At 43.0% G+C, this 127,200-nt stretch overlaps 9 protein-coding genes across 12 annotated transcripts; 3 read left to right on the forward strand and 6 right to left on the reverse strand.

The window, feature by feature from the left end:
• Positions 1–4,367: 4,367 nt before the first annotated feature.
• Positions 4,368–5,863, reverse strand: LOC137595640 (odorant receptor 131-2-like). The gene is made up of 2 exons (XM_068315853.1): positions 5,717–5,863; positions 4,368–5,147 (listed from the first exon to the last, which is right to left on the reverse strand). The coding sequence occupies exons 1-2, from the start codon at positions 5,861–5,863 to the stop codon at positions 4,368–4,370; spliced, it is 927 nt and encodes a 308-aa protein (XP_068171954.1).
• An 8,281-nt stretch (positions 5,864–14,144) lies between these two features.
• Positions 14,145–15,632, reverse strand: LOC137595641 (odorant receptor 131-2-like). Its single transcript, XM_068315854.1, has 2 exons — positions 15,486–15,632; positions 14,145–14,924 (listed from the first exon to the last, which is right to left on the reverse strand). Exons 1-2 carry the CDS (start codon positions 15,630–15,632, stop codon positions 14,145–14,147), a joined length of 927 nt encoding a protein of 308 aa, XP_068171955.1.
• A 7,968-nt stretch (positions 15,633–23,600) lies between these two features.
• Positions 23,601–25,095, reverse strand: LOC137595642 (odorant receptor 131-2-like). Its single transcript, XM_068315855.1, has 2 exons — positions 24,949–25,095; positions 23,601–24,380 (listed from the first exon to the last, which is right to left on the reverse strand). The coding sequence occupies exons 1-2, from the start codon at positions 25,093–25,095 to the stop codon at positions 23,601–23,603; spliced, it is 927 nt and encodes a 308-aa protein (XP_068171956.1).
• A 15,947-nt stretch (positions 25,096–41,042) lies between these two features.
• On the forward strand, positions 41,043–51,131 carry znf831 (zinc finger protein 831). Of its 2 annotated transcripts, XM_068315872.1 has the most exons (5): positions 41,043–41,506; positions 43,880–48,042; positions 48,976–49,211; positions 49,664–49,789; positions 49,886–51,131. In XM_068315872.1, the coding sequence occupies exons 2-5, from the start codon at positions 43,926–43,928 to the stop codon at positions 50,453–50,455; spliced, it is 5,049 nt and encodes a 1,682-aa protein (XP_068171973.1). In that variant the 5' UTR covers positions 41,043–41,506; positions 43,880–43,925; the 3' UTR covers positions 50,456–51,131. The 2 variants fall into 2 exon arrangements, with proteins under 2 accessions (XP_068171973.1, XP_068171972.1); XM_068315871.1 differs by having other exon boundaries at positions 41,046–41,506; positions 49,664–51,127.
• Positions 51,132–62,326: 11,195 nt separating this feature from the next.
• Positions 62,327–69,977, forward strand: LOC137596034 (endothelin-3). 2 transcript variants are annotated; one of them, XM_068316453.1, is made up of 4 exons: positions 62,327–62,438; positions 62,956–63,160; positions 66,730–66,858; positions 67,552–69,977. In XM_068316453.1, exons 1-4 carry the CDS (start codon positions 62,369–62,371, stop codon positions 67,619–67,621), a joined length of 474 nt encoding a protein of 157 aa, XP_068172554.1. In that variant the 5' UTR covers positions 62,327–62,368; the 3' UTR covers positions 67,622–69,977. The 2 variants fall into 2 exon arrangements, with proteins under 2 accessions (XP_068172554.1, XP_068172555.1); XM_068316454.1 differs by having other exon boundaries at positions 67,555–69,977.
• A 10,019-nt stretch (positions 69,978–79,996) lies between these two features.
• pdrg1 (p53 and DNA-damage regulated 1) lies at positions 79,997–87,582 on the reverse strand. Of its 2 annotated transcripts, XR_011035492.1 has the most exons (6): positions 87,456–87,582; positions 87,127–87,202; positions 86,929–87,003; positions 86,716–86,796; positions 85,262–86,233; positions 79,997–81,867 (listed from the first exon to the last, which is right to left on the reverse strand). XR_011035492.1 is itself a non-coding variant. In XM_068316390.1 (5 exons), exons 1-5 carry the CDS (start codon positions 87,537–87,539, stop codon positions 86,151–86,153), a joined length of 399 nt encoding a protein of 132 aa, XP_068172491.1. In that variant the 5' UTR covers positions 87,540–87,582; the 3' UTR covers positions 79,997–86,150. The 2 variants fall into 2 exon arrangements, 1 of the variants encoding a protein (XP_068172491.1); XM_068316390.1 differs by having other exon boundaries at positions 79,997–86,233.
• A 697-nt stretch (positions 87,583–88,279) lies between these two features.
• LOC137595886 (uncharacterized) lies at positions 88,280–91,353 on the reverse strand. The gene is made up of 4 exons (XM_068316248.1): positions 91,235–91,353; positions 90,939–91,023; positions 90,147–90,208; positions 88,280–90,062 (listed from the first exon to the last, which is right to left on the reverse strand). The coding sequence occupies exons 1-4, from the start codon at positions 91,351–91,353 to the stop codon at positions 88,802–88,804; spliced, it is 1,527 nt and encodes a 508-aa protein (XP_068172349.1). The 3' UTR covers positions 88,280–88,801.
• A 367-nt stretch (positions 91,354–91,720) lies between these two features.
• On the reverse strand, positions 91,721–109,030 carry aldh1l1 (aldehyde dehydrogenase 1 family, member L1). The gene is made up of 23 exons (XM_068315111.1): positions 108,968–109,030; positions 107,734–107,868; positions 107,069–107,303; positions 106,833–106,998; positions 106,124–106,225; positions 105,615–105,704; positions 104,547–104,684; positions 96,830–96,955; positions 96,646–96,737; positions 96,099–96,246; positions 95,907–96,026; positions 95,692–95,819; positions 94,882–95,032; positions 94,732–94,802; positions 94,491–94,596; positions 93,826–93,913; positions 93,651–93,744; positions 93,462–93,561; positions 93,272–93,370; positions 92,966–93,131; positions 92,783–92,888; positions 92,468–92,667; positions 91,721–92,306 (listed from the first exon to the last, which is right to left on the reverse strand). The coding sequence occupies exons 2-23, from the start codon at positions 107,858–107,860 to the stop codon at positions 92,251–92,253; spliced, it is 2,709 nt and encodes a 902-aa protein (XP_068171212.1). The 5' UTR covers positions 107,861–107,868; positions 108,968–109,030; the 3' UTR covers positions 91,721–92,250.
• LOC137594922 (zinc finger protein ZFP2-like) lies at positions 97,941–103,907 on the forward strand. The gene is made up of 3 exons (XM_068314605.1): positions 97,941–98,216; positions 100,187–101,020; positions 102,010–103,907. Exons 1-3 carry the CDS (start codon positions 98,018–98,020, stop codon positions 102,792–102,794), a joined length of 1,818 nt encoding a protein of 605 aa, XP_068170706.1. The 5' UTR covers positions 97,941–98,017; the 3' UTR covers positions 102,795–103,907.
• Positions 109,031–127,200: the final 18,170 nt, after the last annotated feature.

Raw genomic sequence — 127,200 nt, forward strand, 5'->3', positions numbered from 1 at the left:
TGCCTTTGTCCTCTTGATCTTCCTTACCACCAGAGTCATCCTACACACCACCATCCTATGCTGTTTGGCTGCACTCTCACCTACCACTACTTTACAGTCACTGATCTCCTTCAGGTTACACCGTCTACACAAGATGTAGTCTACCTGTGTGCTCCTACCTCCACTCTTATAGGTCACCCTATGTTCCTGCTTCCTCTAGAATAAAGTATTCACTACAGCCATTTCCATCCTTTTTGCAAAGTCAACCACCATCTGTGATTCTGCGTTCCTCTCCTGGATACCAAACCTGCCCATCACCTCCTCATCACCTCTCTTTCCTGCACCAACATGTCCATTGAAGTCTGCACCAATGACTCCTAAACTTCTAGCTTTGCTACCTTTCCACCTGGTCTCCTGGATACCATCATCATGTCAACCAACTCTCTACTGTTTCCTGTCATAGTTCCAACAGTCATTGTCCCTACTCTCAGTCCTATACTCTTGGCGTTCCTCTTCTCTTTCTTCCTACGAACGCACTTTCCTCCTCTCCTTGTTCGACCAACTTTCCTCCTCGCCCTCTTTGACCAAGCGTTGCCCCTAGTATGAGATGCATTTGAAAAGGAATATAAGTGAGTTAAAGGATACCCAGAATAAAAACTCCCTCATATCCAGACACAATAAGAGATCATGGAACTCATGAAGGAAATCAGTGTTATGTAGCCTAAATATTAAATTACTCAGTAATGGACTGTTTAATAAAAATCTTCTAAGAGAAACCATCCATCCACCCATTGTCTAGTCACGGGTTGCTGGAGCCTGTTTCAGCTGACTGGGGGCGTGAGGCATGAGTACACTCCTGGCCTGACACTAGTGCACCGTGGAGAAGGAGAAAGCCTTAAAATAATGACCACCTCATCTCCACTTCCAACAGCTGATCAAACCAGGAAGACTTTCAGACAGAAGAACCACGATGTAGACTCAACCCATTGATTATAAACGCAGATAAGCACAGCAGTTGGACAATAGGGAACGAAAATGTATTCATGTTGCATCAGAAAATGTCACAAATGATTGCACAGGACAAAAACACTCTCATGTGACTGAATATATACTTCTGACATTTGATTCATGCTAAAATAAACAATGACCATTTCAATTGAACATAAAAATAAAGCTTATCGAAATAAAGACAAAACATTTCCTCACAAGTAATGAAGAACTCACCTCAGACGGACGATCAGAGCACAGGTCTGAAAGGTAAAGGACACATTTCATTGGTGAGCAGACACCTGAAACTGAAGAGGAGATTAATGTGAAATAAGACACTAATCCACCTTTTAGATTGAAGTAGTTTCAACTCCAACAATGTAGAGACGGAGAACTGCATTCCTACGTTTCAACAAAGGAACAGAAAACATTCTCCAGCTTAGAGACGTCCAGCCATCGTTGGGACACAGGTGAGGAACACGTATGACAAACAGAAGCTCGTGTAGCGTGAAGTCTGTGCAGGTATGACAGGAGGCGGTACTCACCTGACTACAGTGTTCCACATCAGGGTAGGGGACGTCTCTTTATACCCCTGTGCTGAGCACATGACCAATCAGAGGACAGTCTGTGTCCCCAGGAGTTCATCATCAGTCATTCAGTGACATCACTCCATGTGATGTCATCAAGATGAGCCAGCTGGGTCTGGGACCCGGATCACTCAGTACCAACAACCAGTGGGTCACATTTTACTGGAATTTTTATATTTACTAATACAAACTAATACTGAGACCTGATTTTATATTTCCATCCGTCCATCCATTTTCTGTCAACCACTTTACCCGCTGTAGCGGGTCACAGGGAGATGGAGCCTATCCCAGCTGTCTTTGGGCACAACGCCAGTGCGCCATGGATCCACACAGAGACACAGACAACCACACAAACACACTCTCACAACCATGGTCAATTTGGGATTGGCCAATTAACCTGAAGTTTATGTCTTTGGAGGTGGGAGGAAGCTGGAGAACCTGGATAGAACCCATGCTGACACTGGGAGAACATGCAAACTCTGCACAGAGCAGGACGCGAACCTGGAACTGCCTTGCTGTGCAGCGACAGCGCTACCCACTGCACCACTGTGCCGCCTGTTTTTACATTTCCAACATCAGATATGATCGACAGAACAGCTGATTAAAAGGTCCTACTACGAAAATCACACTTTTTCAGGTCTCTACATAGTGGTCCTCCCTAACCCTACCAATCCTAGAATCTGGTAAACAAACGGTTCCTAGACTTTTAGGAATTCATGGCCCGGACTGAATCAAAATAATTGGATTTTGCTATATGCATACTGCATATGCGGTAAATGATTGGACTCATTGGCCGTGGAAGCTGATTAGCCTCAGACTTTTTAGTCCAGCTGGTTTTCACTTTCTGTGCCTGAAGGTTTCCCTTTGCTTTCTGGCTTGCAGTTGGTATTGCCTATCCGCTTGTATAAAGTCTCTTGAGTAATCATTTGAAACAACCCATCCTAAAAGCTACTATTTTATGTCTGTGTTGCTTGGAAGGTGGTGAAAAGAAGTCATCGTAGATCCTTTTTATCATGACACCAACACAACTTGTTAACCTCTATTATGCCCCAAAACCGTGATAGTGTAATGTTAAACAACAAAATTTTATGGATTGGAGTTTGGCATAGGGTTAAGGAGTTGAGGGGTTAGGGTTAGTTAACATAATCTTGATAAATCTGACATGGATCTGACTGCCTGATTTATTTAAATCCACACCCACCATGCCAACATGCCAGGCTTCTGAACCGTTTAAAGTTTGACAAAAGCTCTAAATGGTTTCAGCCCAAAGACCCAAAGACCTCTGATCATTGGTTCACCAAATAGAACTAGAGTCTCTAAAACCAGCTATGCTCAGGAATTTTCAGAGGACCTTGGCGAATAGTGACTAGATGATTCCGTTAGTTGTTGGCCTCCAAACTCAGGTCAGAACAACAAGTCCTGGTTTTGGTCTATGATCCACACTACCCAGACATAGGTCAGCATCTTGAGGCCCCTTGGCTCAAATTTGGGATACATTTTAACCTTCAATAATGTGAAATATCAACAATATTTTACATTTATTTCTTCACACTAAAGGTTTGGTGATGTCATCGTCGAGTCTTATTCAAAAAGATGGAGCAGTGCCACAAGCGCTCACTAATCCCAGTATTGCTATAATTCAATCACAACACCAGCATAAAGAGATGTCTGCTGGTGTCGGGAATGTTTTTTGTCATAAAAAACATCGTACTTTCCAGTGGAAACTTTCGGGACCTCCTGACATTTCCAGTATTCCTCAGTGAGTTCACAACTCAGACTCAACATCCGTCTCATTGGAGCCCATCAGTAAAGGTCAGGCCCTCTGGGGCCGTTTGTTATGTAGCATCTAGCATGAACACAGCATCGTCTGTCTGCAGAGAATTGTACCTTTGAACAAACTGTAATTAGATGAGTCGTCTGGAGGCGTGATATTTCATCTGGCTCATTACGCAAAGGAAAAAACAAATGATCATCAGGTGATCACCATTGACAACAAGGTGTCATCTATGTGGAGATGAGCTGGAGCTCTGCGTCGGGTTCACTTTGTTATCAAAGTTTTTACTAAAAGTTGTTACATCATTAGAAGCAGGAAGAGGTTTCCTCCATGACTTCAGCTGCTGTCATTCCATGATGTATCAATCACCATACTTTCAAGACATGAATTTGAAACCAATCAGTCGGTCAATCCTGTCCATCTGTCCGCCAGCTTTGAAGGCTCACCATGGACTCCAGGATACTACAGAACATTCGTCAGACATTCTCTTGTAAACTTTTCTTATATAACGTCTTGTGTGTGGATCATGGCGATGCTGGCCCCATTGGGCTCTAGTGATACTGTTCCATCTTGTTGAATAAGACATGATTATGTCTTCACCAAACACAAACTGTGTCAAAATAAATGTAAAGTACTGTCAGATAAAAGTAGAATCAAAATGAACTTATTGTAGCAGCCTGAGAATTAGGAGCAATAATCCATCCTAGAACAAATGCATGGATTTTAGTGTTAGAATAATGATTGTTCGGTTTTATTTCAGTTAAACATATTTTATAAACAAATCATGTCCAACCAGGATCACGAGCATTAATGGTGACAGTAATATTATTTTAAATGGACTCCTCACAACAAAGAAAGATACAAGTTTGTGTAAAATACCATACAGAGATAAAACATGTGAAGAGAACAAAAAAAACAAAGAGAAAACCAAGTTCATCACATCATTAAAATGAATTAAGAAGTCCTGCACAGAATGTTGAGATCCGTGGAAACACGCAATAAATCAAAGTTCTCACTTAACTCTATTGGATGGGAATTATTTAGCAATTGTTTTTCATAAGGCTGCATTTACACAACATGTTTCTCTTCAAGTACTTCCTTAACGTCTCATCTCGTACGCCATAGATGATTGGACTGATGGATCGTGGCACGACATGCACGATAATATAGAAAGCAAACATGGAATCAAAGTAATTGAGCAGGAAGTGTTGCTGTACGACATCCTGTAATTGTGGCCCAACATATTTGGCCATATACAACAAGACCTGGAAACCATGGAGGATGATGGTGTTTCTGGCCTTCTTACTGTCTTTGCTAGCGGCTCTTGCAGTGAACAGAATTCTGAAGTACGTGTAGAAGATAGTGAACCAAACAATGACTAGAAACACAGAGTGAGTGATGTACCTCTTCTTGACAAGGATGGGGTTTGGGAAGGCAGTTTGTCTGTTACAAACAAACTGGGAATGGAAGAAGTCCAGAGGCTGCGTTGCCAAGGTGACAAACAAGTCAGGAAGAACCACAGACATGCTTGTCACCCATATCAGACCAATCAGCATCAATGTTTTCTTGATGGTGCAGATCCTGCTGTGGCGTAGAGGAAAGCAGACGGCGATGTAGCACTCTATCGCCATGCACGCCACATTCAGAGGAGTGTTCTCTGTGGCAAAGAGAGTGATCAGGATGATGATACAGCAGATGGAGAAACTGATTTTGTGGCTTTTGTAACTCATGAGGAAGAGGATGACGGTCAGAATCACATGGATCATGTCATTAAGAATCAGGTGGATGAAGAGTATATATCGTGGGTTCAAGTAGAAGATCTATGGATTGAAAGACCAGAAAAGAGTCTTCATATTCACATTAGTTCCCATACATTCGTTACTATGCTAAAAATGTCCACTTCCTAGCTTGCTGCCTAATAGCATTATGTGGGTTTCAATCAGAAAAAAAAAAGGTCCACAGACTGACCATGTCAAGTGAAGGCCTGCCTGATTTTGGAACAGCTTCGAAATATAAAGCTAATTTAGATAAGATTCAGTGCGCCCTCGTTATATGCGTTTAATGCGTTCTACGAACCATACGCGAATAACGAATTCCGCACCATAGCAACAAAGTATCAAGTACCTAAAATGACCACCTTCCAAAAATCCGCGATGAGGTGAAGTCGTGAGTTTTGATGCGAGAATATGCGAGGGCGCACTGTACATCATAAACTTGCTCAAGCATCATGAGTTAATTTCAGCTACATTCACCTACATGTTTCAACATTCTAAGCTGTTATTACCTGATATCATCTATCACCACGTTGTTTCAACACACTGAGCTGATGTTAGCGCGTCATCCAGATGTTCATTATTTGTGGCAACACAACACTAAAGAAGAATCAGACCTGGTGTTTGCTGAAGACATGAATGAAGCTAGAATTGATGCAGGTGATTGAGACTCCAAGAAGTAGAACCAGAAGATTCTTGGACAAAACTTTGGAAAAAGGTTCTGGAGACCGAGCAGGAAATTTGGGAATGGCGGTGGTGTTCATGTCTGCAGCATACAGCACAAGAAAATACAGATATTGATAATAGATCTGAGTATCACTGTGATCATTAAACAAATTGTTTATTAAAGTCAATAACTACAATAATGACATCTGATTAAATAAAAAAATGAATTAAAACAGTTTGTTAAATGTTTAATTGTGTTTACGTGAGGATGTTGGTAGATTACTTAGCAGTTAAAATAATGAAAATTGACCAATCATACATACAGACATGAATGTGTTAATATCAATTTTGCTTTTCTTTATAAATGGTATCATTTAATTTGGTTCAGTAGAATCTTTAGGTCTATTTTCTTATTTAAAACAATTATATCAGTATTTCCGTCGTTCATGTTCAGGGGCAGTGATTGTCCTTCTGCTACTCCTTCTTTTCCTTTCAGCTTTTCCCTTCAGGGGTCTCCACAGCCAATCAGTGTCCTCCATCTAACCCTGTCTTCTGCATCCTCTTCTCTCACACCAACTACCTTCATGTCCTCTTTCACTACATCCATAAACCTCCTCTTTGGTCTTCCTCTAGGCCTCCTGCCTGGCAGTTCACAACTCAGCATCCTTCTACCAATATATTCACTATCTCTCCTCTGGACATGTCCAAACCATCTCAGTCTGGCCTCTCTGACTTTATCTCCAGAACCTCTAACATGTGCTGTCCCTCTGATGTACTCATTCCTGATCCTATCCATCCTGGTCACTCCCAGAGAGAACCTCAGCATCTTCATCTCTGCTACCTCCAGCTCTGTCTCCTGTCTTTTCCTCAGTGACACTGTCTCTAGACCAAACAACATCGCTGGTCTCACCACAGTTTTGTACACCTTTCCTTTCATTTTAGCTGAAACTCTTCTATCACACATCACACCTGACACTTTCCTCTACCTGTTCCATCCTGCCTGGACACGTTTCTTCACCTCTTTTCCACACTCTCCATTGCTCTGGACTGTTGACCCTAAGTACTTCAAATCCTCCACCTTCTTGATCTCTTCTCCCTGTAACCTCACTCTTCCACTTGGGTCCCTCTCATTCACACACATGTACTCTGTCTTACTGCGGCTAACCTTCATTCCTCTCCTTTCCAGGACAAACCTCCACCTCTCTAGCTTCTCCTCCACCTGTTCCCTGCTCTCACTGCAGATCACAATGTCATCTGCAAACATCATAGTCCATGGAGATTCCTGTCTAACCTCGTCTGTCAGCCTGTCCATCACCATAGCAACAAGAAGGGGCTCAGAGCTGATCCCTGATGCAGTCCCACCTCCACCTTGAACTCCTCTGTCACACCTACACACACCTCACCGCTGTCTTACAGTCCTCATACATGTCCTGCACTGCTCTAACATACTTCTCTGCCACTCCAGACTTCCTCATACAATACCACAGTTCCTCTCTGGACACCCTGTCATCAGCTTTCTCCAGATCTACAAAAACACAATGCAGCTCCCTCTGACCTTCTCTGTACTTCTCTATCAACATCCTCAAAGCAAATACTGCATCTGTAGTACTCTGTTTTGGCATGAAACCATACTGCTGCTCACAAATGTTCACTTCTGCCCTTAGTCTAGCTTCCACTACTCTCTCCCATAACTTCATTGTATGGCTCATCAGCTTTATTCCTCTGTAGTTGCCACAACTCTGCACATCTCCCTTGTTCTTAAAAATGGGCACCAGCACACGTCTCCTCCATTCCTCAGGCATCTTCTCACTATCTAAGATCCTGTTGAACAACCCAGTCAGAAACTCTACCGCCACCTCTCCTAGACACTTCCAAACCTCTACAGGTATATCATCAGGACCGACTGCCTTTCCACTCTTCATCCTCTTCAATGCCCTCCTCACTTCATCCTGACTAATCTTTGCTACTTCCAGGTCCACAACAGTCACCTCTTCTAGTCTTTGTTCTCTCTCATTTTCCACGTTCATCAACTCTTCAAAGTACTCTTTCCATCTTCCCATCACACTACTGGCACCTGTCAATAGACTTCCATCCCTATCCTTAATCACCCTAACCTGCTGCACGTCCTTCCCATCTCTGTCTCTCTGTCTTGCCAACCGGTATAGATCAGTCTCTCCCTCCTTACTGTCCAACCTAGCATACAAGTCATCAAAAGCTTCTTGTTTGGCCTTTGTCACCTCTACCTTCACCTTACGCTGTATCTCCCTGTACTCCTGTCTACTCTCCTCAGTCCTCTGTGTCCCACTTCTTCTTAGCTAACCTCTTTCTCTGTATACACTCCTCTACCTCCTCATTCCACCACCGAGTCTCCTTATCTACTTTCCTTCCAGATGACACACCAAGTACTCTCCTACCTGTCTCCCTCATCACATTACCTGTAGTTTTCCAGTCATCTGGAAGCACCTCCTGACCACCCAGAGCCTGTCTTAACTCCTTCCTAAGAGTCCTGCAACACTCTTCCTTTTTCAGCTTCCACCATTTCGTCTTCTGCTCTGCCTTTGTCCTCTTGATCTTCCTTACCACCAGAGTCATCCTACACACCACCATCCTATGCTGTTTGGCTGCACTCTCACCTACCACTACTTTACAGTCACTGATCTCCTTCCGGTTACACCGTCTACAAAAGGTGTAGTCTACCTGTGTGCTCCTACCTCCACTCTTATAGGTCACCCTATGTTCCTGCTTCCTCTAGAAGAAAGTATTCACTACAGCTATTTCCATCCTTTTTGCAAAGTCAACTACCATCTGTCCTTCTGCGTTCCTCTCCTGGATACCAAACCTGCCCATCACCTCCTCATCACCTCTGTTTCCTGCACCAACATGTCCATTGAAGTCTGCACCAATGACAACTCTCTCACTTCTAGGTATGGTCTGCATCACTTCATCAGAGTCCAGCCAGAATTTCTCCTTCTCCTCCAGCTCACATCCTACCTGTGGAGCATACCCACTAACAACATTGAACATCACACCTTCTATTTCTAGCTTTAGACTCATCACTCTATCTGGCACTCTTTTTACCTCCAGGACATTCCTAACAAACTCCTCCTTCAAGATAACTCCTGCTGCATTTCTCTTCCTATCTACACCATGATAGAACAACTTGAACCCTGCTCCTAAACTTCTAACCTTGCTACCTTTCCACCTGGTCTCCTGGATACCATCATCATGTCAAACAACTCTCTACTGTTTCCTGTCATAGTTCAAGCATGCATTGTCCCTACTCTCAGTCCTATACTGTTGGCGTTCCTCTTCTCTCTCTTCCTACAAACACACTATCCTCTTCTCCTTTTTCGATCAACAGTAGTCAAATTTCCACACACCCTGTAGGTCAACAGCACCGATGGCGGTCTTTGTTAACCCGGGCCTGGACCAATCCGGTATGGAAGTCATATATTTGATTCACATATTGATTTGGCAAAAGTTTTACATCGGATGCCCTTCCTGACACAACCCTCTGTATTTATCCGGGCTTGGGACCGACACTGGCTTGTGCCCTCTTTTGGCTACATTTAGAACAGCGGGGTTATATCAAAGCTTTTCCGTCATTCATGTTCAGGGGCTGTGATTCTCCTTCTGCTACTGACAGAATAAACTAAAGCTCCTCAGAATGGATCTGAACCACAGCTGTTCTCAGGTATCAGGTGAGTCCTACCAAAGACACCACATGACTCGTTTCCGCTTCCATCTGGGCTTCAGTCCATCAGCATCTCCTCATCTGCGTGAAAGACCTGAGTGCATCTTGTTGAAGATCACTGCCTTGTGTTTAGACACAGATGACGTTTGTTTCAATTGAGAAAACCACCATAGAAAGCGTAAGGGCCAGGGTGTGGCCCATGGTGTGACATGCAATTTAAAATGAATATAAGACAGGTAAAGGACACCCAGAATAACAACTCTCTCATATCCAGAAACTATTAAAGACAGAAGGTCAGGAAACTCCTGACGGAAACCAGTGTTAGGTAGCCTAAATATTAAATTACTCAGGAGTGGATTTTATCTGTTTAACAAAATCCTTTTAAGGAAGAGAAACCCTTGAAAATGATGACCACCTCACCTCCACATCCAGCAGCTGATTGTTTAATCCGTCAAAGTGTTTCAGTCAGAAGAACCAGGATGTAGACATGGCCCAACGATGAAGGAACTAACTCTAGACAAAAGTTTACATCAAGTTGGAGAAACACAGCAGTGGAACAGCAGAGGACGATGATGAGTGTTTCATCATCAAATGTCACAACAACTTCGAGGGAGCACTAAACACAAACTCATGTGACTGAATTTGTAGTAATGACATTTGATATGGCTGAATAAACAATGATCATTTCAATACAACATAAAAATAAAGCTTATCAAAACAAAGACAAAAGTTTTCCTCACTGTTAAAGAAGAACTCACCTCAGACGGACGATCAGAGCACAGGTCTGAAAGGTAAAGGACACATTTCATTGGTGAACAGATACTGAAACTGAACAGGAGATTAATGTGAAATAAGACGCTAATCCACCTTTAGCTTGAAGTCATTGGAACTCCAACAATGTAGAGACAGAGAACTGCATTCCTACATTTCTACAAATGAACAGAAAACATTCTCCAGCTTAGAGACGTCCAGCCATCGTTGGGACACAGGTGAGGAACACGTATGACAAACAGAACTCGTGTAGCGTGAAGTCTGTGCAGGTATGACAGGAGGCGGTACTCACCTGACTACAGTGTTCTACATCAGGGTAGGGGGCGTCTCTTTATACCCCTGTGCTGAGCACATGACCAATCAGAGGACAGTCTGTGTCCCCAGGAGTTCATCATCAGTCATTCAGTGACATCACCCCATGTGATGTTGACAAGATGCAGCAGCTGATACCGGGACCCGGATCTCTCAGTACCAACTCTCAGTGGGTCACATTTTACTGGAATTTTTATATTTAATAAGAATACAAACTAAAATTCAGATGTCTATCTCTTACTACCTGTAAAGCTGAGCACCACCGTCCTGTCGAGAAAACTAATTTCAGTCACTTTTGATCTCACATTTGATCAGAGCTCATGATCAAAGGTGAGGTTTGGAATGTAGAAAGAGTGGCAAATGAAGAGTTTCTCCTTGTGGCCAAAGTTAATTTGTTGCCGTAGTGCATCCATGGGAGAGAGTGTGGAAAAGAGGTGAAGAAGCGTGTCCAGGCAGGATGGAACGGGTGGAGGAAAGTGTCAGGTGTGATGTGTGATAGAAGAGTTTCAGCTAAAATGAAAGGAAAGGTGTACAAAACTGTGGTGAGACCAGCGATGTTGTTTGGTCTAGAGACAGTGTCCCTGAGGAAAAGACAGGAGACAGAGCTGGAGGTAGCAGAGATGAAGATGCTGAGGTTCTCTCTGGGAGTGACCAGGATGGATAGGATCAGGAATGAGTACATCAGAGGGACAGCACATGGTAGAGGTTCTGGAGATAAAGTCAGAGAGGCCAGACTGAGATGGTTTGGACATGTCCAGAGGAGAGATAGTGAATATATTGGTAGAAGGATGCTGAGTTTTGAACTGCCAGAATATTTCAAACAGACAGCAAAAACCCAACAATACACTCATTCTGGCCCTGGGGGGTCTAACTAACCCCTAGCTCTCTCACTGCAGCATGTAAAACAAGCAGACGTTGTGTTGCCCTTTAGGTCGATTTTAACAAGGGAGAATCACGCAGACGAGAAACGAGAAACTCATGTGAGATCAAAACGTAATGGCGGTTTGAAATTTGAGTGGAGAAATGGAAAAAAATGTGATTTTGTTCAATGGAAGTGCTTTTAAAGCTTTCGTCCCAGGGATGAACGCTGTCCGACATTGTGTGTCCCTGTCAGAAAATGTGCATCAAAGATGCAAGGACGCACGCAAACGAGAAGACTGTGTGTTATGACTCTAGTCATATATTATAGGAAATTGTTTTATGATCATTTGTCCTTGTAGGGTCTAGTAAAGTAATGAGATATAGATAACATGTTCATGCATGTATATTTACTGTAAATATATACATCTGTGTTTGTGTGCGTGAGTTACATAACATGATGAGTGTCACTGGAAAGAAACAGGGTCTATATTGTTAGAGAAAAGTGATTCTGAGACGTCATCATGACGCAAACTGTCTGTCAGGAATCGGAACGCTAATGTGATGAATTCAAAGGATATTGATTGACATGATTGGCAGTGCACCACACTGTTTCATCCACTCTAACACATCTGGGTGTGCCAAACGTCATCAGTCACGTGGTTTTTCCATGTTTGAAGCAGGCTTGTCTACCAAGTCTGGGCGTCTATCGGTGTCCCTAAACAAAGTGGACATCACTAACGGAAGGTTTCCCCCTGCTTTCCAGGCCCGCAGTTGGTATTACGTATCCTCTTGTCTCCAGTCTCTTGAGTAATTATTCGAAGCAAGTCATCCTAAAATCTGCTATTTTATATCTGTTTGGCATGGAAGATGGTGAAAAAAAATTTCTTAGATCATCGTTGACATGACACCACCAGAACCTGTTGACCTCCATTCTGCACCAAAAGCGTGATAGTATAAGGTTAAAAAATAAAATAAAGATGTTTGCTTAGATTTTTCAGACTGGAGTTTGGCATAGGGTCAAGGAGTTAAGAGGTTAGGGTTAGTTAACCTGAGTTAGTTCACTCAGATCAGAACAACAAGTCCTGGTTTTGGTCTATGATCCACACTACCCAGACATAGGTCAGCATCTTGAGGCCCCTTGGCTGACTTTTTTGAATAAATTTTAACCTTCAATAATATGAAATATCAACAATATTTTACATTTATTTCTTCACAGTAAAGGTTTGGTGATGTCATCGTCGAGTCTTATTCAAAAAGATGGAGCAGGTCCACAAGCGCTCACTAATCCCAGTATTGCTATAATTCAATCACAACACCAGCATAAAGAAAAGTGAAGTTTCACATGAAAATATCTCACAAATTTCACAGAAATTGTCCTTTCTTGTATAAAAACTTTATTTTTGTAAGTAAACCCAGAGCTGAGGTCCATGATGGAGGATGTCTGATACTGGTGGTGCGAAGGTTTTTTGTCACCAACTTTCAGTTAACTTATTTGTTGTACTTTCAAGAGGAAACTTTCAGGACGTCTTGGCATCTCCAGTATTCCTCAGTGAGCTCAGAACTCAACATCCGTCTCATTGGAGCCCATCAGTAAAGGTCAGGCCCTCTGGGGCCGTTTGTTATGTAGCATCCAGCATGAACACAGCATCGTCTGTCTGCAGAGAATTGTACCTTAGAACAAACTGTAATTTGATGAGTCGTCTGGAGGCGTGATATTTCATCTGGCTCATTACGCAGAGGAAAAAACAAATGATCATCAGGTGATCACCATTGACAACAAGGTGTCATCTATGTGGAGATGAGCTGGAGCTCTGCGTCGGGTTCACTTTGTTATCAAAGTTTTTACTAAAAGTTGTTACGTCATTAGAAGCAGGAAGAGGTTTCCTCCATGACTTCAGCTGCTGTCATTCCATGATGGGTGTCAATCACCATACTTTCAAGACATGAATTTGAAACCAATCAGTCGGTCAATCCTGTCCATCTGTCCGCCAGCTTTGAAGGCTCACCATGGACTCCAGGATACTACAGAACATTCGTCAGACATTCTCTTGTAAACTTATATAACGTCTTGTGTGTGGATCATGGCGATGCTGGACCCATTGGGCTCTAGTGATACTGTTCCATCTTGTTGAATAACACATGATTATGTCTTCACCAAACACAAACTGTGTCAAAATAAATGTAAAGTACTGTCAGATAAAAGTAGAGTCAAAATGAACTTATTGTAGCAGCCTGAGAATTAGGAGCAATAATCCATCCTAGAACAAATGCATGGATTACTTTTTATGCATCTCTTGACCCAGAATGATGCTGATTGTTACGATGTTACTGCTGTAGGTGAAAAAAGGTTGCACTTGAATCTGAGACTAGTTGATGGAACAATGTCAGAGGGAGAAAAGTCAGCTTGAACAAAAAGTCAAAGACTTTAGTGTTAGAATAATGATTGTTCGGTTTTATTTCAGTTAAACATATTTTATAAACAAATCATGTCCAACCAGGATCACGAGCATTAATGGTGACAGTAATATTATTTTAAATGGACTCCTCACAACAAAGAAAGATACAAGTTTGTGTAAACTACCATACAGAGATAAAACATGTGAAGAGAACAAAAAAACAAAGAGAAAACCAAGTTCATCACATCATTAAAATGAATTAAGAAGTCCTGCACAGAATGTTGAGATCCGTGGAAACACGCAATAAATCAAAGTTCTCACTTAACTCTATTGGATGGGGATTATTTAGGAATTGTTTTTCATAAGGCTGCATTTACACAACATGTTCCTCTTCAAGTACTTCCTTAACGTCTCATCTCGTACGCCGTAGATGATTGGACTGATGGATCGCGGCAGGATGTGCACGATAATATAGAAAGCAAACATGGAATCAAAGTAATTGACCAGGAAGTGTTGCTGTACGACATCCTGTAATTGTGGCCCGACATAAGTGGTCATATACAACAACACCTGGAAACCATGGAGGATGATGGTGTTTCTGGCCTTCTTACTGTCTTTACTAGCGGCTCTTGCAGTGAACAGAATTCTGAAGTACGTGTAGAAGATAGTGAACCAAATAATGACTAGAAACACAGAGTGAGTGATGTACCTCTTCTTGACAAGGATGGGGTTTGGGAAGGCAGTTTGTCTGTTGCAAACAAATTTGGAATGGAAGAAGTCCAGAGGCTGCGTTGCCAAGGTGACAAACAGGTCAGGAAGGACCACAGTCATGCTCATCACCCATATCAGACCAATCAGCATCAATGTTTTCTTGATGGTGCAGATCCTGCTGTGGCGTAGAGGAAAGCAGACGGCGATGTAGCACTCTATCGCCATGCACGCCACATTCAGAGGAGTGTTCTCTGTGGCAAAGAGAGTGATCAGGATGATGATACAGCAGATGGAGAAACTGATTTTGTGGCTTTTGTAACTCATGAGGAAGAGGATGACGGTCAGAATCACATGGATCATGTCATTAAGAATCAGGTGGATGAAGAGTATATATCGTGGGTTCAAGTAGAAGATCTATGGATTGAAAGACCAGAAAAGAGTCTTCATATTCACATTAGTTCCCATACATTCGTTACTATGCTAAAAATGTCTACTTCCTAGCTTACTGCCTAAAAGCATTATGTGGGTTTCAATCAGAAAAAAAAAGGTTCACAGACTGACCATGTCAAGTGAAGGCCTGCCTGATTTTGGAACAGCTTCGAAATATATTTAGATAAGATTCAGTGCGCCCTCGTTATATGCATTTAATGCGTTCTACGAACCATACGCGAATAACGAATTCCGCACCATAGCAACAAAGTATCAAGTACCTAAAATGACCACCTACCAAAAATCTGCGATGAGGTGAAGTCGCGAGTTTTGATGCGCGAATATGCCAGGGCGCACTGTACATCATAAACTTGCTCAAGCATCATGAGTTAATTTCAGCTACATTCACCTACATGTTTCAACATTCTAAGCTGTTATTACCTGATATCATCTATCACCATGTTGTTTCAACACACTGAAATGATGTTAGCTCGTCATCCAGATGTTCATTATTTGTGGCAACACAACACTAAAGAAGAATCAGACCTGGTGTTTGCTGAAGACATGAATGAAGCTAGCATTGATGCAGGTGATTGAGACTCCAAGAAGTAGAACCAGAAGATTCTTGGTCAAAACTTTGGAAAAAGGTTCTGGAGACCGAGCAGGAAAGTTAGGAATGGCGGTGGTGTTCATGTCTGCAGCATACAGCACAAGAAAATACAGATATTGGTAATAATAGATATGAGTGTCACACTGACCTTCTTCTTTTCCTTTCAGCTGTTCCCTTCAGGGGTCGCCACAGCGAATCAGTGTCCTCCATCTAACCCTGTCTTCTGCATCCTCTTCTCTCACACCAACTACCTTCATGTCCTCTTTTACTACATCCATAAACCTCCTCTTTGGTCTTCCTCTAGGCCTCCTGCCTGGCAGTTCACAACTCAGCATCCTTCTACCAATATATTCACTATCTCTCCTCTGGACATGTCCAAACCATCTCAGTCTGGCCTCTCTGACTTTATCTCCAGAACCTCTAACATGTGCTGTCCCTCTGATGTACTCATTCCTGATCCTATCCATCCTGGTCACTCCCAGAGAGAACCTCAGCATCTTCATCTCTGCTACCTCCAGCTCTGTCTCCTGTCTTTTCCTCAGGGACACTGTCTCTAGACCAAACAACATCGCTGGTCTCACCACAGTTTTGTACACCTTTCCTTTCATTTTAGCTGAAACTCTTCTATCACACATCACACCTGACACTTTCCTCCACCCGTTCCATCCTGCCTGGACACGCTTCTTCACCTCTTTTCCACACTCTCCATTGCTCTGGACTGTTGACCCCAAGTACTTCAAATCCTCCACCTTCTTGATCTCTTCTCCCTGTAACCTCACTCTTCCACTTGGGTCCCTCTCATTCACACACAGGTACTCTGTCTTACTGCGGCTAACCTTCATTCCTCTCCTTTCCAGGACAAACCTCCACCTCTCTAGCTTCTCCTCCACCTGTTCCCTGCTCTCACTGCAGATCACAATGTCATCTGCAAACATCATAGTCCATGGAGATTCCTGTCTAACCTCGTCTGTCAGCCTGTCCATCACCATAGCAACAAGAAGGGGCTCAGAGCTGATCCCTGATGCAGTCCCACCTCCACCTTGAACTCCTCTGTCACACCTACACACACCTCACCACTGTCTTACAGTCCTCATACATGTCCTGCACCGCTCTAACATACTTCTCTGCCACTCCAGACTTCCTCATACAATACCACAGTTCCTCTCTGGACACCCTGTCATCAGCTTTCTCCAGATCTACAAAAACACAATGCAGCTCCCTCTGACCTTCTCTGTACTTCTCTATCAACATCCTCAAAGCAAATACTGCATCTGTAGTACTCTTTTTTGGCAAGAAACCATACTGCTGCTCACAAATGTTCACTTCTGCCCTTAGTCTAGCTTCCACTACTCTCTCCCATAACTTCATTGTATGGCTCATCAGCTTTATTCCTCTGTAGTTGCCACAACTCTGCACATCTCCCTTGTTCTTAAAAATGGGCACCAGCACACGTCTCCTCCATTCCTCAGGCATCTTCTCACTATCTAAGATCCTGTTGAACAACCCAGTCAGAAACTCTACTGCCACCTCTCCTAGACACTTCCATACCTCTACAGGTATATCATCAGGACCGACTGCCTTTCCACTCTTCATCCTCTTCAATGCCCTCCTCACTTCATCCTGACTAATCTTTGCTACTTCCTGGTCCACAACAGTCACCTCTTCTAGTCTTTGTTCTCTCTCATTTTCCACGTTCATCAACTCTTCAAAGTACTCTTTCCATCTTCCCATCACACTACTGGCACCTGTCAATAGACTTCCATCCCTATCCTTAATCACCCTAACCTGCTGCACGTCCTTCCCATCTCTGTCTCTCTGTCTTGCCAACCGGTATAGATCAGTCTCTCCCTCCTTACTGTCCAACCTAGCATACAAGTCATCAAAAGCTTCTTGTTTGGCCTTTGTCACCTCTACCTTCACCTTACGCTGTATCTCCCTGTACTCCTGTCTACTCTCCTCAGTCCTCTGTGTCCCACTTCTTCTTAGCTAACCTCTTTCTCTGTATACACTCCTGTACCTCCTCATTCCACCACCGAGTCTCCTTATCTACTTTCCTTCCAGATGACACACCAAGTACTCTCCTACCTGTCTCCCTCATCACATTACCTGTAGTTTTCCAGTCATCTGGAAGCACCTCCTGACCACCCAGAGCCTGTCTTAACTCCTTCCTAAGAGTCCTGCAACACTCTTCCTTTTTCAGCTTCCACCATTTCGTCTTCTGCTCTGCCTTTGTCCTCTTGATCTTCCTCACCACCAGAGTCATCCTACACACCACCATCCTATGCTGTTTGGCTACACTCTCACCTACCACTACTTTACAGTCACTGATCTCCTTCCGGTTACACCGTCTACAAAAGGTGTAGTCTACCTGTGTGCTCCTACCTCCACTCTTATAGGTCACCCTATGTTCCTGCTTCCTCTAGAAGAAAGTATTCACTACAGCTATTTCCATCCTTTTTGCAAAGTCAACTACCATCTGTCCTTCTGCGTTCCTCTCCTGGATACCAAACCTGCCCATCACCTCCTCATCACCTCTGTTTCCTGCACCAACATGTCCATTGAAGTCTGCACCAATGACAACTCTCTCACTTCTAGGTATGGTCTGCATCACTTCATCAGAGTCCAGCCAGAATTTCTCCTTCTCCTCCAGCTCACATCCTACCTGTGGAGCATACCCACTAACAACATTGAACATCACACCTTCTATTTCTAGCTTTAGACTCATCACTCTATCTGACACTCTTTTTACCTCCAGGACATTCCTAACAAACTCCTCCTTCAAGATAACTCCTACTGCATTTCTCTTCCTATCTACACCATGATAGAACAACTTGAACCCTGCTCCTAAACTTCTAGCCTTGCTACCTTTCCACCTGGTCTCCTGGATACCATCATCATGTCAAACAACTCTCTACTGTTTCCTGTCATAGTTCAAACATGCATTGTCCCTACTCTCAGTCCTATACTGTTGGCGTTCCTCTTCTCTCTCTTCCTACAAACACACTATCCTCTTCTCCTTTTTCGATCAACAGTAGTCAAATTTCCACACACCCTGTAGGTCAACAGCACCGATGGCGGTCTTTGTTAACCCGGGCCTGGACCAATCCGGTATGGAAGTCATATATTTGATTCACATATTGATTTGGCAAAAGTTTTACATCGGATGCCCTTCCTGACACAACCCTCTGTATTTATCAGGGCTTGGGACCGACACTGGCTTGTGCCCTCTTGTGGCTACATTTAGAACAGCGGGGTTATATCAAAGCTTTTCCGTCATTCATGTTCAGGGGCTGTGATTCTCCTTCTGCTACTGACAGAATAAACTAAAGCTCCTCAGAATGGATCTGAACCACAGCTGTTCTCAGGTATCAGGTGAGTCCTACCAAAGACACCACATGACTCGTTTCCGCTTCCATCTGGGCTTCAGTCCATCAGCATCTCCTCATCTGCGTGAAAGACCTGAGTGCATCTTGTTGAAGATCACTGCCTTGTGTTTAGACACAGATGACGTTTGTTTCAATTGAGAAAACCACCATAGAAAGCGTAAGGGCCAGGGTGTGGCCCATGGTGTGACATGCAATTTAAAATGAATATAAGACAGGTAAAGGACACCCAGAATAACAACTCTCTCATATCCAGAAACTATTAAAGACAGAAGGTCAGGAAACTCCTGACGGAAACCAGTGTTAGGTAGCCTAAATATTAAATTACTCAGGAGTGGATTTTTTCTGTTTAACAAAATCCTTTTAAGGAAGAGAAACCCTTGAAAATGATGACCACCTCACCTCCACATCCAGCAGCTGATTGTTTAATCCGTCAAAGTGTTTCAGTCAGAAGAACCAGGATGTAGACATGGCCCAACGATGAAGGAACTAACTCTAGACAAAAGTTTACATCAAGTTGGAGAAACACAGCAGTGGAACAGCAGAGGACGATGATGAGTGTTTCATCATCAAATGTCACAACAACTTCGAGGGAGCACTAAACACAAACTCATGTGACTGAATTTGTAGTAATGACATCTGATATGGCTGAATAAACAATGATCATTTCGATACAACATAAAAATAAAGCTTATCAAAACAAAGACAAAAGTTTTCCTCACTGTTAAAGAAGAACTCACCTCAGACGGACGATCAGAGCACAGGTCTGAAAGGTAAAGGACACATTTCATTGGTGAACAGATACTGAAACTGAACAGGAGATTAATGTGAAATAAGACGCTAATCCACCTTTAGATTGAAGTCATTGGAACTCCAACAATGTAGAGACAGAGAACTGCATTCCTACATTTCTACAAAGGAACAGAAAACATTCTCCAGCTTAGAGACGTCCAGCCATCGTTGGGACACAGGTGAGGAACACGTATGACAAACAGAAGCTCGTGTAGCGTGAAGTCTGTGCAGGTATGACAGGAGGCGGTACTCACCTGACTACAGTGTTCTACATCAGGGTAGGGGACGTCTCTTTATACCCCTGTGCTGAGCACATGACCAATCAGAGGACAGTCTGTGTCCCCAGGAGTTCATCATCAGTCATTCAGTGACATCACCCCATGTGATGTCATCAAGATGAGGCAGCTGATACCGGGACCCGGATCTCTCAGTACCAACTCTCAGTGGGTCACATTTTACTGGAATTTTTATATTTAATAAGAATACAAACTAAAATTCAGATGTCTATCTCTTACTACCTGTAAAGCTGAGCACCACCGTCCTGTCGAGAAAACTAATTTCAGTCACTTTTGATCTCACATTTGATCAGAGCTCATGATCAAAGGTGAGGTTTGGAATGTAGAAAGAGTGGCAAATGGAGAGTTTCTCCTTGTGGCCAAAGTTAATTTGTTGCCGTAGTGCATCCATGGGAGAGAGTGTGGAAAAGAGGTGAAGAAGCGTGTCCAGGCAGGATGGAACGGGTGGAGGAAAGTGTCAGGTGTGATGTGTGATAGAAGAGTTTCAGCTAAAATGAAAGGAAAGGTGTACAAAACTGTGGTGAGACCAGCGATGTTGTTTGGTCTAGAGACAGTGTCACTGAGGAAAAGACAGGAGACAGAGCTGGAGGTAGCAGAGAGGAAGATGCTGAGGTTCTCTCTGGGAGTGACCAGGATGGATAGGATCAGGAATGAGTACATCAGAGGGACAGCACATGTTAGAGGTTCTGGAGATAAAGTCAGAGCGGCCAGACTGAGATGGTTTGGACATGTCCAGAGGAGAGATAGTGAATATATTGGTAGAAGGATGCTGAGTTTTGAACTGCCAGAATATTTCAAACAGACAGCAAAAACCCAACAATACACTCATTCTGGCCCTGGGGGGTCTAACTAACCCCTAGCTCTCTCACTGCAGCATGTAAAACAAGCAGACGTTGTGTTGCCTTTAGGTCGATTTTAACAAGGGTGAATCACGCAGACGAGAAACGAGAAACTCATGTGAGATCAAAACGTAATGGCGGTTTGAAATTTGAGTGGAGAAATGGAAAAAAATGTGATTTTGTTCAATCGAAGTGCTTTTAAAGCTTTCGTCCCAGGGATGAACGCTGTCCGACATTGTGTGTCCCTGTCAGAAAATGTGCATCAAAGATGCAAGGACGCACGCAAACGAGAAGACTGTGTGTTATGACTCTAGTCATATATTATAGGAAATTGTTTTATGATCATTTGTCCTTGTAGGGTCTAGTAAAGTAATGAGATATAGATAACATGTTCATGCATGTATATTTACTGTAAATATATACATCTGTGTTTGTGTGCGTGAGTTACATAACATGATGAGTGTCACTGGATAGAAACAGGGTCTATATTGTTAGAGAAAAGTGATTCTGAGACGTCATCATGACGCAAACTGTCTGTCAGGAATCGGAACGCTAATGTGATGAATTCAAAGGATATTGACATGATTGGCAGTGCACCACACTGTTTCATCCATTCTAACACATCTGGGTGTGCCAAACGTCATCAGTCACATGGTTTTTCCATGTTTGAAGCAGGCTTGTCTACCAAGTCCGGGCGTCTATTGGTGTCCCTAAACAAAGTGGACATCACTAACGGAAGGTTTCCCCCTGCTTTCCAGGCCCGCAGTTGGTATTACGTATCCTCTTGTCTCCAGTCTCTTGAGTAATTATTCGAAGCAAGTCATCCTAAAATCTGCTATTTTATATCTGTTTGGCATGGAAGATGGTGAAAAAAATTTTCTTAGATCATCGTTGACATGACACCACCAGAACCTGTTGACCTCCATTCTGCACCATAGGCGTGATAGTATAAGGTTAAAAAATAAAATAAAGATGTTTGCTTAGATTTTTCAGACTGGAGTTTGGCATAGGGTCAAGGAGTTAAGAGGTTAGGGTTAGTTAACCTGAGTTAGTTCACTCAGGTCAGAACAACAAGTCCTGGTTTTGGTCTATGATCCACACTACCCAGACATAGGTCAGCATCTTGAGGCCCCTTGGCTGACTTTTTTGAATAAATTTTAACCTTCAATAATATGAAATATCAACAATATTTTACATTTATTTCTTCACAGTAAAGGTTTGGTGATGTCATCGTCGAGTCTTATTCAAAAAGATGGAGCAGGTCCACAAGCGCTCACTAATCCCAGTATTGCTATAATTCAATCACAACACCATCATAAAGAAAAGTGAAGTTTCACATGAAAATATCTCACAAATTTCACAGAAATTGTCCTTTCTTGTATAAAAACTTTATTTTTGTAAGTAAACCCAGAGCTGAGGTCCATGATGGAGGATGTCTGATACTGGTGGTGCCAAGGTTTTTTGTCACCAACTTTCAGTTAACTTATTTGTTGTACTTTCAAGAGGAAACTTTCAGGACGTCTTGGCATCTCCAGTATTCCTCAGTGAGCTCAGAACTCAACATCCGTCTCATTGGAGCCCATCAGTAAAGGTCAGGCCCTCTGGGGCCGTTTGTATTGTAGCATCCAGCATGAACACAGCATCGTCTGTCTGCAGAGAATTGTACCTTAGAACAAACTGTAATTTGATGAGTCGTCTGGAGGCGTGATATTTCATCTGGCTCATTACGCAGAGGAAAAAACAAATGATCATCAGGTGATCACCATTGACAACAAGGTGTCATCTATGTGGAGATGAGCTGGAGCTCTGCGTCGGGTTCACTTTGTTATCAAAGTTTTTACTAAAAGTTGTTACGTCATTAGAAGCAGGAAGAGGTTTCCTCCATGACTTCAGCTGCTGTCATTCCATGATGGGTGTCAATCACCATACTTTCAAGACATGAATTTGAAACCAATCAGTCGGTCAATCCTGTCCATCTGTCCGCCAGCTTTGAAGGCTCACCATGGACTCCAGGATACTACAGAACATTCGTCAGACATTCTCTTGTAAACTTTTCTTATATAACGTCTTGTGTGTGGATCATGGCGATGCTGGCCCCATTGGGCTCTAGTGATACTGTTCCATCTTGTTGAATAAGACATGATTATGTCTTCACCAAACACAAACTGTGTCAAAATAAATGTAAAGTACTGTCAGATAAAAGTAGAGTCAAAATGAACTTATTGTAGCAGCCTGAGAATTAGGAGCAATAATCCATCCTAGAACAAATGCATGGATTACTTTTTATGCATCTCTTGACCCAGAATGATGCTGATTGTTACGATGTTACTGCTGTAGGTGAAAAAAGGTTGCACTTGAATCTGAGACTAGTTGATGGAACAATGTCAGAGGGAGAAAAGTCAGCTTGAACAAAAAGTCAAAGACTTTAGTGTTAGAATAATGATTGTTCGGTTTTATTTCAGTTAAACATATTTTATAAACAAATCATGTCCAACCAGGATCACGAGCATTAATGGTGACAGTAATATTATTTTAAATGGACTCCTCACAACAAAGAAAGATACAAGTTTGTGTAAACTACCATACAGAGATAAAACATGTGAAGAGAACAAAAAAACAAAGAGAAAACCAAGTTCATCACATCATTAAAATGAATTAAGAAGTCCTGCACAGAATGTTGAGATCCGTGGAAACACGCAATAAATCAAAGTTCTCACTTAACTCTATTGGATGGGGATTATTTAGCAATTGTTTTTCATAAGGCTGCATTTACACAACATGTTCCTCTTCAAGTACTTCCTTAACGTCTCATCTCGTACGCCATAGATGATTGGACTGATGGATCGCGGCAGGATGTGCACGATAATATAGAAAGCAAACATGGAATCAAAGTAATTGACCAGGAAGTGTTGCTGTACGACATCTTGTAATTGTGGCCCAACATAAGTGGTCATATACAACAACACCTGGAAACCATGGAGGATGATGGTGTTTCTGGCCTTCTTACTGTCTTTGCTAGCGGCTCTTGCAGTGAACAGAATTCTGAAGTACGTGTAGAAGATAGTGAACCAAACAATGACTAGAAACACAGAGTGAGTGATGTACCTCTTCTTGACAAGGATGGGGTTTGCGAAGGCAGTTTGTCTGTTGCAAACAAATTTGGAATGGAAGAAGTCCAGAGGCTGCGTTGCCAAGGTGACAAACAGGTCAGGAAGGACCACAGTCATGCTCATCACCCATATCAGACCAATCAGTATCAATGTTTTCTTGATGGTGCAGATCCTGCTGTGGCGTAGAGGAAAGCAGACGGCGATGTAGCACTCTATCGCCATGCACGCCACATTCAGAGGAGTGTTCTCTGTGGCAAAGAGAGTGATCAGGATGATGATACAGCAGATGGAGAAACTGATTTTGTGGCTTTTGTAACTCATGAGGAAGAGGATGACGGTCAGAATCACATGGATCATGTCATTAAGAATCAGGTGGATGAAGAGTATATATCGTGGGTTCAAGTAGAAGATCTATGGATTGAAAGACCAGAAAAGAGTCTTCATATTCACATTAGTTCCCATACATTCGTTACTATGCTAAAAATGTCTACTTCCTAGCTTACTGCCTAAAAGCATTATGTGGGTTTCAATCAGAAAAAAAAAGGTTCACAGACTGACCATGTCAAGTGAAGGCCTGCCTGATTTTGGAACAGCTTCGAAATATAAAGCTAATTTAGATAAGATTCAGTGCGCCCTCGTTATATGCGTTTAATGCGTTCTACGAACCATACGCGAATAACGAATTCCGCACCATAGCAACAAAGTATCAAGTACCTAAAATGACCACCTACCAAAAATCTGCGATGAGGTGAAGTCGCGAGTTTTGATGCGCGAATATGCCAGGGCGCACTGTACATCATAAACTTGCTCAAGCATCATGAGTTAATTTCAGCTACATTCACCTACATGTTTCAACATTCTAAGCTGTTATTACCTGATATCATCTATCACCACGTTGTTTCAACACACTGAGCTGATGTTAGCGCGTCATCCAGATGTTCATTATTTGTGGCAACACAACACTAAAGAAGAATCAGACCTGGTGTTTGCTGAAGACATGAATGAAGCTAGCATTGATGCAGGTGATTGAGACTCCAAGAAGTAGAACCACAAGATTCTTGGTCAAAACTTTGGAAAAAGGTTCTGGAGACCGAGCAGGAAAGTTGGGAATGGCGGTGGTGTTCATGTCTGCAGCATACAGCACAAGAAAATACAGATATTGGTAATAATAGATATGAGTGTCACACTGACCTTCTTCTTTTCCTTTCAGCTGTTCCCTTCAGGGGTCGCCACAGCGAATCAGTGTCCTCCATCTAACCCTGTCTTCTGCACCCTCTTCTCTCACACCAACTACCTTCATGTCCTCTTTTACTACATCCATAAACCTCCTCTTTGGTCTTCCTCTAGGCCTCCTGCCTGGCAGTTCAGAACTCAGCATCCTTCTACCAATATATTCACTATCTCTCCTCTGGACATGTCCAAACCATCTCAGTCTGGCCTCTCTGACTTTATCTCCAGAACCTCTAACATGTGCTGTCCCTCTGATGTACTCATTCCTGATCCTATCCATCCTGGTCACTCCCAGAGAGAACCTCAGCATCTTCATCTCTGCTACCTCCAGCTCTGTCTCCTGTCTTTTCCTCAGTGACACTGTCTCTAGACCAAACAACATCGCTGGTCTCACCACAGTTTTGTACACCTTTCCTTTCATTTTAGCTGAAACTCTTCTATCACACATCACACCTGACACTTTCCTCCACCCGTTCCATCCTGCCTGGACACGCTTCTTCACCTCTTTTCCACACTCTCCATTGCTCTGGACTGTTGACCCTAAGTACTTCAAATCCTCCACCTTCTTGATCTCTTCTCCCTGTAACCTCACTCTTCCACTTGGGTCCCTCTCATTCACACACATGTACTCTGTCTTACTGCGGCTAACCTTCATTCCTCTCCTTTCCAGGACAAACCTCCACCTCTCTAGCTTCTCCTCCACCTGTTCCCTGCTCTCACTGCAGATCACAATGTCATCTGCAAACATCATAGTCCATGGAGATTCCTGTCTAACCTCGTCTGTCAGCCTGTCCATCACCATAGCAACAAGAAGGGGCTCAGAGCTGATCCCTGATGCAGTCCCACCTCCAGCTTGAACTCCTCTGTCACACCTACAGCACACCTCACCACTGTCTTACAGTCCTCATACATGTCCTGCACCGCTCTAACATACGTCTCTACCACTCCAGACTTCCTCATACAATACCACAGTTCCTCTCTGGGCACCCTGTCATCAGCTTTCTCCAGATCTACAAAAACACAATGCAGCTCCCTCTGGCCTTCTATGTACTTCTCTATCAACATCCTCAAAGCAAATACTGCATCTATAGTACTCTGTTTTGGCATGAAACCATACTGCTGCTCACAAATGTTCACTTCTGCCCTTAGTCTAGCTTCCACTACTCTCTCCAATAACTTCATTGTATGGCTCATCAGCTTTATTCCTCTGTAGTTGCCACAACTCTGCACATCTCCCTTGTTCTTAAAAATGGGCACCAGCACACTTCTCCTCCATTCCTCAGGCATCTTCTCACTATCTAAGATCCTGTTGAACAACCCAGTCAGAAACTCTACTGCCACCTCTCCTAGACACTTCCAAACCTCTACAGGTATATCATCAGGACCGACTGCCTTTCCACTCTTCATCCTCTTCAATGCCCTCCTCACTTCATCCTGACTAATCTTTGCTACTTCCTGGTCCACAACAGTCACCTCTTCTAGTCTTTGTTCTCTCTCATTTTCCACGTTCATCAACTCTTCAAAGTACTCTTTCCATCTTCCCATCACACTACTGGCACCTGTCAATAGACTTCCATCCCTATCCTTAATCACCCTAACCTGCTGCACGTCCTTCCCATCTCTGTCTCTCTGTCTTGCCAACCGGTATAGATCAGTCTCTCCCTCCTTACTGTCCAACCTAGCATACAAGTCATCATAAGCTTCTTGTTTGGCCTTTGCTACCTCTACCTTCACCTTACGCTGTATCTCCCTGTACTCCTGTCTACTCTCCTCAGTCCTCTGTGTCCCACTTCTTCTTAGCTAACCTCTTTCTCTGTATACACTCCTCTACCTCCTCATTCCACCACCGAGTCTCCTTATCTACTTTCCTTCCAGATGACACACCAAGTACTCTCCTACCTGTCTCCCTCATCACATTACCTGTAGTTTTCCAGTCATCTGGAAGCACCTCCTGACCACCCAGAGCCTGTCTTAACTCCTTCCTAAGAGTCCTGCAACACTCTTCCTTTTTCAGCTTCCACCATTTCGTCTTCTGCTCTGCCTTTGTCCTCTTGATCTTCCTCACCACCAGAGTCATCCTACACACCACCATCCTATGCTGTTTGGCTACACTCTCACCTACCACTACTTTACAGTCACTGATCTCCTTCCGGTTACACCGTCTACAAAAGGTGTAGTCTACCTGTGTGCTCCTACCTCCACTCTTATAGGTCACCCTATGTTCCTGCTTCCTCTAGAAGAAAGTATTCACTACAGCTATTTCCATCCTTTTTGCAAAGTCAACTACCATCTGTCCTTCTGCGTTCCTCTCCTGGATACCAAACCTGCCCATCACCTCCTCACCACCTCTGTTTCCTGCACCAACATGTCCATTGAAGTCTGCACCAATGACAACTCTCTCACTTCTAGGTATGGTCTGCATCACTTCATCAGAGTCCAGCCAGAATTTCTCCTTCTCCTCCAGCTCACATCCTACCTGTGGAGCATACCCACTAACAACATTGAACATCACACCTTCTATTTCTAGCTTCAGACTCTTCACTCTATCTGACACTCTTTTTACCTCCAGGACATTCCTAACAAACTCCTCCTTCAAGATAACTCCTACTGCATTTCTCTTCCTATCTACACCATGATAGAACAACTTGAACCCTGCTCCTAAACTTCTAGCCTTGCTACCTTTCCACCTGGTCTCCTGGATACCATCATCATGTCAAACAACTCTCTACTGTTTCCTGTCATAGTTCAAACATGCATTGTCCCTACTCTCAGTCCTATACTGTTGGCGTTCCTCTTCTCTCTCTTCCTACAAACACACTATCCTCTTCTCCTTTTTCGATCAACAGTAGTCAAATTTCCACACACCCTGTAGGTCAACAGCACCGATGGCGGTCTTTGTTAACCCGGGCCTGGACCAATCCGGTATGGAAGTCATATATTTGATTCACATATTGATTTGGCAAAAGTTTTACATCGGATGCCCTTCCTGACACAACCCTCTGTATTTATCAGGGCTTGGGACCGACACTGGCTTGTGCCCTCTTGTGGCTACATTTAGAACAGCGGGGTTATATCAAAGCTTTTCCGTCATTCATGTTCAGGGGCTGTGATTCTCCTTCTGCTACTGACAGAATAAACTAAAGCTCCTCAGAATGGATCTGAACCACAGCTGTTCTCAGGTATCAGGTGAGTCCTACCAAAGACACCACATGACTCGTTTCCGCTTCCATCTGGGCTTCAGTCCATCAGCATCTCCTCATCTGCGTGAAAGACCTGAGTGCATCTTGTTGAAGATCACTGCCTTGTGTTTAGACACAGATGACGTTTGTTTCAATTGAGAAAACCACCATAGAAAGCGTAAGGGCCAGGGTGTGGCCCATGGTGTGACATGCAATTTAAAATGAATATAATACAGGTAAAGGACACCCAGAATAACAACTCTCTCATATCCAGAAACTATTAAAGACAGAAGGTCAGGAAACTCCTGACGGAAACCAGTGTTAGGTAGCCTAAATATTAAATTACTCAGGAGTGGATTTTTTCTGTTAAACAAAATCCTTTTAAGGAAGAGAAACCCTTGAAAATGATGACCACCTCACCTCCACATCCAGCAGCTGATTGTTTAATCCGTCAAAGTGTTTCAGTCAGAAGAACCAGGATGTAGACATGGCCCAACGATGAAGGAACTAACTCTAGACAAAAGTTTACATCAAGTTGGAGAAACACAGCAGTGGAACAGCAGAGGACGATGATGAGTGTTTCATCATCAAATGTCACAACAACTTCGAGGGAGCACTAAACACAAACTCATGTGACTGAATTTGTAGTAATGACATCTGATATGGCTGAATAAACAATGATCATTTCGATACAACATAAAAATAAAGCTTATCAAAACAAAGACAAAAGTTTTCCTCACTGTTAAAGAAGAACTCAACTCAGACGGACGATCAGAGCACAGGTCTGAAAGGTAAAGGACACATTTCATTGGTGAACAAATAGTGAAACTGAACAGGAGATTAATGTGAAATAAGACACTAATCCACCTTTAGCTTGAAGTCATTTGAACCCCAACAATGTAGAGACGGAGAACTGCATTCCTACATTTCAACAAAGGAACAGAAAACATTCTCCAGCTTAGAGACGTCCAGCCATCGTTGGGACACAGGTGAGGAACACGTATGACAAACAGAACTCGTGTAGCGTGAAGTCTGTGCAGGTATGACAGGAGGCGGTACTCACCTGACTACAGTGTTCTACATCAGGGTAGGGGACGTCTCTTTATACCCCTGTGCTGAGCACATGACCAATCAGAGGACAGTCTGTGTCCCCAGGAGTTCATCATCAGTCATTCAGTGACATCACCCCATGTGATGTTGACAAGATGCAGCAGCTGATACCGGGACCCGGATCTCTCAGTACCAACTCTCAGTGGGTCACATTTTACTGGAATTTTTATATTTAATAAGAATACAAACTAAAATTCAGATGTCTATCTCTTACTACCTGTAAAGCTGAGCACCACCGTCCTGTCGAGAAAACTAATTTCAGTCACTTTTGATCTCACATTTGATCAGAGCTCATGATCAAAGGTGAGGTTTGGAATGTAGAAAGAGCGGCAAATGGAGAGTTTCTCCTTGTGGCCAAAGTTAATTTGTTGCCGTAGTGCATCCATGGGAGAGAGTGTGGAAAAGAGGTGAAGAAGCGTGTCCAGGCAGGATGGAACGGGTGGAGGAAAGTGTCAGGTGTGATGTGTGATAGAAGAGTTTCAGCTAAAATGAAAGGAAAGGTGTACAAAACTGTGGTGAGACCAGCGATGTTGTTTGGCCTAGAGACAGTGTCACTGAGGAAAAGACAGGAGACAGAGCTGGAGGTAGCAGAGATGAAGATGCTGAGGTTCTCTCTGGGAGTGACCAGGATGGATAGGATCAGGAATGAGTACATCAGAGGGACAGCACATGTTAGAGGTTCTGGAGATAAAGTCAGAGAGGCCAGACTGAGATGGTTTGGACATGTCCAGAGGAGAGATAGTGAATATATTGGTAGAAGGATGCTGAGTTTTGAACTGCCAGAATATTTCAAACAGACAGCAAAAACCCAACAATACACTCATTCTGGCCCTGGGGGGTCTAACTAACCCCTAGCTCTCTCACTGCAGCATGTAAAACAAGCAGACGTTGTGTTGCCTTTAGGTCGATTTTAACAAGGGAGAATCACGCAGGCGAGAAACGAGAAACTCATGTGAGATCAAAACGTAATGGCGGTTTGAAATTTGAGTGGAGAAATGGAAAAAAATGTGATTTTGTTCAATGGAAGTGCTTTTAAAGCTTTCGTCCCAGGGATGAACTCTGTCCGACATTGTGTGTCCCTGTCAGAAAATGTGCATCAAAGATGCAAGGACGCACGCAAACGAGAAGACTGTGTGTTATGACTCTAGTCATATATTATAGGAAATTGTTTTATGATTATTTGTCCTTGTAGGGTCTAGTAAAGTAATGAGATATAGATAACATGTTCATGCATGTATATTTACTGTAAATATATACATCTGTGTTTGTGTGCGTGAGTTACATAACATGATGAGTGTCACTGGAAAGAAACAGGGTCTATATTGTTAGAGAAAAGTGATTCTGAGACGTCATCATGACGCAAACTGTCTGTCAGGAATCGGAACGCTAATGTGATGAATTCAAAGGATATTGATTGACATGATTGGCAGTGCACCACACTGTTTCATCCATTCTAACACATCTGGGTGTGCCAAACGTCATCAGTCACATGGTTTTTCCATGTTTGAAGCAGGCTTGTCTACCAAGTCCGGGCGTCTATCGGCATCCCTAAACAAAGTGGACATCACTAACGGAAGGTTTCCCCCTGCTGTCCAGGCCCACAGTTGGTATTACGTATCCTCTTGTCTCCAGTCTCTTGAGTAATTATTCGAAGCAAGTCATCCTAAAATCTGCTATTTTATATCTGTTTGGCATGGAAGATGGTGAAAAAAATTTTCTTAGATCATCGTTGACATGACACCACCAGAACCTGTTGACCTCCATTCTGCACCATAGGCGTGATAGTATAAGGTTAAAAAATAAAATAATAGATGTTAGCTTAGATTTTTCAGACTGGAGTTTGGCATAGGGTCAAGGAGTTAAGAGGTTAGGGTTAGTTAACCTGAGTTAGTTCACTCAGATCAGAACAACAAGTCCTGGTTTTGGTCTATGATCCACACTACCCAGACATAGGTCAGCATCTTGAGGCCCCTTGGCTGACTTTTTTGAATAAATTTTAACCTTCAATAATATGAAATATCAACAATATTTTACATTTATTTCTTCACAGTAAAGGTTTGGTGATGTCATCGTCGAGTCTTATTCAACAAGAGGGAGCAGGTCCACAAGCACTCACTAATCCCAGTATTGCTATAATTCAATCACAACACCAGCATAAAGAAAAGTGAAGTTTCACATGAAAATATCTCACAAATTTCACAGAAATTGTCCTTTCTTGTATAAAAACTTTATTTTTGTAAGTAAACCCAGAGCTGAGGTCCATGATGGAGGATGTCTGATACTGGTGGTGCGAAGGTTTTTTGTCACCAACTTTCAGTAAACTTATTTGTCGTACTTTCAAGAGGAAACTTTCGGGACGTCTTCGCATCTCCAGTATTCCTCAGTGAGTTCACAACTCATACTCAACATCCGTCTCATTGGAGCCCATCAGTAAAGGTCAGGCCCTCTGGGGCCGTTTGTTATGTAGCATCCAGCATGAACACAGCATCGTCTGTCTGCAGAGAATTGTACCTTTGAACAAACTGTAATTTGATGAGTCGTCTGGAGGCGTGATATTTCATCTGGCTCATTACGCAGAGGAAAAAACAAATGATCATCAGGTGATCACCATTGACAACAAGGTGTCATCTATGTGGAGATGAGCTGGAGCTCTGCGTCGGGTTCACTTTGTTATCAAAGTTTTTACTAAAAGTTGTTACGTCATTAGAAGCAGGAAGAGGTTTCCTCCATGACTTCAGCTGCTGTCATTCCATGATGGGTATCAATCACCATACTTTCAAGACATGAATTTAAAACCAATCAGTCGGTCAATCCTGTCCATCTGTCCGCCAGCTTTGAAGGCTCACCATGGACTCCAGGATACTACAGAACATTCGTGATGTGTGATGTGTGATGTGACCAAAAACTAGATTTCCCGTAATGCAGTAACTAAGCCCATTTTAACTTTGACAAAAACATTTTGAACCAGAACCAAGGCAGTTACAGACCGCAACATCCCGCAACACCCCTGTATGCAAAATTTTACCCTGACCTAGTCAAAGTCAAAGTCAAGTCAAAGTCAGCTTTATTGCCAAGTGTACCATATATGCACGACATACAGCACAGATAAGATTGTAGTCTTCTCAGACCCACGGTAAACAGGCAGTACAACAGACAGTACAACACAGGCAGTACAACAGACAGTACAACACAGGCAGTACAACTGACAATAGAGCACAAAGTATGAGACGAAACACAAAGGGATGGTGGTTCGTCTCATTTTATGTGGCCTGTGAGAGCATAAAAAGAAAGCACGTCTAAAAGTTAATAGAACAAAAGGGTGCTGTGATCACTGCATTCCCCACAATGCAGTAATTAAGCCCATTTTAATATTTAAAAAAAGTTATAAAAGGATTTATGTTATAATAGATCAATAAATAAACTAATGTTTTTAACCTTAATGGGTTATACATTTAGAGTAATTTAACATTAAGGAGTAGTTATATTTATTTTATATTACGTTGAGTTACCTTTACAGTGGTTACATGTTTAAGTTACATCTGGCGCTTTGATGACAGCCATTATGGTGATGTGGCTCTCAGTGAAAATTAGGTTGACAGCCCTGATCTATGCCATACGAGAGAAAACCTTCTGCAGGTACCACAAAAGGTATGTGGTCTGCAGACGGGGGTCACACAAAGCCTTTGGTCACGGGTCGTAAACAGAGGTCACGTCCTAAAAGTCACTCCATTATTTCCCAACAAGTGAGAAACTAATGAAATCAAGCAACAGGAAGCAAACCAGTCTAAACTGGACACGTTATGACGCATCAAGTGGGATGATCAGCAGCCAGTGTTGTGAAAATCAGGAAGTACAGATACAGAGATAACCATTTATTGACTTTTTTTTTTGGAATAAAATGTGTTTACTGTAAATGAAAACAAAAACAGTCTCATTCTGTGCCAACAGACGCAGAAAAAGTCAGTCATGTATTTGTTCGGTTGCTTATTCTTCCAAACGATCATGGTCTCACAGTAAGTCCTCGACTCTAGTGAGAGAAACACATAAAAACAACAAAAATGTCACTTTTGGGCCCAGTGTCCAAGGGTTAGGCTTCATGGTCATAACCCATCGATGAGACGGATAGAGGTCAGACAGAATTTATCACCCTGACACCTACGGAAACCCTGCATAAAGGCAACAAAACTCTTCAACAATCATCAGCTTGAGAAGAAGTAAAGACCATAGGTGCAGTTCCACACAGTTCAACAACCCTAGAGTACGAAAACTGTATGGCACCCGATCAGATTCCGTCCAAAACTCCCCTTTTTCGTGATGTCGTTTGTCAATTCAAATCATACATAGTTTGAGGAGAAGTCCAACAGACAAATTGATGCAGACAAACAATGTCAACAGATACAATGTCAACAGTAACTTATCCTGTTACCAACTTCCTCTGGTAACAGGAAGTTGGTGACAAAAAAAACTTTCCTACCACTGGTTTCAGACATTCTCCATCCTGGACCTCAGGCGTGGAGTCACTGCTGGGTTTATTTACCAAAAATAAAGTTTCTTGTAGACAAGAAAGGTCAATTATTGTGATGTTTTTGACATTCTCCTGGAAAAATTAAACTCTTCTTTTCTGTAGTGTTATTTTTAAATTATGGCAATGCTGGGCCCAGTGAGTTCTAGTGGTACTGTTCCACCTTTTTGACTCAGACTTGACAATGTGTTCTTTCAGCTGCCTTACACCCGTCCTCACGGTGCCGGATCTTTGAAAACGTTTTTGGTTGCATTTGCGCCTTCCGTCCACACAACAATGCAGATATCCGGGACGAAAACGTCAGATCTGCATTGTCGTGTGGACGCTGTATCCACAACTTCCTCCCTGTGACGAAAACCGCTGTGACATAATGCGTCTGTTTCTTTATTTATGAGTCATAAAGTTTACATATTTATTCATTCATTCATTTTCCTCGCCAAAGAGGCCAACGCAAGTTCTGGGTCAGACCGAGACGCGCTGCCCCCTGGTGGAGAGCTGTGTGATGGAGGTTGTCCTCCAGGAAGAACGTTGGGATTTTCCACACGTCCCAGTCCTCTCTCCTGTCGTTCTCTGAGTTTTTCTGCTTATAAACGTGTTGATCAACACACGTGTGGATGGAGATTTTTTTGAAAACGCTGTTGTTTGGACGCAATTTTTTTTCTATGCGGGGTGAAAAGGAATCCACTGTGTGGACGGGACCTGGGTGTGTGTGGGTTGGTGTGGTGTGCTGAGTGGTTTCAGGTGCACCGGCAGCAAGCAGAGCTGCTACAGCTGACTTCCATCTTGCAATCAGATCATCTACTTCTACCCAGTCCCACCAAACCCGAGCTGCCATTGCCATAAATGAGTCAGTAACCAGCATGACTCAAGCACTAGTTAGCTGTTTGACTTTGAATTATTTTTTTTACGTTTGTCTGATTTTACATGAGATGAATTTAATACTTGGACTTTTAATCTTTAAATAAAGACCCTATTCATCTCTAAAGTTCTATTTTTCAAACTGAACTTTGGTTTTAAACTGTTGTTTGCAACCGCTAGTCAGGGGCTAACTTTCCACGGCCGTAAAGTGAACCTCGTGCTGTTGAAATGTCGTCAACCTTTTGTGGTGGTTCTTTAATCTGTCAGAAGCACACATCTCTCGTCCCAAACGAGTTTGTGTGAACTGACTCGTGTCGGATGTCAAACACACTCCCTACTAGTTCTGCTGATTCTTTCAGGTCCAGAGCCCAAGCTTCCAGGAGCCTGTTGGCTCCTAAAAAATGAAAAAAACCCGTGACCCCAATTATGAAAAGCATCCACAGAACTTTGATGGTGTGGCCAACGCACCATCATGTTTATGAAGACAGGAAGTAGTGATCATCTCTCTTATAGTGAATGATTGACTTCCATAATCTCCATTTTACAAATGATGACAAACTTTCTTTGTATAAAACTGATGAAGAACTCATTTTAAGGCCAACAGATAAAAACATTTTTATTCTGATGGTATTAATGGTTTGGTGAAGCTTAAATATTGTGATCAGAAGAGCACATGCTGCCTAAATTGATGGTTTGAAGGGTGACACCTCCATCTCCTGGCCAGACTTGCAAATTGCACTTTTTACAATTACTTCACAGAAGTCTGCACACTGCGCGTTCACAAATAATCCCTGTGCAGTCATGAAGCAAAAGAAAACGTTTTCAATTCAAAGAAAAACTATAAATGTATATACAGTTTTTTTCAAATTAAAAAAACAGGTCCCTCACACCCTTTTAGGGCGGTATCTGTGTCCTTCTCAAACTCGGGTCCTCTACGAGAGGCCTGAGGGTTATTTCTAGGATTACCAAGACACTGTTGAGGCCTCACTGTCCAAAGGGCAGTCCTGGGTATGACATTAAACTGCATCCAAACTGGAGAGTGCCCCAACTGTCGGTTTTGCATTATGGTGTAGTGTTGGGCTTGGCCCCTTGGTTCCAGTGTTATGAACTCTGAATGCTTCAGCATACCAAGACATTGTGGACAATTCCATGCTCCCACCTTTGTGGAAACCCCTTCCTGACCCCTTCCTCTTCCAACATGACTGTGCACCAGGGCACAAAGGGAGGTCCATAGACGTGGATGAGTCTGGTGTGGATGAACTTGACTGGCCAGCACATGGTCCTGACCTCAACCCGGTTGAACACCTTTGGGATGAATTAAAGCAGAGACTGAGAGCCAGAACATCTTGTCCAACATCATTCAGTGACAAATGCACTCCTAGAAGAAAGGTCCCAAATTCCCATAAACACACTGTGGACAAGCCTTCCTAGACGAGTTGATGCTGTTATTGCTGCAGAGGGTGGACCGACATCATATTAAACCCTATGGATTAGGAGTGACAGCTGAGTAAAGACAGCTCAGCGAATACTTTTGGCAATATAGCATATACAGTATGTATGTGAATGACATAATGAGCACTAAATTCATGTGAAATGTAGGGAGTTTTGCATCATATGACAGGCCCTGACCACCCCCTCTGGTTGTGCCATACCTAGTCCTACCTACCTATCAGGGTTGATGCAGCAGTACAGTGACACCACCAGCCAAAGCAGCATCATTGCTCCTCAGGAAGACGTCATGAGTTTGGTTTATTGTTTATGAAGGTCCACAAAGTTCTCCGTCCTGTGATGGATGGAAGCAGAAAGTTTCTCCGTGAGAAGCAGCAGTGTGGAGCTGGGGACGTGCTGACTGATAGATTAGCGTTAATACCTCCACCAAGGCGACACTATGATTGCTTTGTTTGTCTGATTGTTAACAGGATTACATAAGATTTGAAGAACAGAATCAACTTTTCAAACACGGACTGAGGTACATCCAAAAGATTCGGTTTGGGTCAGGATCTGGATTTTGGACTAGAAGTCTGTGTAAACTCCATATCAAACAATCTCCTACAATTGATAAGGGGGAAAATACAAACTTCATTCACTCTTCGGGGCACTTTTGGAGGTGGGAGGAAGCCGGAGTACCCGGAGAGAACCCACAGTGACACGGGGAGAACATGAACTAATATCATACAGTATTTATTGATATTAGTTCTTTCGTAAATAAATACAGTTCTGCTGTTGAGTTTTCAGTGCCCAGGACCTGGGAGGTATTCCAGACCCGTGGCTTTTTTTTGGGGGGGTATTGATTCTAGTTGGGGATCTCAAGAGTTTGTCTGGATTATTTTTTTCTTGCCTTTTTTCAATCAAGGCTAACTAGATGGGATGGAGAGGGGAAAACCGGAGTACGCCGGAGAAAACCCGTTACTCTTCGTTGATTGTTCATTCATCCATTCAATTCAATAAGGTGTGGCACTGTTGCCTCACAGCAAGAATGTTACCGAAAAATCGGTGGACAGATGAATTTCAATATTCATCAACGATCTCTGCGTCTAATTTGCTTAACATTTCATCTTGAGGTCAGAATAAACTTTTAAAATCAGATCAGCTGTTTTAAGGTTGGGATAAAATTTAGAGATGAACATGGGAACAAGCCGTGTCCTTACCTAAACAGGTATTTTTCTATAATTGATTCAAGAGCACTTTGACTGCTGAGTTCAGTACTATTCAGTGCATCAAGGACCAAATTATAATTTCCAAACTTCTTCTTCATTTTTTTCAAAATGATCCTAAATAGCTTGGCATCATGGTGTTGGGTGAGTTTTCTTTCTCTTTCTCTTTCCTTACTTTGTGACCATGATATTTCAAATAGCCTGTTTATGATAGTCTCCTTGTTAGATGGTATTTCTTTCACTTTTTTGAACAGCATTAAACCCATTTGTCTGCAGAGAATTCTGGTATAATCTCTGAATAATAGTGCATTTTGATGCTTTTCACATATTGGGATAGTGGCTGGAAGAACTAACATCACACTGTTTGCCGTCCTTTGACCGCAAAGGCTAACCTGACATTCCAACCACCAGTTTATCTGAACCATAAATACCCATGCCTTTTCTGTAACGTGACTTGTTGACCCAGTATTCACTGATGTGTCACCGCTGTTACTCGTCGCCTCTGTACGTTGATCACTGAGGAGTTTCCTGATGGCTTGTGTGAGTCTTACATATCTGGAACTAGTTTTTGACAGAAATAATTCAGGATCTTCTTCTTTGTCTTGTTCATGCCAACATGAAAACATTTTTAGGATCGATAGCATCAACATGGCTCTCTCATTTGTGGCAATATTAAATTGATCCGACAAATGATAAATTAATGATTTGGCAAAGCATTCTGTGAAAAGGTCCTCTAGCCTGTTTTGTACATACATAAATGAGAGTTTAGTGGGCTTACTTGGAGGCGATCCTTTCAATGACTGCAAGTATGCCGTGACGATCATGTTAGAGGTACGAAAAACCTCCTGAGAGATTTCAGATTGAAGAATCTCACTTGTGTTATGTGTATGGTAATCCAAAGGGGTCTGAAACAGAAAGACAATCTGCTCCTTGATTTTCCCTTGCACATTTTCACTTAAAATCGCTGGGAATTCCTCCATAGACTGTGCAACATCAGGACAGTTATAAATGTTCATCTGCTGACCTTGTGGTTGGCGTGCTGAAATGATATAGTAGTTCTTCAATATTTTACATGCATGATAAATCATGGAGTCGGTGACACTTGGTCTGGTAAAGTGAGCAGGATCATCAGACTCGTTTGCCAGGGCAGAGTTGACTACGTCTGTGATCTCTATGTTTATGTGGTCTGTGAGGCATTTAGAAAAGTAGTTAAGTCTTTGTTTGGGAGTCCTGAAGGTTACACAAAAGCTCTGGAGGATTTTGTCAGCTAAAGTAAACTCAACCTGCTCCCTGGTCAAGCAGGTATATTTCTTCTTAAAAGCCCTTATCATGGCACCGGACATAGTTATGATCATGTCCAAAAGTAATTCTACTAACATGACTTTAAACGCAGCGTCTGGCTCCTCTGATTTCAGTAATTCCCACTGTTCACTTGTTATCCTGTTGTAAAACTTTTCAGTGAGCATTGTGATTTGCTCAAGTCCAACATCTAGAGCTAGGTCTGTTTGTTTGTCTCTCATCACATTCTTGTTTCGGTCATTCACAAGTCTATACTGTAGGAAAAGCATAATGGGATCGAACTGAGTATTTTAGGAGAGGTTATGAACATATATATAGTTATTTCAATATACAGATATATATCGAAAGATCAAAGAATATGAGATGAAAGGGGGACTAGATCAAAGGTCAGTCTTGCCTTGAACCCCAGCCTCCCACTGATCAAAGCATTCACAGAATAGATTTACAAACCAGACATGACTTATTTTTAAATATTCAGTAATCCCTCGTTTATTCGCGCTTCAAGATGCGCATCTTCAACGCATTGCGGATTTTTAATAGGTGGTCACATGATGGTGCTTTAAACAGTCTATCAGAGAGTGGGAAAAGGTATTACAGACAGTAAGTGGTTTAATATCAGTAGGGGGAGGGTGTACCTACGTGCTCACTTTCTCACGGAGGGGCAAGTGCAATTATAGGACCTGGTGCTAAATATTGGAGGTAACTAGCTAGCTAACTTTTTACTGTGGCATGTCAAAAATAAAGTCAGATGTCGTCTGCCCTGTCTATCGATCAAGTGACTGGATGGATGAGAGGCCGACGTCTATTTTTTAATCTCAATTCTAGATACTTGAAACCCATTAAAGAAAATGTGAGCAGATGCTGGCCGGCAGCGATTCGACACCTTCCCACACAGTCTGTCAGTCGCCACCTCCTGCATCGGTTCAAAAGCTGACCGATAAGCAACACACTGTAAAAGAGATTGCCCATTATTTGCAAGAGATCCGTTCAAATGCTAACAATGTAAAGTGATATTTCCTCTTGTGAATTAAGAGAGCTTTTCTGCAGAGGCAGGCAATGAGTACACCTTCAGCATGTTCTTTCAGCAAATCTGCATGTGGGGAAACCAGAATGAGCAGCACGTTTTATGGGTCTCCAGTCACTGATGACTGTTTGCTGTAAAAACGTGACACAACCTTGTATCCTAGAAGCAATCTATCATCCGTCAACATCACTGAACATCTGCTGACCGTTAAGGAGACGACATCCGCACGAGACTGAATCACACAGCGATCGAAAAAACGTGCAAACGTGCTTTCCCCCCCCCAAACCCCCACCCCAACCCCACGCAGGCCGGCAAGCTGTGTGGAGACAGTAGAAAACATGCGTGGTAGGTGGTTACCATGTCAACACAAAGCATGCTCTCACAGGAGAAGCCTGCAGTTGCCTTGGAGACCAGCTGGAGTCTGCAGCAGAGCAATGATTAAAAAAAATAATAAACTATTTGTTTTCTTTGTCGAGATGTCATTTGATAATTGCGTGGTTGATCCCACACAGTGGCGTGTTATTGAAAAAAAAAACTGAACCGCAATAAAAATTGTATCCCGGATACTTCTTTCACTTCTTTCATTTGTATTTAAGAAAGGTCTTTTTAAAGTCGTCATGGTCCAGATATGTGACAAAGCGTTTGATAAGACTGTGACAATGCCTGAATCTGCAAGTTTCCTGCACCTCTAGTTGTATCCAACTGATCTCAGGGGTTGGTGGAGACCAAAAAAGAGCTAAAAGGAACGTAAATCCAGACCTGGGTAGACGTTCAGTCAACTTTGTAATGGATAGGCAAATGGATAGGAAACACAAGTGCACGCTTCTCGTGAATGCACCGGTCAAAAGCAACAATGGGTAAAGAAATTTGGTCCCAATGTGGTGCACCTGTTCAAGGTAATGCACATTCTAATGGAAAGTCAGCACAACTCATTGTTCTTAGAGAGAGAGAGAGAGAGAGAGTACACTGGCAGACATGCAACTGCATAAACTTTAGCTTTGCTGCACTCTTGTCTATGTGGGCGTATGAAATACAGTGTGGGAGGAAGTAGGTAGGTGGTGGTGGTGGTGGTAAGTTGGGGGTGGGTAAGGGGGAGTATGTACGTGAGCCAGAAGTCAGGTATTGCTTCAAACTGTTGATGGTGAAGTCAGTCAGCCATCCAGTGTGACTGTTGAAGGTAAGGCTCCACTTCCTCTGCTCAGCAGCTGCTTTTTTGCTTCTGCAAAACACTTTAAAATCCTCCCATCTGATCTCAGGGCCTCTCCGCCACGTCCCTTTCTCTCTCTCTCTCTCTCTCTCTCTCTCTCTCTCTCTCTCTCTCTCTCTCTTGCCGATCACTCCGTTTAATCTGTGTTTTCAACTTGTCCTCCGGAAGTCTTTGTTTGACAGCCTCACACCCACCCAGCCAGCTTTTCCTCCTTCCCTCGCTCTCCTCTCCTCCGCTCTGCCTCGCCACTTTCACCGTGCATCTTCTCTCTCATTTGCATTTGTTCCGCTTCCTCGTGACAAGAAACAGTTCATGTCAGATCATGTGGGAGAAAATCACTTCGCAGGGGGAACGAATGGCCTGGATGTCAGAGCAGATTGAAGAGGGCAGGTAAACTGAGGATGGGGCTCTTCTGCCTGAAGGAGTTTCTGGATAATTGTTGCTGATCTGAAAGGTAAGTGACCTCCCCTGTTTCTTATCTCCGTCCTGAACTGTTGAGCCAGACTTTTGGCCTAGTTATAACACGTTCTAGTTTTTGTTAGTGTTATTCTGTGATGTAACGCTGTCTGATATCTCAAATCCGACAATAAAGCCACGTTTAATAGAGAAAAGACAGAAACAAGGAAACCAGAAACTAAAGTAAAGCTGTGTTTATGTCAGCATTGCGATGATCCTCATTTTGGCTGACGCTTGTTTCTTATAATAAACAGAAGGTGATTTTCAGCACAGTCTGACCTCTTTTGGAACACAGTATACCCTGGACATAAAATCTTGTGGAGGACAAAAACAATGAGAATATGCATCGTGCAGCAATCTAACACATTTAATTTACTGTAAGGAAGTGAAAGCACACGCAGTTCCCAAGTAAACAGTGTTTGAAAGGTTAGTTATTATATCCGCTGCCACTGGATGTCGCTCTAGAGCGTCAGAGGTCTCAGACAAATGGGACTGGGATCCACACCTCCCACTTTACCAGCCACCACTGGTGTATCGATGCCTCAACACCCACGAGGATCCACTGAGAAACGTAACATAGATTCACAAATAGTCAGAAAAACTTCACTTGAAGTGTTTTCTTCAGTGTCAACAATCACAAAGTCTAGTTTGGACATTCGCTGGGTGAAATTTCATTCATACTCCCTCTACGAGGATTTCAAGACACGCCAGAGGTCATACATAATTCTTTGGATCCTTTACGTTTGCATCAACCCATCCATAAGAGGGCAGTGAAGAGTCAAACGTTTCAACGGCAACAAAAATGATGAGAGCAGGAGAAACTCTGTGCGTGAAACCAATGCACTGCGAAAAGTGTGAGAATGTATGTCGTGACTTAAAGATCACATATTCTACTCTTTTTAAACAATTTTGCAGCTGTCAGACGTCCAACTGTATTCAAAATGCCTGTTACGCACCCCTCTCACAGAGAGAAAGTGGCTAACAGTAGCATTGGCTAATGATTATGGTTAGAGTAAGGGACAGACCAAAGCGGAGCTAGCTAGTTAGCCAAATACAAACTGACTTCACCATACTCACAGGCAACTGTAAATAAGATAAAAATGTGGCGACACTTACCTGTAGCCTGGGAACAGTTTGTGGGTCCCGTATGGTTACGAGTAATCCTTTAATGAGGGTCAATGTCAAGGCAAAGCTACTATTGAACTTATCCTGATTGCTGAAGCACGCCAAAGTGAATTAGTTCACGCAAAGTTGCAGGGAACATTTCCAGAAGATTATCATTAAAAGTTAAACACAACTACGGTCTCTTACTCTCTTCTTTGTTCTGGGACGGAATAGAAGGAGTTTTGTTGATTTGTACGCGAGTTTCATAAGATCATCATAAGACGCACCTTACTTTGTGTTTTTGGTGTTCCGATGATTGACTACTCTGCCTTAGTTATAATAAACTCTTAATTCACCAAGTTCAAACCTTTCGGCGCTATATGTTGGATATTAGTAACATATTCAGCTCAGGTAGGATCTATTTTGTCAATGCCACTGCCACGTATGACTACGCATGATGTCAAGATATGAGACCAGATCCAAACTTTTCTCAGCTCACAGCACCACAAAAAGCTTTTCACGTGGGTGAGCTCACGTCGTACAACAAACAAAAAGTGTGCTGCATGCCAAGTGTACGTCTGTGGGTGAATAATGCAAAATTCACAAGACGTGCAGAGGCAGTATCAAAGAAACAGGAAAAGGATTTTTTTTAGTATATACTGTATATATGTACTCTAACAAGAAGTCGTTTGTCTGTTCGTGTCAGTGGCTGCAAATTTAAATTACTGTGCAAATATGACGATGTCAGTGATAATGACTTCTAACTGGGAACGGCTGATATCAGCAGACGCATTCATACGAGGAGATAAAAGCCTCTTCAGGATCGTATAAGTATCTGTTCGCTCCTTCATCCCCCTCCTGGTGAGAGGCACTCTTCTACCTCACTTTCTCTTCTATGAATTCCTTCATGTCCACGTTTTGTTTCACTCAAAACGTGTCTTGAGAGTTGCAGTCCTGCACCACCAGCTCTTGTAAAGAAATGGGCAGAGATTCAAATGCCTCTGCTTTTCCCTGCGCTCCGTAACCTTGGGTTTTATTTCTCCTCAACACTCATTACATCAGTGAGATAGAAGCAGAGCTCCCCACAGTTAATAACCACGTGAAATCCAAAACGGATTAGCAGTTTTATTAGCTCTCTGTCCTACCGGGGAACTGCATATCTGTCATCATCCTTAAGTGTATTTGAGGAGTGATGTAGAAACATCCTTCAGTGCCATGTGATCTGAGGGAAACAAAAGGTCTAATAGAAACTGTTCTTATTTTACAGGTAATTAGACCTGACACTGGTACATCACGACAGCAGCTGTGTTACCATGGAGACTGGCAAGCCAGGTTTGGTGAGTGCTCCGGTGCACATCACCTCCTCTGCGGAGCAGACAGAGAAAAGGATGGACGTCCAGGCCCCGTTGATGGCTGTTTACATCCCCACAGTTCCTTACTCTCAGCCTCCCGCACCTGTCAGGGAGCCTGGAACACTCCATCTGGCCGTGCCTCCGCTTTACTCCATGGAAACGCTTCCCTTCCTGACACTCCATATTGCTGGTGGGCTGCAATCTCCGTCAGGATTGAGTCTGGCAGCTGTTTCCCCTTCAGCTAGAATGAAGTCGGCAGGAAAGCATGTGTGTCCTCACTGTGGACGAGACTGCATGAAGCCCAGTGTTCTGGAAAAGCATCTGCGCTGCCACACGGGGGAACGGCCTTACCCCTGCACTACTTGTGGAATCTCTTTTAAGACTCAGAGCAATCTCTACAAACACAAGCGTACTCAGGCTCATGCTCGCCTCTCGTCTGAGACGGACCAGAGCTGCCTGGGCAGCCTGGACAGCATGTCCAGCTCCAGAGAGACCTCTAGTTTGTCCATGGAGGAGTCAGGCAGCACGGAACACGATACCACATCGCCTGCTCTTGAGATCGTCTCTCCAGCAAACACAGCAAAGGTTTTTGTACAGAAGCATGTTTCTGAGCTGAACCCTGCAGATCACAAGACCAAAGGGCGTAATGAAAGCACTGAGGTAACACTGGAAGGGGAGAAAGAGAGGATGGAAAACAAAAAGATGCTGACAATTGCAGGACGACATTTTCCCCTTCAGAGACAGGAAGCCACTCTCTTCTCCAAACAGTGGGAAAGCTCGGTATCCCGAGGAAAATCGCAGAGCCACGAGAGCACCGACTCAGGCTTCAGCGAGAGCAGCGACCACCATCCGAGCCCGGGGAGCATTTTACTTGATCACAGCATGGATTCCCTCACAGAGTCCACCAAAGAGCATCTTGAAGAAAGCGGCAACACACAAACATCACCAGAACTTGGTCAAGATTGTCAGGAACCCCAGCAGATTGCAAGGGAGCAGGAGCAAAAGACCCTGGAGGAGAGAATATCAAAGTTGATTTCAGAGAACACAGCTGTTGTAGAGGACAAACAGTTGGAGAACGTGAGGCCGCGGAAGACTGTCCTCTCAAAGCAAGGTAGTATCGACCTCCCCATGCCATACACGTACAAGGATTCCTTTCACTTTGACATGAGGACCAGTCAGACACAAAGTGTTGGGTTGCAAAGAACTAGGATGGCTGATTTCAACAGCTCTGCGCCCACTCAGCACTCAACCACCACAGACCATGCCCCCTTAATCCGCAGCAACTCCCTCCCCTTCAGTGTTTCGCTCCTGCAACCAGAGAGGAGCACCCCAACTTCCCCCCATCAGAACGATTATTTAACGCTCATCCGGAGAAGAAGCTCTGGCCATATAAATCCAACAAGTTTCACAAGCAAGTCAGTGAGCCAGCCGTCATCCACGCACCGCCCACTGGTCCGCCAGATAGCCGTAGACTGCAACCACGCAACAGACAGTCTCTACAATTCATGTGTGGAGGAGTCAAGCTGCGATCGAGATAACAGTGACAACTGCGGTGAGCCAAGCAGCCGGAAGTTTCGGAGGAAGAAGGCACAAAAGTTTGCCTACAACAAGTGGTACATGTATGGGGATGGGACTTTTAAAAAGCTCTACAGTGCTGAGAAAGGTGGTGAAGAAAGTGTTGTCAAAGGAAAGAAATGCTTGACGAACCCAGATCAAGAGGTTGTTCAGGGTGTACAGAAGAGGTTGTCAGAGGTTCATAAGGAAATATTGGCATCAACAGGCCCTGCAGTGAACTTCACAAGCAGCAACACAAGAGTGTGTCATTCAGAATGCCCTCCCGCCAAAGTTTCTCATGTCTCTATTGCAGATATTAATCTGAGCACCGGCCATCTGCTGACATCATTTAGCTCTCTCCCTCCACTTCAGAGGAATCTATCTTTATCAGTTCTTCCATTACCTCTAATTGGATCACTGATGAACCACAAGACAGGCAGCCTGAGCAGAACAGAGAGCAGCATATTGATTAAAGACAAACAAACCGACTCTGGCTCACAGCTTTGTGAACCCCATATTCCTTCAGACAGGAAAAAGCAGAAAACTGATAAGATCATTTTGCCACTAGACAACGACACAAACACTCGACCCCCTCCCTCCGTAACCAGTGGTGGACCTCAACACACTGCTAATCCCAATTACGTCAACCTTCAAGACAATCTAAAACATACTCAGCTCAAAGGAGTTATTTTTTCACCATCTCTTATCAATGCTAATACACCACCTATTAGCACGTTGCCAGTTGCTTCCACCCCTTCATCTGCCAAGACAAGTTTCCTACCCAAATACCAACTCAAGTTGCCCAATGCTTCAGAACTTGCCCCAAACTCTTCGCAACAATTTGTGGATAAATCAGAGGTGGCTGATGGCTCCAGTGCCTCCTCTGCTTTGTTGTCTTCTTGCACTGAACAGAACCCAGTTTCAAGTTGTGATCTCAAAAAAACAAATGTTTTCAGTTCCAGGCAAAGCCAGCTCCCTTTGCCCTGCACAGCCCCAACCGCGTATCAGCCGAAATCCTCAAGTCTCGCTAACAATGCAAAATCAAGTCTAGCTGTAGTGAACCGGAAACTTGTAACAGCCACATTAACCACCAGCTGCCTGCAAGAAAGTAACGCAGGATTATGCAGCTCTTCGGTACAACCCTCACAGTCAACGGGTGACTCAACAGCTATGCAGCTGACCCAACCGCCCACACCCATGGTGGCAAACCTGGCCGCTTCCCCAACTATGACTAAAGCAAATGATCAAACGTCTGCTGCCACCATTATACCTTTTTCTCAAAGGCAACAGAACCATCCTTTGTCACAACTATTGCAAGCATCGAATCAGTCGAGCCCTGTCAACAGACCACACGGTTCCCCAAACACCCCGGTCATACCTTGTCAAATTGTACCGTTTGACCAGATGCAGCCAGCTGCCCAGAACGTGTTTCACGTTCACACAGCAGATCTCCAGATCTGCCTCCAGATCATATCTGATGAGCAGCTGGCTCTCATTGAGCCCCAGATTGAGAGGCAAGCATCGGCGCCTGAGGCTATCCAGAAGCATGCTCAAAGCCTCGTCACCATGGGAACGCACAATGAGGCAAAGGATCCTCAACATTCAGGACATCAAAAGGAGTCAGACCAGAGCGATTCTTTAGTCACACATAACATGGAGCAAATAAAATCTCAACCATTTGAACAATTTGGGAAGTCAAATCTTCAGCTGACTAAACAAAATAGTTTCACTTCTGCTGGTTCCAAGCCTCCTGAAACAGAAGACTTTTCACAACACCCACACGATTACGTCAATGTAAACACGGTCACAGAGAGTCCGAACATGATGACCAATGTTGTGGATTCACCCACAAGCGAAGCGTCAGGAAGAAACCAAAGTTCAGAGGAGAGACATGCTGTTTCTGTCAATTGTTGTGTTGAGGAGCAACTTTTGCCAGACAGCAGGGTCAGCCAAAGTGGAATCGTATCTCAGACACTCTTAGGCCAACGCCAGCTCAGCATCACCCGTCTTTCTTCCAGCACAGTGAGTCAGAATAGCGTGAGAGCAGAAACAATGGAAAACCAAAGCCAAAACAAATCTCAAATTCAAGATCGAACAAGTAAAGCAAAGGGTGAAACATCTCCGAACAATCGGAGCGATTCTGAAACCGGAGAAACCGACTCCTCCCTATTGGATCAGCCCGGTCAGAACCCTGGTGCCTCATGCGCTGACAATCTTTCTGTTTCAGTGCCTTCAAACGCCATCAATAAGATGGATCCTCAAGCATCCATCTACTGCGGGAATCTAGTGGAATATCCGTCATCAGAGACTCTAAACTCATCAAAGCACACACAAATGACATTCGGACCCGTGAATGATTCTGTTGCCCCTTCCCAGGAAATTACTCCAGGTCAATCAGAGGACGAAATCAGCTCCGCCCCTTCAGAGAAACCACTGGGTCAGTTTACGTCGCCATCTTCCAGCGTCCAGACGGAAAGACAAGCTATCCTGGCTGTGCTTGCAGACATGCAGACCGCTACAGCAGGTATACACAACTATTTCAATCAGTCATTTTGCATTTGATCAAAAATGTCAACTAATTATTGTTAGTTTGATTTCCTTTTATTTAACCTTCGCTCACTGCAACCGACCTGTAACCAGCCCCGCCCCAGGTCCACTCTTTGTAGACCAGCGATCATGTTGGGAACTCACCTGTGGAAAAAATATTTGGGAAGAGTTTGAAATTATTTAAATCTGAATTAGAAAATATATAATTTAGTGATACCACAAAGAAATGCTTGAAGCATGCTTAAAAAATATCAATGGATACCATGACCACACCTTCAAATATTGTGTCTTATTTTCTTGGTGACAAACTGCATACAAATGGGCAATTTTTGCAAATTCACTACATTTATTGTAGTACTTTTTGCTAGTATGTGATTTAGTTTAGTATCTGTGTGTTGTTTTGCAGTAATTTAGTCTTACATGTAGAAGACTGAACCACTTTTTCAAAATAGATTTAATTTCCAAATTCGAGGGGAGGGAGGGGCTTTCATGAAAGTTGATGGAACGATGGCCAAGAAACAACTTCCTTTCTTTCCTACTTTCGTACCAAACAACATGTGATTGGAAATTTCAACCTTTTTCCAAGTTATGCTTTGACTACTGAACCGATTTCCATGAAATATTGTGGAAGACAGGTGGAGCTTTACTGAAGACCTTTCTGGTTTTAACACGTGCAAAAACGGCAACAACTAGAATGTATAAAACTTCTAGATGTAATCTTTTCCTTTCAGTCCAGAACAAACTCATTTTATATTTAGTTAAGTCACACAGAGAACACTGAACCATTCTGACCACAAGATGGCAGCATGTGGTCACAGATGCGTCCAGAGTCTAAACATGTTTTGACGTGTCTAAACATAATTTTTATGCTCAGTTGAACTTATTAAAATTGTGGAACCCCCTTTTTTAGAATGTGCAGCCCAGAAGGAGCCACAGACAAGGGGACATAGAGGGGCCCCTGGGCTACCAGACTGGAAGTCGGTGCAGAACCAAGAGACTGGAGGGGCCAAACACCAGTGCATGGAGAGCAGAGGTGATGGAGGGATGGTGGTAGAGGATGAGAAAACCGATGAGGATCCAGAACGGCGGAGCAAGGCAGAGTCCAGCAGCAGAAATTCATATTTACGAGATGTGTCAAAGCCCCAGGTGTGCCTGAACTCATTCAGCAGTAAATTGCACTTTCAATAACACGGATCAAATGCACTGACCAAATGTTTTCAATCTCTCAGAAATCCCTGAGAAATATTTTTAATTGTTTTAAATTATCCCACAAACCAACCAAAGTGTTGAGTCTGTTCTGATCATGTGGAAATTTGCCCTAAAAATTAAAAACATATAAAATTTCCAACAATAACATTTGCCACAGGGAGGAATTTGGTTGAAAAAAAGAACATAATAGTAAATATGCTAAATAAAAATGCTAATTACAGTGCCACACAGGGAGGCCAATCAGACACGAGGCTTTGAGGCTGTGTTCGTTTCGACGACTGATAAAAACTTACAGGAATCATAAGGCTTAAGGGTCAAGGAGGGAAGGAAAAGATTAGCGCGATGCTATCGTGATAATAACCTCACTCATATTCTTCTATTCATAAAAGGGTGAAGAGATTATGGTCAAAATGGACTCCCTGAAAACCCCGCAGTTATCAGAGCCGCATCTCTCAACAACACTCTGTGGAATGCGTGACCACGCACAACAGAGCCCTCAGCGAGCCCCAAGCATGGCGAGTTGCCTTAATTCACCTGCCCCTGGCAGTCAGATGAGCGTTTTCAATCCTCCACAACCTTCAACGGACAAAAACAACTCCTCTTTCTCACAGCATTTGGAAAGCGGTGCTGCCTGTGACCAACAACCGCAGAGGATATGGGATTCAAATTCGAGTCGACACGTCCGAACGCAGGCCCAGCCGACGGGAGCACAAAACCCTTTGTCGCAAATGGATTCCAGGTGCCAACAAACATCTTCAAGCCAGGAAGAGTCAACGCTTAGAGGTCAGGTAATTACCTCCCCTGATGCTAAACCGACTCTGAACCCAAGCCGGGTTCCATCTGTTCCTGCGAGGGGAGACGCCTCCGGATCGATGTGGGACCACCAAACACCGAGCAGTACTATGATGGATAACAACACTCTGCCGTCACCAAGACCTTTCACGTACCCGGAGACAGCTGGATACCAGGACACCCAGGATAAGCCATCAAATGAATTCACAAGTCAGAGCAGTAACTTTGGGAGAACCGACATGTCCAACAAATACCAGTCCTTCTTCTTTTCCGGCTATCCGTCAGCAGACTGTCTCACCGGCGGAGTTAGGCCCATTCAAAGCTGCCAGGACTACAGGGAGGACACCAGCAGCAGCGACGATGAGGGGAAACTCATCATCGAGCTTTAGGAGAACGGAGACGTATCCAGATCATCATCTGCTGTAGATATATAAGGATTCACGTCAGGGACTGAGAGACGTTAGTGGGCCAAGCCTCTTGAGAACACATGTAAATGCAACAGAAGCAAAATAAAAACACGAAAGAAAGAAAAAACTGTTGACTTTTTGTTCTCGTTGTTGATTTGACCCAAACTAAGAATGAAATGATGATAAAAATAAACTCATACTTCGATTAGATGCGTCTACCAGTCATGTCTAATCAACAACACTAGAACAACGCTGTAGCCCACAAAGACCCAACAACCTTCAACGAGCTAAGAAAAATGGAGACAGTAGTGAGAAAAAAAATGCCTTGAACAGACAGAAACCTCAAGCAGATCCATGGGATAATCTTTTATTTCTTATGTCCAAGAATTTATTTATTTTGAGGTGGGCGCTAGTAGGATCAAACGCAACTCCCAGAATCCTCTCAGGGGAGTTGAAGGCCAAGGTAATACTAGAGGTCTAGGCAACACCATCGATACAAGTTCCCAAAAGAGGAGTTGGGACTTCTCGGGCAGTCTTGAGGCACCAATGATGGGGTTGGGATAGGATGGGATTTGCAGACGTCAAATTAAGTTAAAAACTATAATAAATAGTGTATTTCAGCTGTGATGATTATAAAAGATAACATCATTCAATAGGCGTACATCAATAAACTGAGCAGATAAAATTGCGTAATGTGTTTGGATAAGCTTGTTACTCCATGTATGCGCAATGTTTCCTTCCTCCCCGGTGGTGAGTTTGGTTACTTTGGGGGGTCGGGGGTTAAAATAAAGCGGTACCTCCTGCTCTCCGGTTCCTGCTCTGCGCTTTCAGTGATTTTTTTAAGCCCATCTTTGACCCTCTCTTTAGGAGGTTCATCCCCCACCCGTTTCTCCATGATGCCTTCTCTGCCAGCATCAGGAGTGATTGTATAACCTCTCGTTGTGCAACAGAACTTCAGTTGACAGCAGATTTGCCGACACCTGTTCACCTTTTGCTGTACCGACATCTCTACACGGCGTCATCCAGGATATACCTGAATTATTTGTGCGTTTCAGCAGGAAAATACTAGAGAAGTTCAATTAATTTAATTCTGCTTTTATATCTAAACCCAGTGGGCCTTGTTCCACTAAGTTTCACCCTTCAGTTGTTTAATTAGTAATTAAAGGGTGACACCATTTAGGACGAACGGGTGAGCTCAGGCACTGTTTATTGTTTCCGTTGAAGAAAACGCTATTGCTGCGTCAGCTATTTGGGAAAACAAGCGGAGCCTGACGTTACATTTACTCTCATTCTGAAACGCGCCAGTGATCTCTACCTCACTGCATTCACTCTCTCCGTCTCACACATCGTGTAAACAGGCAACACCTGCCCGTGTGAATCATTCACGCCGACCGCCAAATACCCGTCAAGGTGATCTAAGGGTGCCCAACGGCGTCCCAAGGTGTTGACACGGTTTGAGGTTAAGCCCACATCAACTCAGTAGAGCTACGTGTCTTCGTTTAATTATAATGCTTTGCATATCTGCTGAAAGCGTTTGACTTCAACTGAAATTTATGGCTTAGTAGGGGTTGAGATTTCTTACAACTGTGACACCGGTGTTAGCGTCTTCATTTTCTCACAGACTCGGGCCAAATGTTTTTAGACATCGATTTTAGATTTAAAAGTTGGCTTCTCCCAGGAGAGGAAATCATTTTTGCCAATAATTAAAAATAATGTTTAATGATAATTATCTGCTACTTGACTGACCTACTGGTGTCGTCCCATTGGTTCCCTTCGTAACTCAGGAAGAATAATCCACCCTCAGAGGTCAGGTTGGGTTCTTGAAGATCCTAGATTGTGTTTTCATGACAGGGTTGGTAAAAAGCAAAGCGTTCCAGGCTGAAGCCCTGACGTTATTACAGCTACATCCGTTCAGATCGTCCAGGTGTAGCCCGGATTGGCTGGAGAACCACAACCATTTTCCAGGTTTGGGATTAAGTGATGATTCAGGAACAGGGAACGGGATTGGTGTTTGGGTGTGATCATCTCACGCTCAGGCCAACTGGTTTTGTCTTCTCTCAGCTCATCGGTGGTCACAAAACTTCTCTCAGGCATCAGCTCACGCTGGATGTGCTGGATCCGAATCTGAAACCCTTCACTCCGTCAGAATGATTTATCATCGTCTTACTAATGAATGGTGTTCGTTTTATTTCCATTTCCTACTTTTAAATTCCTGTTATATTACATTATCAAGCATAACAGACAAAATTGTCAAACCCACATCGACGGTACATTACTTGCATTTTGTTAACATAGGCACATATTATGTTTCTGGCATAATATTCTAGGGCGAATATGAAAATTATTTTCATAGTCAAGCATCATAAAAATATGAATAATTTAAAAAATAGAGCAATCTGATAGAAAAATTAAAAATAGAATGGACGTAGTTTCATTTTCTAATAGTTCCACCCATTTAAAAAAAAGAATCATGTTCAGACGCACTAAAATATGATAGTTTTACATTTTATTTGTATAATTTAATAAAAGAAGTACGTGGACAGACATGATTATACTCGTTGTCGACAGACTGATATTGACATAATGATTTTTTTCCCCTCAATGTAATCAATAAAAAAAACCCAGATAGGACTTTGACAGTCCATACCAATGCTACATGTCCCATAAAGGGAAAAACGTACTTAATTTGTCAGATCTGACTTGGGCTAAACTAACGCAGTTTAACCAAAAATAACCTTCCATGGAACATAAATTATCTCATGAGTCCTTAGAACTACAAATGAAATAAATTAAAAATGACAGGATAAAGGATGCTTTGCTGTTACAGATGTCATCTCTCCTGTTTATTATTCATATGGGTTCACGGTCAGATCCAAAGACTTTCCACTATAGATCACTTGAAGTGACCAAAGAGGTCGAGCAAAATGCAGGAAAAAAATGCAAATTTTAAGGCACCTTCCACTGTTTCTGGTATATTTCTGAGGTTTTGATCTATTATCTCCTGAGTGGGAACACATGCGCGATTAGCTTGAAGGAAAACAGAAAGGTCTTTGCATGTCAGAAGCCTACAAGCCCGATAAAAGTCCTTCCAGCATTCCTCCGCTCTAAATGTGTTTATTTAACATGAAGCACATCGTTTAAATCATAAACATCAACTAGGAGTGGATTACAGGAGTTCCTGAAGTCCTGCAGCACATGTGGTCCAGCTTTAGAGCTCAACATTAGCCTGTAAGATGAATGTGAGTAGAACTCTATCCCGTCATCCACAGCCGGCCACCATACACGAGGTTAGACCACAGCGCATGTGTGCGGATTAATCAAAGAACATTCACAGAACATTTTCTTGTCCCAATTACAGAGAAACTCATCTCATTAGCTGCTTTATTTAATTGTCTGTCTGGTTTGACAGAAGCCGCCGAAGCTACTGAATCAGCAATGCAGCCAACGGCGACTTAGAATGACTCACGCTGAATTCATTTTCTACACAATTTACTCAGTCAACAGTAATTTAAATCAAAATTCTTCAGATTAGCAGAGCTCACGTTCCCTTCCTGACGGGATCTGGAAATGGGCGACAAATCAATTAAATCGATAAATCAATGAAATTATTCATCCCAATTTAATCCACTTAATTCACAGGCACAAGAAATTCATATGAATACAACAACGGAAAGAAAAAAGTGACTCAGAATCAGGTTTATTTATTTAAGCTATGGAGTTGATCCTGTCGTGGGTCGCTGGGTGGCTTCAGCATTGGCTTTGATGTCTTTGAAGGTGTGCCTGTTTCCTTTGCTTACACCAAGGAAGTCCCAGGAAAGAGTGGACCAAAGGCCGAGTTTACATGATTATTATTTTTACATCCCGCTTCAAAACGGTGATGTATTGTAATTGTCAGTGTTCGTGGGTTCGCACGTTGGTTCGTTTGTTTGGCCACCGAATATCTTTTGCAGATGGAAAGATGAAACAAAAAGCACATGACTCGGGCAGCAAAGGGGATAAATATGAGATGACGACCTTGACCTTAAGAAAAGCAGGTTATGGTCAAATTTCAACTTTTGTACACTCAGGAACCGGATAAGATAGAAAGACAGGGAGAATTCCACTGTAAGACCATAGATCAAAGCTAGTGCTTTGATCTATCTTTGCAGTAGCTTTGATCTACGGTCTTACTCACACTGGTCTTCTCTATATGCACTAATCAATCAATCAACTTTTATTTATATAGCGCTTAATCATATCTGAAAGCGCTTTACAGGTAGAAAACCAACAACCCCCTCCAGAGCAGCATAAGCGACGGTGGCGGGGAAAAACTCCCTCATTGAGGAAGAAACTCCGGGCAGGACCCAGACTCTGGGTCTAATAATCTATGCACTAGTCAGGTACTACTTTCAGGGTGCCCTGACCTACCCTGAAAGTAGGTCAGGGTAAGTCATGGGATGTTGAAGTCTCTGACTGCCTTTGTTCTAGTTATTATTATTATTATTATTATTATTATTATTATTTAGGAATTTTTCTCAAATTCTTGATTTTCAGTCACTTTTGAGCATTTTTTAGGGTCCCTCATGACACTTCTCTTTCATTGTCTTGCAGAGTCACAATTGAAAATAAAAAAACAACCCCTCTCATTTGTCATGTGTTGTCATATTTTCATATATTTTGATGACAAGCACTTTTTGGGGGAGTTTATTATATCAGGTAAAAATCACCGGGCAGTAGTGGTGGCGTTACTATTTTAAGCGATGGTGTTCTAGGGTTAAATTTAAGATTCCTATCATCTCAGACAAAGTTAAACCAGAGTCACATCCTGTTTGAGCCTGAACTCGACCAATAAAGCTGATCCTGATTCTGAAAAATTCCCCCTCCTCTAGTCTAAGGGGATTTATAAGAAAGCTAAACAGGCTAACCTATTGTCAGTGATTTGTAGCTTTCGACTCTTCACTGCCCTCTTGTGGACATACCGACGTGAACATCAAAGACACATAGAAGTATGAGGGCACTGATGGACACATCGTCTTACACGCAAAGGGATCATATATGACTTATGAGTGGATCAGGATTAGCGTTATTTTCTCGTTTAAAACAGTGTTAGAGTAACCTTCTAGACTGTGATTAAATCAATCATAGCCGCGTTTCATTTTGATGTTTCGGGCATACAGTTCACTGAAAGTCATGACAGATAAATGGAACAGAGACAACATCTATAATATTAAGTTCGTTTCCTGCCATGGCAAGTTAGAATGTCTGCTGGAGGCCTTGTGGCAAAACACAACAGATGTGTCAGAAAGGTTGGAGATGATTAAAAATTATGACTTGCGCGTGTTGAAATGTCTGCCAGTTTTGTGAAATACTGATTCAGATTAAGACTCAGCAAATGCCTTGAAAACAAATCACACCTTTACCTGATAATATAACACCTTAGGTATCCAACTGTTTGAAAGGCAATTTTACGTTACCTGCAGCCAAATGTTTGCTCATGTGGAAATTATTGAATCGCTCTTTAAATAAGAAGAAAAAAAACAACAATCCAGATCTGTTCTTTTGACAAGCATCATGAGATAACTTCAGCCATGCCTTGACTTAGTTTGACCTCAGGAATGAAGGAATTGGGACGGTAAATTATCATAAAAATTAGCGTGAAGAATAATGAATTACATATGGTGTACATCTGGGAAAACTGAACTGAAATGAGTCCAGCTAGCATGAAATCACTCGGTCCAACGTGACAGATTTATTTAATTCACTTTCATCTAGGACATGAACTCTGACGAGCAAATGTCTCATCAATTTTGGCAGATCTTTATATTTTGGGTGAATATTGCCTGAAGTAAGTGATTAATGCCTGAGCGACTTCATTCCTCATTGAGACAGAGCAATAGCTTCATCTAGGGTTAAGAAGGTTACAGGTCTTGTAATGTTTCAGACTCAGGAAGAGTCTTTTTTTGTCCACCGTTTTCATCAGCTGGAACGACCTGGAGATAGTGAGGAAATCCTTCCCTACATCCTTGAGCCCAGTTTTAAACTAAAATATTTAAAGCAAGTTTCAGACAAGTTTAAGGTCGGACACCCAATGTCAAGTCAATGAGCTCGACATTCATCATCATTGACTCTGTAAACCCATGATGATGAATGGTTTGTCTCTTTACCTTTCAGACCTTAAACTAGCCAAACTTTCTTACCTTTTGTTATCTCATTGATCAAATCACCTTGTGCTAAAGCTTCCCAAGACTTTTGAACAGTCCTTTCAAAAGTCTTTGAATCAGGTTAATCCTGATTGATTAAAAGTTCTCTCAACTTTGTGGAAATCTAGAGAATAATATTTCTTAAAATATTCCAAACAAACGATTCTGTGAATCCAGAACAATCCCCCTCAGGCTGCACCACATTAAGAACTGACACGATTCAGAGAAGTGTTTTACTACATTGGCTCGGGAACACAAGTTCATGTCGGGACTGGGCCGTGCATAGCACAAGCTATACATCAACAAAAACAACCAACAAACACAAAGGCTGCTGCTGGATATTTGTCTGATTTCAAATTAAAGAATCACTTTTGTTCACTTCCCAGCTCTTCTAGGCCTTGTTACCTCATTCTGTCCTAATCGAATCACCACCCAATGGATGCTTGTGTCTATCATTTGTCTAGCTGTCGAAATGTTTGATTGATTGATGGACCCAACTTCATTAGGAAGTCAAGAAAATCCGCAAAAGAACCTAAACAAGTTTCACCTGTGGAGTAGAAACCATTTCAGGTGACAACCTCATGAAGATCGGTGAGTGAAGGTCAAGGGTTTGCAAAGCTGACATCAAAGCAAAGTAGATACACAACACATTTACGGTTCTTTCTCTATGCTTTGCTGCATTATCTTTATCTTTTTGATGTCTTCAGTGAGGATCTACATTTTCAAAATAAAGAAAAACCATTGACTGAGAAGGTGTGTCCACACTTTGGAGTGGTAGTGTACATCACAAGTTCTTCAAGGGGAACAGATTAAATCTATTAGTATGACAGGCGTTTGGCTACAGTTGTGCTAAAATGTTGTCAACTTCCCTGGAGCGACAGGACAAAATCAACTTGGGAAAGTCATATCTTCCATTTCACCTGGGGAAACACTTTTTTAGACACTTGAACTCAAATAGAGCTTCTTCATTGCCGACAGATCAGCAGGATGAAGCGTGAAGGTCGTTGTAATTGTTCAGTAAATACACAGACTTCGTAAGAGGACACGTGAAGGTAGAAGGCTTATAGTTCACCAGCATCGCAAAGACAAGTCTTGATTAACGTGTTTTTTCACTAACCATTTTGATTTTCAACGTCTCTGTTTGTCAATTGATCAGCTGTTGGGGAGGATCTGGAAACAACGTGACCTGGAGGTCAAGTCACCAAATTCCAAATCATGATGTACATAAAGCAGTAACCTACAGTAGAACCTACAGTAGAACCTCAAGATAGTTTACAGTAATCCCTCACTTGTTCGCACTTCAAGATGCTACTCTACATCGTAGATTTTTAGTAGGAAGTCATGTGATACTGTACGCACATGCTATTGGCTGACAGCATCTGGAAGTGATCTGCATTCCGAGACTCATAACTCAAACAAATATATGAGCAGAGCGATGACTTGTATCTCAAAAAACTGGTATGTGGAGCCGCTTGTACTTAGGGGTACTTGTGTATATTGTAGTTCCCTTATCTACCTTAGCCTATCTTTGCACAAAAGGTGCACCTAAACCACTTTCCTAATGGCAGTAGCTAACCATTGCCATGCTTACGCATTTTTATATCCCGGGAAGCGGTGATGTATTGTAATTGTCAGTGTTCGTGTCTTCATCCATCCGTCCGTCCATCACATATCTTCACAACCATTGCAGGTAGAAAGATGAAACAAAAAACACATTACACGGGCAGCAAAGGGGATGAAAGAGAGATGATGACCTTGACCTTGAGAAAACTGGGTCAAGGTCAAAATTCAACTTTTGTGCATTTTTTTGCACATATCTCAGGAACCGGATAAGATAGAAAGATGAAACAAATGGAGTTATATTCAGGGAGGCACGGGGATGGAAATTAGATCACAGCCTTGACCTTGAAAAAACTAGGTCAAGGTCAAATTTTCACTTTTACACCTTTTTAGGTACACATCTCTGAAACCTGATGAGAAATAATCAAAAAACAAAAAGCAACATTCTCAGGAAACCAGAGGTACTAAAATGTGAGAGATGACCTTCACCTCTGGAAAGTTAGGTCAATGTCATACCCGATAGTTCAATTTAGAATTCATTGCTGCGACCATTATGAAAGTAGGTCAGGGTAACATCTTGAAATGTGGGTGTTGCGGGATGTTGCAGTCTCTGACTGTCTTGTAGAACTTGACTTTAATTTGTCTCTACGAAAATGTGTTCTGTGACAGGCTGTCATTTTCTTGAGTACATAACTAGCTTCTGAAGATTTAGCCTCAATGAGTGGCTCATCTTCCAATGAAAAATGATTTTAAGGTGTCTCTGATGTTGGTAATCTTCTCAATACATACCGTATATTCAACATGACATTTCACCAGGCTCATCAAAGAAACGGGGGATATGTCGTAAAATAGTCTGACATAAAATTCTTTTTGAGTGCCTCTCTCTCCAAAGCTAGTCCGCCTGTTCCTGATTGACGTTCCCGCAGGAGATTTGCCTCTTAAATTTCAAAACAGTGCAATTATTCATCTGCTTGTTAAAATAAATTAGCAATGGCGGCGCAGAGGTCATGATTTATTCCCAGCACATTTTGTGGAGCGAAAAAATTCCCTTTACTGGGCGTCTCCAATCAGATACACTTTTCCAGAATTGATGTAGCTTTGTTATTAATAATAATATATTAATAATCATTTACATTAACAGGCAGTTTTATTGAAAATTACTGTAAATATGAATGTAAACGACCGCATCATCACCTGGCGTCTCATTGGGGGTGTAAACCAATCTTTTGCCCATAGCCAGCAGAGATAGGCTCCATAAACCCATGACCAAAGCAGAAATGGATGAATGGACAGACCGATGAATGCAACACGAGAGGAGATTGCCCTCTGGATATACGTACATACGTCAAATAATTCGCAACTTTATGCGCCATCTGCGCTCCCACTACAAGACGGTGCACCAAACATCCATATCTATATCAGTAGAAGTCTGCAATGACGGAGTCTGCAGGGGAAGAACTGTAACAATGATAGCAGGGCTGCATTCTTATTGTTTTTTAAGGGTTAGGGTTAGGTTTAGTCTTGTTTTCAAGGCAATAGCAAGTTTTCAGGCTTCCTAAAACATAACAATTTAGCTATTTGCGTAAATGTCAGAAGAATGTCGAGGGTTGCAGCAGTTTGCAGGTTTACGTCTATGTTTTGACTTCCTCCCAGTCCAAAAACACGTGTGATACAGATTAATTAAGAATTAAATTGCCCGTAGGTGTGAATGTTTGTCTGTCCTGTGATGAACTTGGTCCAGGGTACATCCCGCCTTTCCCTGCGTCACCCGGTATGCACTCCAGTTCCAGCCACAACCCTGCAAAGACAAGCAACTTGGACAGAGATGGATTAAAAGGTGTCTTTGCAGGTGAGGATTTCTTGGATTTTACATGTACGCTATTCAAAGCTGACACCTTTAGGATATACTGCTATCCTCTGGGGTTGAACGGTTCAAAAGTTCTCTGACAGCAAATTTTATGAGTTCCACATGATTCATGATTGTTGAAATAAGTCCGTTGGGTCTCGTTTTGGAACATCACATGAGAGCATTGCATGGAAACTTCTCAGGATGTTCGTTTAAATTTTCGGTCATGCCTCAGCAAGACTCACCTGGATACCTTGAGACTGACTAATATCTATGTGAGCCCTGAAATGCCTGCATATTGTAATAACTCTTGTGTTATATTATACTCTTGCCCTTACATTACAGATTGGGGGCAGCCAGTCCTGGACCGTACATTAAAATGCTTTCACACAAATTCCACTTCCTATTTCCTGTGAGGAAAGAGGATCTTGAGTTTCAACAGCATCAAGTTTGCCTGAAGCCCAATGAGGACCGGTCTGGGCTCTTCTTTAAGGCCCAGGTGGTTTGTAACTGCCTGATATGCAGGTGCCCTGTCCAAATTCGTTATCACTTTTCCATGGAGGGGCCCTTGATGGGGTGACACAGGGACCACATGGGTAACTGGGGCCCATTGATAATGGGATCCAGCTGGATATAATGTGTTATCGTAGTAAACCTAAATACAGGCATGCATTTAACCGACTTCAGAGCTGTTTGAAGGTACACGAAATGCATCGGTTAAAGAACCGAGACCAGTTTTAGTCTCCATGCTTTATTTTAACATGAAATCAAAGGTTTAAGGAGGAATAATTTGTCACAGCATGAATTTGGATGATTGTGTTGGAATTCACGTGTTCTTAGCATTTAAGCATGTGTAAAGGCAACAATATGGACATGTTTATTTTTGTTGTTGTTGAACATTTACCAAAAAAAAAAACCCAAGAAAAAAAAAGTTAACTAAACAATTGAATCATATCTTAACATATCTTACGTTTATCAGTATATAACATAAGTAATCCAGTCTTTTTTCTTCTCTTATTCAGTTTCTCCAAGAATTTCAATACATTTCTTAAAAGCAACAAAACTTCTTCCGAAACATCTACATTTGCGTCTATAAAATGCAATAATAATCAAACTACTGTTACTCATAAATTCGAGCTGTTTGCTTCGCATAAAGAATCCAAAAACGTGCGACTACTAGTAAAGGTGCAGGAAAAACCTTCCTGACGTTCAATGTCTTCTCTCCAAAATTTACCAGAAGTTAGCGCAGTTGTTCCTATGAGTTGTCTCACTAATATGACTGTACTACTGTTATTATTTAATTTTTGCATGAGTCACGGTTGATGCACGTGATTCATGCAAAAATGCATCAACAAGATCAGGCATGCTGCAAGTTTCAGGAACACGATGCCACACCCAAAATAAAAATAAAAACTTCTGTTATATTTATGTCCTCATAAACGCAATTACATTTAATTTCCTTTTCAGTCAATAATCTGATACTCAAACAACATCATGTAATGACTAATCTGAATGAACTTTCCTTTCTCATTTCAAACATGAGTTTTCACTTACAATAAGTGTTTTGGGTTTTGGGTTTTGGTTTTGTTTTTTTTCAAATTTGGTTACAAAAGACATTTACCACAGTGTTAAACTCCCACATACCAACTCAACATTTCCTGTTTGTATTCAGACAAATTAAAATCAATTTGTCCTCTTCATTCTGTGGCTTCATCCACACCATCCAACCACAGCAGCAAACTGAGGATATGGCAATCAACACTTTAAGACTGGCTGGCATTGGACATATTATAATATTTCTCATAAATTCAGGATGAAACATTTGAATGTGTTATTTGACTAAAACTAACTTATATCATGAAGCAGTGATTAATAGATAGATATACTTTATTTATTTTAAACTGGGAAATTTGAATGTTACAGTAGCATTTAAATATAAGAACAGACAGAAACAGGGAAAATAAACATTGAAGAAAATTAAGACAGTAGTGAAAGGGAATTATAATAATAATAATAATAAATAATAATAATAATATTGAAAATATTAACAATATTCACTATTGTAATTAAAGAGGAACAGAAAATTTCGAAACATATTCTAGATGTCAAACGTGATACCGGTGGAACAGATTTTTTTAAAACGTTCCTGCTGTGCCTGAGTTTTTAGCTGTAAAGCATTTATTCTGAAATCCGTACCGGAAGTGCCTGGTGTCATTTCCTCCGGCTTGCGGCTCGTATTAAAAGCGCGGGCCGGGGGAAGGGGCCGCAGAGGCGCAGCGGCACGCATGTGAGGAGACACTCTGGTGGGTGATGGCTAATGCGTCATCGGTTGATGTGGGAATTCTGGTTCTGATCGTGGTGACGGCGTCTCTGGCCAACGGTGAGTGGGATCTAATTAGGAGAAAAATCGATACTGTCAGAATTAATCAGCTGATCAATCAGACAGTGCAATAATCGATTTGTAACAATCAGGATGCTGTTAAAGTAATCTGGAAATAATATCATAAATTTATATGAGAAAAAATATGTAAAAAGTTTAACAATTTGGATTTAATATTTAGTGTTGCTTCCGATTATTGATAATCATTGATCTCTGAATTCAGCCGATGGAAAGATGATTTTATTTCGCACGCAACTTAAACAGCATGAAAACTAATTGTTCTATCATTATTATTACTTTTATAATAATAATTATTATTATTATTGTATATTATATATATATATATATATATATATATATATATATATATATATATATATATAATTATTATTATTAAACGCAGAATTAAATCAGATCAACTTGTGGATTTCGTGCCCGTCGGTCACGTCCCGGACTTTTCCCTGTAAATTACCGGGAGACCCATCAGACATCAGCTTCTCATCCGGTTCTCCTGCAGGTTCCTCGTCCGGTAAGGATGTGAGCCAGAGGCGGGAGGTGCGGGCGGGCTGTGCGGGGACCCTCCCCGGTGAGGCGCAGCCGCGCTCCGACTGCGACCCGACGGGGTCCAAGACGCGCGCAAAGCGCTGCACGTGTTACACGTACAAAGACAAGGAGTGTGTGTATTACTGCCACCTGGACATCATCTGGATCAACACACCTGAGTAAGAGTCGCTGTCCAAACGTCCTCAGCTCGCCTCATGTCATTAGAACCCACATATTTAAATCAGTTCCATCTGCGTTTCATTCTGGGATGTATGAAAGAAACAAACCATCAATCAGATTCTAACTTAATAAAGAACGTGACGGGCAGCTTTTGAGTTCCAGGTTTCTGGACAACGTCTGGCAAACAAACACAACAGTTTCCTTTTGGGAACTCTGATTGGTTGCTTTTTTTTTCTTTCTTTTCCGTCCTTAAAAATTAAACAAACTTTTGAAGAAATATGGTTTTAATACTTAGCAGGTTGTCAATAAGTGAACTGGATCAGCCAATTATTGTGACTTATTTTTCTTGTTGCCATGACATAGAGGCACCGGTGCTGAAATGGACTCTAGTCTATAATACGACTGAGCGGGAGTGCAGATCCACCCTAGATAAATGAGAACAGATAATAGAGAACCTTAAGCTCTGTCTGTTAAAGGATTGGAAGAACAGAACAAACAAGGCTTTTTAAATATTTATTTCCTGTGACTTAATGACCTCTACAGATTTGTAGTAATTTGAACTTGTCTGGACTCTGATCTCTCAGGCATTTTAAATCCACTGATTATTTCTGGGCCTGTTTTGTGGCTGCAGGAAGCAAAAAAAAAAGAAAAAAGACCTGCTATAGCGATGAATCTTCTTGCAGTTACACCAGATCAGTTCATGCAATATATATTTTTTATTTTTGGGGGGGGGGGATTTGTTTTTGATCCCTGGAATGAAGAAGCAAACATTAGGCTTTGAAACGTACACCTGTCTGCAGCATCAAGCTAATAAATAAGAGTTTCCCTCTCTTTTGTGTCCACCAGCCTCGGGGCTGCATCGTCAGACGATGATAGAGAAATGGATTTAAATTCCGAGGGAATGGAGGGTGGTGCTGTTGGATAATCTCTTCTATCCGCTCTTTAATTATAAAACTTTCGTCTAAGGTGTGGCCAGGGAGGTAAAGCTTCCAACCTGGAGAAAGCGGTGCAGCCTGTTTCTACAAACACGTGCAGAACTCCCTGGGGAAAGGCTTTAAGGTGACTTCACATGGTTATTGACCATTTGAAGCCATTAAAGCATGTTTACGATGAAGATAGCGAGCGCTAATGCCCAGTCTCTCCTTAAAGACGGTACACCTAATTCCTGGGCTTTCTGGAGTCTCAGACTGCCGGCGTTCTCTCAGACAAACCCGCTCCAATAAAGTCCTCACAGGTTCACCATTGTTATTTGAAACTCACCGTTGACCCCAGTTAGCAGAATATTGCTGTTTACGCAACTTCAGGCTAGAAGTGTCCGTCACGAGGCCTCCATTATTGTCGAACTCAGGGATAGTGGGAATAACAGGAACGAGTCTCAAACCTGCGAGATCTATGCAACCACATCACACAAACTGAGGGTATTCCAACTAATGAGGAGGTAGAACATCTGAGCAATAGTGTAAAAAGACGGAGAACTCTTCCAGATGGACTTCGTAATTGTGGTTTGGAACATCACAGACAAATATTGTTAAGTTCAGCTTTACTCACAAACTGAAAGAACATTGTCTCCAAATGAAATAAAATGCAGTTTAATCACCAGTGATTGTTCTCAGGAGCCGCTGACGTTTGTGTCAGGTATCGAATCCACGGAAGACACCACCCCCACTAAGATGAGCATGAGCCTTGACACCACCTGGGTTATTTTTTTCTGCTTGCATGCTCGTCCAAGAAACATTTGTTGTAAAGAAAGGACATTGAGAAGGTCTTCCAAATGTCCTGAGATTACACATTTTGAATCTGGAATTCATTTTGCTCACAGGGAAACGGTTCAAGTTGTCATCTTTCATCAGACATTCCCTTGTTCTATATTCTATATGTGAATAAGATATGAAAGTAAAGCTATAACATATGGGAGCGTGTAAAACATATGCCGGAGTATTTATACTCAGGATAATTCAAGCCAGATCAATCATTGTGGTTCATCAGTCATGTTAGAGCATACTAATCGTCAAAGACCTTCGCCTTGATAGCGCCTGGCTTCCAGTTCCCGTCTTTGCAGCAACAGGTTCCCCAGAGGATTTCTCCTTTGACAAGGATTTCAATCAGGAGAGACTAGAGAGAAACAAAGACTACAGTCTTTGGTTCTTGGTCCCCAGCAGGATGTACCCCAATAAGGGAAGCCATCTGATGATTTAGGGTTTCTGGTATAAAGGAGACTTCACCCCCCACCGGCCCAGACGCTGGTGGTGGAGCTGGTGTGTTCGGATGACTTCATGAGAGGAATGTCCAATAGGGAGGATTTGGTTTAAAGCTGCCAGGTGTTCTGGGTTGGGGTGATGGGTTGCAGGTCTTTCCTTCTGCAATAACAGCTGGATGATGAAAGGGAGGGGATGTTTGAGCTCTGACAGCTCGCAAATGTTTAGCTATTGGGTGGACGTGGATAAGGAGTTACTGACATCCAACGCAGCGGGAAGGAACTTTTGCAAAGTTTTATTTGTCCACTCCTGCTGGGATAACGGATTGGTTTATCACCTGGTCGCATGAGATTGGCCTCTGCGGTGCGACAACTTCCAAAGCTCATTCAGGTTGAACTTTTTGTTTGCAGCAAAAAAAAAAAACCCTGAACTGTACACTGCGACTCCAGATTTATGTAAAGAGCTTTTTTTAATTGCGCCTGTCGGAATGAGCAGCTGCAACTGTAAGTAATTTTCATTCCAGTGACTTGACTTCTGCATGTCTTTGGTTTTTTTGCTCGATCCAAAAAAGTATAGCGACACAGGAGGTTGTTCCAAGATGACGCTTCAAACATTTTTGATAGTGTTTTGCCAAAGGTCGTTACCTCCTTTACAATAATCATCTTATTGCACCGTTAATTTGGATCATTGTTTTCTAAACCTGAACTCTAGAGCATTCATTGTTTAGTTTAGGTCGATAAATGGCTTCTATCTGAAACACTCCATGACCATCCAAGAGTTGGACAGTCCTAACTAGTTTGGAGAACACCTGGTTTTTTGGGTTTCTGGTTCTTTTCAACGTCAACTAGAAGAGATTAATTGCTCCTTCCTGGAGGTAATGGACATGGAGTCGCATTGGGAGGTGAGTGTCCTGTAGAAAACTCCTAAGGGCAGAGATTCTGTTCAGGAAATCTGGTATCAGATGCTGGAACAGAAGGACTAAAGGTCGGTCATGATAATCTGTGTTTGACTCGTTTGGAGTAATCCGAGGACAACATACGATGCATCATTTTTTCAGATCACTGTTTTTCAGCTGTGTGGAGTGAAGATGACCAGACTCTAACGTGATGAGTTCAAGATGCACAGAGATCAGCAAAACACATCTGCTTTGAATGTTTAAGAGGCTGAAAAACGTCTTCTGCCTGCACTCCAGAGGTTCCATCTCGCAGATGCGTTGATAATCGATTTCTTTCCTACAACTTGGTGGAAATGAGATACCCATGGCAAAGAAGGAACCAGATATATCTGGAGCGGATCCATGATCCAATAGTCAGATTTATGGATTAGTCGAATGAATGCACTTTAATTCATTCTTGTTTCATGTGCTCTTCCAGGCACACGGTACCCTACGGTATGTCCAGCTACCAGGGCTCCCTGCGCATGAGGCGCTCCGCCGGGACGTCCCAACGCTGTGCGTGTGCCGTCATGCGAGACTCCAGCTGCACAAGATTCTGCATGAACAGGTAAGATATCAGGCAGCATGTTGAACAAACTAGGAGCAATAAGTGATTACCGTTTAACAACGTCATTACTTTCTTTCAAATTAGATGCCAACAGCTATCATTCAGAGACTAGCAAAAACCCGAGGTAGAGTTTGTGTCTTGAATGGTTATTGCAAGCAGCTGTTGAATAATTACCTGGGCCAGTAACCCTAACATGCGGTAAACCTTGATAATTCTGCTGGTAACTCTAGATAATTCCTGATGGATGGTGGTCGTTTGGAGGAAGAATGTGATGCAGGGCTGGATAAGCAGTTCTGTTGTCTAGAAAATGACTTCCCCTCCATAAGTTATCCTCCGGGTATCTTAAAACGGTTAGCTTGGAAGTTTATTAGCATAGTATATGTAGAATGTGGTTGGGGTAAGGGGTTTAAGGGTATCACAGGAAAGAAGCCATTAAATGTTGGAATGCATCCAGCCGAAGGGGAATCCAGGAATCTCTTGACACGTTTACGACACGACGGGAAACTGGTGATGATACCAAGAGCCAAATGAGAGATCGATCAATGTTGACTCTGTTGATCTCTGTACCTGCATAAACACACGTAGAAACCAGAGAAGACAAGCCGATCCTGGGGGTCACGACTCCATTGTGAATTCTGTCTTGGACATATATACGGTGTTTGGTTGGCAGCAAATCTGTGGTTTTTTTCCCAGCAGGCCGAGGAGACCCCACCCAGCTGGCGAGAGGACGGAGACTCTGCCCAGCGTTCCCACTATAGAATGAACTTCGTGTGCTGGAAGGTGGACAAATGCTGACTTTACTTAAGGAAGCTCCTCACTTGGAAACAAGAGTTCTGCAGATGCACACGTTTCCTTCCGTGCGCTTCGCATCCGCAGACTGACGGGATAAATTACCGGAAGGCGGGAAAGCCGGAGGACGGCGCCCCCGGCAGTCTGCCCCCGCATCTGTTTAGCAGGTGTGGACGATGTTTTTAATCTTCTCACCACAACTGGGCGAAAATGTGAGAGTTCCACTCACTTCAACCATGAAAGACGTGTTTGAGCAAGTCGTTCACACGTGTCCGTGACCCATGATGTGGGGGGGCCACTTCACGACCCCTCCCCTCCAAGGAAATATTTGACACGGCTTGGGGGGGTTTTTTGTCTCCACAGGCACATTTACAGACAGGAAATAGTTTTAATACTCATCCAGCATATTCTTCTGCCTTGTCATGAAGCAGGTCCAGAAGTTTCCTCAGAAAAGTGCCATCAGTTATTCGGTTCCAGTCTTATATCGGGAATATTCTGGTTCATATCGGGATTTATTTAAGCAGATTAAAATGAAATATACCCATTTAATGTGACTGGAAGAACTTTCAGATACTACATCTATACTTCAGTGGGAAATATTGTACTTTTACTAAACTAGTTACATGATTATCTAATTAATGGTATATACAAATTCTGCTGAAGCATAGTCAATACTGTAAAAAGCTAGGAAATACATTAACGACTATAACAATATTAATATATTGTGTTTGAATCATTTTTCATGCAAGAAAACAAGTTCTCAAATGTGTATTCTCTGCTTTTTCTTTTAATTTTTTGAATTATCTTAATTTATTATTTGTGTTCATTGATGTTGAGGACCGGCTGTTGGACAAAATTAATGAAATCAATCAAATGAGCTTCTGCTTGTTGAGACTTTTGTTGTCCAAAATGATCATGGGAAATATCAGTAATGAAATAAACAGTCAGAAATCATTCTGGAACCAATTTAGAATGTTCCCCATTAAATAATTCTGTGCAGCTCTGCAGTACTGCTGTTATTTAATTATTATTATTATTATCATTATTACTAAAGCTACTGTTAGTACTACTATCACAATAATAATAATAATATTAATATTGATAACAGTATCGCTGCCTTTCCATTCAGGCAAATTCAAATTTAAATAAAGTTTTGAAAGCCACATTTAAATCAATAAGGTAATGTTATTTTTACTTCATTCAACAATTTTTTTAAACCCAATAATTGGAAAGATACTTCCTTTTTTCTTTTTGACTTTGTCGATTATAAAAAAAACAGGAGTTTTAAAAAAACATACATAAAACCAATAAAATATCCTAAAAGAATTTAAAAAGTTCTTGGAAAATGAAAGATATAAGAATTATGAGAGTAAACGTTACACTGAAGAAACAGTGGTTAATCAGAAGACAAGAGCGAACAGAAAAGTCCTCGACCTTCATTTGATGACCTGAGAGTCTCGGTTGAGGTAAAGTTCACACATAAACAACAAATGCTTCACCGTGTTGAATTTTACCTTAAGGGATGGGAAGCAGACCCGTTCCAATGACCTGTGGCGTCTGGACGGTTCGTAACGGACAGATCAGAAATATGTGTTGGCTTTGAGTCCTTCACTGCTCCCAGATCTCTGATTTGGTTTGTCATCTTTTAAATTTATAAGTCAGAGTAAAAACCACGCCCTGGATTTGTCCAGTGAACTTCTTCATATCTTATTCACCCCCGGTGATGTTGTGAACATTTGAGTGTCATCTATGTTCTGGTTTTTCTTTGTTCCGTGAAACATGTGACCCACGTTGAGAACCTTTTCTCTAATCGAAGCACAAGATGTGCAGAATTCTGTCTTGATAGCTGAATTTATTTTTCATACACCCGGTGACCTACCCTTTAGTCAGAGGTTGTAACTTTGAAACCTGGCCCATGCAGAATGAACATCCTGCATTAAACTGGACCACATCGAGACTCCTGGGAAAAAATAAGTCCTGGATAAAATGTAATTGAGCTGGAATTCTTTTTCATCTTCTAATAACAGCTGGAATGTGTGTTTAAAGGTATAATGAAAGGGATTTCTTTTTGTTTGTTTGAGGAATGTGCAGGAAAAAACTCGGCAGGACAAACAGATGCAGTGTCCTTCAGGAAAACTGCTCCGGCCGATGAGCTGGGATGGACGCGATACTGAAACTAAAAGGAAAGAATCTATCTGCGAATCTTACCTACATTATTTATACTTTAATTATGTATTCTAATTTTATGCTGCAGATAGACAAATTTATTTTTGTTTGGTTTTTTTTGTCTGTGTGTATTTTTGTACTCAAATAAAAGTGGGAAAACAAGAGTTGTTGCATATACAGGTGCTGATCATATCATTAGAATATCGTGAAAAAGGCTTATTTGTTTAAGTAATCCCTTTCAGAGACTGAAACTTTCACATTATATTAATTCATTTCAAATGTTTGCTTCTCTAAATAAGAAAAAATCCCAAATTCAGTATTAAGTAACATTACAATATTGTGGAAAGGTTCAATATTGAAGACACCTGGGGTTAGTTAGCAGAGCTGACTCTAATCTAATCTAATCCAATTAACTCAAAACACCTGCAGAGGCCTTTAAATGCTCCCTCAGTCTGGTGCATCAGTTTCACACACATGGGGAGGACTGCTGATCTGACAGTTGTCCACAAAACCACCACTGACTCCTTGTACAAGGAGGTTAGACACAAACGGTTGTTGCTAAAGAGGCTGGTTGTTCAGAACTCTGTGTCCAAACAGATCAGTAGAGACAGGAAGGGGAATGATGTGGTAGAAAAACGGCGTTCAAGCAAATAGGGAGGGCAGCGCCCCGCGGGGACTGAAACAAAACCCGTTCAAAAATGTGGGTTAGATTCACAAAGTGGAGTTCAGCCACACATGGGTTTCATCCGTCACATGTCCTCTTGAACAATGAAAGGCATCAGAAACAAAAAGCACTGACCTGCTGCTGGGTGGTCCAGAAGTTATATCCTCTGGTGAAACTCAATTTTTCTCTGTCCTGTTAGAATGAGATAATTCTCCGAAGAATTGTGAATTAAGACAAGATGTGATGAATCATTTGACAATCATAAAGGCATTTGACCTTATATACCCGTTCAAACCCTCCTCAACAACAGATTTACATCTAAAGATGATGACTCTAACCCCTAATGAATCATGGGTGCTCATATTTTCAAGTTCACACTTTTCAGTTGGGGAATATTTCTAGAAACCTTTTTCTGTATCGTTTTCAGTAATATTCAAATTTTCTGATACTGATTTTGGGGATTTTCATTAGTATTCAGGAATAATCATCAAAATTAAGAGAAGTAAACATTTGAAATATACCAGTCTGTGTACTGAATGAATATAATACACAAGTTTTACTTTTTGAATGGAAATTACTGAAATCTTTTTAATGAGATTCTGATTATGACCAGAACACTATTTCACTTAAATATTACTAACATCATAATGGACGTATCTCAAGTGGGAAACGAAATGTTCTAGTGAGGCTGTTTTGCTTCCACACAATCTATGTATTTTGTCTTTTCGAAATAAAGGCATGCGTGTAGGAGAAAAGCGTAAATACTTGTTCATTTTGTATCTTTGTTACGAAACTACATGAAAAAATGAACAATAACTCTATTGTCAACAATTTCCAGTTCACATTTTGCGTTCAAAGAAACGCATAACAAGCGACCGCATTCCATTTTGTTTTTTATGTCTGCATCAAGTGGCGTGACCTAGACGTGTCTGTGTTGAACATCTCTTCATGGTTACCCGACTAAAGCAAAGCCAAGATTCATTTCATTCGTCTTCCAAACCCACTTCTTCCGCTGTCGGTGGAGCCTATTCCAGCCAACTATGGGCATGAGGCAGGGGATACTCTGGGCGCGACACCAGTGCACATCGGAACCACTTTTAGATACAAACGGGGAGAACAGATAAGGAACGACAAGATTTTTCATCCAAATTTTTTTTTTGTTGTTGCTACGAATAACATGGAAACAAAGAAAATTGAACGAAATTCTGATTTAATTATTTTCTTTTCATATATTTCAAAAAGTTGTCAAGATTTGTTGTGTGGTCAAGCGTAAAGTTTAACTTGACAAAGCTGACAGAATATGTGAGCTGCTATGACCTCCAGCTAACTTAATGGAGATCCAGACTCCAGCTTCTGGCACCATTCCTGAGGAATTCCAATTCCTCACTATCAAGGACCTCCAGTTGTGGAATATTCCTGGTTAACCTACTGCAGCCACCTTCTTCAGACTTGCTGGCATTCCAGTTGGACCACTGTGGCGTCCTTTAAGTTGATCCAGAACTTCTTCTGGAACCAGGTCTTGGTAAACTCTGAGTTCTGCTTGGAATCATCCAGTGACATCTGAGCTTCATCTTCCTCACGGATGAAGACGTCTTCTTCCAGGATTCCGTGATCCTGGATGGAGTCCATCAGAGCGACTACAGGCTACAAGGACCAGGAAGCAAAGCAGGCCCCAGAGCTTCAACGAGCCCCCACCAATCCTTCATGTAAGGAACGGAAGATGTGGCAATGGACCAGCTGCTCCCCTCGTTGGAAACCCCCCAAAACACACAAAATCAGGAATCCAACCTCTGTTCTGAAACAGCACTGTGCCAAGTGGCGTTTCATCACCAGAGGTCGGCAGCTGTTTCCACCCCGGAGCAGAATATCAGGCTGCGAAAACATCGACTCGCTAATAACTGATGTTTTGACGTTATGTTCCAATATTTGGGGATCGTACAGTAGCAGCAGCCGAAAAACGCTTTCATCACAATAAGTGAGAAACCTACATGTTTGGGTTTTAAAATGTGCCAATGAACGCAGAAGCACGTTCATAAAAGTGAATAATGAATTTAAACGGGCCTTTAGAAAGGCAGCCTGTGTTTGTATTGTAGGTAGATTAAGGTGTGAAATGACATCACCTCTGAGACCAAACCACAGTCTTCACTCCACTTAAAAACCATGTTTTACTCTCTGCCAATCGTCGCCATCACTCGTCACACCACGCCGTTCGCCTTTACACTCCACCATTAGCTCCTGGCGCCATCTGTTTCTGGCTGCGTCACTATTGGTTATCTCCATATATGGAAACAAGAGGTCCGTGTCAGACGCTCCCATGTGATGATAGTGATGTGATCCTGGGAGGAAGGCTAAGCGTGGCTGTGCTGTTTTAATAAGAGGTCGGTCAAAAAAAATCAGACAACGATGGGGATATCATGAAATCTGAATTGTGGGCTGGATCGTGAGCTGAGTTTCCTGTACTCAGCATTTCAGACGATGAAGTGTGCTTTGACAGGTGGCAGGTGAGTCCAGCTGTCTGACTCCCAGTCGATGACTGCGAATCTGACTCAAGTGTCGGATCTGAGAGCGAGTCTGGCATTGGATGACTCTTTCGGTTGGAATCTTCTTTTCGAGTCCCATTGTAGGATTTAGTAGTATTGGCTCTCTTTTAATGACAATGTCCAGAAAAAAAAAAGTCTTCACCACCTTCATCTCATTTGCAACATTTAACATTGGGGGGGGGGGCTGACGGGTAGAAGCCATCAGGCTTGTTTAGTCACCATCCCCAGAATTTAATTTAAACACTATTTTTCAACAAATTTGTACATTCATCATTGTGACACATTGTTGTTTCAACTGTCCGTTACCTTACCAGTGTAGTAATACACTGGGGCAACAGTAGCTTTGGGGCGGCAGTAGCTCTGGGGCAACAGTAGCTCAGTCAACTAAGACTTGGGGAGACCAGAGGGTTGCCAATTTCAAGACCCATGTCGGGCAAAACTTTCAAGAGGGAGTGCGTCCAGTGTCAAGAGGGAGTGGGAGTTGTCAGTTCACCTCCCGAGCACTGCCAAGGCACCGTTGAGCAAAGTGCCATCCCCTATATAAGCTGCTAATTAAGGGCGCACCAAGACAGAGATGCTCAATGCTCTACCTCCCCATCACTTGCATGCCTACAGGCCCCTTGCGGGGGGGGGGGGGGGGTGTTACGGGCCTGAACACACTCTGTTTGTACCCACACTGTCCTTCATTTCTTCAGACTGGACAAAGGCTATTTCTTTGCTGTGCTCTAGTTGTTATTTTTGGCCATACCTTATTGATGTATTTTGCCAGCTCAACACTCCTGATCACCATTGTTTTCATCCGCTCTGGTGAAAGTCCCTCTGTTTTGATGAAGACCCTGCATTTGGCCCACCAGCGATAGTCCCCCTTGGGCTATCCGCTAGTGGACAATGTAGGATGTCATCCATCCAGTGGGTCGGACAGTGCTGCCTCTTCCAGCCTTGAGAGCTCTGGGAAAATGGGGTGAGGTCCCTCCCTTGTCACCCCCCTGTCTTTCTACCACCCCTCCACCGCCTCAGGTCATGCAACGGGGAGAAGATAGAAAACTGTTGAAGCATTCGCACCTCCATTCTGCCTACGGGGGTTGCTGGACCTAATTATTGAGCTGGGTGCACGCCCCGTCGAGAGGCTTAAACCCCGACATTAGCCGAAAAACAAATGGTAATATTAACGGTACAAAGCACCGCTGATGACAGAGCTCCCACAGCACAAAGCAACAGGTTTCAGGATGTAGAATGAAAAAGAAGAGCTTGAAGTCTTGCACATCTGCTGCTTATGGACCTACTCATTATCAGCCACCGTGGAAAAAATAAGGATGAGGATAAAGGACTGGCGTCCAGTCGTCTATCAAGTGTTTCTGGAGCACGACTCGGACATTTTATGTTTCTTCAAATTGTTCAGTGTTAAAACGTGCGCCATGTGCACTTCCACATGTTGGCGTGTTTTCATCTCCAAGCAGATTCTTCTGTTCTGAGCTCTGGAATCAATTATTATGAAGGAGGATAAATGAATCCACCTGTCACCACAGAAACGTCAACAGGATGGGATGTTTGAATACAGGTAGTCCTCAATATACAAACAAGTGGTTAAGAGAGGTTGTTCATAAACTGAATTGTTCGGAAGTTGTTTTTAATTAAATTCCAATCTCTAATTTCCATTTAAAGTAATGTAAATGTCATTCCTCCTCTAAAGTTCTATTCCCTAAGACTGACCAGAAACAATTAAAATACATTAAAACAACACAGAACAAATAAAATACAGGTTCAAGTCATTTAGAGTTTAGTCGTTCTTGATTATACGTCGACTTTCTAAAGAATAAGCAGTAATATACGGTGGGCCTCCATTACTAGCAGTTACTGTGTTCCAGGAACCACAAGTGAATAATGAATTCCGCAATATAGCGACAAACTATTATTTATGGTCATTTAAACATTTATGAACCCTCCCTATACTGATATTACCTTTTTTGTGTCTAAAGGAAGTGCGTTGCATTCCGAGACTCATGGAACGTAGCGCACTTCCAGATGCCGTCAACCAATAGAATGCACGTATGGTGTCACGTGACTACCTACTAAAAATCTGCGATGAGTTGGAGTCGCAATTGTTGATGCACGTCGCAATCGTTAGTTTATGATAAACTTGTGCTACTTTACAATTTAATCCAGGAGAGAGGGGTTATTGTGGGTCAGAGTCAGAGTTGTCATCAGAGAGATGGTCACCTCTACCACTATCTTCACTAGTCTTTGCTTTATCATCCATGATAAACAGGAAAGCGTCCAAGGTAGGAAGCCTGACGCTCTGAGATACTAACAGACAACAACAAAAGAGTTTTGGAGCTGCGTGAATGCAGCAGTGATGCCCCCTAAGGGGTTGTGGCAGAAAAAGGAACTGTCAGATAATTGTCAGATAGGGCAGATATCGGTATAGGGCAAAAACATGCCTTTTATGGATTCACGTGGAAAAATAAATGAACAACAGATTAAAATAAACAGTGGAAAGAGTAAAAGAAGAAAAATAGCTTCTGCTGCTGCGTTGTTGAGCTGATGATGACAATGTGATGAATGATGTGGGGGGCCTCACTCCCACTCAGTCCTCTCAGGTCTGTACAGAGGTGCACCACCCCTCCAACTCCCACCACCCTGTTGTTGCACCCCCCCTCACTCATGACTGACTTTAAGTGAAGCGTTATATGTGCCACTAACTTCTCCTCTCAGAGTGTTCTGTTTGGAGCCTCGATTGGAATAACTTTTTTCTAAAATGGCATTTATTCAAGAAACTTTAAATGTGACGTCTCCTTTTTTTTACCCCCTCCCTCCCAAACCTATTACCCAATAAAAATCAAGCATAATCAAATACGTCCCTCAATCCTCCCACATCCTCTCCAGTCGACACGTAGAACTTGCTCACAAGATCCCGTCAAGTCGTGTCGGTGTTTAGTATTTTTTGCGGTCTGGATTATTTTTATGTTCATAATCTCTATTTTTACTGGAGCGGTTAATCAACGCAGAGCATATCAGGTTTCCTTCTGTGTGCAACCTGTTGTTGGGTCGGCTGTAACCAGACAGAACCATGGATTTGGAATCCAACAGACCTCACACTGTCACGTTCTGTCTCATTTGTTCTGGTCTTGTTTTGGTGAAATGGATTATTTTAAATCCCACTCCAAAATATCGGATGGGTGTCAACTGACCACCTTCATATTGTTCATGCAGTTTCTTCATTATGCTGATTAGTGCCGGGTGAAGCAGCGGCGGCTAGGTTTTGACATCCTTTGCTTGTGTAACATTTTCACCAACCCAGTGTGAAATCTGCAGGGAGGACACACAAACTATCTATTATTCATTCTGTCTGCCGACTCAACACTTCTGTGTCAAGAGAAAATCATTCGATAAATATTTAACACTGTTGATATTCCTTTAACCCCAGATCCTGCACTGTTTTGCAGCGGTATGCATGATAAAATCATATGTTTGGAACTCAATGACTTTCGGACACGGAGGTCGTTCAATTGCAAGACGTATATACAAAGGACAGAGTGTATATGAAGGTGAAAGTATACCAGGAAATTCTGAGCAGAGAAATGCTGATCTTATCCACAGCGATTCTGTCTGCTTTGCGCCATCAATCACAAAAAGCGAGGGTGATCCAGTGAATGCTGAAACATTCAGACAGGAACAAACACGGGAGAAAAGTTAAGTGATCGCAATGGCATCTGTGCGAGGTGTCAGGACGGCAATCAGGAGCTGTCACTGCTGATCGAAGTCCAATAATTGGTGTTGAGTGCAGCAAGTAAAGATGTCCCAACTCCTCTGCTACTGCTGGCCCCTTGTCTTCCCGCAAGAAACAAGAAATAATTCACATCAACAGAAACTCCAAGCAACCTTTGTCTTGTCTGTACTGCTCATAGTTTAAAACCAGGAGTTAAAAGTATGGACTTCTTTTGTATGATTGACGACAAGTACTGTGTTGGAAATACAGCTCCTGCATTCCAAAGCTACACGGTTATCTCCCACGTATCAGAGGGTAAAAGTTTAGTCATTCATTCAGCCTCCTTAAAGAAGAGACAATCGATAATAGTCTTGTTGTCATTGGGCGGCAGTTCTCCACAGGGCCACACAGAAAGGCAAACACCCACATGACTACCTACCAAAAATCCACGGGCAAGGTCAAGATGGGAGGAAGCCGGAGAACACGGCGAGAACCCAAGAAGACACGGAGAACATACACACTTCACACAGAAGGGCCCCAGGTGGACTTTCTTGCTGCAAGGCAACTACGGTACCTATAGTGCGACTTTGCTGCCCCACCTCCCCCCCGCTATACGAAGCACAAATACTTACATATGTTACTGATACTGTTATTGTTCCAGCGTGTGTCTGACTGTAGGACATGTTCTGTCCTTCGTCGGTAATATCTTCCAGATGTGTGAAAGACGGTCACATTGAATACCTCAAGTTAGTTCTCACGCAGCACCTCGGATCACCTGCAAACAGTAATAACTTTTCCCTCCATCGTAACATGGAGTTAACATAAAGCAAAGCTAACGGCCCACACCAGATTAGATATGCTGTTATGTTAAACTCTGGCGTTCACGTTTGCAACCTGTTTGACCTTCTGGAATTACCGAAATCTGGGTTTTATGACTCGACTCGACATTGTTACCACGAATACCAAATAACAAGACATTCAGTGCAGGGAGACTGATATCAAAACAGGCCTGAATGTGTCTCCATCGATAAGTTGGTTTCTATTGTTCCTTTTTCTTTCATGTAAGACAAGCGTTTTCACAACCCCTCTAATTTTGCCATTGTAACAAAGCCACCTGGTGAGTACATCATATCGAGATGTCTTTTAAAATCACTCCTTTCATGATGATGAAAGAGAAGGTGCATTTTTAGGAGATGTTAAACCCAATTGAGACGTTCAGCAAAGATCAGCTGGTTATGATAAGATCATCTGGATCACAGCTGCATCCTGTGGAGGACCTTGGTTGGAAAGACAGTTTCACCTCCCGTCTCCATTCATTTGTGGGCGAATAATGACACTGACTGTGGAGTCGAACTCTCAGTAAACACGGCTGATCCTCATACTGATGAGGTGATTCTTTCTTTCCCCCATCCAGATTGCAACCACGAGAAACTTGTCGGACGTGTAAGTTCAAACTTTTGGTCCAAATTGGTCTCTGATAGAACGCAGATGGAACCCAAGGCACAAACAACTCCAGTCATCGAGGTTTCCTGGGCCATCTGCGAAAACGAGTTGCGTAAAGCGGTCTGGTGGATTTTGAATCGTGGGCATTTTGTGTAATGGAGGGAAGTGTTAAAAAAGCTAATTGTGCAAATTTATTTAACTCTAGTTTTTGGGGGGGTTTTTTGGGGGGGGTCTGTCAAGTTGAAATTATTGTCCAATCTCTGAACTTTGGCAGAGTCCTGAGACAAACTGTTGCATAGTTTTAGCGTGATCCTGCTAACAATCCAAACAACGAACAAGTGTTGAGGCGGAGACGTCTTTGGTCACCTGGGACATAATACTCTACAACATTAAATTTATGTATAATGCTATAGATCAGGACCTTGTGTACGATGTTTAGCGTTGGTGCGATTTGCTGTATCCCATAATTCTCCTAAATTACTATGCTTGTCTGCTCTACACTGTCGTGACAAACGGTGTCAACAAATAATTATACCTCTGTGAATCTGTTAGGATGAAATGACACCTCTGGGTTTCCGTAGGAACTCATTCATCAAAGTCCGTCAAGTGGGTGGCGAAAGCAGCCAAGTCATAATCTTTGGTGTCTAAGTGTTTGTGCATTTTCTGAGCGTTTTCATTCCTTTACCTTCAGTGAAGAGTTTGGATGGACGGACGCAAGATTTATCTGTCTTAAAGTGAAGGAAATGTCCTCTTTAAAGGTTAATTTTGAAGTACATATAAAACACCAAAGCACTAGAGAACCAGTCAGAAGGCAGGGGGGCCAAAGTGAGAAGGCTTCAAATGCAACGATTCATAGGATTCAGGCTCGCCCCCAGACATAAAACCTAAGCAATGGAACTAAAAACCTATTAAACCGTCAAAAAGGTCCCAAATAAACCAATGATGAATGATAATATGCTCAGGAGAACAGGAACTGAGGGGATGCTCAACCAATGGCGGACATTACATTTATGAATGAACCTGGAAGAGAAGCAACAAATTTTTTGGCCTCCAAACATTTTAATATTTCATCTTTGAAGATCAGTGAAGCCCTTTGATTTTGACTTGCAGGTTGTGGATCTTCAGGTCCTGGTTTTAGCTGCATAGAATTCTCAAAATGAACTTGTGTGCAAAGGGAGGAGGACATAAAGGTCACGGAGGAGTTGAACAGGCATTACCTTTCGCTTTAGCAGCGCTCACTCCTCTGCTGCCGCATCATCAATCACCACTGGGTTTTGGAGAGATTGAGCCTCGGTAAGCTGAAAGGTTGCTCATATGTCAACGCTTACATTATCGTCCCTCCAGCCATCTTGAATTCCTCCATTGGGAGGGTGGTTCAATCCACAACGTCTTCTGAATTGTTACATTTGCAAATCTGTTATCAGACCAGCACAGGAGGCGTCACCCAACCGCACCAACCAATCAAGTTGTCCAAAGCATGTTTGCTGGGACATTGAGATCCATTTCGTTTTATATGTGTCAGCGAGTGTCTATAATGGCAAGCAGAATATTTTGTGTTATTCCGCTGTGAACAATAAGTTCCTACTTGAGACATGGACATAATCTGACAAGCCTACAGTGGGGTTACAGTAGGACTCAAACACATCGTCAGTGGATTCCACCCCGTCATGCTTCAACCGCATTTGAAAACATTCAGCCCCAACTTGAAATTTAATACAGTGCGTGACATGTTCGACTCCCCGTGGTTGGCCTGCAGACAGGGAGGGGGATCCTGCAGAGATCAATCTCCCTCTGAAGTGTCAGGAGTAAAATGAGAACCATATATGTTGATTGACTGTTTTAATTGACAAATTTCTGCTTGATGTTCCACCACAATCCTTTAAATCCTCAGATCTAAGCATGGATTTCAATACAACATGTTGGGTCTGGGGGACAGGCAGCGCAGCGGTGTTGGAACAAAACCAAGTCCACCTCGAGGCAACTTCGGATTTGTTCCCCGTTCTACAAGAGTGATTCCGGATCACTCTTTCCCTGTCTTCTATATTGTGAACACATTTGTCAAAAACCATGAATAAACTGGATCCAGGTCTGGATCAGAACAGAACTGGGTTGTGAAACTGAACCCCAATGTGTGGCTGTGATGATGCAGATCCATTCAAGTAGTGTGAAGTTATAAACAGTCACCTCTGATGAGGCAATGTTACAATGATCTCATCAGTCTCCTGATGACCTCTGTTTACATCTTGGTCTCTGTGGTAGTCCTCAACCTATGAACACAATTGGTTCCTAGAGGTTGTTGTAAGCTGAATTGTTCATAAATCGCTATTTATTACATTTCAACCTATAACCTCCATTTAAAGTCATTACTCCTCTACTAAAGTTCTATTCCCTCAGACTGACCAGAAACAATAACAGGACATTAAAACAACACATAATAAATAAATCCTGTAGTACCGTGATGTAACTTTAACATCTCTACCTGTGCTGTATGAATTCTCTCCTGGAGGGTGCAGAGGCTAACCCCAGCATTAATCCACTGTGGTGTTCCACCACACTGACATGAATGATGCACTGATGTCACTTCCTGGTCATCAAAAGTCAGACACGCCCCTTTATGTTTGATCACTGTCACGACGGGCAGGGTTTGGACCCTAATGCAGAAGTCTTCTTGCATTGTTTATGATACAACCTATAATCAAGGAAACACAAGAAAACGCACAAAGTCCAGAAAAACTAAGCAACACCGAACTGTGATACTACCAACCCCCCTCCAGGGATGGCTCCCAACTCCCTACAAATGGTCCTGGGGGAGGGTCAGGATCAGGTTCCAGGACTGAATGGAGTTCAGGCCCAGAGTCAGGAACAGGTTCAAGAACCAGCTGGGGTCTGGACGCAAACTCTGATGCAGGCTGGGGTTTGGGAACAGACTCGGGAACAGACCTGGGAACAGACATGGAAGCTGGCTCTGGGACAGGCAAAAAAACTGGAGCTGGGATTCCTGTGTAGGCCGACAGCCATGCCATGATGGCTGTCCCCTGCTGCCTCCTCTCGGCAGCCAATTCGGGATCCCAGAGCTTGCTGCTGGTCAGGGCAAAACCGTGGAGAAAGCAGGGGTTCGCTGGGTCCAGTGTTGGCCAAATTGTTCTGTCACAACAAGCAGGGTTGCAACCCAAATGCAGAACACCGGTATGGAAGTCTTCTTCCAGTTTATCCGATACAACCAAAAATCAAGGAAACAAGAAAAATCACACAGTTCAGCAAAACTAAGTAGCATTTGAACTAACAGCAGGTGGTGACAGAGTCTGACAGGTAGTCTATCGTCTACATTGCTGCTCTAACTTTCAACCTGACCTGAATTGTCTTCAGGCTCCATGTTGGTGAACGTATCCATGAACAGAAATGCATTGTGGGTTTGTTTCCCACTCAAGTTCAGAGATGTAGAGAAAAGGAGGAAACGCTGCAGATGACTCCAAAAGGAAAGACCACTGGAAGTCTGACATCAGAGCAAACTGTTCACTTAGTCTGACATCTGCTGAATCATGTTAACATGACACGTGAAACCTGAATCTATGGGGGGTTACTGTTGCGCTGCTGGGCGGAGGGTTGCAGCAGAAAGAGGAACTACAGTCGTCGGATACGACGGCACGCCTTTGTTCGTATCTACGAATGTTCGTATCTTGAGGACTTCGTGTATCTTCACCCTTCATGAGAAGATAAGAAAATAAGTATTGCAGTTTACTCTCTGAGTACACAGTCCAGCTTTGACAATCCTGTCCGTTGATTTAAGTTTTACAAGGTGGAACCAGATCTTTTACATCCGATATCTGTTGCAGATGTCTCGCAATGGGGGGTGGGGAAAGTTTACCTCATTTTTAAGAGGACACAGAGGGAAGGAAGGATTGAATATAACTGGATATTGAATATAACATCAAGTTAGACATGAAGCGAAGCTCGTCGAAGCAGAAAACGATGTACTTTTGATTGCTGGTCGTGTAACGGATCCAACCGCAGTAACTGAGTTGGGTGTTTGTCGCGTTTTCCCGGTCAGTATGAGAGTTCCAGTAAAGGGCGTCGCGGACAGAGCGCTTCGTAATGTGGATGCAATTACACTGTAAGAGATGGCGGTCAGAGATTAATTACGAGGAGCGCTGCAGAAACTCAATCTGCTGTGTTGCGTTGTGGATTCACCGGAATCGAAGCCAAGGACGGCGTTCGAAGAACTCGAGCGAAATCAGCGCGGAGGAGGCCTCGGATCACGACGTGCAGACGTCCAAAATGACCCACGGAGTTGGAAGTCGTGAGGATCGTGTCCAAGAAGGGACTTAAGCGGCAAGGAGGCCGCGAAGAGAAGTTTCAGGAGAGGGGAGAACCAATCAGGAGGGACGTATAAAGAATATTGTTTTACTAAAACAAGATTATCTTCTCGGAATGGGCGCGGTGATTAACTGAGTTCCCGAGGCAGAAACCAGGGAGAACCAAAAAAGTTGTGGATGCTGGGGGAAAGTTCTTGATATAGTGGGAATTACCAGCGAGGAATGGTCGGGACTCTCCGAGACTGTCCTAATTTCATTTGCCTTCACTCAGATTAGATCAGATTTTGATATTTCATGGCATGATCCGTTTCCAGATGACTCCTATTCGGTGGGAAATTGAGTAAAGTAGTGAAGATTATGACTCGATTGGCATCACTTGAGGCCAATGGTAACTCTGCCTCGGAGCTGAAAAACACCCTAAACCGAAGAGAGAGAAGCCGTTTGTTCGTGTGTCTGGATTTGCACACGAGTCCGTTGCCACGTCAAAGCAATAATATCCCCGTTTCCCAAAAACTATTTGAAACATATTATCATCTAAATTACATTTGTGCATGATCATAACTGTGAAGCTTAAGAGTAGACCATAAAAACCAGCGCCGGACCATTATCTCATCTCCTGCAGACGGTTGCCAGTAAAACATTTTGAACCTGCTGGAAGCCAGGAAAAGAAAAGCAAACATCTGATAACAATAAAACTATTTTTAAATCACTTTTCGGTTTAAAGGGTGTCACAGGATGGAACCAAATAAACAAGAATAAAATACAGTAAACACTGGTAGAAATGTTGCCAATAAAGATGTGAGGCAGGAGAAATAAATCATGTCAATTTGGAAGCAATCAGGGAGAAATGTTTGACTTTTCAACATCTGGCGCTTGATGGAAATCAAATCGTACGAAAAAATGTTGGGATTTTAGATTTTTAAGATAATGTCAATCGTTTTCTCACCTGCCACGCCCCCAACTGTCCCCGCCCACAGCTCCACCCTCACACTGTCACAGGAGATGTGTTGTGAAGACGTGTCGGAGCTGATAATTCAGCCCATTCATGTTCGAATCGACTGGTTTACCTTCATAATTACTTTTTTTTTTTGTGGTCCCAGAGCACATGTGTCAAACTCAAGGCCCAGGGGCCAAATGTGGCCCGCCATATCATTTTATGTGGCCCGCGAGAGCATAAAGGGTCAGAGTGTCTCAAATAGGTTAAAAGTGTGCTTTGACCAAAACTACATTTCCCACAACACAGTAACTTGAATAAGTCGTAAATTCAGAGTTATGTAATATTAAGAAATAGTTACATTTGTTACATTACATTTAGTTACATTTATAAACGACATCTGGCCCTTTGATGCTGATGTGGCCCTCGGTGAAAATGCGTTTGACACCCCTGGAAGGGTCGTGTCGGTCTAAACCGCTCTGAGCTGTTCTTTGTATCCCCATTTCTGTTTCCCACACCAAATAAATTACTGTAAACAAAATAAAATCCCAGAGCTTATTTGTAAAAAGCCAAGAAAATTCTAGGAGAGAATTTCCACTTTCACTTACTTACCAGCAGCACATCTTGAAACATTAAAGATGGAATTCTGGTCTGTATTTGTTTTTTATGCAGAAAGCGACAGTGAAGGTAAACCGCTGTTAGGCATTCAAAACCCAGCCGCGGCATCGAAAACAAACTGTCTTCAAACGAGCAGGTTGTTTACGGCTTCACCCGATGAAAGCTGTTCTGTAATTCTAGTCCAACTTGTTTTGACTGCTCTGATCCAAACTGGTGGTTTAAACTGGTGATCACCTGGTTTAATGAAGCAAACAGGTAACGGCTTCAAAACAAGACGTAACGAGAGCCGAACGCTCGCGCTGACCTTTAGCTCCATCTGGTAAAATAAGCGCTGCTGTCACGGACGTGACACCGGACCCTGAACTTGTTCCCTCAAAGCTCCGGCTTCACGCTGCGTCCATAATCTGGGGTTAAAGCTTCTCTCCAGACGCTGGAGAGATTCGACTTCCTGTCGACAGAGGCGAAGGCCGCACACGAACAGCCGTCAAGAGAAATGTCGTCCATCCACTTCAAGCTCTCCTCAAGACTCTTAGTCTGCGTTTGTAATCAATAGCAGATCGGATTAAATGTTTCTTTCCAGCAGCCACATCTGTTTGGATCGTTTTCAGATTCGAGGGGTCACCCCGTCTTTCGGGCTCCCCTGTCGATCCAGCTGAGGAGGAAACGCTGACCTCTGCACCTTTTAGTCTTTTTCCATCATCAAGTGTGTCCCAGATTCCTCGGAGGTCTTACTGTCGTGACCCAACGGAGGTCAAACCTCATTATGGAATCAATCGTTACGCATTATAAATTCATTATTCCCTTAACGCGGAATTAATGAACTTTTTGAATCCTTCAGAGGGTTCCCGACCTTTTTTTTTTTTTCACTCACGGGTCAACCACTCGGGACCGGTTCCAGACCTGAGATCTGTGGCACGCAACTCAATCTGATCAATTACCTGCTCACACAATCAAACCTCCTGTGAAACTGTTCCTGTCTCCTCTGTCTTCCTTCGCCGCGGGCCGTTCTTGTCGTGGCACGCTCTGTGGTATGTCAGACCGAGGAATTACACAATATACCTATATTTAGAGTTCCATCTCCTTCGAGACAGGCACTCACGTTGTGACTAAGGATGAACGCTACCTGTGGTCTGAGGAGAAAAGTAAGCTGATTTACATTCTGAGTAACTCCGACATCTCAGGGTGCAAAAATGCGGGATATTCAGATTAATAACAAATTCAGTTACTCACGCACAAGACGGGAAACGGGAAATATGTGAGACGTTCAGGCAAATCCACGTGACAGCTGCAGCGTTGGAGTTCTGGTGTGCATTAGAAACCTGTTGTGACAAAGCAGGCTGCAACTCGGTCCACACCGCCACCTAGTGGCCGATCAGCAACATTACAGCCTCAGGTTTCACTTGGAATGGGAGGGAAGAAGACAACGGTCAGTCATCTGCATACAGTGTGTACAGCATTTTCCGCGCTATAAGGCGCACCTTCAACGAATGGCCTAATTTAAACCTGTTTTCACATATAAGGCGCACTGGATTATAAGGCGCACTGTCGGTTTTTGAGAAAATTAAAGACTTTCAGGTGTGGAAAATACTGTATTGACGTGAACCACCAGGTGAACACTGATGAAATAACGGCGGTTCCATTCCATTTCGCTGAGCAGAGACTAGTGAGAAGCATCACTTGAAACGTTTCAACTCTTTCCTGTCCAACGGGAAGCAGAGGAAGGAGTCGATCAGTCCGTGAGGTCCTGATGGTGCAGTGAAAACTGTAAATGGAAACACATGTGGACGGGTCAGCGGACAGGGTGGGAACGTTTCCCCTAGATGGTTTAAATTTTTATTTACTTCCCTTGTCGGACACATTTTCAAAAATGTTTTCCAGAAAAAAACACCACTTTATCACCTGAAATGTTTATTTGTGGCTAGCGTGAAGCTAATTCTGACACCATCTGGTGTTCTGAGATCAAATAAAAGCCACAGCTCAGTTTTGGATCGTGTACAAAAGTCAGTCCTTTTATAATCCAGGAGATGAACGTGGATTAATCGGATCATCCGGGAGGCAGCACGTCCGGATCAAACGCTGAAGGAGCTCCTTTCATCCTCATGTCGTCAGAAAGTTGATGTCATGTTTTGAAAAGGCTGCTAACGGCTTTGAGTTCCTCCGTCGACAGAGGAGACAGGTTGTAGCCTCTCAGCTCCGGTTTTCCTGCAAACAGGCAGAAAAATAAATAACCTCTGAGGTGGAACATCTATTCCTGTCCCCGGCAGCAGTATATCCGACAAAAAATGTTCGCAAATGAAAAGTTTCCACTCGTGATGGATTTTGTCCGCCGGGACTCAAAAACATGACGGATTCCCCCCCTCCCTCTTAACAACCTCTTAGTTCACCAGAGGAGTGACGAGCGACCGTCTCACTGTTTCCACTCCCTCGTCCAGTAATGGAACCGCTGGGAGACGTTCAGAGTTTAACAACACATCTGTCAGGAGAAAGTTTATTATCTGAGCAAACAGACTGGAGATAAAGACACACGTTACTTACGTGTTTTCTTCTCCACATTCAGAGACTTTTAATCACAGAAAAATGTACCCATAACCATTTTTAGACAGAAAAATATTCGGCAACACATGGATACAGCTTCTAGCTTGTTGTTACTGTCATAGTGCAGTAAAACTCCTTTGTCATAGTACCTTGAATCTCATTGAGACGATTGACTTTGGCTTTCAGCTCCTTGCGAAGGTCATTGATCTCCTTGTCAATCTGCTCTTGGTCTACATGTGAGCATAAAAAAATAAAACACGTATTAGGATGATGTCATGACTAATAATCTGTATATTACCACAAATCCATTTCACAGTGGGATTATAAACGGATTATAAATGGTGTGGGTTGTATTCCGTTACCTTTCTGAATCATCCCGCTCGTCTTGGCTTTGGGTAATTTGATGAACATGTTTCCAAAGCACACCATGACTTTTTCTGCAGATGGAAAAAAAAAAAAATAAGTGTTGAGTCTTATTTTTGAAGGTGAGCAACACTGAAAAGAGGAATTCAAAAAAGCGCAGCGTTGAGTGAAGAAACCCGTTTGTGAGGAGAACGGACCGGAGTGGGACATCTCATCCCTCAGCGCATTCACAGCTTCTCTGTTTCTGTTTCTCTTCGTGTCCAAATCAACGATCTGAAACCACAGCAAACATCTGTCAATCGAATGTTTCCAATCGACAGGTCAGATTATTTTATTTTATTCAGATTTTATCCCATCCTGATCGGTTTATGATGTACTTTAATCCGTTTCAAATTATCCCCTAAAGGAGGTTTGTTCTACACGTTAGCTGGTTAGCTTAGCGGCTAACGTTCTAGTTAATCGGTTTATCCGCTCAGTTTAAATTAAACAGCTAATTATCAACGAGTAGAATCAAATATTAAATAACCTGTTGTTTGGTGGTGAGAACATCTTCGGCTGCTTCTTCTACTTCGGTCAAATAATCCAAAATTCGCTGGGATTCTGGATCCATGTTGGTTGTCCCGTCGCAAAAATACGTCCGGATTGAAACTACGACTGGGTGGAACGGGCCCGCCCACAAGAGGGAATTAAAGTTCCGCATGTTTGGTTCCGTCTTAAATATCGACGCCTTTTTAAAATAATCGAATCATTTTTTGGGATTTTTTGGGAAATACAAATATGTGTTGATGATTTGGGTTTAAAAAAATCATTTTCTCAAGAAAATGACTAAAGGTGATTTACTTTAATCATTTAAGGGTGATTATATTCAGACGTCAAACGCACTTAAAAAAAATTGTAAATCAGTAGATGTAAGATTAGTCAGATTACTTTAATTATGTTCTCTGCAACAAACTGATTTTTATTTTTCAAATGGTCATCACCTCAGAAAAAAATGTTTTGCTTGACTCTACATAAAACTTCCCAGGCTCTGTTAAGTTTCCTAGTGGGCTGTGAGTGAGTCACACCACTAAACTTGTAGTGGAATGATATTTTTGGAATCGCGCCTATAAACTTGATGTCACGTTTGTGTTTGTTATCTCTGTGGGAAATGTCAGAAATTGCCCTCTTAGAATGTGACACATTTCTGCCTCGTCTTCCAAGTGACCTTTGCCTGAGGTGGATCCTGGAATCCTGGCTAACATCAAAATTCATTCATCACCTCTGCTCACATATGGTTCTTCATATTTCATTGTTTGACCCTAAATGCTTCATACAATCATGATAAGTACCATAGCAGCCTCACACTTTTTTTTTTTTAAAAAGTCTTGCAAAATCAGATTTGATTATACTGAAATTAAACTTTACAGCTCTAACTTGTTCAGGACATTAAGTTGGTCGTATAATGTGACAAAAAAATGAGGTGTTACATGGTTTGTGCATGTATTCCCGTGTCCATAGATCTTCAGAGGTATCGGTCAGCCACAGAGCACCAGAACTAAACACAACGGTTATACATCCAGATTATTTTTACAGAACTTCTTCTTGATTATAAATATTTAACTTCACAATATGTGAAAAATCCTGCATTTAAAAAAAGCACATGTTGAAAAAACACGTATAAGTATTCACATTATCATTTGATCAACGGCAAGCGTCCACCGTTGGATTAGCCTATCCGACTCCAATCCCAGCATTGGATTAAACAATCTAGAGTAAGTGCAATCATCTTTAAAAATAATATTCATGTGTTAAAACAAGCTACAATCTTGATTTTAAACTAAACATTTGAGTTGGTTAATCAATGCAATGACCAGCTGTTCTACAGAGGTCCCCTCACGTGACAAACTCCACCTGTCTCGCTCGGTTCAGTCCTTTGACAAGCGTCTTTTTGGACCCGGGTAAATTGTCCATTATTGCGGCGACGGCGTCAGGTTTGATCTCCAGCTCCTTGATCTCTCTCCTCCGCTCAGCTCCTCCTCTCCTGCACTCAGAACCGCTTTGTCGTTTCTCCAACACGCCCCGTCTTTCTAATCTACCTGTCCTCTGCTCGGAGCCGCTCCGCCTCCTAAAGCCCCCTGTTCTGTGGTCCGACATGTCCCCCCGCCCTGGTAAACAGCCCCCGGTAGCGTCAATGCTAGCATCCCTGGTATGGGAGAGGGGCCTGGCATTAGCATCTTGACTGAGGTTGCGGATGTTGCCAGAGGCTTGCATCCTCCTCAGGTGACTGGTGGTCCTCGCTGGACTACCAGATCTCTGAGAACCAGAGGAGTGGACCCGGCTCTCACTGTAGCTCCTCCTGGGGAGCGACGTTGGCCCCCGGTGCTCCATCAGGGGGCCCAGTCTGGACTGCCGGATGTGACCGTGGGTGGAGCGGCTACAGCAAGAGATGCCGCCGGGAAGGGGGACGGAGTGACTCGCCAGACAGGACAGGAAGGTGAGGGGGAAGGCGCGCTGACACTGGAGGATGCGTTTGGGAGAGCTGAGGCGTGACGAGGTGGAGGCGGGCGATCTCTGGCAGCCGGGTAGAACGTCCGACTTGCCGCTCTTTTCCTGAAAGGTCTGAATCTGGTGCCACTCCAGTTGAAGCAGCCTCTCCAGGTACCTTTCCAAAGGACCCATGGGTCTCGGACGGGGGGTCCCCCGGCCCTCCATGTGGTAAAAAACGGCCAACTGGCTGAGACTCCAGGAGTTGAAAGGTGGAGGGAGGAAATCCGGGAAGTCGAAGCCACTGTGGCTGTGGCCCCTGGGCCTGTGGCCGCGAGGCGAGGACCCGTCAGCCTCGATGACCTCCGGCCTCAGCTCCAGCTGTGGAGGAACCCGACCGGCGCGCAACACAGGAAGTCTCTCCAACTCGGACAAGTCCGTGTCGCTGTCACTCTCTCCATGACTGCTCTCTGGGTTGGGCGAGATTCCGTCCGACGGATGGGGACACGGTTCAGTCCGGGTGTAGCAGGGGAAGGCTGGTGTGTGTCTGCTCCCCCTGGAAGTCGTTAGCTTACGCTCCCCGCCGCAGCGTTGAGCAGATGGCTGCACCTTCACTTCCTTCCTGTCCTCCCCAGGATGCACCCGATCGGACTCCGAGGTTCCCTGAACACTAGAGAGGGAAAAGTGACGGATATTATCTCGGCATCAAAGTGGGAAAGGATGGCGTTAATTCTTTAGCAAACATCAATCTCACCTTTGCAGAGAGACGTTGTGCTTGGTGCCGCAGGGTTTATGTTTTGGTCGTTGATGCAGCTTCTATGATAGAAGAGTCTTTATTAGTCCTGCGCATATTTACCACTTATCATTAATTAATACATGAGGAAGTTGGGTGTTTGGTTGATTTGTAAGCTGGATTACACAAAACAATAATCTTGGTACAAAAAAATTAGTATTAAATATCACAATCATGACAAAGCAGATACCATAGTAATGTTATTGTGACGTACAATAAACACTTTTTACCCAATTTTTGGCAAAAAACTCAGTTTGGTTGTTTATAAGCAGATATTAAAGCCTTTTGTATTATTTAGCGGGCTTGCACTATGTTAGCAACAAGCTAACTTATTTTATCACTAAAATAACATTTTAATAACTTTTATTTTGGATGTTAATGTGGATCTTGTGAATATGTATTTGTCGTTATTCATGTTAATGTACATTTGTTGTGTTTTTAGTTTTATTATTACTTGCCCGGATGGGGGCATAAAAATAAATAAACTTGAACTTATTTTATAACTAAAATAAGCTAATTTTAATAATTTTACAATATAAATATAAAAATATATAATATCTCAAACCCTGATGATTATGCTGTGCTAATAAATAAATTACTAGCAGAGTGTTGTGGATAATCCTGTGTTTTGACACCGAGGATGAGAATAAATTATTTTGTATCAGATATTTAAATCTGGAGAATCCCGGTTTTTAATTCTTAGATGCATTAAATTTGCAGACTCAAATAAAATCATCAGGTCGTCACGGTTACCTTCCCCTCGGTGTTCTCCTGTCTGGGGAGCAGATCCTGGTTCTGCAGTGTCCTCCTTTGTGACTGCCGCCTACCCATTTTATGTCTTGTACAAAAAAATAAAGAAAATATTCATCAAACACACGCATCGTGCAATAAAATTAAACGCGACACGACGAATGAATTGCTTACAAATCGATTAATAAATTGAGAATCTGGCATCAAAACGCGTAAACCACAAGCGCGCCTTTGCGCGTCGCCGCTGAGGCGGCAGGACCGCCGCGCGTCCGTTCCTCCCCCCCGGATCCACACGCTACCTGTCGGCCGCGGGCCTGCCGACGCTCCGCGACGCCTTCTTCCATTCCCGCTCCGTGACGGAAACCCTCCCCGGGTGGTGTTGTTGTTGTGGAACGCGCTCCTGCAGGATTGTGCCCATCCCAGCTTCCGGAAGCCACCAATGACTTAGGGCGCGTGGGCTGCCCGCGAAAAACGCGGTGGAGGGATCGTGATGAGTGGGGGTCTGAGACGCCCATCATGCGCCCCGCTGCTCTTTTTGTGAGAACATGTGTGCAGGGTGAGCCGCCGGCCAGGAGAGGGCACTGTTCATCCAGAAGGAAGGCGACTTGCATGTTCCTGAAGCAGGTGCCTCACGGGAAATCATGAAGACGACTTTGGTCCACGTTTGGGTTTAAATAAGAGGGACTATTTTTTTCCGCGCAATACAATGAAGACAATCTGGGTTCCCTTGAATTGCTCAAAAGGCACTCTTATTGGGAAACAGTTTGCAGAGGTTAGAACAAGAGTAGAACTTTAGAACTTTATTGATCCCTTAAGTAGGTTCCGTCAGGGACAAGTACTTGCAAGGACTTGCCAATAACTATCAAACATAAGTCTTCTGAAATAATATCCGATGGCGGACACACAAACACAACGGGGATTGGCAACAGGGGGTTCTCACTAGTTTTCATTGATTACATCATCGAGCGATTATTAGAAATATTAAATTTCTTCTGGATTTTCTGACCTAATGTAAGCCATATTAAAATAGGTGACACCTAAATACAAACATTCCCATGTTGCATCGAAATCACAGTGATTGTAAAACAGTCTCAGAAGTCACTTCAGCCACCTACAGTAGGAACAAATTTCATTTGCATCGTTTAACCTATTAAAACATATTAGTGATCGATCAGCATGTTAAAGTGATTACAGCGTTCTGGTCGGTAATCGATAAGGGAGAGAACTATCTGCCGACACGGATCCGAGACGACGTCATCTCTTGGAAATCCACACGGAGTCGATGCCTTGACTATTCTTTCCTCCATCACGGGACTTAATACTCGATGGTTACAGCCTTTGTTTTCAGGTATTCGTTGAGAGCTTCTTGTCCTGTCAGAAGGAGAGAAACAATCTAATCACCACAAACTTGGCTGACACAACAAAATCCATTCATTGAATATCTATAAAATAAAGTTAGCTAGCCTGCTGCTGGGCAGTATCGATAAAAACCACGTTTATTACCTACGTTCTTATTTTTGGTATTTTCTTACCCAGGTCTTTTCCAAAGCCAGACTGTTTGAAGCCTCCAAAAGGCGCGGCTACATCCGTCTTGTTGTAGGTGTTGACAAAAACTGTACCAGCGTTCAGCCTTTCGCTGACGTACAAAGCTTTACTGATGTCCCGCGTGAAGACTCCGGATGCCAGGCCATACTCTGTAGCGTTGGCTCTTCTCAGGACGTCGTCCACTTCGCTGATGGATGGACACAAACGTGAGGAAGGAGGAGCAGAGGAAAGAAAAGTCGACTCAATGTGGTTCAGAAGGGATATAAGTCTTTTCAAGGCCTTTTTTTTTGCATTAGTCGTACCCATTCTTGAACTTGGAAATGATCATGACCGGACCGAACGATTCCTCGCTAGCAATGTACATGTTGTCTTGGACATTGGTGAAGATCGTGGGTTCAAAGAAGAAACCTGAAAGCAGACATGGAAGTTAAACCAAATCCTAGACTCTCTAAACCACCCGTTCAGGTGCGGATACTTGAGCTTACCGGGCCGCTGCACCTGTTTTCCACCACAAACCAGAGTAGCTCCCTCCTTCACGCCGGTCTGACAATACTCCACTAGCTTGTCGAGGTGGGCTTTGTGGTTCTGAGGACCGTGATCGGTGGAGCGGTCCAGCGGATCACCGATCTTCATCTTCTTGACTTCCTCGACCTGAGAGATAAAGAATCAGAGTAAAACGACCACGAAAGTAGAGATCCACAAAAAAAAAAACCAATGGATTTAATATGGGACTTGTATGTCTCTAAAGAACCTGTGGTTGTAGAGCAGTGTAAATAAAATCTTGGACATACCACTTTCTTCACAAACGCATCATGAATTGTATCTTCCACAAACAGTCTACCGGCGGCAATGCAGTTCTCTCCTTTGTTGAAGAACACAGAGCTCATGCCCTGAAATACGCAAACGCCACGGCAGTTTGAATCTGAGACTCTTTAAACATGTACTGAAAGACCAGGAGTCAAGCGCCGCTGAGGAATCTACCATTCGGACAGCCTTGTCCATGTCACAGTCGCCAAAGATGATGAGGGGAGACTTTCCTCCGAGTTCCAGAGAAACTTTCTTCACATTGCTGACTGCGCAGCTGAATATAGTGAAGAACACAGGAGAACAAAGTTGAACAGCAATGTCACGTTTAGTTTAGAGTTTTTATTCACACCTGTTACCTCTTACCTCTTCATGATGTGTTTGCCAATCTCAGTAGAGCCTGTGAAGCCAAGTTTACGGACATCCGGATGGTCAGATAGACGCTGACCCACTAAAGCGCCTGGAAGACAAGTACAATAGCACATCATTAGCTGAGGTCAGGCTAATGCGATGCTTGATGAGTCTGAATGCGTTCAGCTACCAGATCCAGGCAGGATGTTAATCACTCCTTTGGGTAATCCCGCTCTCGCAGCCAATTCAGCAAACTTCAGCGCCGTCAGTGGGGTCACCTGGAAACACGCAACTTATTTTTAGCCACACTAGCAGGACAATGCTAGTCTGTCAGATGAACCAAGACTGAAGCAGCTCAATCACAATGAGACAAGTGATCTCCAGAGGATGTACCCCAATGACTGGTTTCTTGTGCCGTCTAGACCGTTGTAGTGTATAAAGAGGGTCTTTTCTTTCTATATCATCAAAGCCTCACATTTAAAATGGGTCGGACATTTTAGGTTCAGAACTATAGTCGTAAATTTCTAGATTTCTGTCAGTGTAAGGAGTAGAGGTCTGGCTGTGCCCTCATTCGTACATGAACAGGTTTGGCGACCCAACGGTAGTCCAACACTGAAACACTCAACTATGCAATCTGGTTTCATTATGATGAGTCATATTTTACTCTTATAACAGAAACTATGTTATCCTTTGACGGTATTGACAGGAATTTCAGGAAAGTCAGTGCGTCTTCAGGAAACTGACTCACTCACAGTAGCGAGGTTTGTCTCAACAGCTTGAACACATTTAGAGGAAAGTATTGAGACTTGACTATTTTGTCATGGATTTGTAAATGTGTGATCTTCAAAGTCTGACCTGAGCTGGTTTGAGGACGACAGTGTTTCCAGCCGCCAGGCAGGCTGCCGTCTTCCACGCCAGCATCATCAGAGGGTAGTTCCAGGGAATCACGATGGCACACACTCTGATTTACGAATAAATAGTGGATTCTTCAATAAATCTGGAAATTACTTATATTCATCCAGGACAACACAACAAGTTATGGTGTTTATATTATTTAAGATACTTGTAACCTAAGTCGTTACAAAAACCCACTCACCCTATTGGTTCCTTCTTCGTGAAGGTGAGGTTCCGATTGGGCCTGGCTTGATTGATGGGGATGGTGCTGCCCTGTTGATAATTTCCATTATTCATGTATAGCGATTATCTCATATAAATGTTTGACGTAGTTACGACCGTGTCATCATACTTGGATCTTGTCACACCAGCCAGCGAAGTAACGGAACGTCTGGATGGACATTCCCACGTGAGTCTTCAGGGCCAGAGTGTAGACGGCCCCCGAATCGATGGACTCGATGGTGGCCAGCTCCTCCTGGTGCTCCTCCATCAGGTCAGCCAGCCTGTGGGTGGAAACGGCATCGCTGATGTCATGGATCACAGTTTGGGGTGATATTGAGTATAATTAACTACCATTAAAGGACTTAGTGGTATGCCCGTTAATCGTATGTCAGTAAATTTTTCAAAGCACATATTTACTGATTCCCACTAAAGCATAGTTGGAGCAAATAGGTACTGTGGTGACCATGTGCCACACAAACAAGGTCCACTTCATTCCAGACACATTCTATTCCCCATTGCTAGCTAACTGGTACACAAGTCTCTTCGGATGCCTGGCTTATTATTCAAATCTCACTCCTCAGGTTAGACAAGCCACGTAAAAAAATGTAGCAATCCTATTAAAACAGAGTGAACCAATACACCATTCATGAGGAATGAGTGATTAAACTTCCTGCAGCGATGCTCCAGGAGATGCTTCCGTCCCATTTACACAGGAGGCACAGCAGCTGTTTGTCATCAACTATTTATATCTGACGGAACCCCAACCCCGACTCACCTCATCTGTACCCCAACACACTCACTGATTCACGGACAGCGATAGCATTTGCTGCTTAAACATGTCGGCTCTAGGCACGAAATTAACTACTTCCTAGCTATGATAAGATCAAGCCCTAAACATCTAAGATGTAGTTCTTCCGATGTCCAACTGAAGGGCACTGACCTGTAGATGAGTCTTCCTCTGTCTCTGGGGTTCATCTTGCCCCACTCACCCTCCTCGAAGGCCTCTTTAGCGGCAGCGACCGCCCTGTCGACGTCACTGACCTGGGCCAGCGACACATCACAGATGGCCTGTGGGACGGAAGTTAAATACACGATAATTATACTGTACAGGAATCTTTCATTAGTTGAGTCTTTTTCTCTGTGCTTTGGTCGTACCGCGCCATCGGTGGGGTTGATGGTCTTGTAGGTCTTTCCTCCTTCTGCATCCACAAACTCTCCGTTAATGAAAAGCTGATGAGGCATCTTTATGGTCATGTTGTTGATGTTCATCTCCACCTTTTACAAATCAAGAAACAGTCAGCACGCCATCGTGGGCAACAACTTTGTAACGTTAGCTTTAGGACTCACATAGTCTACAACCAGCTCATCTTCATCGTCCTCCCCTCGGAGCTTCCTGACACACATCTGGATGAAGTCCTGGAAAGTGGTGTTCATGTAGACGTCCTCGTTCTGCAGCTGGCAGCTACTGGCCCGGAGCTTCACCTCCTCCACCAGCCTGAAGATGATGAAAGGAGGAGAGGAACGAAGGTTAATAGCAGGGCAACTCTTTTGGTTTGGGTTACTGCAGGGGACGTTTGGCGCGGTGATGCTATATAAGCTAATGTCTGTATCTCGGTTTAAACTGTTGGACAGGTTGGTGACTCTAGAGAAAAGTCAGTAGGGTTCATCCTCTGGTGAGCATGAGCATCTCTACGTATCTCCATAGTAACCTCCCGTTATTGTCAAGGTATTTCAGTTCGGACAAGAGAAGCCTACGATCCTGTGTCCTGATCCATCATATGGTACAAAGAGACATATTAGAACACAATCAAGTGAAGTAAAAAGTAGAATGGGAGAGTTAGATGAATAAATAAAGTTTAAAGGTGTACTATAGGCTTTTATTATTCTCAATTACCTCACTACATCCATGGAAGCAGCGCCGGACTTGAAGAAGTCGGTGGAGTCATCGATCTGAGCCACATTAGATAAAATACTCTGCCACACAGCCTGCGAGAAAGCATCAACAGTAAGCAAGGTACATCTCTAGGGGAAGAGTATAGATTTTAACTTTCTTAAATGGGTAGGGTGGGGGTCCCTACCCTCATCTGTTCAGCGAAGGCTTTCTCCTCCTCTGTGAGCTCCACAGCAGCGCTGCTGCCTGAGCTGAAGTACTGAGCAGCAGCAATCATCTTTCCATCCTCAAACTGTAGATTCTTCACCAGCAGCTGCAGAGAGAGTTCAGGGAACAGTCAAACAACATGTAGACACCTTTACCTGACATGAACCGAGAGAGGACCAGTCATTGGGATCAATCAAGTCACTAAGTGACTTTTAGCAACAGACCCACCCAATTCAAAAAACTTTATTTGTCCCCAAGGGGCAATTGAGGGTACATAAAGCAATATTGGGACAAAGACAAGATTGGGGAACAAAAAAGAAATGCAGAGTGCAATTTCAATTATGATAAGAATCTATTTGATGCTTACAAACACATTTTTTTTAATATAGCACAGAAAAAAACTAAATTTACAAATACGATTTAGCAAATTTACAATACAACATGGACGCCTTCTTTACGAATGAATGATATGAATGAATGAATGAAGAAAAACCCTTTAAGGTTATAAAACAAATACAGGAATTATTATTTATAACTCAAGGAAAATTACATAAAAGGGGGGTGGCAGTGGCTCAGCGGTAGAGCAGACGTCTTAGACAGATGAGCTAACGGTGGAAGGTGTCAGCTCACCTATGAGCCATTGCTGAAGCACCCTTGAGCAAGGCGCCGCCCCCCCTACAAGCTGCTCAAGTGGGGCGCACGCCAAAAGTTGCTGCCTCCACATCTACTGTTTGATGTTGTGTGTTGTGTGTACTAATTGCATGCTTACAGGCCCTTTGTGTGCTGGTGGTTGTGTTTCAGTGGCCTGTACACACTATCTGTAACTAACACAAATGTGCAACTGAGTGAAAAAGTAATTTCCCCATCTGGGGATTAATAAAGTATTCTTTATTTTTGTGTATTTTTTGAAAACAAATGAACTCAAAATGACATAAACTGAGATATACTTGAATATAATATACATATACAGTATTATATATATAACACAAAAAACACTATCTAGCTGTGGAGCTATCCTTCCGTCCATGTAAGCAGCTTGTCCCTGTGAGCCGTGTCGTACACCGTGTCCTCCAGTAGGGGGCGGTGTAACTACTTTATATAAGCAGCACAGGGCAGCCCGCGCCTGTGGAGCCACTCGTCCGGAGGCAGCAGACGGACAGCAGCAGACATGGCCGACGTGACGCTGCAGTCCTTCAACGTGTTCCTGACGGAGCGGCTCACCGCCGCGGCGGTGGACATCTACGGCTTCGTGGAGAAGGCGGTGCTGGACTACCAGGAGGAGGTGTACCGAACCCGGCTGGAGAACCAGCGGCTCCAGCGGCTGCTGGACATGGTCTACCAGCCGCAGATCAGGCTCCGCAGGGCAGGTACGCTCCCCCAGCGTGACGCTGCAGCTGCCGCCTCCACGACCGGCTGGGGGGGGTGGGGCAATTAGCCGCGAGTCCCCTGAGATCAAACCGCGGGACACCCCGGGATGCTGCACCCGCTACGTTAGCCACATAGCTAGCGTTAGCTGATGACGGGGTTCGTTTGGAGATGACACGATTATTGACCGTTATTTGGTGGGAATTCAAAATAAATAACTTTATTTGTAAGTAATGTGAGGAGCATTGACAATAAATAAGATTATACGTTATATAGACCATTTGGTCAGGTAATAACAATTTTTTTTTGTTAAATATATTTAACTTTAATATTTATCACAAATTTTCATGTTTATTTTGTTAGAAATATTTACGCCAAAGTTACAAATTGAGAGAACTTCACGATAATAAATGCATTACATGTAAATATATGGAAAACATGTATATTTGAAGGACAGCGTAATTAATGTGGAATAACATCTCTGCCAAACAGATTTCAAAATTATTTCCCTGAGGTTTATGGATGTACTTCCTTTTTCCACATTTCTGTAACATTACTTTTTTTGTCTGCAAAGAAACTAGCATAAATTGGTACTGATTAAAATAAGTGTTCATCATTCATTTGTCACCTCATTGAGTGACTTATTTAGTCATGATTAAATGTATATCAGGAACCATTTATTATATTTTAAAATGATTCATGGTGGCCACACCCAACTGTAACCGCGATAGTCTTTGAACTAAATGAACATATTCTGTTAGTACGGAAAAATAACTTTTTATCAATAAGCAACATTTTATATTAAACTCACTATGACTCACATTATTTTGATCATATTAATAAAACATTGCTGTCACGCCAACATTAGGACTCTTTTCACGTTGCATACCTTGTCCACGAGGTGTTAAATTATCCGAGTGTGAACGCATTTGTACTTTGAAATTTTGCACTTCCTGTCACTCCTCTGGTGTCTCGTCATGCTAAAAATCCATTGTTTGTAAAATATAACTTGAATTAGCCGAACGCTATGCAAGCAGAAAGTGAAACGAGTTCAAAGCCATGTTCATGTAAACTCTGTTCAGCTTCTCACAATCAGGTTTGTTTGTCTTGGCCCGATGTGCCAGGAATTAGCCTGAGGCATGTGCCAATCCAAATGTTGAAAACAGATAATAATGCATTTGACCCCCGATTAATCATTTAGTTGGTAGAAAGGAAATGAAATGCCAACTGTTTTGAAAATTGATGAATCGTTTGTTGTTTTCAATGCAACTCACTCACACTCGGGCATGAATGTACTTAACGTGCTTCTGTACGCTCTGGCTTGTGAGTTGTCAACCAAACAAAAGATGATGTGTGTAGTGTTATTAACCTCTTATGTAAGGAAGTTATGTGAGGATTTAAATATCTTAAGATTTGCTGAATTTCCCCCTCAGAGTGTCGTAGCTTTACTTTCAAGAAAGGCTGAACGGCTTTCTTGAAAGTAAAGTATGTTGAAGTGTTCCAGTACCAATGTAGAGACGTCCTCTTGTGATCCAGGAAAGCTGTTTCCAGGGGAAACTATTAATATGATGATTCTGGGTCATAAAATCAGAAGAATTTGGGTGTAATTTTGATTATTTGGTTCAATAAAGCCAACAGGGGTCGTAGCAGTGCTTCAGCATACCTGCAGTTTAACTGGGACGTAAAGAGGAGACGCTGAATTCAGCTTTCAAGTTACAATAAAGACGTCAGAGTTGATGTTAAGATGTTGTGAATCAGTGACTCCTGTTTGTACTTCCGAGTATTTTATTTTTCTACCTGTGAGTGCATTTTTATTCAAGGCTCTACTCGCGTTCGATTTCCCCGCCGCCGTTAGGACGAGTATCGCCGCTGGGGATCGTTCAACTTTCCCGACGTCTAGTTCATGTGTGATCAAAAAAAAAAGTGCTTTTCTCAGCTGCAACCAAAAACATTTTCCTATCCACTGTTGCAGATTCAATCCAGATCGATTTGTCCACACCCACACAGGAAGTGTGCATTCAGGAGCAGGAAGTAAAGAGGAAAGGTATTACGACTGAGATCAAGGAGGAGCCGGTGACCCCAACCTGTAAAGAGGAATGGATCGCACCGTGGAGCGGGTCTGCAGAGGCGGCTGTACGTTCCTCGTACAGTGGCGTTACAGACATGGCTCAAACTGGAGAGCGTGAAGAAAAGCAGACGCCCAACGATCTAACTCGAATTTCGAGACCTGGGCATCACGAGTACAAAGCCCCCGATGGACAAACTCAAGTCGTAACTGTCGGAGATCACCTGGAGTATAAGACGTGGTCAGAACCCGTCCAACTCATGCCGTCCATCGGAGGAACGACGAACATTTTTTTTTGTAATATTTGCCGTCAACCTTTTCTGAAAAAACTGGATTTAAAATCGCACCTCAAAGCTCATGCAGCGAAAAGTTCCCCAATGTTTGCAGAAAAGGGGTACATCTGCTCTATCTGCGGGAAAAAGACCTGCTCCAGGAGCCAAATGATTTGCCACATGAGATCGCACACCGGGGAGAAACCGTTCTCCTGTCCTGTCTGTGGGAACAAATACCGACTGAAAGGTCACGTTAAAGAGCACCTGAGGACGCACACCGGGGAGAGGCCGTACTCCTGCTACATCTGTGGCAAGACCTTCAACCGATCCTCCACCATGAGCAAACATGCCCGCAACCGACACCGGGAGGACACGCCCTTCAAGTGCTCGCACTGCAACCAGCGCTTCCCCCAGCTGCTGGTGTTGAAGAATCACATGAAGACGGTTCACAACGACCTCGACGCGGCGTGAGGCGACGGCGTGGCTACGCCCAACGCTAGTTCCATTCAGACACTGGTTCTGGATCAGCGTAATGAATCTGTTTAATCAAGAAAAGGGGTTATTTATACTTTATTTATGATTGCAGTGGATTTGCACAAATTAGCGTCTTTTAACCTCTAATTACAACTTGCTTTTACGCTTACTTGCTCAGTAGAATGACACTGAAACACTTAATGTGCCCAGAAGATTGATCATGTGCTCAATTTTCACACTTATACCAAATATTTTTGCCTAATGTGTTTAATGACAGCTGAAGTTCTGCCTTTTAATCAATGTGATTTCTGTTTTTTATTGTCTTGCAATATTCTGTACGGACAGATGTCCTTTCACAAAAAGTGGAATAGCAATAAAGTTTTGTTACATGGAGTGTTTTCAGTCTGTGTTTGTGAGCAGAAGCCAGAATGAGAGTTATGATTTCAAGACCGCCCTTAACAGATAAAAACGATTAAGGCTGACGGTGGATATTTGAGATAAATATTAGGAAACGTGTTTTTCTGGTTAAAGGAATGTGATCGGGGCACGAGGAGGATATAATCCTGTAATAATTCATCTTCCTGGTGTAATCTGGATCAAACTAGGGTTTTGTTTCCCTTTACGTTTCTCTCTGCTTACATGGAGGCAAACACGCCTTTTAAAGCTGCTAGTCTGGGCCGCCCAGGTCATAAAAATGATCTTGCTGTGCTTTTGCATGGGTACTCTTCAAATATTACATCATTAATGGGGTAAATATTAACAGGATTGCCTGCAGGGATTGCCCAGGTGCTACCTGCCACATCTGCACGAAGGACAGAGATGTAGCTTCATTAATGACTTAGATCTTTAGCTACATGGAGGATCTATCAGCCAACATCTGCATTTATATCTCAATCAGCCAATGAAAATTGTCGGTGATGAACCTCCGGGTGGAAGTGCTGTGTGTACCGCAAGCGTAACGCATTTCAACTTCCGTTTTTGCAGATGCCCAGTGGCCGACCGCGTCTCCATCCGAGGAGAAGATCCACACTCCAGAGCCGGACTGGAGCCGGGATGAGTGCCGGGAAGAGCCGGGACCATCCCAGATCAAAGAGGAGCAGCAGGAGCAGAGGGAGGAGCTCTGGATCAACGGGAGCGAGGAGCAGCTGTCGGCAGAGGACAGTGACGACGGCGACGCCTTGACGAAGGAACTCATCAAAACAGTGCAGCAGCTAGAAGACTCCAGAATGGCAGAAGAGGGCAAGGAACCTCTGGAGAACCCCGAGGAGGACGAAAAGCACTCGGAAGAAAAGATGAGCACCACCTTGTACCGCTGCCACATATGCAACTTCATCTTCACCAAAAAAACCGTGTTGACGTGGCACCTGAAGACGCACGAAAGCAAGTCGCACGACAGCCGGGGGAACTTCGACTGTCACATCTGCGGCAAACAGATTCCCTGCCAGAGCAACCTGCAGAACCACATGAGGGTTCACACGGGAGAAAGACCTTACAGTTGCCACTTCTGCGGCAAGTGTTTCAAACTGAAGGGTCACATGACCGAACACATAAGGACCCACACAGGAGAGAAACCCTTCAGGTGTCACATCTGTGGCAAGTCCTTCAACAGAGGCTCGACGCTGAGGAAACACGTCCTGGCCAAACACAAAGAAGAGAGGCCGTACAAATGCGAGGACTGTGAAGAGTTGTTCACCGAGAGGTTGCTGATGAAGAGGCACATGCGGAAAGTTCACGGCGTCAAGTTGTCCACCAGCCAAAGTCCCGCGTAGCGCCCAAGAAGAGATAACAACCACGTTCCTGCCCTGGTGCCAATCCACGATCCGTTTTTTAAACCATTGATTAGAAAATCTTTTAAGGCCACGTATTTCAAAAACAAAATGTTATTGAGCACTTGAACACAAACTATACTGTTTGCAGTCAAAACCAGGAAGCCATTAGCTTAGCATAAGTCAGGTGCTGTTACTATTTCTTGGCTAAGCTACAGACAGATGGAATGACTTCCTGGTGTATTGTTGAGTAATAGGCTGCAGGCTGTAAAGACACATGATAGATTAAAATCTAAATTTGCACAGCAAAATAAACAAAGGTGCTTATAGGTGTGTGACTGAACTTTGAACCGAGCCAGATGAGCTTTTTACCCGTATATATCTATACTGTTTGCTAAGCTAACGTTTTCCTGGCTTTTACTCCACATGTCGGTGCACAGAGATGAGAATCATTTCAGCTAAATCGGGGAAGGGATTTAAAGATTCCGTGTTTAGTTTTAAACTAGTTCTTCAAAATCGGACACCACTGATTGGTTGTGATCAGCTGTTGATGCTCGGTGTGACGCACAGATTTTTGTCGCCACCAGAAACATGATTGTGGCACCTCGGTGAACAATGGAGGAGTGTGAACTCTACCAACACACAGGTCATGTGACTCCTGAAGGATCAACTGCATTCCCCCCATGTTTGGACATTATATTGATGAAATTTATCTTTTTTAATCATAATGTGTCACCGTAACAGTATTTATAACTATATTAACTATGCTTTATGGTTTTATATTTGTTGTACATGTCAGTATTTTTTGGTATTATAAACCTGTGGTGAACATTAATATAAAGCTTGAGAAACCGTATTCAGGTGAGAAGTTGTGGGGTAAATATTCATCACAGGATGGGGATGATTGACAGGTTAGATTTACAAGAACTGCCTGTGACTGTCAATACACGACAACAGGAAAGAGAACTCCAGTAACATTCCAACGTGGTGAGATTCTGGATTGTCTGGAGACTCTCGGCACATGCCTCAGGTTTAAAAAGCTGTGTCCTACTTCCTTTTGCAAGTTAAACAGCACAATGGGGTTAGTGTTCCGTCCCTTTATCATTCTGAGGTGTGTTTTGGGTGTAACGTGAAATAAATTCATGAATACACCACCTGTTTCCTGCAGCATTCCTATGTATGCAAATACATGACATTTACAAATTTGTTGCTTTCTGTTTTCGCTTACTATTTCTGCAAATGCCGAAAATAAGTCATTAATTTAAAAGACACAAAAATGCTGAAGGACGTAAAGTTTTTCTTGTCTCAGTGTGAAAAGAACATCAACTTTAACAGCATTGATGTCGCCGACACCCAAATCTTCCGTCTGGCATTGTTCCAGAGAGGAAACAGGAAGTTCTTTTCTATTAAAGATGCTCCCACTAAGAAGCTTCAGGTAAAAGGCCTGTCAAAGCGCCAAATTTTTCTTAAACAGAGATCAAATTAATAAAGAAATGAAAGTGATTTTATGGACAGGTTGCGGTAAAGGAGTCATGACGGTTTCAGTTTCGTGGGACTTTTGCTTTTAGGTGTATGGTAAAAACAACTTTTAAGAATCTAACATGAGTTATATAATATCAAGATTCATCCAAAAACCTTTTTAATGTGACCTCAGGGTATAAATCTCTAACTTCCTCCTTTATTATTGGTCTTGATTTTGAAAATCTGTTGGAATTTGTGGGAAATCTCGCTTCAGGATGTCAATGGTTGACTTACAGTCTTGCCGTCGGAGCCGAACAGCACCAATCCAGCCTTGGTGACGATGCCGGGCCGGCTGGCGCCAGGAATCTCAAGGGGTTGACCGTTGGTTGTGGTGCCATTATCCACCAGACTGGAGCCGTAGAACGTCACTTTCTACAGGAAGACAGGGAAAGACACCTGAACACCTAAACCGGGGTGAAGACACATAAAGCACCACCCTCAGGAGATACCTGCTGATTCAAACCAGAACCCAACACTCCAACCTCTAAGCAGAAGCCTAGCCCAGCCTAGACTATCCCATTACCCCTAAGGGTCATTGGGGCACCACAGATGACCTGCGGTTGTCATCATATGGTGTGTCTTGGGCAACTGACCCATCCTTCTCCGGGTTGTAAGCAGTTTGTCATCATACCCAGGACCAGGTCTGTGCTGAACACCGCGGCATCAATCAGTTGCACTTGTTGGGGACTTCTTTGACTTACATTAACAAGTCATTCCATTGGGGATGAACTACCAAGGAAGTTCAGTCACATCTGTGGATTCACAAGGAATGTTTTATGCTTTCCTTAATTCCATAACAGTCCTTGAGAGTCTTTCAGGGCATCTCGGACACAGCTAAATTCTGTCTTGAGTATAATCAATGTGTGATTCAATAGCCTTGGATGTAATTTAATGACATGAGACGATGCAATAAGGAAATAATTTATTTAAGTTTTAGTCGTAAAAATCTCATCTCAATCTGGCTGAAAGCAGCATTCAGCTGTGGACAGGCCTCAGGCGTCTCGTTAAACTGAGTGTTAGCCGTCAAATCAGGTGTGGTTCGGTCTTTTGTTGTCTGGAAGTCAGCCACTGTTGAATGGCGGTGTTCTTTCCAGATGCAAGTACAAAGTTCATAACGCTTGTAAACTAGAATGGGTCTGCTGTGAATAATTAAGGAAGTAAATATCATTCGCACTTTGCATCTAGATTATGAGGAAAATAAAGTCAGACGTCCTCTAAATGAGGTCTGGCCATGGACTTCAGACCCGTCAGACCCAACACTGTCACAAATACGTCAACGAACGCCGGAGGTGAATGATTTACCTGTCCGTCAACCTCGGCCCAGGCCCCGGGAACTTTGTCGTTTCCTCTGATCCAGTTGTGGAGCGCCTCGGCGGGTTGGTTCCAGTCGATCTGCAGACGGGGACGAGTTCATACCTTTAGATCAAAGACTCCTGAAATAACTATTAATGGTTGTGTATGGAAATAAGTTGGTCAGGTGTTAGTCAAACGTATTCCTGATCCTCTGTTAGTAGAGAATCATCCAACACTATAAAGTGCGACCAATTAAAAAAATTTTCGCAAAATATATCAAATTTTCGTAAATATTAATGGATCATAATTCTCCTCTGCTGTCCCGACCTTCAAACCCAGAGACATGTTTATTATTTTAAACACTAATGATTCTCTTATTATCTTCCTCTGCCTGCGTTTTAAAGCTTCAATGTATTACTGCACAGCAGAAAAACATAGGAACATGCACACATCCAACCATCTGACAATGTGTTTTTTACCACTGAAAGTTTTCATGGTTTGGAGTTAAGTTGGGTCACCTTAGCGTTATCCTTCTTCTGGATGCACTCGTACGTGGCTCCCTCCTCAGGCTGGACGATCTTCGGGGCCTTCCCTTCAGCAATCAGCCTCACGGCATCGACCTGGAACCAGAATGATAAACGTCAGCATCTTTAATGTGATGCATGAATTATTTATTTACCTACATGTTCTGAATGGTAAAGACTTTCCAATTGAAACAGTCGCAGCTCCTACCTGGAATCTCCCATTAGTGTTGAGAGAAAATTGTTGTATTTTGTACTTAAATGGCATTAAATTATTGTTATGGCTAAGATTAAAAAAGATATATATATTTCTTGATACTGTTTCAACACTTTACTAATATAAAATAATTTATGTGCAGGTGTGTTGGTGGCGCTGGTCCATGGTCTATGGCAATGGCTTCCCCGCTATGCTGATGATACTGTGTTATATGTCAACATCTACAGTATATATGAAAATACTACCAGATATGAAGAGCAGAAATGTTTGACTGACCTCACTGTAAGTGTTTCTACAAATTTTGAAAAAATAAAATAATTAAAAGCAAGTAAAAGTTTGACTATAGCGACTTGTCCTCAAAGAGACTCGTATTTGCCTGTAGTTGTTAAATCGCACATACAGTCCTACTTCCTCCGTGGTTTACCCGTCAGTTTGTTTTATTGACAGGCTCCGCCCACACACCAGCGCAGCCTCGACGCCTTTGCTTACCGTCCCTTTGACTCCCTCTGGGAACAGAAACCTCTTGTAGATGGTATTGACGGTGTCGTTTGGTTCCACGTCACACTCCCTCTGCAGCAGGATGGGTCCGGTGTCCAACCCGTCGTCGGCCCAGAACACGGTGAACCCCCCCTTCTTATCGCCGTGGATCAGGGTCCTGTGTGTCGGAGACAGCGGGTGAACGCCCAGCCGCCACGCCCACGCCCACCTGGATGAACGTTTCCTACCAGTTGATTGCGGAGGCGCCCCTGTGGCGAGGCAACAGGGAGGGGTGGTAGATGATGGAGCCGTGTTTGGGGTGGTCGATGACCTCCATGGGGATGAACTGGGAGCAGAAGGGCAGGACGTTGAGCTCGGCGCCGGTGGCCTTATACTGATCCACCACCTCTGGGATGGCCTGGCCCTTCAGACGCCAGCGGGGGAACTTAAAGACGGCGACACCGTCCTTCTCTGCCTCCACCGCTGAAGGAACAAAAAACTCAACGGAATTAACACAAATATGAAACAGCAGAGAAGCGCTAGCTAGCTAGCGTAGCACTTACATTCAACAATGACACTTCTGACCTCATCAGCCCACACGATGACTCACAAAGTTTTGCAATATAGAAAAATTCCAAGAGTCTGGTTTTCCCTTTCAGGTCTATAATCCGCAGCCAATGGCAGTCATTTCTTTACAGGTCTATAAATCCAAATATGGACGTTTACTGGAAGCTTGAGGACTATCATATAAAGACAGACATGAATGGCCTTCATTTCACACCATCGTCTTTTAACAACATGCATCCTACGCATGTGACTCATTGTGTTTGGAAGCCAAAAAGGCTTCTAGACTCGTCCCGGTCGTGAACTCGTAGCTGGAGGCTGGAGGTTCTGGTCCCTGCCCGGTCCTCACCCAGTGGGTCGGCCTTGCCGTCTTTGTCAGGGATGGTGAAAACTCCCACGATGTCATGGCCGTCATTCCGCAGCTCCTTGTAAACCTCCTGGCCGAAAAGACTCTGACCAATCAGAGCGATCTTCATCCTGAGTTCTGGGCAGGAAGCAAAGAGACACAAGCTAAACCCAAGAGATCATAGGATATGAACCTTAAAGAACACCAGAATGCATGACATAGAAACATACAGAAGGTAGTTAATTCAAGTTAGGAAATACTCAAAATTCCCCAAATGTAAAAATTTTTATTAAAATATATATATGTCAAGATTAAAGTGCAAAAAAGATTAAAGTGCAAAAAATTTGGATGAACGGATATTTAACAGTTTTTGAGTCATGCTCTTTAAATGAAACACTCAGGATTAAAAGGTTTTATTAAGCATGTGAGGCTTTTCTAGGGAAAGATGATCTTTTCTTTGTATCCATAGCGGGGAGCTTCTAGAAAACGTTTTATTTTATTTAGTTTTAAAAGCCAGAAAAATTTCTTTGAGAAGTTTGTTCAGAGGTCATCAGTCCATCACATTTCACACAAACGTGTTTCTCCTGGGTCCAAAGAACAAACTGGTTTCTCCATAGCATGAGTTCAAGGGGTTTGCAGACAGAACATATGCATAGAAATCAATAATCAATGATCAAAATTAGCGTGATCAGCAAAGGTTTCACTCTGAGAGTCAAAACAATCATATTTCAGTGTGAAAGAGTTCATGATATTTCTATGTGTGCATGTCGAAGAGACGATTTGTAAGAATATACAATTATTTAAATGTAGCTGCAGAGGTTTCATCATGAAGTTTGACAAATAAATCATTTACATTATATATATATATATATATATAGATATATATATATATATAAAATTTGAATAATTCATGGAATACATTTTTCATTCTGTCTGCTGTAGTATTTTGAGGATCACAAAGCCTGTTTGACCATTTATTGACCTGACAGGCAGGGGGCGGGACAAGCTGTCCTGCGGACCAATCATATCTCCGAGCGTGCTCCCTGCCTTTGGTGTTGACCAATCACAGCAGAGGTGAAAACCAACGGCTTTGACAGCTCTGAAGCTGTGTAAACTTTGCAAACTATCAACTTTGATGTGTTCAAGAAACGGATAATGTCCCATGTTGCATTGCGCGCTCTCCTTTACAAACATCATGCACAGTTAGGTGAAAGTGAGGGGAATAAAACCTTCTTACCCCCGCCTGCTGTCCCGGTCCTCCTCCAACGCCTAGAAAGAGGGATCACTGGGCTCCAGTGGCTTTAATGCCCCCCCCCCCCCCCGTCACACACATGCAGGCCGTCCAATTACATAACATCCAAAAGGGAACCGTGATTGGACGCGACCGGCCATAAGGCTGCAGGGGGGCGGCCTATCAGCTTCCAATGAACGAGCCGGGGGGGGCTATGACGTCATCATTTCCTGTTTGGTCAAGATTGTGTTTTTTCCTGCAAAGCAATTCTGATAATTGAGCAGAGGGTGCATTGAACATATTGACGTTTGTTTTTACATTTATTTTAATTTTTTTGTTGTTCTTGTTTGTTTTTTTAAAAAAAACATTTTATTCTTGTTAATTTATGGGGAAAATATCATTTTTCAAAATGAGAAAAAAAGACAAAAATCATCAAAATTCTCTGAAATGTTAGAAAATTCCTCCAGTTTGTAGGAAAATTTGTGGAGTTTCATTTTTATATTCCGGAAAAAACTTTTTTTTGAAATTAATTTCCCAGAACCTTAACTTTTTTCCACGGTTAAAAGTTTAATTTATCAGCAACGTAAATCTAAAATGTTGTCTGCCTGGAGCAAAACGAGAAAAGATAAAACGAGAGAGATAAACTGGATCACATCATATTAATTTTAATTAGTGGGTTTGGTTTTAGAGGAACCAGTTTATTCACATTGAGCAGCAGAAACCAGTTTGAATCCCATTCCTTCTTCCTCCTCTCCGACCAGCTTCTCTCTCGTTGACTGAAGGACCGTTAATGATCTGTCATACCCTGCAAATACAGAATCAATATCATGTAAAAACAATATGTCAGCGAACAAGCAACGCAAACAAGAGGAAAAATATAACAGTAACCATGGTTACAAAATAAACAAGGCTGGAACATTGTACGCATTATAAACAACACAATATCAGACCCTGGACTTGAACCACAAACTGCACAAAAGTCAGGTTTTAATGGAATATTAAAAGAGTTAAAAGTTGGACATACAATTTTAAGTAAATCAAAAATAAATAAATCTAATTTATTCATCCTTAAAATTTTGACTGTTGGTTATTTTATTGATCAAACCGAATCTCATCCGTTGAAGTGATTTAAACCATCATTCTGTCGTTCATCTGTTTAGCCACTAGGGGGCAGCACCACACCATCAAACAGTCCAATCAAAGATCCTTTAAGTTCCTCCAAAGCACAAAAAACAAATAGAACGTTTTTATAAAGTTTTATAAAATTTAAAAAAAAAAAAAATCAATAAAATCATTGGTGTTTTTTAAAATTTTTTTTTGCATTTTACTTTCATCCTGCTGGCCTAAGTATAAATTAATGGGTGATACCTTGAAAGGTCATAGGTCAAGAACATCAAACTGATGATTCGGCTGTTGCTGGAGTCTTGCCAGATGTGGTGCTGGTGGGGACCTGGAGAGGTCGTGAAGCCTTTGAGGATGTAAAACTCCAGATGTGTTCGATGTTTCACGTACAAGTGAGAGTTTAACGATGTTGTCGGGAGGAAGAAGCAAAAAATAGGAATCATCTCCTGAAGAAATGCTCCTTGGGATTCTTCTAATTGATTTGAAACGGGTGGTCAGTTAGCGATTAGCGCTATTGATGCTTTTGCTAAACGCCAGAGCTGAGCAGAACTGGACTTTGGTTCTCTGCAGCAGCACTGAAGGTCAGTGTAGTTGCCATGACGACTGCACTATTGATGGGGTTTGTTTGTTTTTTTTGAGAATAACAAGTGATTATTAAAATAAAAAAAATAAAATTTGCAGAAGGCGTCTCCAAATACTCAAAAGTCCTTTTTAAACAGGTCGTTCTGGGGCATCTTGACAACTTAATCGACTGTTAAACCGCACAAACTGATGCCGGTTGCTCGTGTTTGCCTCTCCGTAGACGCGTACATCTATATCTAAATGTGTGTGTGGTGTAAACAGGGTGCTGGCAGTGAAGAGGATGCTCTGTGCTCGTCTGGCCTCACATCCATCATCAACGTTATAATTAGAACCTGCGCGTGTCGGTCGTTAGCGCTTCTCCGCTGGGGTCGCTGTGCGTCGGGACGTCTGAGTTCCAAACCAAATTCCGTACAGCTGGAGAATCACCGGCTAAAAATACCCCCGTACCGCATCCTCCATCAGCCTCATGGAAAAAACTGAAGCACCTGCCCCCCCCATTGCCGGTACAAACACACACACTGTCTCACAGGTAACTAACGCAAACACAGACAACCCCTTTTTAAATCCACCTGAGGGGAACCCGTCTGTGATAACACAGGGCGCTTCCACAAGAGTCTGGACCAGAGATGTAAATTCGATCCGGGTCTGGATCTGGAACTTTAGCGCGGATGATTTTAGAAGTCTGGATTTTAGAAGTCCACCTCCGTCTGCTGCAGGTGATCAAACTCCAACGTTTATATTTTATAATTTTCTTCAGTGACTTTCTCTAGTCCAGGCCGTCCATGCTGACTTTGGCAGAGTGTGATGGGATGGCAGGCCGGGCAGCGCCAGGAGGCCCAACATAATAAATAGCCCTGCCAGGACTTGAGACTTACGTAATCAAGTCCACCTCGAGAGCCAAAGGGAACAGAGACAGGAAGGCTGGAAAATTAAACTTTTATAAATCTGAGGATGAAAGTCGAGGCTTATGGAGTCTTTGTAATAAAACACATGAATTATTCCGAGTGCATAAACTTCCACATGTACCTAAACGCATCTCAAACCGGTCGTTCAATGTTCAGGTGTGCGACAGCCACCTTTTCGGGGACTTTGATTTGATCGCCATTAGCGACCAGGTGTTTCCCTTCCCAGTGGTCCCACCATCTCACAGCTGCTGGGCCCATTAGCTTCCTCCGGAGGATGGATTCCCCCCACGACACCACGAAGAAACAGTTGCTAAATGTGCCTCAATCAGTTTGGTGGTGGACAGATCGTACCTTCAAAACAAGGTTGGCCGAAGCCTCCGGAGTATCGGTATTTATTTTAGAGCCGAGAATAAATCAGAAACATCTTGCGTCGGCTGTTTTTAGGGGGGAGGACAGTCATGCCAGAGACAATTCACTTATTCCTAAAGGGCCGAGCCAAGAAAAACCATTAGTCCTTGAATACAATGAGGGAACACTGCACTGGAGGAACAACTGCATACAGAACATTTATGCTGTTCGTAAAGCAGAGGCATTACATCACAGGCAGCGCTGGGTTCAGGTCCCGCCATGTGTTCCACATTAGCAGAAAGTTGCTACGCTACCTACATTCAGAGCTGTAGTGCTTAAGAGAAGTTGTGTCTTTTGACAAACCAGAACTGTTTTACATTTCTAGCAGCATTTTGGGCTTTTGGTGTTAGCTAGGTCCCAAAACAGGACCGATACTGAGGAAGAAGGTGTACCTCAGGGAAAACTCGTGGGATTGAGATGTTTATTATCTTGAGAACATACAGTAGTCTGGGTTTGCTATCACTGCCCGCTTTAGGGAGTGATGAGGTATCGAGGATGTAGATGGAGACTATAGCGTTGACGAGAATGAAAATGTAGAGGGTGTTTTTAACGACCTGTGATCGTGTCTCGAGCCGTCTGTCAGAACCAGCTTCTAGAGTTTGCATCATTTAAAATCTCTGATCAATTATCCAAGATGTACAATCCAAACTAACTTTTCTGACAATTAAAAAAATTCCAACTTGCAGGAAACACAAAGATAGCTGGGAAAATGAGGAGCAATGGATAGGAGGAGGAAGCCAAACCTCTGATCATAAAGAGAGGAGTTAATCCTCAAATGGACTAGGGAAGGTGCCAAATCTCGTTACCTCCAAAGAAAACAGGGAGCTGTGTGTCTTTTGTGCTTTTATTTGATTTAATTAACTTAAGTGCTGAGGGGAATGACGGGGTTGGGTTGGCGTGGCTTTGCTTTGCTTTGCTAAGAAAGTTGGTAAGATTTCCAAAATGCCAACAAAGTTGCCAAGACCCAAAATATTCCAGGCTGGAGGTGTCGGACAACAAACGCTCCAAACAACTATTGTTTCACTGTCTTAAATTGTGGCATAGGAGAAATTGCAGCCTACCCATTGCAGTCATTGTAAACGTAGCAGTTAAAGTGGATTCCAGCGGTTAACCAGTTGCTAAATTGCTCGGTCGAAGTGACGGCACTTAAACGCACCAGTAGAATAAAGAATGTGTAATTGTTGTTTGGCCATATTGTGGCAGAAAGATTTAAGGAGCCTGGAAGGCAATGCAATGGAGGAGAAATGGATTACACTACATCCATCATTTAAGGAGATTTCACGGATGTTTCGTGGCTCTGGGAGTCCGTCGGATTGGACTGGAGATCCGCTGAGTCCTCCGCAAAGATGCGAGGAGTTCTCGGTGCACTCCATCAGTAGGAATTATGAGATGTTCCCTCAGAAGTCTTTTAAGTCTGACTCATGTTTCTTGAGTGGATTCTGTTCTTTCTACTCCCCCTTTCTGCTGAGACTCCAGGGGGGGCGACATTGATCCAGAGGCTGCTAAAGCAACGGCAGCCAAACTCCCTCTAGCTTGGATGATTGCTGCTGATGGAATGTAGAAAATACTTCTACTCTATGCTCACTTCCTCCTGCGCATCGCAGTGAAAGCTTTTGATTATCGAGCTCTAACTGCATCCACTCAACACGGCTCTGGTCACAGAGACAGACCGTCACCTCTATCATACATGTTCAAAAATAATGCATGGAAAACATCGGACCACAGTCTTGCAGGCAGATGGATGAACTCTACTTCTCTGGCACTGCAGTCAGTCGGTGGCAAACATTACAACATTACACAGGAGAGGGACGTGTAGACAATGTGCCGCCGACATTTCAGGGTTAAACCCAGAGGTTCTGCAGCGTCGATTCTGTTCTGGATTGTCTGGACAAAGTGTTCTTGTCTTCTTGTCCTGCTCCCACTGTTTGGCAGGGGAACACTGTGTTTTGGGAGAAAACTAGACCTTTTTTAAAGTGCTTTATGTGTGTGTGTGTGTGTGTGTTTTTGGACTTTGAATGCGCTGCTGTTGACCGACCTGGGATTGCTCCAAATCGGTGTTGTGCAAGTTTTTGTGTGCGAGAAATGAATTTTAAGGCAGTGAAAAATGTCTCCCTGTAGTTTGGCGAATTTCATACAAATGGTGTCCGTGTAGGTTCTCAAACAAATCAATTTGAGTATTTTACAGCTGGAAGAAGGTAATGAAGTCATGTCACACCTGAACTTGACTATAATAATTTACCAGGTTCTCTCAAAATAGTAATTATCAAAGTAATTTTGAGAATTAAGAAAATCAAGATTTGTCACCTGTCACAAGCCCTAAGGGATTAATAAAGTTACTCTACTCTACATGACATACGTTACCTGAACCAAGCTAACGGCAACATGGCCGTTAGCGTGGTCCAAAATTATTTGAAGTCAAGTTTGTCTGTGTTGCTCACTGCAGCTATTGTTGCGTGAACTAGCATAAACTAGCTAGCCTGCGGGGCTAGTCTTCAAGGTTTTGGATTATACGTATAAAGTCATGTCTTCTGCACAAGCAAAGGTATGACACTTCGCGAAAGTAGGGGGACTTCTCTATTTCACCTGGAAAGTTAGCATTGGTAGCTTGGAATAGCTGGTACCCGCTAGGTGGTGCTTAGGTCAAATAAACGCTAACTGGCACTTACAAAATATATACTATTAGCTTTGTCCAAACTTATTTTACATTACTAGTTATTCACCTTTTATCTCATTTCATCAAAGACTAGCTTGAGTTAGCTTTGCATGTGTCTTAGCTTTCGATGCCATGTTGTTTTCTGACATGTAGAGACAGGACAGCTTAATAAACGATGACCACATGCCTGGTTGGAAGCCTTAAATAACACAGTTGGACTGCGGTCAGCTGGCGAATGTTTTCAGCGCACATATCTGTGGACACTGGCTTTGCTCAGTCCTTTTTGGAATGGAAATTCATCCCGAAAAAAAAAAAAACGACTCTGAATCGAGCCTCGCTGATGCGATGTGTTCTCGACGCTTCTTTGCTTGGCAGAGCGCAAGAAACCAACCTCGTTTTCCACGCTCCAGATTTACCCAGAGATGTTTCTCCAACTCACCTTTGGCTTGTTTTCTGACCCAACACTCCACCACACTCTTGTAACATGTTTATTATTGGATCGGGGTCTGTTTGCCAGGCTAAAACGGGTCTGAAGTGGGGAAGAAGACAGTTTTTTGAGCCAGGCGTGGTTTCCCTGATGTTTGAGAAAAGAGATTTAATACCAGGCCATTAGTTGATGGGAAGGGATTCAAACCATCAACCGTTGGGCCTGCAGGGTCCAGAAAATTGGCGTCTGGTGGGTCTGAACAGGCTTCAGTTCATGTCACATCTCTGCCACGAGGCCGTTTTTAGCGTTTCTCTGGAAACACTTTGTCAGAGGAAGAGAGGAACGACATTTGTTGTCAATTTAGCTCAGCTCTCAGATGAAAGCGGCCCAGTGGATTTATTGCACCTCAGACCGGGCAGCCATGTGCCGGAGGTATGCTCCATCAGCGGGATGTGGACGGCGAGCAGGCTAACGCTGCTGCAGCTTCCAGTCTGACCCGGGAATGATGAAAAAATCTGTGGAATTCATTCAAAGAGGGTCGGTCACCATAACGCAGCAAAGGGAAGCTGATCATGATGTGTACTCATGGGTGAACACCTTAGGATCCTCCAGGTGGTGCTGGAGAACATTACTGGGATTGAGATGAGGTAGCAGAGGAAGGAAAAGAGAATGCATGGAAAAAGCTTTATTACCTGTAGAGGAAAGGGGCGGGAAAAGAGTCGTTATAGAGGAATTTATGGTAAACAGGTAAACCTCGGGTTACGTCGTTAATCGCTTCCAAGAGACGCGATACGCAAGTCGAAAAACAAAGTTGAATGAAGTCTTCTCCATTCCCAGCACTCCCAGTACTGAACTTTATGAATATATACCAATAATATTTGGTTGATATGAATCTATTTTAAAATATTATTTTTTATTATAGCAGTGACGCGCGGTGAGGTTCATGGCTGGTGAGGCACTGATTTCATCATAATTAGATTTACAAACGTATGAACCTACAGTGTAGCTTATTCACCATTTAATTATCAACAGTGAGTGGGTTATTCTTAAAGTCTCAGAGCAGAATTATTTACACGTACAAACCGTATCACACAAATAAGCATATTTGATTAAAAACAACGTTATGTTGTTTCCTGTAGGTTGGTTTATATGTTAACTTATAAATGAAGTCCATGCGCCGCTCCTTCAGAACAAAAGTATCGAAAAATTTTGAGTTGAGAAATGTAATCCTCCACTTTTATAATAAGACAAGGCGAACGGAAAACGAATGAATGGCTGCAGTTTGCTGTCACTTCTTCTTCAGCCGAATCCCTTGGATCACTACCGCCCCCTACCATGAGGCAGGAGAACTGCGTGCATCACTTCATGCCTTTTCCCAGCGGTTTCAGGATCGCTCAACTCAAGAAAGACGTTACACACAGTTGTTGACAAAACACTAGATTATATACATTAGCTAAATTATGGAAATTTAGTTCATAGAGCAAATATGTTTGAACATTTTAATAGTGACATATAGAGAGATAGCATTACGGTCTCACTGTTTAGCTACCAGCACAGCTTGATCAATCCATGGTGCTTTTAACGGTTTACTAGTGATTTAATTACTCCAGTATTTGTGGCGTACAGATGAAAAGTGAAGGAAAATGACGTGAACTTGATTTTTATTTTTCCGTGTACTTCTTGTTGAGAACGTCGTAACTCTAAACGACGTAAGCCGAGGTTTAACCTGTAACTTCTCAAACCATCGTGTGTTTAGACCGAGACCTGTCGGTTTCATGTTTAATGTGTTTGCGTAACGACTCGTGCGTTCTTGATGCATCACAGCATTTATTTGGCTTTTTAAAAATGGCCAGCGCTCGGATGTCATCCGGCCTCAAACTGAGCCGGAGCCGGGGGCCCAACTTCATTTCTATCAGTCTTTGTAATCTCTCAGAAGTCGCAGGACAGCTTAATAAAATCCAAAATTACATTCTGGCCTTCACCTCTCTTCAAAATCCTGCTGACATTTTGCTCCTGGAGTTCTTTTTCATGTTGTTCTGCTCGTTCCAGATACAAGCGTGCACACATGCGATGCATCAACACGCGTAGCTCCACATGTGTTTACACTTTAGCCTCCACAGCGACGCTGCGACACGGACCGGTGGGGTCCGATCCTGTTTGTCTGTTCCAAACAGACATAATATACGAAGCACGCTCCGGTCTTCGACGAATATCGTCAACTTTCCAAGAATCTCCGGTCACAATTTTCACAATGAACTCGTGGTGAGATCACATGCTAACGTGCTAACGCATGGCGCAAATGAGGTGATGGGAGTTTCCTTGTCGTGTGTCTCTGTTGCCTATCTATTATCTGTTAACAGTAATCCCTCGCTTGTTCAGGCTTCAAGATATGCGGCTCACTACATCGCGGATTTTTAGTAGGTAGTCAAGTGATATCATACGCGCATGCTATTGGCTGACGGCATCCAGAAGTGCGCTGCGTTCCGTGTGTCTCCGCGAAACACAAAGGTGCTTTAAACAGTCTATCAGAGTGTTGGAAAAGGTAATACAGATAGAAGGTGGTTTAAAATCAGTAGTACCATAAATAATAAAATAAACAGTTTGGTCGCTCTATCGCGGAATTTTTTTTTTTGCGGGTGGTTCGTTAACCATGAGTAACGAGGCATTACTGTATCTTCTGGTATGAAGACTATGTTCAGGGACAGGATGGTCGCCGATGGTTTTTAGTTTCTAGTGTTTCTACGGTAATAATTCATGGGATTTGAAGCTACGTCCAGTCATAAACCTATGGTTCAATCAATCAATCAATCAATCAATCAATCAAGTTTTATTTATATAGCGCTTAATCATGGCAACAGACATTCCAAAGCGCTTTAAGACAGAAAGACCCAACTGAACCCTCCAGAGCATAAGAGACAGTGTTGGGGAAAAACTCCCTCGTTGAGGAAGAAACCCCGGGCAGGTCCCAGACTCTTTTGGGCGGCCAACCGCCTTGACTGTCATCTGAGGTGGTTGAAGTGGTCGTTGGTGGCTCTGAAGGTTCCACCACACATCATGAAGAATGGAAAGGAAAGTGATGGAGTAGGGCGCTGACTTTAAACACACTCCTGCCATCCTTTATACTTGTTGTTTCCAGACTCGGAAAAAAGACACACAGGTCTTACTGTTCCCTCCGTCAGGGATCCGTCTCGTGTCGGTCGCTCACATGTCAAAGTGTTTACCATCCATTACCGAGTGGGTACAAACTCAATTTCTACTAAAACCCTGCCTTTCACGGACGATCGTCGACAACGAGACGTGACATCGTACGCGAGGTTTCCATGGCGAAACGCACAAGGGGGCGACACACCGTCCCGTCGCACGTACAACAGTATTCACACTGTTTTCTGTCAAACAGACTCTTGACAAGCCGGCCTGTCTGTCTCCACGCCGCCACAGACCGACATCAGCCTGCTTTAGCCGTGTTTTTTAAAGCGTCGATTCATCACGGTCCCAGGTCACGTTGGGTGATTGGTCCGCCCCCCCTGTCTGGGGCTCTGGATGGATGGATAAAGGGGGGGAACAGGAGACTGGTTCTCTGCCGGGACAGAGGCCCCAGTCTGGGATAGAGGATAGCTCCTGGGGGGGGTTGATATCGGCGGTGTCTCGGACCGTCAAACAAACATTGGAAGCTGCACAACAAACCTCCATCTGTTTCCTGAGAGCGTTTAAACCAAATATGTTGGGCATGTCGTATAAATGTACGGTACGAAACCCGCCTCAGGTCTGTCTATTCGCATACGTAGGAGCATTGTGAAGTTAACCAGCGTTCATTTATATCAAAAATAAACATAAATGCTACTTTGCTCGCGCTCAAACTACGAAAATAAATAGGATTATTTTTACAGCTCTGGCAGAAAAACCATAAAAGGAAAAACCTCCTTGTCAGTTAGTGTTTAAACGTCAGTGGTGTGTGACGAGTTCAAGGACCGTATTGACAGTTGGAACGTTTGCTTTTAGGGTGACTTTACTGAACATGTGTTGAGAGGATTGAAACCAGGTTAAGCCTTTCTGGTTGACTATTATCAGTTTTTTATTGTTGTTACACAGAGCAGTGTTTTGACTGCACAATCCGAGACCTTGGAGATATTTCTGGTTTCCTTCTGCTGTCCAATCAGAACGACTACGAAGCTGAAAACTTGTGCTATTTGCACAGAGCAGAGGTCGGATTTCGGAAAACAAATTTTAGGCTTGAATGCTAATGTTAGCATGTTATTGTCAGGGTAACTGAGGGTGAAAGCTTCGAGATGTTGGTGCAATAAAGAGAAGTCGCCAGAATTCACCAAAAAACATGTCTTTATTTTCCTTTTTCGTCCCAAACAAAAACAAAAAGGGGGAAAAAACCCACCTGCAATTGAACAGAAATCCATCTGCAGCAAAATCAATGCAATTAATGAGGCATAAATGAAAAATATTTAGCAGAACTATCATTGAGACGATAATCTGGCTGTGGTCGAATGTCGATAAACTCTAATCTCGTGCGTCGATTTTTAACCGCCTGTGAATCAATGTTTAATTCATTGTTTAATGATTTCTACTCATTACTTGGTTCCCCCCTGCTGTAAACTATGGACTCTAAGAAAAGGAGAATGATCCCAGAATACATCACTAATTATATCCCATGAGAATCCAGCCCAGGTTACATAAGAGAAGCGATACCCACAGATTAATAGACTCCATCAGTTGGCCAATGCCTTGGCTTTTTGTCCAGTCTTTCATTAAAGGATCTCTTTTATCACAAAGTGGAGAGCAGTTCTTAACCATGATACCCGAATCCATACATAGGATAACTGCTGCCAAGTCCAGGAGATAAAACCCATAAAAAGAGTTCCATCCCATATCTAAGACTCCACCAAACTCTAAATCTAAATCTGTCAGATTGTCCATTCTGGTCTACTGTAGGAGCACAGAACTCTTTTGTGGAAGTTTTGCTGTGTATATACATTAAATCTTACAGATACCAGAACGGAGTAGTTTTTTCTTGGGATAGCTGACTATCCTTCCTCCAAGTTTCCTAGAAATTCATCCAGTAGCTTTTGTGGCATCCTGCTAACAACCAACTGGACCATAGCTGGAACAGAACCTTTCTCTGGAGGTAATGACGAAGAGCAAACCCTAGGTGAAACTGGAAAACTAAGATTGTCACCTGGACCAATGGTCTCCAACACCCAACAGTGGTCTCCCCTGGTATCGGTCTGTGAAGAAACATTGGTGTGACGTTGTGAGGATGCTGCTAATAAAGTTAATACAAACTGTATTCTGTATTATATCTGTATTTATCCACCAGACCTTCAACGGCTCTCCGTGAAAATCTTGTCCCACGTTGAACCGTGACGAACAAACACTAGTTTACAGACCGTAGTCTCTCTTTCAAGCTATGACATGTAGGCGGTGTCCTGGCTTAGCTACAATAATACAGTAATGATCTCATAATAAACGACGTTCACCTATTTCTGTAGCCGTGAAGGATGTGGGAATGAAAGCGTCCACTCAGCGTAAAGAGAGCGAGATGCATGCTGCAGAAAAGAAGCTCTTATTTATATCACTCTCTAATTTCAGGCCTCTTTGGTCAAACTGTAGATGTGAACACCCAGATAACATGTTTGAATTTCCTGCATCCGTTTATGTACACTGAATGCACCGCTGTAGATGTACTTGTGTATGCAGATGATAGAGGACTGTCACCTTTCCCTCAAGGAAGAGAATCAAAGCAACGATCCAGAGGAATAGCCTCGTATAAAACGTGGACGATGCTTCATTTTTTTCTCCCAGCCTCCAATTCGTAGCCATAAAACTGACACGTCTGTCTTAATGTCCAAGAGGAGATGAAAACCCCCCCTCCAGGACCTCTTTTAATCTAACAAACAAACAACTCTCTCAGAAGACAACAAATTCCAGCTCCTCTGGTTTCATTCCAACATGAACCTGCTGGATGTCATGAATTACTCTCTGATCCGGCTTCTGAACCTATAATGATCTTTTTATTCGCACTTGCAGGAATCAAAAAATGAGCTCTTTTCTCCTCAGAGATTGATGAACCCCTCAAGACGAAGCACCGAGAAACGGTTCCCCAACAACATTAAATATGTTCCAACTCCAGCATTTCATATCCAGATGGGTAAATTAGTGTCAAAGAGACGCATCCCTGGGAATGGTAACCATTAGGGAACAGAATCGCACCTCCAGCTCCTGATTGATGTCTCCTTCGTGTTGCTGTTGCTCCTCCCGTTTCTCCGTTCACATCTGCTCCCCCAGGAGACCACGACACGCAATTAATGTGTTCCCCCCAGCACAATAATCTGGATTAGATCCCGCAGTGGGAAACACCCCATCAACAAATCATCTGTTCGGTGCTGGAGGCTCTCTTCCTCATCCCGGTGCATCATCCTCTTCATCATCAGCATCACGTGTTTTTATGACAAAAGGTTTAATTTTATAACTTTTACGTCACAAAACATCTTTTAATGTTTTTCCTTGAATGGATCACAGGATTAAGTGTTCTTTTAATGTTTTAAGCCCCCCACTCCCTAAACCTAACCCTTTACACCTGAACCCCTAACTTTAATCCTAATCCTAACCCCAACCCTGAATCTGAAACCGATGACTCAGCTGGAATAAAGACCAAGAAACTAGAATCTGGAATCACCAGAATCAAACTTTGAATCCAAATTTTTTCATTTGCATTTTGGGTGTTGGGTCAGGCGGCATTTGATGATGTCACCAAGCCGCGCACCAATCAGGTGTTGGTTTAGCTGTTTTCCATTTCCAGTCAAAATGTTCTTAAACTTTTGTTCCGGCTCGGTTTACAAAGACGAACGGGTCGGTCTTGGAATTCCACTTTGGAAGTTACTGAAGATAATTCCTGATCTATTGCTCTTGTCTGGAGGTCACCGGGTGAATGCTCTCCTTAGCTTTGAAACACCAGCCCGTCACCTTTGACCCTGAAACCTCCTGATAGGTGTAATAATAACCTTTTTCCTTGTCTCCCCCCCTCCCTCGCTGCTCTGCTCCTTCAGCGCGGGCCCTTCTCTTTTTTTTTATTGGCTGTTACATAACCTTGTTATTCCCACAACTCTCGCCGTCCTTGTTTTTGTCCAGCGCCGCTGACACATGTTCACGGTGTGTTTGTGAGCAGCGGACACAGATTTACATTCACTCAGAAATAGAACGCTCTAAATGAGGCAAACAGCAGCAGATAGGAGACTCTTATTTATGCTTTACTTTCAGCGTTGCTAACTTAAGCTTCTCCGGTCAAATATTAGTGCCTCTAACTTTCTACGTCCAGCCCAAACTGGTCCATAACGTCTGTTTTGACTGGAATGGAAACAGATGAACCAAATATGAAGCTACTACTCAGATTTCAGAGATCATTTGAAATTATTTTTCTTTTCTTTTTTTTTTTGCAATTTTTCTGTACAACCAAGTGTAGTAGAATGTGTTTTATTTTATTAATAACCTCATTTAAGATCTTATTTTCCGTTTTTTGTATGTTACCACATCCTAGCGCGCAATATCTATGAATTATTTATGACTCAAACGGTGAGAATAATCAGCATAGTGGATGAAAAAATGAAATAAAATGAAATGAAATCATCAATTACTCCAAGTGAAATACTTTAAACAGTGTGTCGTTTGGAAAAAAAATTGATTTAAATTAAGATAACCCAATGCCAATGAAATGTCTTATAAATCCTATGAAAAGATCAATATGTTCTCATGCTTTTATTTTCTCGGTACTTCCTGGCTTCACTTCCTTCTCTTTAGATTTCAGCTGCAGAAGGAGTATATGTTTTTAGATTATTATCCAGATTATTTCACACTTTGAACCAAACTAGTCGACATCTGTTTACCTTCATTGCTAACGGAGGAACACGTTAGTTAATCTCTGATTTAATGCTTCACATTTCGTACGTTCAAACTTTGTGACACAGTGAATGAACACGTCTGGAAACAACAACATGTAATCACACAAATAACAGGTTCCGACTCGGAGAACACTGGACAGAAAAGCTTTTTAGTGTGACTTTATTTCTCTGCGTCGCTGAGGGCTGGCAGTTATGTAAGGAATGCATCCCAACGGCCTCGAGGACACGAGAATCAAGGCTGGCACAAGATCAGGCACTTTTAAACATTTTTTATTTTATGATTTGTCTCTTTCAGTGCGAGTCTTTGGTTCTCTGAATCACATGAAAGCCGCTGAAAGCTGCCCTTGACGTAGCTTCGCCCATACGTAGGTGTTCGCAAAGAAAAGATTCAGATGATGGACTCGGCTGCCCACGACACAGGATTAAGCTAGCATAGGTGCGAAGAGGTTTTATGAATACAGTATTTTCCGCATTATAAGGTGCACCTAAACGCCTTTAATTTTCTCAAAAACTGACAGTGCGCCTTATAATCCAGTGCGCCTTATATATGAAAAGGATTTGAAATTGGCCATTCATTGAAGGTGCGCCTTATAGTCCAATATGCCTTATAGTACGGAAAATACTGTATTATAGTTACTAGCATTTAAGCTTCACCCAAGCTAGCAGTCCACAAGGAGATGTACTAGCAGCCATGCTAGTCACCACGCTGAAGCTGAAGTTCAAAAACCACACTTGTTTTTTATGCCTCATCTGATAAACTCCATCACCATGGAGACGGTACTTCCATTTCAAGGCTTTTATTTTCCATTCACATCTGATACCCCCCCCCATCCCCCACCCCTGAAAAGACGACGGCGCTGTTAGCCAATGACAACAAACGCTGCTTCAGAAAACGTTATCTGAGGCTGTCATGTGAGAACAGAGTCCTTGTTTTTCCAGGTACAACACAATCCCGTATCGTGTCCACTAGCGTTGTGTTAGCGTCCCCGGAGAAACGGGACAAAGACGGATTCCCAAAGTCTGTTTGAACTGAAGTCTAAAGGGTTTATCTCGTTACGACTGACACGACTGGTCACAATGGAGATTTGTTTCATTAAAAGCTGTTTCTTGTATATTTTGACTGATTCTGGTTGGACTTGGACCCAACAGGCCACCGTCTGACCTCTACTGGTTAGCAATAGGGCGGTCTTGACCTCCTGACCTATTGTCTTATCTATTGGTGAACTACGGGATCACCATCCTCTAGATAAACCTCCATCTTTGATGTTCCTCTCTTTGCGCTAGTTTCTTGTTGAACCTGCTGAACTTTGACTCCGAGCTAAACGCTGACAGACGAGTGTATGAGGCAGCAGATTGCTGGTCTATCTCCTTCAACCACAACTCCCACACACTTCCTCGCTTCCCAGAGGTCGGCTTCATGGAATGGCCGAGCCTTGTTGTGGAACAGCAGACAAGCAATCCTCACAAACTGCTGAAAACGTCCCAAGTAGGCCTGAAAAAGACTCTGAGCGTGTCAGAAATATAAAATACTGTACATGAGGTCACACAGACACCACACTTTAGGCTCCCGAAGTGAATTGTTGGTTAAACGGTGCAAAGAAAATCCTTTATGCACAAGATGAGGAGTGGGAATTAATCCCTACGGAGCCTACACACTGGTGGTGGTGGCGGCTGATGATTCGGCTCAAATTATTTGATCACAAATCCTGGAAAACTCGTCTCCAGACACACCGTTTCTCGAGAGTCAGTCTCTGTCGACCAGATGTCGCCTGAAAGGTCTCACGTGGCTCGATAATCCCACCGACCTCAAACGCATCACGTTCAGGTTTGATGTTATGTAATGTTTTGCTCTGTAATCTATTTTTGCGTCGATTTAATCGAGTACAGAATGTCAAAATATCTACACAGGAGCTTTACTGCTGGCGTAAAAAGCGAATCCATGACAGCCTTTTAAACACGGATCAACAGTCAGCGGCCTCCGTCTAATAGCTGGAAGACGTTTTTATGAGCCGCTATATGTTTTTAAGGCTTTTTTGGGAGTGGGGGGGGGGTGAAGTTTAAATACATTTGAAAATGTAATTAAAAACCCGACGCTTGAAGACGATGATGACACGTCAGAGAGGAAGTCTGTGTTTTACAGTGTGTTAACAGAACCGGACCTACATCTAATATCTGTGGATTTATGGGCATTCCTTCACACACCGCAGACAGAACCCCCCCCCCCCGAGTTCCCCACGAGCCCCCCACCACACACACACACACACACATTTGTTACGTAACTGCAGCTCCATTATCAGACTCTTAAAAACTGCCACTCATCTCAACACGTAACACACACACATGTGTGTGTGTGAGTGTGTGTGCTCAATTTTCCTGGAAGTGAGACACAAGATTCTGTGTTTTCTTTCCTCACACACAGATGTAGACCCCCCCCCCCACAACCCCCCCATGAAGCATTTGAATGACCTGGATTTTCCTAACGTCACATGTTGTAGTTGTTCTGCTCTCCAAATGTCCTTGTGTATGTGTGAAGTGGATGGAGTGACAACAATGAGTCGCTCTCTCTCTCTCACACACACACACACACACACACACACACACACACACACACACACACACACACACACACACACACACACACACACACACACACACACACACACACACACACACACTTCTATTTCAGACCTTTATATGAGCTGCAGACGTATTTTCCGACCCTGGAATGTGAAAGTCACCCAGAATACGACGAGACAAATGGTAAAAATGTGTGATCACGAGTCTTTTTATCTCCTGCAACCAAAGTCACCCTACATGGAGGGTTGTTGGGGGGGGTGTGTCCACATGGTGCACATAGTGATCTCAGAGGCCGTCCTACTGGAGGTGGAGGGCATCAGGAGCTCCTATCTTTTTGTTACCAGGGTTTTGTTATCAGCGTCTTCCAGAGGAGACACGTTTTTTGGGGGTTTTGTAAACATCCTCTTGTGTTGAGGGTTTTTTTAATGCGGCACAATTTCAGATAAAGTTATTTCTTCTGGTCCTTGAACGTCTTCATTCAACCCTTTTACATTTGAGATCTTTTATGACATTTCCATAAATGAAGCCACAGACTTTAAAGCGTTCCTCTGCGTTCCGTTCAGCACATGGATGGACGGGGAGGCCGTCCTGCAACGACATCAAACTCAGATTTTCCTCAGAAGAAGAAGAAGAAGAAGATAAAAGATAAGATAAAAGACCTTTATTGTCCCACAGTGGGGAAATTTGTGAAGAAGATAATCCAAGTAGACATTAAGGCCACTGTGGTCATCACTTCTACCTCAGCAATCAGAGGACATCGTAAAATGTGACAGGAGTAGATCATTAAATCTAAACTGCTTGTATTCACCATTTGGTCCTGCTGCTCCCATCAGCTCCTCTGCTGCTCCCATAAGCTCCTATCAGCTCCTCTGCCCCTCCCATCAGCTCCTCTGCTGCTCCTATCAGCTCCTATAACACTCCCATCAGCTCCTCTGCTGCTCCTATCAGCTCCTATAATACTCCCATCAGCTCCTCTGCCCCTCCCATCAGCTCCTCTGCTGCTCCCATCAGCTCCTCTGCCCCTCCCATCAGCTCCTCTGCTGCTCCTATCAGCTCCTCTGCTGCTCCCATCAGCTCCTATAATACTCCTATCAGCTCCTCTGCTGCTCCCATCAGCTCCTCTGCTGCTCCCATCAGCTCCTATAATACTCCTATCAGCTCCTCTGCTGCTCCCATCAGCTCCTCTGCTGCTCCTATCAGCTCCTATAACGCTCCCATCAGCTCCTCTGCTGCTCCCATCAGCTCCTATAATACTCCCATCAGCTCCTCTGCTGCTCCCATCAGCTCCTCTGCCCCTCCCATCAGCTCCTCTGCTGCTCCCATCAGCTCCTCTGCTGCTCCCATCAGCTCCTCTGCTGCTCCCATCAGCTCCTATAATACTCCTATCAGCTCCTCTGCTGCTCCTTGTTTATCTGCTCGTTCCACACCACCACTGATGACACTGTTACCACCTCCTGAGACCAAAGCGTCCTAACTGCCCATCTCTTCATAACAGCAGATTCTTTTTACTTTAAAGGCGTGACAGGGTGAAGCGGTGCGGCTTGACGGAGATGTTTTTCTTAGAGGTGGGTGCCGGTTTGATCCCTCTACAGCATTTTCTCTCAGCTCGTTCCTTTATCCTGGATTCAAAAGGGACCGGGGCCTCCAAAGAAAGGCTCTTT

The sequence above is a fragment of the Antennarius striatus genome, chromosome 5, assembly GCF_040054535.1.
Source record: "Antennarius striatus isolate MH-2024 chromosome 5, ASM4005453v1, whole genome shotgun sequence".
Lineage (NCBI taxonomy): Eukaryota > Metazoa > Chordata > Actinopteri > Lophiiformes > Antennariidae > Antennarius > Antennarius striatus.

What these genes read in the sequence shown, in the direction of transcription:
- LOC137596034 (XM_068316453.1), top strand. Translation starts at nt 62,369, where the DNA reads ATGGCTAATGCGTCATCGGTTGATGTGGGAATTCTGGTTCTGATCGTG. An exon ending in GACGGCGTCTCTGGCCAACG is followed by an intron (nt 62,439 to 62,955) that starts GTGAGTGGGATC and finishes GTTCTCCTGCAG; the next exon opens with GTTCCTCGTCCGGTAAGGAT. An exon ending in ACAAGATTCTGCATGAACAG is followed by an intron (nt 66,859 to 67,551) that starts GTAAGATATCAG and finishes TTTTTTTCCCAG; the next exon opens with CAGGCCGAGGAGACCCCACC.
- LOC137595640 (XM_068315853.1), bottom strand. Translation starts at nt 5,863, where the DNA reads ATGAACACCACCGCCATTCCCAAATTTCCTGCTCGGTCTCCAGAACCT. An exon ending in ATGTCTTCAGCAAACACCAG is followed by an intron (nt 5,148 to 5,716) that starts GTCTGATTCTTC and finishes TTCAATCCATAG; the next exon opens with ATCTTCTACTTGAACCCACG.
- LOC137594922 (XM_068314605.1), top strand. Translation starts at nt 98,018, where the DNA reads ATGGCCGACGTGACGCTGCAGTCCTTCAACGTGTTCCTGACGGAGCGG. An exon ending in GATCAGGCTCCGCAGGGCAG is followed by an intron (nt 98,217 to 100,186) that starts GTACGCTCCCCC and finishes CCACTGTTGCAG; the next exon opens with ATTCAATCCAGATCGATTTG. An exon ending in CAACGACCTCGACGCGGCGT is followed by an intron (nt 101,021 to 102,009) that starts GAGGCGACGGCG and finishes CCGTTTTTGCAG; the next exon opens with ATGCCCAGTGGCCGACCGCG.
- LOC137595886 (XM_068316248.1), bottom strand. Translation starts at nt 91,353, where the DNA reads ATGGGCACAATCCTGCAGGAGCGCGTTCCACAACAACAACACCACCCG. An exon ending in GGCAGGCCCGCGGCCGACAG is followed by an intron (nt 91,024 to 91,234) that starts GTAGCGTGTGGA and finishes TTTTTGTACAAG; the next exon opens with ACATAAAATGGGTAGGCGGC. An exon ending in AGGAGAACACCGAGGGGAAG is followed by an intron (nt 90,209 to 90,938) that starts GTAACCGTGACG and finishes CTTCTATCATAG; the next exon opens with AAGCTGCATCAACGACCAAA.
- LOC137595642 (XM_068315855.1), bottom strand. Translation starts at nt 25,095, where the DNA reads ATGAACACCACCGCCATTCCCAACTTTCCTGCTCGGTCTCCAGAACCT. An exon ending in ATGTCTTCAGCAAACACCAG is followed by an intron (nt 24,381 to 24,948) that starts GTCTGATTCTTC and finishes TTCAATCCATAG; the next exon opens with ATCTTCTACTTGAACCCACG.
- pdrg1 (XM_068316390.1), bottom strand. Translation starts at nt 87,539, where the DNA reads ATGGATCCAGAATCCCAGCGAATTTTGGATTATTTGACCGAAGTAGAA. An exon ending in TTCTCACCACCAAACAACAG is followed by an intron (nt 87,203 to 87,455) that starts GTTATTTAATAT and finishes CTGTGGTTTCAG; the next exon opens with ATCGTTGATTTGGACACGAA. An exon ending in GAGCGGGATGATTCAGAAAG is followed by an intron (nt 86,797 to 86,928) that starts GTAACGGAATAC and finishes GCTCACATGTAG; the next exon opens with ACCAAGAGCAGATTGACAAG.
- znf831 (XM_068315871.1), top strand. Translation starts at nt 43,926, where the DNA reads ATGGAGACTGGCAAGCCAGGTTTGGTGAGTGCTCCGGTGCACATCACC. An exon ending in CATGCAGACCGCTACAGCAG is followed by an intron (nt 48,043 to 48,975) that starts GTATACACAACT and finishes CCCCTTTTTTAG; the next exon opens with AATGTGCAGCCCAGAAGGAG. An exon ending in GAGATGTGTCAAAGCCCCAG is followed by an intron (nt 49,212 to 49,663) that starts GTGTGCCTGAAC and finishes TATTCATAAAAG; the next exon opens with GGTGAAGAGATTATGGTCAA.
- aldh1l1 (XM_068315111.1), bottom strand. Translation starts at nt 107,860, where the DNA reads ATGAAGATCGCTCTGATTGGTCAGAGTCTTTTCGGCCAGGAGGTTTAC. An exon ending in AGAGGAAGACTCATCTACAG is followed by an intron (nt 95,033 to 95,691) that starts GTCAGTGCCCTT and finishes TTCCACCCACAG; the next exon opens with GCTGGCTGACCTGATGGAGG. An exon ending in TAACATCCTGCCTGGATCTG is followed by an intron (nt 93,745 to 93,825) that starts GTAGCTGAACGC and finishes CTTGTCTTCCAG; the next exon opens with GCGCTTTAGTGGGTCAGCGT.
- LOC137595641 (XM_068315854.1), bottom strand. Translation starts at nt 15,632, where the DNA reads ATGAACACCACCGCCATTCCTAACTTTCCTGCTCGGTCTCCAGAACCT. An exon ending in ATGTCTTCAGCAAACACCAG is followed by an intron (nt 14,925 to 15,485) that starts GTCTGATTCTTC and finishes TTCAATCCATAG; the next exon opens with ATCTTCTACTTGAACCCACG.